General features: G+C 44.8%; 4 protein-coding genes and 1 long non-coding RNA gene across 6 annotated transcripts; all 5 read left to right on the top strand.

Annotated features, from left to right (window-relative positions):
* The first annotated feature begins 2,222 nt into the window (after positions 1-2,222).
* Positions 2,223-31,531, top strand: csf3r (colony stimulating factor 3 receptor (granulocyte)). The gene is made up of 17 exons (XM_056286309.1): positions 2,223-2,311; positions 12,879-12,989; positions 14,432-14,506; positions 15,524-15,820; positions 17,471-17,603; positions 17,722-17,888; positions 20,010-20,173; positions 21,854-22,004; positions 23,155-23,237; positions 23,369-23,576; positions 24,363-24,554; positions 25,489-25,590; positions 29,754-29,900; positions 29,990-30,130; positions 30,235-30,331; positions 30,426-30,504; positions 30,601-31,531. Exons 3-17 carry the CDS (start codon positions 14,443-14,445, stop codon positions 31,072-31,074), a joined length of 2,499 nt encoding a protein of 832 aa, XP_056142284.1. The 5' UTR covers positions 2,223-2,311; positions 12,879-12,989; positions 14,432-14,442; the 3' UTR covers positions 31,075-31,531.
* Positions 31,532-32,486: 955 nt separating this feature from the next.
* Positions 32,487-47,482, top strand: mrps15 (mitochondrial ribosomal protein S15). The gene is made up of 8 exons (XM_056286293.1): positions 32,487-32,782; positions 39,990-40,058; positions 40,157-40,232; positions 40,388-40,436; positions 40,978-41,062; positions 44,428-44,486; positions 46,633-46,824; positions 47,185-47,482. Exons 1-8 carry the CDS (start codon positions 32,617-32,619, stop codon positions 47,290-47,292), a joined length of 804 nt encoding a protein of 267 aa, XP_056142268.1. The 5' UTR covers positions 32,487-32,616; the 3' UTR covers positions 47,293-47,482.
* Positions 47,483-48,032: 550 nt separating this feature from the next.
* On the top strand, positions 48,033-49,257 carry LOC130118001 (uncharacterized). Its single transcript, XR_008810732.1, has 3 exons — positions 48,033-48,204; positions 48,816-48,910; positions 49,225-49,257. It is a non-coding gene; the product is annotated as an uncharacterized LOC130118001 (long non-coding RNA).
* A 4,610-nt stretch (positions 49,258-53,867) lies between these two features.
* On the top strand, positions 53,868-64,762 carry oscp1b (organic solute carrier partner 1b). 2 transcript variants are annotated; one of them, XM_056285742.1, is made up of 11 exons: positions 53,868-54,051; positions 55,754-55,795; positions 56,758-56,912; positions 57,398-57,565; positions 59,712-59,792; positions 59,984-60,087; positions 61,639-61,767; positions 62,016-62,085; positions 62,916-63,055; positions 63,251-63,314; positions 63,636-64,762. In XM_056285742.1, the coding sequence occupies exons 1-11, from the start codon at positions 53,940-53,942 to the stop codon at positions 63,753-63,755; spliced, it is 1,185 nt and encodes a 394-aa protein (XP_056141717.1). In that variant the 5' UTR covers positions 53,868-53,939; the 3' UTR covers positions 63,756-64,762. The 2 variants fall into 2 exon arrangements, with proteins under 2 accessions (XP_056141717.1, XP_056141718.1); XM_056285743.1 differs by lacking the exon at positions 55,754-55,795.
* Positions 64,763-67,011: 2,249 nt separating this feature from the next.
* Positions 67,012-96,133, top strand: stk40 (serine/threonine kinase 40). The gene is made up of 11 exons (XM_056285740.1): positions 67,012-67,296; positions 70,801-70,927; positions 71,440-71,525; positions 73,474-73,617; positions 75,801-76,025; positions 76,406-76,458; positions 83,813-83,928; positions 87,862-88,006; positions 88,805-88,924; positions 90,349-90,433; positions 92,266-96,133. Exons 2-11 carry the CDS (start codon positions 70,810-70,812, stop codon positions 92,482-92,484), a joined length of 1,311 nt encoding a protein of 436 aa, XP_056141715.1. The 5' UTR covers positions 67,012-67,296; positions 70,801-70,809; the 3' UTR covers positions 92,485-96,133.
* Positions 96,134-105,000: the final 8,867 nt, after the last annotated feature.

Here is a 105,000-nt window from a genome sequence, read left to right on the forward strand (position 1 = left end):
GATCCTAGTGGAAGTACAAACATCTGGAACATTCCAAGGGTCCCACGTCCCAAGGGTCAAGGGCCCCATGGCCTTCAGGTCATGTGTGTGTGCGTGTGTGTGTGCATTTGAATATATGTGTATGTACGTGTGCGCGTGGATGCGTGTGCATGCAAAACTGGTCCAACTTGTGCAAACTGTGTGATAAAAAGAAAAGTCTTGTTTCTCCGAGTGAGTTTAATTCATAGAAAATCGCACGTACGTGGTGTCAGTCTCGCCAAGGCAAGAAAGTGTTAGATACATGATTTTCTTATCGGGTCAGACCAACAGCTTGCACATCAGGGTGGAATGTGTTTTCTGCTGACACCAGACAAAGGGAGCAGCCCCATCTGCAGGTACCAGCTACTCCCCCCCTCTGCTACGGACACAGAGAAAGCAGCCATTGTCTCAGCGCCAAGGACGCACCGAGTACGTGACGTCTAACTAGAAAACAGGGTGGCTCTATTTGTCTCAGTGCAAAGGTTACAGCAGAATCTGTACAAACTTGCATTTTGTATTACATGTAGCTATGTGAATATGTCTGTACGTGTCTACGTATGTGTGTAGAAGAGGAAAAGAGAGGAGAGATTAGAGTTATTTGTATCATATGTGACCGGTTACTTTGTTGCCCGGTGCGGGATTCGATACGGGGTGTACTGCACCACAAGGCGACGTCACTAACCGCTCGGCTAAAGGGTCAGACCCGTTAGCTAGGGGCTAACGTGTGTTATTGGTAGTTTACACATACAATACATAAAATGAAACCTATAAATCCTCTTCGTTGGCTCCGTTTACATGATGTTAGTATTTATTGTGCTAGCCCGATTAAAGCTGGGCTTTTAAAATACATGTAAACGTGTTAGTCCGACTGAAATTGTACTAAATCGAATTTCTCGAAGTGGGACTAACACACCTAGATAACGCGGTCGGGGGTCGGCCCTCGGCGTTCTGCGCATGATCCCGCGGCGGCCTTTCACCCGGAAGTCGAACAAGCGTAGCGACAACAGCATCAACATGGCGGGCGCTGGAGCGAGAACCAGGCGTTTCTGGACAGACGAGGAGAGAAACGTTATGTTGTGTCAGCTGAAGGAGTTGGGTATCCTACAGTACACGGATGGAAGGAGACCGCGGAATGGCGGACTATTTAAGAAAGTGGCGGAAAAGTCGGACGCAGCGGGATTTAAAAGAACCCCCGAGCAAATCCGCTCGTTAACTTGCTTGTCGTGTGACGCAATAGGTAAACCGGAAGAAGGTCCGATCGCAACCAGCTGAAAGGTTGACGCTAGATCCGACGGGGCACGGAAGTAGACGTGATTGGTTGTTGCGTCGGCCAATAGACAGCGCGGAACCTCGAAGCGCGCTGACTGCCGGAGCGACAGACAGAGCAATAGTTGGGGCGAATTAAGTTAACGTTCGTTAGCTAGCGATAGCAATAGCGGCAGGGTTAGGGTTACAGTACGATCTGGCAATGTTAAGGTCTGCTGTAAGCTAGCTAGCTAGCCAGCTAAATGTTTCAGGTTTCAAGTCAGTGCGCTTCGAGTTTTCGCGCTGTCTATTGGCCGACGCAACAGCCAATCACGGCTGCAACAGCCAATCCCCCGGATCGGCAGAGGGGGCGCAGCAGCGACCGGGATGGCTCAAGAAGAGCGGGGTAATTGGCCCGATATAATTGGGAAGAAAAATTGAAAGAAAGAAAAAATAGCAACTAGCTGAAAGGGGGCATATCGCCACCTACTATACCGGGGTCGGACATACTTCAGTCAATAAATCGTTTGGGCTAATTGAGCTATAACTGTAGCTCGACTTAACTGTGCATGTAAACGCATTGGTGTGTGTGTGTGTGCGTGTGCGTGCGTGCGTGTGCATGTCTTCCCTTGCAAAAAAATCGTATACTTGAAGTTTATTTTATCAAGTAAACTTTAAACTTCAAGTAAAGTCAAGTTCAAGTAAAGTTCAATTATACATATCTACTAGTAGTATACTTGCAAGTATACTTAAGCATCATTTTGTTTAGTATATCGCTTAATCACTTAGAAAGTAAACTGAAAGCATACTCGCTGATTTTTAGTTTAAAATAAGTCATCAGTATACTAATAGCAGACTCGAATAAACTACTTTTTTTTCTGTAAGGGTTACTGGAAGCAGTGAGGTTTCAACGCACCCAAAACAAGGATGTTGCCGTTAACATGACACCGTCCTCCTCCACCCTCTCCCCTGTTCAGTCACTCCATCCTACATGACAGCGCTGGTCAGGGCGTCATCTCGTCTGGGGTCTTCACACGGTGGCTGTCTGGTGAGTCGGCCACGTCTCTCTCTATCTCTCTTGCCTCATCTGAGACCTGGGCCCTTTGTCCACTGCCTCTGTTGACTAAGAGACACCCCGGCCACTTTGAGGTAAGCTGAAAAAGAAATAAAGTATTGGTTGGACGGTAAAGGAGAAGTTACATCGTCCACATCAAAAAAGTATACTTGAAGTTAATTTTATTAAGTAAACTTAAGTAAAGGTCAAGTATATTCTAATATCAATACACTAGTGGTATATTTGTAAGTGTACTATTGCAATACTTCTCTGATAAGTGCTTAAAAAGTAAACTGAAAGCATACTGATTTTTAGTTTAAAATAAGTATACTGATAGCACAATTGAGTAAGCTACATTTTTGTAAGGGAATTGGCAATATATCGGAATGTTAGTTTTCCTCATTCGGAGTTTCTTTGTCGTAAGTCGAGTGAGGCTAATTTTCTTTAAAAGTCATCGCTGTTGTAAATGTTCACACACGTTCAGTTTCGACACCGACAGTTAAGTGGATTTCTGAAATCCACTGCCTTATAGCAATACCGTAAAGTGAGGTTTTTTAATCGTTAATTCTGCTTTACACGTCACAGCTATTTTAAAAGTATTTCTCCAACATTGCGAGTGTGCATTCCAACATTTACACGTAAGTGGATTTCTGAAATCCTCTCCCTGATAAGGTTATACCTGATATCATGTTCAAAAATACTATGCTCCTTTCCTTTTTAAATTATTCATGTCTAATTTATGCCGCCATAACAACTAACACAAACTATATAGGTACAGCTGAAAAAAAAAGGAAAAAAACAGCAGGCAAAATGGTGACTCTGGTTGTATAAATTGTTGAAATTGAAATAAAAACTAAGTTCAAGAGAAAAAAATACTACGCTGTACGCTGTACTTTCTATAACTGGGATTGTGAAGCCCTTTCAGGACCAATCGGTGATTTAGGCCTTCACAAATGAAACTGATTTGACTTGACGATCCAAAACCACCGGGCCTGTAAAACGCTGAACATGGGCGTTTTGCAAATACGAGATAGTAAAGTGGACAACTCATCTGATAATCTTCAAGCTTGCGGGTTTACTTCCATCGTTGTGTGGAGATGGGTGTAACGTGGGCTAAATGGTGCATGGTAAAGGCCTCATGCACGCACTGGAGCGACGAGAGAATGGAGGTATGGAGGAAAAAGTAAAACTAATGCTTACGCTCTTTTCACCGGTTCCAAAAAGAGGATATGAAAGAGATTGTTTTCCTTCTCTTGGAGGCTGGGATTTTTTTTTCTAAAGACTGCTGACACCAAGGTCACATTAGTATTTCTGACACTGAGGTCACAAATACTGTGTATTTCATCAACTGTTTTTCATATTACCAAAATTATAATTTTGGGTGTGAGAAATAAAGCAAACATGTAGAAATATGGGTCGGTTGGTCACGGCCCTCCTCCCTTGTAAGGATATTGCTAAATCCTGAAAGTGGGTTTTTTTTTTGTAACCCCTGACCACAATAGGACAGGAAACATATGGCGGGTATAACAAAACACCATTTCCCCTATCTACGGTATTATTCTATGGTTGTTCACTCTCGTGAATACTGACCACATGAAATTGCGGCACGTTGCTGTTTCGCAAGGAAAATTTTCTGAACTTTGATGTAAATACCGCTGTGCGTTTGCAGGATAACAGCACATATAGTGGACATATTAGAGGATTTGCACTGGTGTGCTTTTCAGTAGGTTCACAGAAAACGTCCAGTCAGTACACAGTCAATACAGAAGAACTCCAGCTCAAGTTATTAAAGCATGTCAACTAACATTTGTATGCAAAAACCATTACACATTTAATACCAGCCTTCTCTCTCTCTCTCTCTCTCTGTCTCTCCCTATGTCTGTATCGTTCTCCCTCTCTCTCTCTCTCTCTCTCTCTCTCTCTCTCTCTCTCTCTCTCTCTCTCTCTCTCTCTCTCTCTCTCTCTCTCTCTCTCTCTCTCTCTCTGTCTCTCTCTCTCTCTGTCTCTCTCTCCCTATGTCTGTATTGTTCTCTTTCTCCCTCTCTCTCTCTCTCTCTCTCTCTCTTCTCTCTCTCTCTCTCTCTCTCTCTCTCTCTCTCTCTCTCTCTGTCTCGCTCTCTGTCTTGCTCTCTCTCTCTGTCTCTCTCTCCCTATGTCTGTATCGTTCCCCCCCTCTCTCTCTGTCTCTCTCTCCCTATGCCTGTATTGTTCCCCCCCTCTCTCTCTGTCTCTCTCTCCCTATGTCTGTATCGTTCTCTTTCTCCCCCCCCCCTCTCTCTCTGTCTCTCTCTCCCTATGTCTGTATTGTTCTCTTTCTCCCTCTCTCTCTCTCTCTCTCTCTCTCTCTCTCTCTCTCTCTCTCTCTCTCTCTCTCTCTCTCTCTCTCTCTGTCTCTCTCTCTGTCTCACTCTCTGTCTCTCTCTCTGTCTCACTCTCTGTCTTGCTCTCTCTCTCTGTCTCTCTCTCCTATGTCTGTATCGTCCCCCCCCCCCTCTCTCTCTCTCCCTATGTCTGTATCGTTCTCTTTCTCCCTCCCTCTCTCTCTCTCTCTGTCTCGCTCTCTGTCTTGCTCTCTCTCTCTGTCTCTCTCTCCCTATGTCTGTATCGTTCTCTTTCTCCCTCTCTCTCTCTCTCTCTCTCTGTCTCGCTCTCTCTCTTGCTCTCTCTCTCTGTCTCTCTGTCCCTCTCTCTCTCGTTCTTTCTCTCCCCCCTTTATCTGTATCTTTCTCTCTCTCTCTCTGAGCGGAAGTGCGAGTGAGCATGCGGCGCAGACGCCCGAGAGCGGTTGTGAGCGTTTTTCTATCTTTTTTGCTATTTTCTCCTTGCCAATATTGAACATAGTGTGTTTTGGAGGGGTACTGGTTTGGTTTGTGTATATAAGGAGGTTTCAAGAGGTTTTGTGTGTGTGTGTGCGTGTTTTCGGTCGGCGTGCTACACGCCGGTATGGAGTTTACCAAACTCACCAGGGAACATGGTCTTAAAGTGTCGCCCAGTTTTCCATGTTGGGTGGAGGACTGTGCTTTGGCAGTCGGAGAGGTTATGGGTCACAGCAGCGTTAAATCTGCTGCTAGGGGGCGCTGTGGTGATTTTGTCGACGCTGTAGCCAAAGCAAACAAATTGGTTGAAGCAGCGTTGTTGTTAATGACAGCTTCATATCGGTGTCGCCGCTCACCACGCCGTCACAAGAGTCACCATTTCAAACATCCCGCCGTTCATCTCCGATGAGTTTTTGACAAGAGCGCTGTGGAGGTATGGGAAAGTAGTTTCATCCATCAGGAAACTGTCATCTGACTGCAAATCGCCGCTGGTGCGACATGTAGTTTCACACAGACGACAGGTTCAAATGATCCTGAACAAACAAGACCAAGACTTGGATGTAGCTTTTAGGGTGGAGGTGGATGATTTTGACTATGTCATCTTTGTAAACTCTGGGACCTTGAATTGTTTTGGCTGTGGAGGAGAGGGTCACCTGGTTCAGACAAGTCCTGAGAAACACTCCTCTGAGGACAAAGCACAGTGTGAAGGAGAGAGAAGAAATAAACAGGGTGAGACCAGGCAGAACAGTGAAGAGACAGCAGAGAAGGGACAGAGTCCAGACCACGTTGACAAAACGGAACCACCCAAACAGAGTGGAAAGTCTACAAAGGAAAACGTAAATGTTGAGAAGGAATCACGAAGTGAGCAGGCAGTGGCATCAAACACTACAGGTGGAGTAGCAGAAGGTGTAGTGTTGAGCAGTGATGAGGATTTGGTGGAGGACGACAAAGTCTGTAGCTCTCCTGTACTAAAGAGAAAGCAGTCGACTAAAACGAGTGGCTCTCAAGCCAAAAGAGGAGCATTGACAAGGGAGCGAAGCAGGCAGTATGAGGAACAACTGTCTGAGGTTGAGTTGGGTATGGAGGAAGAGGAGGGTGACGGGGACTGTGGTATAGACAGCCAGGTACCTGTATTAAAGGAAAAACAGCACGAGGTACAAATGTCGGGAGATGAGTCTAAGGAGGAAGGTGGTGGTGTAGACAGCCAGCCTCACACTTCCTCCCAGTTGTCAGGGGCAATGACTCAAGAGTACTATGATGCCCGCCGAATCAAGATTTTCTTGCAAAAAAACAACAAATTTGAGAAATGTCAAAATTGAGGACTTTTTTGCCGACAAAGAACTGTTTATGCACTCTGTTAAATCTCAGATGAGAAAAAAAAGAAGAATGGGGCTACACTGATCAGGAGATGTACAGGTTGAGGAAAATGGTTCCGAAGCTCAAACAGGAATCACAGCATGAAGAGTCAGAAGCCGTATAAGACAAGTCATTTCCTGTTCTGCTCAATGCTGTTTTTTATCATGTGTTTCTTCTCATCAGTCTCGATGGCCAACCTCAAAGTCTCAACACTTAACCTGAATGGAGCAAGAGACGTGAGAAAGAGAGCTTGTCTCTCTGAATTTGTAAAACTAAAGCTCGTTGACGTCATGTTTGTCCAGGAAACACAGTGATATAATGAATGCCACTGACTGGAAGAAGGATTGGGATGGTGATGTTGTCCTAAGCCACTTGAGTAAATGTAGTGGAGGAGTGGCTCTCCTCTTTTCGAAAAGTTTTTTACCACAATCTTATGTGGTAGAGGAAATAGTGGAGGGTAGATTGATGGTAGTTAGAGCCAAATATGAGTCCTTCGCTTTGGTGTTTGTAAATGTATATGCTCCGAATGCAGGGCCTGACAGAGTTCCGTTTTTAACTGACCTCAGTGCAGTTTTGAATCAGTGTGGACCTGAAGAGTTTCTGTTTCTGGGAGGGGATTTTAACTGCACAGAAAATGACAACATGGACAGGAATCATATTGAACCTCATGCTGCCTCCAGACGTGCAATCAAGCAGTTGATAGTAACTCATAGTTTGGTTGATGTGTGGAGAGAGATGCATGAGGATGTCAGGCAGTACACCAGGGTTCATAGTAGAGAAGCATCATTTACTATGGCACGGCTGGATTGTTTCTATTCTTTTAGGCATAATGTCAGTATTTTTATAGAATGCAGGATTATGCCTGTAGGTTTTTCAGATCACTCAACGGTGACATGCAATGTTTTCATTGCAAACGTAAAGCAAAAGTCTGCTTATTGGCATTTTAACACTGCTCTGCTACTAGATGCACACTTTAAAGAAACCTTTAAAATTTTTTGGGATGTTTTCAAAACTAGGAAAGGGGAGTTTACGTCTTTGAAACAGTGGTGGGATTATGGGAAAGTGCAGATCAAGCAGCTTTGTCAACAGTACACTCAATGTCTCTCGTGACATTACCAAATCTACGAGGGATCTAGAGACTGAAATAGTGGCACTGCAGACTTTTGCAGGGTCCAAAGGAAACCGAGGCTGTGTTGAAGACCTCAAGTCCAAAAAAGCCTTGCTGGCTAAATTGCTGGGTGTTAAGGCACAGGGGGCATTGGTCCATTCTCGTTTTCAGAGTGCCGCCCTGATGGACTCACCTTCAAAGTTTTTTCTTCAGCCTGGAAAAAAAGAATGGACAAAGCAGGTTCATTCAAGCCCTAAAGTCAACAACAGGACACCTGCTGACTATGGCCAATGAGATCCAGAAAAGAGCTGTGGATTTTTACTCTCTTCTGTAGAGCAGTGAGTACACCGAGAAAGAAGGGGCATTTGACAACTTCTGCAGTGGGCTGCCCAGAATCTCAGAGGAGAGTAACAAGGAGTTGGGGGGTCCTCTGACTGCAGAGGAGCTGTCCACGGCATTACAGAGCATGCAGGGGGGGGAAGGCCCCTGGGATTGATGGACTCCCGCTGGAATTCTACAAAGTTTTTTGGTCTGAGCTGTGTGACGACATCACTGAGGTCTTCACTGAATGTTTTAATGACTCCTTCTTGCCCCAGAGCTGCAGGAGAGCTGTTCTGACATGGTTGCCAGAAAAGGCGACCTGCAAGATATCAAGAACTGGCGTCCGGTCTCTCTTCTGTGTGCAGACTACAAACTGCTTTCCAGAGTCCTGTCCAACAGACTGAAGAAGGTGATAGACCAAGTCATCCATCAGACCCAAACCTACTTTGTGCCCGGCAGGTCCATTGTTTACAATGTGGCACTAATTCGGGATGTTTTGGAAGTCTCTGGTCCATTGGGCTTTGATGCTGGTCTGGTTTCATTGGATACGGAAAAGGCGTTTGACTGGGATGAGCACAAATACCTATGGAAAGTGTTAGAAAGGTCTGGCCTCAGCCCTGGACTTGTTGCCAAGATTAAGGTTTTGTACAAAGATTTTGAGAGTGTACTGAAAATTAATGGTGTTTTGTGTAAACCTTTCTAAGCATGTAGAGGTATAAGATAAGGCTGCTCACTGCCGGGCATGCTCTATACGCTTTCGATTGAACCCTTATTACACAATTTTCGCTCTTCTATTGGTGGTCTGTGTTTGCCTGATCTTGGCACAAGAATTGTCTTATCTGCGTATGCAGATGATATAGATATCGTCATAAAAAGTCAAGATGATGCTGATCTGATTGAGAAACTTTTGAAAAGGTTTGTGAATCTTTCAGCTGCCAAAGTAAACTGGGCAAAAATCGAAGCCTTAGTGGTTGGAAAGTGGTCTGCAGGTCTCCCTCAGCTGCCAGGGGGGCTAAATTGGAAGGGGGGGGGGGGGTTTCAAGTACCTAGGAGTGTTTCTGGGTGATGACCAGATGGTTTGGAGAAACTGGGAGGGGGTGGTGGAAAAGGTGGAGGGGAGATTACAGAAGTTGAGATGGCTGTTACCACAGATGTCTTATAGGGGAAGGGTTTTGGTCGTTAATAACTTGGCAGCCTCCACCCTCTGGCACAAGCTAACCATTCTGGAGCCCCCTGCCGGATTGCTAAAAAAAAGTACAGTCTATCTTTGTGAACTTTTTTTGGGATAACCTGCACTGGGTACCACAGAATGTGCTATACCTACCAAAAGAGGTGGGAGGGCAGAGTTTGGTGCATCTGGAGAGCAGAGTAGCAGCCTTTAGACTACAAATCATACAGCGCTACCTCGCAGGGACTGATGATGTGTTGTGGAGACCTCTCATGAGTGTTATTTTAAAGAAGGTACAGGGTTTGGGTCTAGGCGCTTCTTTGTAGCTAACAGACTGTGTTTTTAAGAACATGCATGACCTGCCACTTTTCTATCAAGGATTGTTTAAAGCTTGGACTCTATTCAAGTGGTGCAGACTGGAGCCTACAGCATCTCTGTTTTGGCTTCTGGAAGAACCCCTAATCCATGGGGCCAGACTGGACGTTCAGGATGACAGCAAACCAGGTCTCAACCGGAGGCTATGCTCAGCTGGTACTGTTAAATTGAAGCAGGTTGTGGATGCTGCAGGTCCAATGCTTCTCGACACAGAGGCAACGGCTTCACTGCTGGGCTTGAGGTCAAGCAGACATACCAGAGATGTTCTGAATGCATGGCTTAGAAGACTCACCAGGGAGGAACTGGACATGCTGCATGACTATGCCACTGGGACCGAGACTCCTGATAATGGAGATCCGTTCCCTGAGTTGGGCCTTCAAATGGACCAGACTGGTCTAACGAGACCTTTGCAGGTCCCAAATTTGGCTACTAAAATGGACCTTTATGTGTTAGATAGAAAGGTCTTGTACAAATGTTGTGTGTTGTTGCCATGAACAAGAAAATACTGATTGAGAGAAAGGACACTCTATGGAGAACAAGGCTATAAGTGGCAGATGATTGTAAGCCAGTGTGGAGGGTGCTGAACAAAAGGTCAGGTGACTTGCAGTGGAGGATCCTGCAGGGAGCACTGTTAATAGTTTCCTCTCTCAGATTAACCCAACTGTTTCTGTGAAGTGTCCTTTCTGTCAGTCGCCAGAGGCAATGTTTCATTGTTTGGTGGAATGTGAAAGACTTCAGGTGCTTTTTGAAGCTCCACGGATCATATTCTCACACTGTGATGAAAGATGGAATGAAACTGTTTTTATCTTTGGCGCTGGGTACAAGAGGAAGGGTGCGGAAAAGTGGCAACTGTTAAATTTTGTAGTGGGGCAAGCTAAGTTTGCGATTTATAGGAGCAGGAAAAGTCTGATTAATAATGGTTCGGAGGAAGATTTACTTCCGTTGTTCATTGCAAGGGTGAAGGCGAGAGTCCGAGTGGACTTCAGCTTCTTCACCTTAATGAACAACTTGGATGAATTTATTTCTAGGTGGTGTTTCAGTAAAGCCATTTGTTCAGTCAGTGAGAGGCAACTGGTATTTCATTCTGTCTTTGCGTAGTATTTCTTTTGACCCTTTGGGAGTATGTGACTTTGACCACTGTTCTAAAAAAAAAGACTTTTTTTAGACGGCTTAATGTGAAGGAGTTGCTCGTGTTGATGTTGTGAAGTGGATGTGTCTTTGTTGGTTTTTTGTTTTATGTAAATTAAAGAGTTTTTTAAAAATTCAAAAAATTCTCTCTCCTTCTCTCTCTCTCCCCCCCTCTGTTTGTATCTCTATCTCTTTCTCTCGCTCGCTCGCTCTCACTCTCTCACTCTCTGTCGCTCTCTCTCCCTCTGTATCTTTCTCCTTTTCTCTCTCTCTGTCTGTATCTTTCTCTCTCTCTCCCTGTTCCCTTTCTTTCTTGTGCTTTTTGTAGAAGCCACGGGCAGTTAGCTGTTTGCAGTGGAGGGACTTCTAGAAAGGACAGCAAAGTAGAAACGGGGCCTTTATGAACACAGCTGATAAGAAAACAAGAGAAGCTCCATCACTTTCAGATGGACTGTTAAAATTGTTGATTTCTGTGGGCCACGGTAACACAACGCTGCAGCTTTGATTGATAGTTGCCGTCTTTATACATGCAGTACATCCTCGAACCCGGTGGTTCCTCGTGTGCTCTGCATTTGAACACTTTGACAAGACATACAGGTGTTCGTAGGGCAGGCCTAGTCAACTGGTGGCCCGCGGGCCAAATCCGACCCGAGGATTATTTTTTTCCGGCCCTTTGATCAATTTTTATGCGAATTTTGCTGCGAGGTTTGATAATTTAAATATACCTGCAGACGTGATGCTGTTTACCAAGGACGTCTTTGCTATTGATGCTGGGGGAGAGTCTGCAGCCAAAGCCAAACAGCTGCTCACGTCACTGGATGAAGGCTCCCTGCAGTTAGAACTGATAGACATCCAAACATCATCTGATTTAAAGCGAAAACTCAAATCTGTGGGATGTGAGCAGTGTTGGGTGCAACTTAACCAGGTCCAGTTCCCAAACACCAGAAGGTTGGCTCTTCCTACTGGCTGTTTGGTACAACGTATACATGCGAGCCACGCTTCTCACATATGAATGCAATAAAAAAACAAACACACGCACCTCCCTTACCCACCTCCACAAGGGTCTGCGGATTGCTCTCACCTCCTGTGAGCCTAACTTTACAGCTCCTGCAAAGTCAAATAAGTGCAATTTTAGTCACTGGTTAGACAACAAATGGAGCCCTGGTTTCTAAACGTGTCTATGGCTGAGGCCATTTCTGGTGACTTGAGAGAGGAGAGGTGTTCTGTTGCAGCAGATGTGAAATGACACTGATTAGAAGACAAACAGAGCACTTGTAGATGTCCATCTGCCTGTCCATTAGCCCTGTCGTAAGGAAGACGTCTTGAAAAGCAAATTCAAACATGGCCTTGATTTCACATGAACATTTTTAGACCATCAGGAGCACTAGAATTATTGGTACCACTTTATGATAACTACACAAATGAAGCATTAGTTAAGTATTAGTAACTACTGAATTCATCATTTGTAAAGCGTTTGTAGAGCAAGACATGCACCAATGGTTAGTGTGTTAATAGATGTTTATAAATACTTATTAATACTGCAGTTCATGATTAATTCAGGTAGTTAGTAGTTGTTAGGTAAGTATTTTGTATGAGCTCATCTAAAGTGAGGACTAGCTATGTCTTACAAAGCATTTACACATGAGACTGAAGGACCAGCAGCACCTTGAGACTCACAAAAGTCAAAAGGATCATAAGATCCTTTGGAAAGTGTAAGTACACGATTAACACACTATTTACATGTACATTTGTGCATGAATTAATCATGAACTGCAGTATTAATAAATATTTATAAAACATCTATTAATACACTAACCATTGGTGCATGTCTTGCTTTACAAATACTTTACAAATACTTTACAAATGATGACTTCAGTAGTTACTAATACTTAACTAATGCTTCATTTGTGTAGTTATAAAGTGTTACCGGATTATTTATGTATCTTTTATGGAAATAATCTTGAATAATGCACGTGCCTTCCAACGGGCAAATCAAACCCCAGAACATCTGCTGACAAAAGAAATGAGGATGTAGTGTGAGTACTACTCTCCAGACTTTACCAGAGGCTGGTTCCCTGCCTGCACTCAGTTGTGTTACAAGAGCGCAGGAAGTTTCCCAATACTGAAGGCCCTGTTACTTGGCGGTGTGTGTGTGTGTGTGTGTGTGTGTGTGTGTATGTGTGTGTCAGTGTGGTGCACGTGTTTTAGGAAAATGAGAAGGATGACAATGTGTGCCATACACAAAGTAGTGATCAGCAGTCCTCATAACCACACTGTTGTATTTTCCAGACACGTCTATGCTTGAGGGTGGCCGTATTTGTCAGTGATGTTTGGTCGGCCCTGAAACGTCAGGACATCAGTCACAGTCCTAAGTGATTGATTCATGTCTGTGGAATGGTGGTAAGTTTTCTAATAGTATTTTCTTTTTTCTTTTTTTTTCTTTTTTTTTTTAAAGTGTTTATACAGTACATGCTTGAACACTTCTCTCTGCTTTGCAGTACATATGATAGCAATCTAATTGTGGCATCTGATTCTTGGTAACACTTTATAATAACCACACAAATGAAGCATTAGTTAAGTATTAGTAACTGCTGAATTCATCATTTGTAAAGCAAGACATGCACCAATGGATAGAGAGTGTGTTAATAGATGTTTATAAATACTTATTAATACTGCAGTTCAAGATTAATTCATGCACAAATGTACATGTAAATAGTGTGTTAATCATGTACTTACACTTTCCAAAGGATCTTATGATCCGTTAGACTTTTGTGAATCTCAAGGTGCTGCTGGTCTTTCAGTCTCATGTGTAAATGCTTTGTAAGACATAGATAGTCCTCACTTTAGATGAGCTCACACAAAATACTTACCTAACAACTACTAACTACCTGAATTAATCATGAACTGCAGTATTAATAAGTATTTATGAACATCTATTAACACACTAACCATTGGTGCATGTCTTGCTTTACAAATGCTTTACAAATGATGGATTCAGTAGTTACTAATACTTAACTAATGCTTCATTTGTGTAGCTATTATAAAGTGTTACCTAATTCTTAAATACGGGTTGTTTAGCATCACTTGACGCACACATATAGTGCTTGTTGCAGTCTGTTTAGTATATGACCTGCCATACCCCGCTCAACATACATGACAAATTTGCTATATATGCCCAGTAAGGGTAGTTAACTTAAAAAAAAAAATGGACAAACACAATGTTCTGATGGCTGCTAAGTATTTCAACTTTCTAACTGAATGACAACAGAACGAGATCTACAGGTACCGTTTGTCATCTCCGATTTGCCAGCTGAAACTCTCATTTTAACTTTGCATTAGCAAACAGAGCTTTATATTTCAGACTTACTGTGAAATCATGTTGTGACGTGTGATGCAGATGTTGTGCGTGCTAATTTCCTCATTTGTGGCTGCGTTATGACAGCTGTCATGCGCTTGGACTTGAGCAGTCTGTGAAAACAAAGATGCCACTGCAGAATTTCCAATCTTTTGGTTTGGACAGCAGCAAAAAAAAAAAAGTTTCATCAGGCATCTCTTTATATTATAATATTATGCATTTTGCAGATCACTGTCTCGCTCACGCTCGGCTGCCATGCCGGCCGTTTGAAACTCGGCGATGATGATACCTTTTGAAAAGACAGAAATTACCCGTTTCAATTGCCCTCAAACAACGCAGCCCATCCCTCAGGAGAAACGACAATTCAAAAAAAAAAAAGAAAGAAAAGAAAAGGGGGATGTTAGGCTAAGGGATATAAAGGGTTTGAATGTTTGTAATTTTACTTTTCTTACTGAATACAGCTCATTTTGTTTTGTCTGCCTCACAGGTTTTATCATTATGGCGTCCACATGGGTATCAGCCGTTGCCGTGCTGCTGGCATTTGGGAATGCCGTGAGAATTGGTGAGTGACAGAGCGCTTCTAAATGACAGTACCTTTACCACCATGAGCAAGTACAATTACTAAAACACACCGCCCTCCCCACTTCTTCAGATTGTTCTAATTAACAAGTCAGCATAGTTTATGGTATAAGAATAATAACTGACAGAGGACTGGGCCTCAATCAATCAATCAATCAGATAAAAATTAGTCAACTCTGGAACATTTATTCAGGTTCATTAATGTGTATTGTCAATTATAATTATATGTTTAATGATATTATTATATTAATATCTAGTGATATTATTATATTAATTATTATTATATTATTATTATATTTAGTAATATTATTATATTGTGGCGGACACTAGGGGCTATGCCTCTCACCCAGCAGGGCTGTGAGCTGGGGGCGTGGTTTACGTTCCCGGGCTCTCTGGTGCAAGGTTGTTCCTGTTTCAGTTTGGTTTTGGAGCTGAGGAATGAAGTTCAAACTCGCCTTCGTCTCCTGTGTTTTTCCTCATCCTGCCACAATATCAATATTTACTAATATTGTTATTATTATATAGCCCAACAACTGCTGGGATAGGCTCTAGCATCCCTGCAACCCTGACAGCAGGATAAGCAGTTTGGATAATGGATGGATGGATTATTATTATTAATGTTATTATTGTCATTTTATTATTGTTGTTGTTGTTGTTGTTGTATTGTTAATGTGTATTGTACTGTATGTGTACCAGACAAATAAATACAAATACAACGTTTATATAGTATATTTCATACATTAAAATGCAGTGCAATTGCATTAATTGGATTGTTTTTATTCTACATTAGATGAAAGTGCACAGATAAAAAAAAAGTAATGATAAAAGAAGAAAACAGCCAGAGTAAATAAGTAAAATGACAAAAATAAAACTATATCAATCAGTCAGTCATCATCTGGCAATAGGTATTTTCTCAGGCTGGTGTTTTTGGAAAGAATCCTCTTCATATTTTGTGACGATGCTCTGCTTTAAAACCTCCTTTCCTCTTTTGTTTTGTTAGACGATGACCCTTTGCCGTGTGGCGAGGTCCAGGCGTCCAGCTCGGTGGTGGTCCTGGGCTCCTGCGTGACCGCCACCTGCGTCATCAGAGAGGACTGTCCTCTGGCCAAGGGACGCAGCGTTGACATAGAATGGCACCTCGGCCGCCGCCTTCTCCCCAGCAGCCCTGTAGCCAACGTCAGCAGCAGGACCTCCACGGTGGTCATACCGAGCTTCAACGACACCCGGGCCCACCTCACATGCTGCATTCAGGCCTCCTCTTGTCAAGTAATTGGAGGAATTGAAATCAGAGCTGGATGTGAGAATGATTTTTACATGGGTTTTTTTCTGGGTTTTTTTGGGGGGGGTTATTAGTTGTTATTATTTTTTAGGTGTACGGTGTGCTAGCAGTTACAGCATGGGTTTAGTTTATCTTAGCATGACAAATTAGAGATTTGCACTGACTAATTTTCTCATCACTATTTTTCTCATCTCTGTGATAAATCTCAGCTACAAAACCAGAACAGGCAAAACTGAAAGGTTGGGTAGAATCAGGATGAGAGACCATTATTTGTCAAGTTCGTTCAGGAATTTGGTTTGGCACATTGCACACACACACACACACACACAAACACACACACCCTATTCACAGACTGTAAGACATTGGCCCTGTGTATCTGTTCTGGGAGGTTAAGACCATCCATTAGGAAACGAACGCCTCTGCTTTTCCCAGGATTCTCTTTGTTTTCCGTTCGGCTCTACTGAAACTAAGATATATATTACACATACAAGTACATCTGAGCCAACAAAGAGCAGAGAAATGAAATTTTCTCATGGAGTTTATGTTCCCCTGTGCACTTTGGACATTGCCTTTATTACCTTGGATTCTTTACCCTGTGATGGCCTGGCGGCCTATCCGGGGTGTCTCCCCGCCTGCCGCCCATTGACTGCTGGAATAGGCTCTAGCATCCCCGCGACCCTGACAGCAGGATAAGCGGTTTGGATGATGGATGGATAGACTGCTCACATCCACTGTGATAGACTGCTGTACGCACAGCGAGAAACACAAGATGAGAGGACAGTCCAAAAAATAAAGGAAACTACAAAAAAAAAATCACTGTCAAGGAGAACGAGCACCAGCCAGGATGACTGTCGGAACTCCCGGTCTGCACGGCACGGGCTAGCTGTTAGCTTAGCCTGCCCTGCTTCTGCATCCTGTCAGACCACCCTCGGTGTTCCCTCCTCGGGGGCAGCTCCGGGCAGGGCGGTGGTCCCTGGGCCCCACCGGACACTGCAGACCAGGCTACCCCAGCCAATCCAATGCCAGCTGTCCCAGCCGGACATCTTTGACACACCTCCCCGCACTCAACATGATGACACTAAAAACACAGTCAATAATAGGCGAGGCCGCCCGAGACCGCCCTCGGTGTCATTGGAACTGCCCGTCTATAAGGGCTAGCAGCTGGCTTAGCCTCTCCTGCTTCCGTGTCCTGTCGGACTGCCCTCGGTGTTTCCTCTTTGGGTGCAAGTCCAGGCAGGGTCGTGGGCCCCTGAGCCCACAGGACGCAGCAGACCAAGCTCTCCCATCTGATCCAACACCAGCTGTCCCAGCCATCAAACGAAGATGAAACAAACTTAGACACAGACGTGGACAAAGAGACTGCATGGACAGTACTGGGTGAGGCCGCCATAAACATAAGTTCGCGCCGCCATCTTCCCACTCCCGTACCCTACTGGGTGAGGCCGCTGCAAATGTGAATTCGCGCCACCATCTTCCCATCAAATGAAGAAACCAAAGGATGTCTTTCCATAGTACACTTGCAAAAACAATTAACTTTTTTCACATTTCTATAATTTTTCCGTCATTAATAAGAGTTTCATCCATTGAGCTCTAAGACTATTGTATCGACTGCTTGGTCATATCTGTGACTCTGTCTCTAAACCTTTTGCAACTTACTTCTATCTATAGATCCACCGACAGTCCCACAAAACCTCACCTGTCAGACAAACCTGACCAGCCCCAACATCATGATCTGTAGCTGGGACCCCGGACAAGAGAGCACCCACCTACCAACAAAGTATACCCTCCACACAGCGATACGGTAATATTTCTCTGTGGATGACATCCAATGAATACCCAGTCTATCCACGATGCATCAGATATTGGTTGAAGATCGAACATTATATATTCATTCTTTATGACCATTTCCTCATTTTCAGGGATTCAGAGGAAACTCATACATATGAGCTACCAGCAGGGATCCATCGCTACACCATCCCTCGCTCTGACTTTGTCTTTTTCTCAGACATGGAGATATTTGTCAAGGCAGTCAATACACTCGGTGAAGCCACCTCCACACCAATCGTTTTGGAGCCACTTAGGTCAGGTAGGTGCTTGGAGAAAAAAGATATCTAAATTTTTTTTCGTAAATTAAAGCTAATACAACAAGTTTCACATTGATTATCTACTACTACTTTCGGCTGCTCCCGTTAGGGGTCGCCAGAGCGGATCATCCGTCTCCATCTCTTCCTGTCCTCTGCATCTTCCTCTGTCACACCAGCCACCTGCATGTCCTCCCTCACCACATCCATAAACCTCTTTGGCCTTCCTCTTCTCCTCTTCCCTGGCAGCTCCATATTCAGCATCCTTCTCCCAATATACCCAGCATCTCTCCTCCACACATCCAAACCATCTCAATCGTGCCTCTCTTGCTTTGTCTCCAACCGTCCAACCTGAGCAGTCCCTCTAATATACTCGTTCCTAATCCTGTCCTTCTTCGTCACTCCCAATGAAAATATTAGCATCTTCACCTCTGCCACCTCCAGCTCCACCTCCTGTCTTTTCGTCAGCGCCACTGTCTCTAAACCATACAACATAGCTGGTCTCACAACCATCTTGTAAACCTTCCCTTTAACTCTTGCTGGTACCCTTCTCATGCAAATCACTGCTGATACTCTTCTCCACCCACTCCTCCCTGCCTGCACTTTCTTCTTCACCTCTCTTCTGCACTCCCCTTTACCTTGTACAGTTGACCCCAAGTATTTAAACTCATACGCCTTCATCACCCCTACTCCTTGCATCCTCACCATCCCACTGTCCTCCCTCTCATTCACGCATAGGTAGTCCGTCTTGCTCCTACTGACTTTCATTCCTTCTCTCCAGTGCATACCTCCACCTCTCCACGCTCTCCTCCACCTGCACCCTACTCTCGCTACAGATCACAGTCCATGTTTTACATGGATTATCAGTCTCAATTTAAATTTGATGCCTCTGTATGACCAACATGAGACCATCAGCAAGGAGATCCAGGAGATTTTGTTTTATGATGATTCCAAATGCTTGTCTCCGAGTCGGATTCCCCTTGAAATCTGAACAAACAATTTTCGGCACACAAACGGGATACATAGCCACAATTAGAGATACAGCACCTCATTGATGGATATCTTGCAAACAGCTGTTTCTCCAAAAACACCATGACTTCTCTCACTCTTCTCTTCAAAACAAATGCATCAGCTACCAGAGGGTGAATGTGGATCTTTGTGCAGCAAGAGCCAACGCTTGTGCGAAATCAAGTTGTCCTTTTGCAAAACACTACCGCTTTTGTCCACAAGTCAGGGGGGCGCAAAGTCAGCGAAAATCCAAAACTCTTCATTGCAGCTTGAGACTGTCCTCCACCAAAAAATGACCCCGTAGGTCGTTTGTACAAGCAGCTTATTACGACCTATAGTTACGTTTTAAGCTACTTCCTCGCGGTCCTCCGTAATTATAACACGTTACTTTCCCTGTAACAATAAGCATCTCCTTCCATAAGCTGTCATGAGAAGGAATATTAATAAAAGCAAAGTTTAATGTCAAATAGCGGTTATAACGTCCACACTAGCTGGCTTTCTAACTTGTGGCTAACGTTAAGTTAGCTCTTATAACGTTATTCATGTGTAAACACACTGCCAGTAGCAATCTTACTTACTATACTAGACGGAGAAACAACACAAAAACACACTGACTACATATTCTATTGTTCTCACATTGTTTTAAAAACCCACAATGCACAGAGGCGAAAAGTATCTGTGGCATATCTCCTGCCGCCGGTAGGGGACGCTAATTTAGGAAACGCTCCTGTGGGTCGTATTAGAGGACAAACGACCTATCTGGTCGTATGGGTTGGAGGACTCGTTGTGCAGCTTTAACTCAATGCAACGCCCCTTTACATTAAGTGAAAGTGTGCAGATAAAAACAAGTTTGTGCTGAAAGAAGACAAGATAGAATAGATGAATAAATAAATAATAAGATGAAAATTTGCCCATAGGGGTTGCACACCGATCATGTTACAAAACACTTCATGTTGCATTTGCATTTACCTAAGTTTGCATAATGTTGTCTCCGCGAAACAAAAGAAAGAAATATAAATTCTTGAACAGGCAGAAAAAACAGAAACAATTTAGAAATGAATGTATGTAAGCGTTGCATTGTTCAGCGCTATAAACGGTGGCATTTTCTTCTATTTCAGCCAAATTTGACCCTCCTGTTCTGAGGGTTCATGCTGAGCCACATCGGTACGGCTGCCTGGGACTGAGCTGGGCTTTGGCCCCTGACCAGGCCTGGTTGTCGGACGCATCGCTGAGCTTCGAGGTGCGGCTGAAACCTGAGGAGAGCAGTCGCTGGAGTGAACCGGTAAGTACAAAGCATCTTTTCAATGGACAGGCTTTGATTTACTGGTGAAAACTAATCATAGCAGACACATTTGCGCTCAATCTGGGGCACTTTTGTTACGTACAGCTCAGTTACGGCACTGGCAACTGTTGTGTGGGCCAGACATGGCCCATATGTCATAAGCTGGGCCTGACTTGGGTTACAGCACATACTATGTGGGCCAGATGTGGTCCAAATTCAATGAGTGAGACTTGACTTTAGTTAAGGCACATGCTGTGTGGACCAGAAGAGGCCCAAATGTCATGACCGGTGGCTGAGTTGAGGCAGCCACACTCACCCTGAGTCAACGCCGTCCTTCAAGGCCAAATGTGGGCTGTAAGATAACTGCAGATGGGGGCCATATTTGGGCCAAAAATTCTTTGCTATCTGGGACTACATATACTCAATGGTAATAGATATGCAACTAAAAATACTACTGCTACTATTACTAGGGGTCGCTAGATCATCCGTTTCCACCTCTTCCTGTCCTCTGCATCTTCCTCTGTCACACCAGCCACCTGCATGTCCTCCCTCACCACATCCATAAACCTCCTCTTTGGCCTTCCTCTTCTCCTCTTCCCTGGCAGCTCCATATTCAGCATCCTTCTCCCAGTATACCCAGCATCTCTCCTCCACACATGTCCAAACCATCTCAATCTTGTCTCTCTTGCTTTGTCTCCAAACCGTACAACATGAGCTGTCCCTCTAATATACTCCTTCCTAATCCTGTCCTTCTTCGTCACTCCCAAGGAAAAGCATAGCATCTTCACCTCTTCCATCTCTAACTCCGCCTCCTGTCTTTTTTCTTCTTTTTTTTAAACCACTTCCCATTTAAACCCTTGCCCACTTCTTCTTTTGCAGTCCATCGAAACGGTGATGACTGTGGTGCAGTTTAAGCTCGGCAAGCACGCCTGTCGGCCATCAGGCCCGCATTAGAGCGACAGTATCGTCCACATTTGTCACGGACGAATGCTGTTTGAGTTAGTGTGTTATGTCTTGCATGGTGAGCCTTATCATAGGCTTCTTGCCCACTTAAATGCCTGCACAACACTAAAACCTCTTATTTTCACTGGACACATCCGAGTCAGGAACATGGACCCTGGTGCTCAGCTTGACATTTGGGCGCAAGCCACATGCAAAGAGATGAATTTCAGCAGGGAGGTGCTGCTGCTGCGGTCGTAGGCTTGGCTGTGTGATGTGATATGAGTTACAACCCCCCAGCTACACCCTTCCACCTTCCACTATAAATAAAAGGAGTATTTGAGCAAGAGACATAATGAAAGGGAGGGGTGGGGGAGAGAGCTGATACAGTTATCAAGAGAGACAACCCAAAGTTACGTGGTTTTGTATTTCTCAGTAGTTCTAATTTGAAACTAATTTAATTGATTAATCTCATTTTCAAGCCTCCGATGGGGATATATGGCTATATGGATATATGTGTAGGTGTGGCTGCTGTTGTACATCGGTCAGTGAATGGGCGCCGTCATCAGAGGGTGTCTGTCACCAGAGGGTGTCTGGCATACCAAAGTGTTGTCGCCAACGACAGAAAAGCATACATACACATGAACACACCTGCAATGTTCTAGAGCCTCGTGTGTGTGTGTGTGTGTGTGTGTGTGTGTGTGTGTGTGTGTGTGTGCGTGCGGTATACCCATGTGTTAGATTCCTGTGAGCCGGGTCAGCTCACGCAGGCCTGTGGAAGTATGCCGGCTGCTCCATGGGACGGAGTATCACACCCAGATCCGAGTCAGATACCAGCAAAGCCCCTGGAGTGAATGGAGCGGCGAGTGCCGCGGAGCCACTTTAGAAAAGGGTAGGCTTTCCATCAATTCTGTGCCTCAGTGTGACAATTTGTCACTTCAACCTTTTCCAATCTATTTCTTATCCACCCGTTTCCTGGCCTTTTCAATATACGCTAATGTCATGTTCTACAAGCTCCCATTACTCCCCTCGAACGCGCCGGCTGGATTGATGTATTGACTTTTGTTTCGCTCTCCGGTACTGAATCCATACAACTGCCATGTGTGGAAAAGTTATATTCTCTGAGTGAACAGTGCAGACTTTTAGATGAGCCGTGAAGTTGAACAACCCAGTCTCACCAATCTGCGTACAAATAACACGATACTACACTTTGCATGCAGTGCATACGCCAAAATCCAATTTTACATGCAGATGATACGCCATCCTTCCCATTAACTTCTGTGGCGAGCTGATGCGTCCAAATACCACGCTTCACCTTGAATGGTCATGATGTCACCAGCGAGGCTCAGTTCACCCAGTTCACCAGAAGCGCAGGCATCCACAACCAGGGTTAGGGTTAGGGTCAGGGTCAGGGTTAGGGTTTCAGTCAGGGTTAGGATCAGGGTCAAGGTCAGGGTTAAGGTTTCAGTCAGGGTTAGGATCAGGGTTAGGGTCAGGGTCAGTACGGTCAGGGCCAGGGTTATGGTTTCAGTCAGGGTTAGGGTCAAGGTCAGGGTTAAGGTTAGGGTCAGTAGGGCCAGGGCCAGGGTTAAGGTTTCGGTCAGGGTTATGTTCAAGGTCAGGGTCAAGGTCAGGATCAGGGTTAAGGTCAGGGTTATGGTCAAGGTCAGGGTCAGGGTTAAGGTCAGGGTTTGGGTTAATAAAATAACTAAAATACTACTGTTAATACCATGATTTAATTACAAAAAGATGGTTTCCCCTGCTTACCTGTTTGTGGATGTCCACACATCAGGTGACCTGGACGAACTGATTCTTGTGGGCGAACTGAGCCTCGCTGGTGACGTCACGACCATTCAAGGTGAAGCGTGGTATTTGGACGCATCAGCTCTCCACAGAAGTTAATTGAAAGGGTCGGCGTATCATCTGCACGCAAAAATCGGATTTTGGCGCATGCATAACACGCAATGTGAATATGTAATATCATGTTATGCGTATGCAGATTGGTGAGACCGGGCTCAGTTGAAAGATCTCTTTCTTTTCAGCTCCCACTGGGCGACTGGAGGTCTGGATGAAGGCGACTGGGGAGCAGAGGGGAAGACATCTCGGCAAACAGTTGTTTTGGAAGGTACAAGCACCGCAACTACGACCAATGTCTCACATCCGTCACAAACGGGACACATTTACTCTTCTAGCGCTGCCCTGTTGGTTGTGCACGAGGCCCGTCCTGAAATGCTCTTCTCACTTTCCCTGTCGTAGCCATCGAAACAATTCCGCGCCAACGGTAAAAATGTGTCGTACATCGTCTCGCTCCAAAGACTGCCAGGTGAGAAGGGACAAGTGTGCTCTACGTCGGGACGCTGTTGCTCTTTCCAGCTTCTGAGAGGAGTAAGGAAAGTGTTCCTACGTGCTGCAAATGCAGCGGGAGAATCCAACGCCACCGAGGTCCCCGTGTTGCAGCGAAAAGGTAATGCTTTATGGCGCAAAAAAATAAAGACCTTTGAATATTGCCCCTTTTCCACTGCATAGTACCGGCTCAACTCGACTCTACTCTATCCGACTCTACTCGCTTTACCTTGGGGGATTTCATTTTCCACTGCACGGCGAAGCCCTGCTGGTCATTTTTGGGGGTGGTTTTTTTTTCCCCCTTTTTCTCTCCAGTTGTACTTTTTGGCAAATTACCCCACTGCTCCGAGCCATCCCGGCTGCTGCTCCACCCCCTCTGCTGGCCCACGGAGGGCTGCAGACTACCACATGCTTCCTCGATACATGTGGCGTCACCAGCTGCTTCTTTTCACCTGACAGTGAGGAGTTTCACCAGGGGGACATAGCGCGTGGGAGGATCATGGTATTCCGCCCAGTTCCCCCTCCGCCTGAAAAGATGCCCCGACATCCCGCAGACACAGCCAATCGTGTCTGTAGGGACGCCCGACCAAGCTGGAGGCAACATGGGGATTCGAACCGGCGATCCCTGTGTTGGTAGGCAACGGAATAGACCGCTACGCTACTCGGACGCCCCATTTGTGGGCGTGTTGACTAATTGTTTTTTTTTTAAAGATTTTATTTATATTTAAATAAATATACATATATTTTTTTATATATATATATATATATGAGTATATATATATGAGTCGGGCCGGTACCATGCAGTGGGAACGGGGCGTACGCCTGAACCGCTTTAGAAAGTGTGTCAGATACAGCGTGGTGTCGTGCAGTGTGCCCACAAAGGATGGCGTGTGTTTTGTGCTTTCAGCTCGTGGGGCAATATCCTACATTACAGTCCTTCCTCGTGACGATGACGGCTCCCTGCTGATCCAGTGGAAAAGCAGGGCCTATTCCGCCATCACTGGCTATGTTGTGGAATGGGCACCTTGGTTAAATAACGACCCCTCCCTCGTCCTTTTTGAGCTGGCCAACAGAACCCAGTCAAGCCTTTTGATAACAGGTACGCGCGCGTGTGTGTGTGTGCGTCTGTGCGTGTGTGTGTGTGTGTGTGTGTGTGTGTGTGTCACATGGTTTGCATCAGAGGTGTTCTCAATCTACGTTCCCCTTTTTCACACGCCACTTCGTTGGCCACAACTCTGTTCAGGGATTTCTGTTAAGCCAGTCAGCCTGCCGTTACACTGTTTTTCTATTGCCTAAATGTGTTTTACAGTCATTTATTTCATGTAATTAGTGAAGGTAACACTATAAGAACTACACAAATGAAGCATTAGTTAAGTATTAGTAACTACCGAATTCATCATTTCTAAAACAGGACATGCACCAATGGTTAGTGTGTTAATATATGTTTATAAATATTTATTAATACTGCAATTCATGATTAATGCACAAATGTACATATAAATAGTGTGTTAATCATGTACTTACACTTTCTCAAGGGTGTTATGATCCTTTAGACTTTTGTGAGTCTCAAGGTGCTGCTGGTCTTTCAGTCTACCTGAATTAATCATGAACTGCAGTATTAATAAGTATTCATAAACACTAACCATTGGTGCATGTCTTGCTTTACAAATACTTCACAAATGATGAAATCAGTAGTTACTAATACTTAACTAATGCTTCATTTGTGTAGTTATCATAAAGTGGTACCAATAATTCTAGTGCTCCTGATGGTCTAAAAATGTTCATGTGAAATCAAGGCCGTGTTTGAATTTGCTTTTCAAGGCGTCTTCCCTACGACAGGGCTAGTCAACTACTTTCTTATGAGGGCCAAATGATGATCTCAGTGGTTACTAATACTTAACTAATGCTTCATTTGTGTAGTTATTATAAAGTGTTACCTTAGTGAAATGCAGGATGTTCTTTGCTTCTTCGCTCCAGATTATTCCATCCCTGTTGCCACTGATATAATCTACCCTGTCTGATCTTGTCAACAGGCAGTTTCGAGCCATATAAACCCTACAGGATCTCAGTATATCCGAGGTTTAAGGATGGCGCAGGCCTTCCCAACGAGGTTCTTGCATATACTAGACAAAAGGGTAAGTCACTAACAACAGGAACATCCAAAGGTGGCGAGGTGTGGGAGGTGTAAGAGATAGCTGCCTTGCGTTTGTACAACTTCTCAGCTCCAGCTGAATTGTTTAATGATATTGCCCTCTTGTGAATATAAAAGGAAGAGCATTTCTTACTAGCAGCAAGTCTTTAAATTGTGAGATAAGATAAAATAAGACAAGATAAGACAAGATTATCTTTATTGTCCATTCACACAGAAATTTATCTTGCATCATATGCTCCAACAATCACCAGAGTAACAAATCACAACGTAAAATAACTTCTGCAGTATAAAAGAACATCTTTAAAAGAGGACATTTCAAAGTACGATTGGAACATGTCGTGTGAGAAGGCTCAGACACGAACAGCCAGGACTCATTCAAAGCTACTTCAGCGTAACTGGTTGATGCGGACTTATGTAACCCCTGTCAAATTAAATAAATATAACAGCAACATACCTGACACATGTTTTACATGCAGCGAGGCTCAAGGAACACTTATACCTTGTATTTGGGAGGGTGACCAAACTAAGAAATTCTGGAGGGAGGTGAGCAATACAATCATGATCATTTTGCCTGTAAATATCCCACTAGACGCCAAGAGGATATTGTTACACATGTATCCAACAGATCTCAACTTGAGGATTAAAGAATATAGATTTATTGACTTTGCTATACTGCAGGCAAAACGACTGATAGCTTTGAACTGGAAGAACGCTGTTGCACCTACAATTGGCACTTGGATTAAGAATATGGTGCACTGTATGTCAGTGGAGAGAATAACATACCTTGGAAAATAAAATGGGTGTTTACGAGGGAATGTGGAAACCATTCATTGATTTTATAAAAAAATGGAGATACAGGGGAGCTCTTACAGGAGGGAAAACTTAGGACAGGGTACTTAAAGAATGTAGGGTACAAAGGTAAAGGGTAGACTCCAGAAGGGGGTGGAGGCATGTTTTGAAATTTTGTTGCAATAATGTAAAAAATGTTTGTCTATGTATATCTTTATTTTGTTAGAGGTACCATTGAAATGTATGATTAATTTTGTCATATGTTTTATATTCATGTTAGATTAGATTAGATTAGATTAGATTGTTTTATTAGCCACATGACCAAGGCCGGTGGAATTGTTTTTGGTACACATTAAACTCTGCAGCACAACACATACATGGACGACAACAGACACTCCACATATTATCACGAACAATACAGTTACACAATAGCAGAAATAAACACATCACGCATAACAATTAGGTGAATGGTGGTGTTTATGCCAGTGGTGTGTGAGGAGGGGACTATAGAGAGGAATTCAGAGTCCTGATGGCTAGGGGAAAAAAACTGTTTGTGAAGCGTTTAGTCTTAGTGGACAGTGACCTGTAGCGCCTCCCTTTGGGATGGAGCTGGAAGAGGTGATGAGCAGGATGTGAGGGGTCGGCTCTAAATACAAGGGAGATGTTAAGAGAGAACAAGTGAGTGTTGGGGGAGTGGGGGGCATGTTTTGTTTGTTTGTGAAAGTTAAAAGTCAATAAAGACGTTGTTAAAAAAAAGAATGTCTTTAACATAAAAGAACATCTATAGCAGGGATAAACAACATGGTCCAGAAAGGGCCAGTGTGGGTGCAGGTCTTTGTTCCAACCAAGGAGTTACACACCTGATTCTATTAGTCAACCAGTAGTCTTTGCTAAGGACCTTGATTTGTAGACTCAAGTGTGCAACTCCTTGGTTGGAACAAAGACCTCCACCCACACTGGACCTTTCTGGACCATGTTGCCTATCCCTGATTTTTAACATAAAAGAACATCTATAGCATAAAAGAACATCTTTAACATAAAAGAACATCTTTAACATAAAGAACATCCATCCATTTTCTGAACCACTTATCCTGCATAATGGCGGCACTGTGGCGCAGTGGTTAGCGCGGTCACCTCACAGTAAGAAGGTCCTGGGTTCAAGCCCCAGGGTAGTCCAACCTTGGGGGTCGTCCTGGGTCGTCCTCTGTGTGGAGTTTGCACGTTCTCCCCGTGTCTATGTGGGTTTCCTCCGGGGGCTCCGGTTTCCTCCCACAGTCCAAAGACATGTAAGTCAGGGGAATCAGCTGTGCTAAATTGTCCCTAGGTATGAATGTGTGTGTGTGTGTGTGTGTGTATGCCGGCCCTGTGCGATAGTCTGGCAGCCTGTCCAGGGTGCCTCCCTGCCTGCCGCCCAGTGGCTGCTAGGATAGGCTCCAGCATCCCCGCGACCCCATAAAAGAACATCTATAGCATAAAAGAACATCTATAGCATAAAAGAACAACTATAACATAAAAGAACAACTATAACATAAAAGAACATCTATAGCATAAAAGAACATTTGCAAAAGCGCACAGCCAGGTGCGATGACCATGTACATAGTCACATGCACCATTCATGTATTTGTGGGGGCTGGGGGGTGTGATCATAGTCACATGCACCATTCATGTATTTGTGGGGGCTGGGGTGTGTGATCACACAGTCCCTGAGTTTGTGGGTGGTTGCATAGTTCATGTGTGAGTGTAGGTGTGTGTGTGTGTGTGTGGGGGGGTATGGTCAAAGACCGTGTGTTAGGGGAGGGTTACAGTCCAAGTGTGGGGGTGTATGTGCGGGGGTGGGGAGGTGATCACTTCCTTGTACTCCTCTGTTAGTTGAGCAGTTTTATAGAGTGCTCGTAGTTATTCTTTCTGCAGTATGACACTCTACAGCGCCTCCCAGAGGGCAGGAGTTGGTACTCCTCATATAGGACATGAGAAGGGTCCAGGGCAAGTTTATAAGTCAGTCTGAGGGTACGCTTAGTGCAGCTGTTTAGGGGTGACCCACCACCCTGCTGGAGCAGATCCCCAGGAGCTGTAGAATCCTGACTTTCAGATGGGCTGAGAGGCCACTGAACCAGACTAAGCCTCTGTGTTGCAGGCTGGTGGAATGCTCCATACCCCAAGAACTGAAGAATAGAATGAGGATTTCCTTATTGGCTCTAAATGACCTGAGTCTGTTTAAAAAGTAAATCCTCCATTGTACCTTATTGCAGATGAAGTCCGCATGGTAGGTCCAGGACAGTGCACTGTCCACATACACCCCCAGGTATTTGAATGATGATGTTTGTTTTATGGGTTGGTTGTGAATTGCTGCTGGAGCAATATGAGTGTCTTGTGTGGCTCAAGGGATGATCTCTGTTTTGAAGGAGTTGGATATGAGAGTGTTATGATCACACCACTGAACCGCTTTGTTGACACAGTCCAGGTATAGGTCTGGCTCCTTCCCCTTCTTCATCGGTGCAACCAGTGCAACATCACCAGAGAATTGGATTATCTAATGGTTATGCACACTGGCAACACAGCTGTTGGGCTAAAGGGTGAATAACAGTGGGGAGCTGACACACCCTTGTGGAGCATTGCAGGACCGGGGGAGGGGGGGTTACTGATCGTATCCAGAGGAAGGAACAGTACTATTTTATATGAAATATGGGTTAATCTCCAACTGATGCACTGAGCAAATGGCAATTGCAAAAGAAGTTACGCTGAAACCTTGTTTGAATTAAAAGAAAATGTCATTATGATGATTGCTTATGGCATGAAACAGGCTTGTATTATCTCATAAAAATTTACTTGACTCACTGAATCCATCCATCCATTATCCAAACCGCTTATCCTGCTCTCAGGGTCGCAGGGATGCTGGAGCCTATCCCAGCAGTCATTGGGCGGCAGGTGGGGAGACACCCTGGGCAGGCCGCCAGGCCATCACACAGGACCAACATACACTGGGATTATGTGTATTATGAAATAAGAATATAACTAACTATAACAGCTATAATATAACTAACTATAATTCAGAATATAGCTCAACAAATTGAGTCATTACACCACATACTAGTATAGGGTTATCTGACATGAAGCTGAAAGTAGATATTTAGGGTTTTAAACTGTCTCCGTGTGACTTGGCCAAGAATACAATATAAAATAATTGTCTCTGATGAAGAATTGAGTAATTTTGTAAGTCATGTTTCCATTAAAAATTTGCATAAGTTTTTAAATACAAACAAAGGATAATCCTGCATTATTTGGTGAGTTATTTAGTGAATTGTGGAGATATATATCTATATAAATATTGGGTGTTATTGTTTTTTTTGTTTTTTGCAGCACCATCCGTGGTACCAGAAATAAAGGTCAAAGACACCCGGCAATCCTACGTTGAGCTAACCTGGGATGAAATTCCAATAGGACAAAGGAATGGGATTATCCAAAACTACAAGGTGTTCTACTGGAATAAGGATGACCACATTAAAGGTGGCTATAAATTCATTTTTGCCCTTCTCAAATGTTTGGTTGTATGTTTCTGATGTTTGGTTAATGTATGCAACTGTTTTTTTTTTCAGTTGTTAATGCCGACACAGAAAAGCGGAGGGTAGTCCTGACAGAGCTCAATACTGTGTCTTTGTACAGCGCTTTGTTGATGGTTAGCACAGATGGCGGGAGCCTGAATGGATCCTTAATTACCTTCAAAGTTGAACCTTTGGGTTGGTATTGTCAGTTTGCTGTCACTTTCTGGAGAACCTAAGAGGAAAGTGTATTGCTATCGCAGATATTTCATAGTTAACCCTTTTGTCCCCCCTCCCCACAGATGCTGTTGCTGTTATGATGATTGTAATTGCATCTTGTGTTGGATTTTCTTTGCTAATTATTATCACGGTGTTAACTTGCTTCTCCAACCACAAATGGTAAGACTTCAACCATTCTGGCATAAGTTGTGATGCTGAAGCGCATACTTTGTGCTCAGGATAGACATGCTTTTTTTTCCTCTTCTTTCTGCAGGTTGAAGGGGCATTTTTGGCCTATAGTTCCTGACCCAGCAAATAGCAGCATCAAACGATGGACATCGGAAACTATTCAGGTGCAAAATTCCCATCCTGTTAATGTGCATGTAAAAACCCTCTAGAGTTATTGAGAGTATATCAGCAATAATGAGATATTAATCTTCCTCCAGCAGAATTTTAATCCCAATCAGGATATTCCAGAGCCCAGTCCTGTGTACCTCTCCCATCTCAGCCTTCTGGACTTGCCCAAGAAGATAGATCATGTTGATATTGGATCTTGGCTGCACAGTGAGGACACCAGTGACCTGGGAGAGTCCATTTGCGATTCACCGGTCAGCCCCGGGTACTCTGGAACAAACAGCGAGTCAGTTCCATATGCTACCGTGATCTTCTCTGGTCCGTACATGAGTCAGTCTTCCAACCAGCGCCATGTCTACTTACGCTCTGAGTCCACGCAGCCACTCCTGGAGGCAGAAGAAACTTTCATGCCGAAGAGCTACCAGAACATGCCCGTTGAAAGGAATGCTAAGGATCAGTATTTCTTTGGACAATGCCAAGGTGGAGAAAAGACAGATTTAGGCGATCTTTGGGATGACTTTCCTTTGCTCCAAGCATTGGCCATGAGTAATACTCAAAATGAAATATAAGGGTACTTAACTATCCATCAGGAGATTTTTTTTTTTTTTTTTGCTAGGTCTAGTAAAAATGCAATGGAAACCAATAGAGTTTGTATGATGAGACAGTTGAGTTGATTTGTGTTTTTTCTTTTGCTTTTTTTTTCTTTACCCTGAAGTTGTAAATGCGTGATGCACCAAGACCTTACCGAAGCTTGGGCCAGACATAAATAAAAGGTCCACAGGGCCACAAAAAATTTTTTTTCCAAACATATATATATATATATATATATAATTTGATTATCTTTTTTTTAGTGGGAAAAAAAGCAGTAGCCAGTCCTATTCCCTCTGCGCTCTGCTTTCACTCACAGCAGTTGGGGAAGGGACGGGCCTATCACCTTAAAGAATACCAAAACAATTATGTGTGTGTGTGTGTGTGTGTGTGTGTGTGTGTGTGTGTGTGTGTGGGACGGGGTTAATCATTGTTAATAAAAAAAATTTGATTGGTAAATATATGATGTCTGTGTACTTATTGTACAGTGTGTTTATGATTGTTTTTTTGGATCTCAAAAGCAGCCTTGATCAAGTTCTCCAGCATGCCTTTAAAAGACATTCCAAGGTAGGACAGCATGTGCTGTACACTAGCTAAAACATCCATCCATCCATTTTCTCCACCTGTTTAATTTAAGGTCGGGGGGGGGGGTCTGCATGCACTGGGAAGAAGCAGGGAGACATCCTAAACAGGCCGACAGTCCATCACAGGACCAGCACACACACACACCCACACACACACACATCAAATAATCCTTCCAGTTTTGCCTGTTGTGGTCTTACAGCTGAGATTATAACCGATGTGACATTCGCAGTGATGTGAACACGAGTCGGTGAAAATCAAACACACATTCATAATTTAGAGACTCAAATTTCACCAAGCATGAGTGTCTCCGGGCTGTGGCAGGAAACCCTGGTAGCAATGCTACCAGGCCCCTTCAATTTCATCATTTATTCATACATTATATTCTATTCTCTATTGTTATTCATTCATTATGTACAATCATGTTTTGTTACATCTCTATTTCATGTGGTAAATGTTACGTTCACAAATGCCGATGGTCAAGTAAAAGACCACACACATTGTTCAGTCTAAGGTGGAACTTAACTATTATTTTGAATCTCTGTGAAATGTTAAAAACAAAAAAAAGCCATTAAGACTTTGAAAATATACGATGCCTTGAACGTATGCATTTAATTTTTTTTGTTTTTTTTGTCATCGTCCCCTGCTGTATTGTTTATATTTTTCATGACCTCTTTGTAACGGTTTATATCGGATTCAAATAAAGTTTTGTTTAAAAAAAAAATTATGTTCATTGACGGAATCTACGATCGATTATTAAAACTCTTCCGATCGACGCTCTCTGCAAGCGTCGATACGTCACCGAAAGCCGGCTCGTCCGTCGTTTAGTTAGGTCTAGTCAAAATGGCGGCGCTCCTGTAGGCGGTACGGGCGGCTGTCCCGGCCACATCTTCGTGACTTTAGCGATTATTATTTAGTGTTTGCGGTTTCCCCGGTCGGCCATGTTCACCGGCGTGGCTTTACGGACGCTTGTGAAATGTTCAGCCGCGGCTCTGCGGGGGAGTGGCGGAGCGTTGTCCAAGCTAGCGGGGGGGGCGTGCTGCGGTCTGCCCTCCAGAAGCTGGACGTGCACCTCCGCTTTAAATGCAGCGCTTGGGAACAACTGCGGTACGTCGCTTTATTGTTGTTGTTGTTGTTGTTTACACAAGGTTAGAAAACAAGTAATATTTTAGCCCGAGGAATACGCCAAAATACGTATATACAAAACAATAAACAGTCAAATGTACTTCCAAGTAATTTACACGTTTTATTGCTTTTATAGACTTTAGGCTGTTCACAGATGGCTTAACAGTTTAGGTTACATTTGACACAATACCCTAAAGAGAATATGAGTTATTATGATACTATTTACAATATTATATGTATTATAATTGTTATTATTTTATTATTTTTATTACTATGTCCTATTTGAAATGGTGTTTATGAAGAATTTACCCAGTGTAATGTAGTGTGACTTTGCTGGGTTTAAGCAGACACGTGCTTGGAGCTGCCTCGGTAAGCGATGCGTTGCATTGAGTCGACCTGCCTCAAGTCGTGCTTTATCTTCTGCCGTCACCGGTTCTGCTGGGGCGTCGTGAGGCAGCGCCAACGGCAGAGGGCGCTGTGGTCACAGGTATCATTTCAGGTAGCGCGATGACCGGAAGAACAGATCAGTCAATCGCTCACTCACTCAACCATCATTTGCAAAGCGCATTCTGCACATTAAACTGCAACGCAGTGCGCTAAGTTTAAAAGAAGATGGTGACACAAGAAGAGACCAATTAATGATACTAGTATTAAATCTCAATCTCAGACCAATGACGTAAGGCCCATCAAAAAAGCAGAGCAGCTTTTTTACTTAATACTGAATACTGCTAGATGAAACCATAAACCCATGTGCACTTGATGGTCTTTTAATTAAAGACTGTTTGGCGTATCTATAAGTGCTTGAAAATGCCCACCGCCCTCATTGGCTATTCAACGGTATGGGTTTAAAAAAAGGAATATTTGGATGTGCATGATGAAATTCGCATGGTCATTATCACATTTAAACCGAGGTCCTCTTAGTAGGTACCAAATCTACTTTGGCTAAACCTGATAGTTTTTCACTAACTGTTGACAGTTCTATAGTTCCTCCATCGCCTCAGGTTAAGAGTCAGGGTGTCATCCTGGACAGCACATTATCTTTTGAAGCTCACATTAACAATGTTACTTGATCTGCATACTTCCACCTACGCCATATTAATTGTCTTCGCCTGTCACTTGCACCTAACAGCACCGCCATACTCACTCACACCCTGCTTCCATCCTGTACTGACTACTGCAGGTCTGTCCTCTTTGGTCTTCCCCTCAAGTGTCTTCATAAACTTCAGTTGGTCCAGAATCCAGCTGCCCGTATCAGTACCAGAACTCCCTCCATAGATCACATCACTCCTCTTCTTCAGAAACTCCACTGACTTCCTGTTAAATACCGTACTGACTCCAAGATCCTGCTCCTCACATTTAAGGCCTTAATTACCTAGCTCCTTCATATCTTTCTGAACTCCTTCATATCCTCACGCCCCCCCGCACTCTCACATCCTCCTCTGCTCTCCAACTCACTACACCTTCGGCCCGCTGGACTACCATGGGGTCTAGAGCCTTCAGTCATTCTGCCCCCGGTCTATGGACCTCTCTCCCACAAGACATTTACAACACTGACTCTCTTTCAACCTTCACATCCCATCTCCAAACACACCTGTTCAAACTGGCATATTCAGTCTGATCCACGATTCCCTGAGTTTTGTGCAGATGATAATTTTATACTTATCAGTTGTGTTAACTTCTTATTGTCTACCCTGCTGTGTTGAGCTTATGCTGTCTGATACAGTGCTGCTTGTTTTTGTTTTTTAACTGTGTTCTGTAAGGTGACCTTGAGTGCTCTGAAAGGCGCCCACAAATAAAATGTATTATTATTATTATTATTGTTTACATAATGCTATATATGTAGACAAATTTAGTTGCACTTCAGCCATGGCTGTATTCTGCTTTCAGTTTACTGATTAAGGCTGAGCACACCATTTTTTTTATGCCACAAACATTCAACCACACTCGTTCTCTCACAGACGTCATCAACTAGAAACATAAGCCGGTTGTTGCGAAACGCTTTTTTCACTGCCCCATTAATGAAAAGAAATTTAAGATTTAAAGGAATAAGACTAACACATTAACATCATCTTATTAACACAATGTCATTTTAAAAATGGGTTTGATACAGAGTTGTAGGACCAATTGGGTTTGAGGGGGAAAAAATACAGGCGATGAAAACTAAATCATTTCACAGACACGTTGGCCCAGATAAGATAAAAGGCAGCTTAACATTTATATGAGGAAGACTTCAAATATATACTCCTTTTTGAGAAGAAATCCTGACAAAAGCGTCTTAATTGGCGCGTGGTGTCAACTGAAGTGCTTTGTTGTGGCTTGCGAAGCTTCTTCTTGTGCTTAAACTGTTAGATTGGTGACGCCAAGCTTTCACAGGAAAATCCCTGTGTCCTGTTAGATTGGTGACGCCAAGCTTTCACAGGAAAATCCGTGTATCCTCAAAATTGCTCAACTAGGATGACATGTTGTGAGTCACAGTGAACATCTTACATGATTGTGACCAAATTGTTCACTGGCCATATTCATGACGTATTCTATCTTAGCACTAAGAGTACTCCTGACAAAAGTTCCTTGCTCAAAGTTGCCTCTCAAAACCCATTTTAAAAAGCTGTTAAGACCACCTTTTACTGAGGAATTTGGGTGACAGCTTAAGCTGAGAGGAAAGAGCGGGGTTGACCTGGTTTCCACAGATGATGTCCTGTTTCACGAGCACAATGACTTTCTGTGCCCACAGTGGTTGGTTGATAGGGTACAGATCAGTGTCAGTGAATTCTTCAGGACTCTTCAAAGTTTTGATCTGATGGGTTTCAGAAACACTTAAGAAGGAAATCCAACGGGGCCCATAAAGTAGACTGCTAAAGTACAAATCATGTTGGCAAAGTCAAATTGAGAATTAATTTTTAAAGAAAATGTAAGTGTTGCTGACTACATATATGAAATCAAAAATTAAAAAACATTTTTGTGCATTTAATGCAGCCTCTTGCATGTCTAGCACCTCCTATAATAATTATCAGATGGGCTATGTAGGCATTAAATTGCAGCCTTTTGATTCACAATAATAATAATAATAATAATGATAATCTTTACATTTACAATGTACAGTAACCTTTGCTGACGGGAACAAGTCCAATGTATAGCAGTGCAGACATAAGCAGAAACCACGGTTGAAGCGAGACTGAAATGAGTTTCCTCCGTAGGGTGTCTGGGCTCAGCCTTAGAGATGGGGCGAGGAACTCGGACATCCGGAGGGAGCTCGGAGTAGAGCCGCTGCTCCTTCACGTCAAAAGGAGCAGGAGGCACCCAGGAGGCCTCCTGGGTGCCTTCCTTTGAATCAGAATCAGAATACTTTATTCATCCCCGAGGGGAAATTGAGTTCTATTACAGACACTCACACTCTAATAACTCAAAACTAACAAGATAAGAAACTAGAAACAGAAACAAGCAGAAATGAAAGATAAATAAGAACAAAATATACCAACAAGCATGGTGCACATAACACCCTATCTATACTGCACTACCGCAGCACACAACAAGCAGCACAAACAAAACTCGACAGGGCCGGTCCAATGACCATTAACTGCGAGTGTCTGACAGTCTTGAGTCTGAGGGAGACGGTGTAAAGTCTGATGGCCACAGGCAGGAATGACCTCCTGTGGCGCTCTGTGGTGCTTTTCGGCAGAATGAGTCTATTACTAAAAGTACTCCTGTGCCCGACCAGCACGTCATGGAGTGGGTGGGAGACGTTGTCCGTGATGGCACGTAATTTCAACAGCGTCCTCCTCTCAGAAACCGCCACCAGATAATCCAGTTTCACCCCCACAACGTCACCGGCCTCGCGGATCAGTTTATTGAGCCTGTTTGCATCCGCTACCCTCCACCTGCTGCCCCAACACACAGCAGCAAACGGGAGAGCACTGGCCACCACAGACTCACACCACACCCTGAGCATTGTCTGGCAGATGTTGAAGGACCTCAGCCGCCTCAAAAAGTAGAGCCGGCTGTGTCCCTTCTTGTAGAGGGCGTCAGTGTTCTTAGCCCAGTCCAGTTTATTGTCTATATACACCCCCAGGTACTTATAGTATTCCACAGTGTCCACACTGACCCCCTGGATGGAGACGGGTCACTGGTGTCATGTCCCTCCTCGGGTCAACAACCAGCTCCTTTGTCTTAGTCACATTGAGCTGCAGATTGTTCTCACGTGATGCGAGCAGAACAATTTCCTTTGGAGGTTTACCAGGCACGGCCAATCGGGAGGACACCCCGGGGTCGACCCAGAACTCACTGGAGGGACTACATGTCCAATCTGGCCTGGGAACGCCTTGGGGTCCCTCAGGGGGAGCTGGAGGGCGTTGCTGGGGAGAGGGATGTCTGGAGTGCCCTACTTAGCTTGCTGCCGCCGCGACCCGACCCCGGAGAAGCGGCCGAAGACGAGATGAATGTTTGGGATATTGTATTTTACCTTGCCCTCTAAAAGGTTTGATATCTTTTAGAGGTATCAAAAATACCTTAAAAATGACCTTTTAAAGGTATCCCACATCATAATGGATTCACCACAGGTCGTTCAGGCCTTTAGACTTCTTTTGACATGTTCAACACGTGTACCCACCCGCCTCACTGACAGCAGAGTGAAGGATTACTCATCTCAGTAGATCTACATTTGAGTTAGCATGGGTAACACATTGGTATTTCAGAGCGTGATTGGGGGGTTTATGTGTGAAAATCAAACCGCAACGTTTGTCGCTGTGAAGTTCTCAACAGAACATTGGTGGGAGGTGCAAGTCATGTTGCCAAAGTCAAATAAAGAATTAATCTTTTTAAAAAGATGTAAGTGTTGCTGATTACATAAATGAAATCCAAAAAAACGTTTATGCATTTAATGCAGCTTCTTGCATGTCTGGCACCTCCTAAAATAATTATTAGATAGGCTGTGTAGGCTTTAGAATACAGCCTTTGATTCACAGTGTGGACTCGCCTCGGCTGACGGGAGCGAGTCCAACGTATAGCAGTGCAGACGTAAGCAGAAACCAAGCGTGACGCAAGACTGGCTTTTACGTCTTGCGCAACTTGTCCGTGAAAGAAAAGGAGTAATTAAAGGCAAATGTGGACTTTTAAGCAGCAATTTCTGCAACTGCTATGATTTGCTCTTAGCGACTCAGGGGTCCTCTGGACTACCCTTAACCTTTTGCAGATTTAGGGTCTGGATTTAGAGTAAAAATGTGTCATGAATTACTCTTACCCCCCAAACCTGGGACTGGCACAACCGTTGTTGCAGAATATCCTCCTAAATCGACCAGTCAGGAGACACTTTCAGCCTTCAGCCGGTTCATGAATATGGCTCCAGATGTGGCTTGTGTCGCATGGTTGAGCGCTGTGCCATCCTGGACAACTCCGCTCCAGTCAGGACAGCGATGCCTCGTTTAGGATAAGTGTGGTCACTAGGAATTACGTTAGAATTGTTGAGGATATTAGAACGTCCGGGTAGCTTGGCGGTCAATTCCGTTGCCTACCAACACGGGGATCGGCGGTTCGAATCCCCGTGTTACCTCCGGCTTGGTCGGGCGTCCCTACAGACACGGTTGGCCTTGTCTGCGGGTGGGAAGCCGGATGAGAGAATTATTGTGGGTATTGTGTTTTACCTTTGCCCTCCAAAAGGTTGGATACCTTTTAGAGGTATCAAACAAACCTTCAACATGCCTGTTGAAGGGTGTCCTGCATCATAGTGGGTTCGCCGCAGGTTGTTCAGGCCTTCAGACTTCTTTTCAAGATTCTGTATTTGTTGCATTGTGGCGGACACTAGGGGCTATGCCTCTCACCCTGCAGGGCCGTGAGCTGGGGGCGTGGTTTACGTTGGGGGGCGTGGTTTACGTTCCCAGGCTCTCTGGTGCAAGGTTGTTCCTGTTTCAGTTTGGTTTTTGGAGCTGAGGAATAAAGTTCGTACTCGCCCCCCCCCCCCCACTGTTTTTCCTCATCCTGCCACAACGTCTCATTATACAAATATAAGAGAGTAAAATTCTTGAGTTTCGGCTCCTCAGCACTGCAGCAACAACAGTAATAAAATGACAACAAAACACAACCAAAAAAGCAGTAATGATAGCACATAGTGTGTGGTGTATGTTAGTTGCTGTGTGTGTAAACCGATGATCCGCTGAAGACCATAGGTCAGTATCATCAGTGCCATCAAAAGCTGTTCCGGAGCCCGCTGGTCCGGGCTTGGAGGCTGCGGTACCGCTTGCCTGACGGTAGCAGCTGGAGCTTGACGTGCATAACGCACGTCCCCACCACCTCGCTGACCACAGAGTAAGAGCTTATTCATCTCACAAAGGCGTTTTTTTTCTCCACCGCTCAGCAGAGCTACGCTTGAGTTTGCATGATTCATACATTTCCATTTCGAGGTGTGATTAGATTATATGTGTGAAAATTAATTGGTGTTTGTGAAGTTCTCAGCAGACTTCTTCTTAAACCTGCTGCTCACTCCTTACATTGACAGTTGCAGTCATCCGATTCAGAGTTGCTTGTCTCTTTTTTTGGGGGGGGGGATTCCCCCCCCCTCATTTTTCTCCCCAATTGTACCCGGCCAATTACCCCACTCTTCCAAGCCGTCCCGGTCGCTGCTCCACCCCCTCTGCTGATCCGGGGAGGGCTGCAGACTACCACATGCCTCCTCTGATACATGTGGAGTCGCCAGCTGCTTCTTTTCACCTGACAGTGAGGAGTTTCGCCAGGGGGACGTAGCGCATGGGAGGATCATGCTGTTCCCCCCCCCCAGTTCCCCCTCCCCCCTTAACAGGCGCCCAACTGACCAGAGGAGGCGCTAGTCTATCACGCCGCCCAGACGCCCGCTTGTCTCTCTCTCCTTTCATTCCAAACTGGTGCATGGACTTCACGGTCAAGTAGTGTCCGTGTCTGTCCTGGCTACCTGCAGTTAATGGCCTCATTCGGACCTTAGCTGCTGTTGCAGCAAATGAAGCAGTTTTCGTCACTAAATCCTCTTCCGAACGTGCACAACCGATTTTGTCCCTTTGTCAAATTCAGAGTAATTGGAGAAATCTTTTCGGCCAACTGTCTGTGTGTGTGTTTGTGTGTGTGTGTGTGTGGGGGGGGGGGGTTTGATTATAAAAGAAGAAAATAAATTATTGATAACGACATCTAAACTGAATTTTGCCTCCCCCCTGCATCCATATTTTCTCCTCAGTTGCCGGAGGCGTTGCCTTTCAGCCGGCTGTGAGGCATTACGCTCGGGGCACAAGCAGGAAGAAGCCAGGTATGTCATTTGCAAACCCCGTCTTAGCAGTAGTCCGGTGTACATGTAAGGGCCTAACGGCGTCTTGTTTTTCATTTCCATACGTTTTGTTCATCCAGTAATCGAGAGCCAGCTGAGCGATCTTCCCCCAACAATGCTGAAGATGGATTACGCTGCTGTTCCCCTCGCTCAAACGTACGTACCTTTCACCTGACATGCTTACTGTAAATCTTGCTGCCATATGTCACTGTAACTCTGCTTTAATAAATTAATTTTTAGATGAATTACTTGGCCTGTATAACTAACCCATCTATTACCCATCTATTAACCCATCTATTTTGTGTTAACAGGACTGATGACATTGTCAGAAGACTTCTTTCCTTGGAATTTGCAAACCATGTGAGTACGCTTATATGTCACAACAGACTACTACTACTACTACTACTACTACTACTTTCAGCTGCTCCTGTTAGGGGTCGCCACAGCGGGTCATCCGTTTCCATCTCTTCCTGTCCTCTGCATCGTCCTCTGTCACACCAGCCACTTGCATGTTCTCCCTCACCACATCCATGCACCTCCTCTTTGGCCTTCCTCTTCTCCTCTTCCCTGGCAGCTCCATATTCAGCATCCTTCTCCCAATATACCCAGCATCTCTCCTCCACACATGTCCAAGCCATCTCAGTCTTGCCTCTCTTGCTTTGTGTCCAAACTGTCCAACCTGAGCTGTCCCTTTAATATACTCGTTCCTAATCCTGTCCTTCTTCATCACTCCCAATGAAAAATTCATAACAGACTGCCTTGCTTAGCTTTTTTTCTGCTCTCTCTCTCTGCCAGGTGTGGGCATACAATAATAATTATGCATACTTTAACATCCTGGTGTCAACCTTTTTCAAAAATGTGGAGTTGTTGCACACTTACTACTTTCTTTGTATGTTCTTAGCGGGACAGACTACAGCTAAAAAAGGAGCAGCTGATTGCCAAGGTCCAGAGAGATGAGACTGACCGCAGCTCAGTTGAGGTCAAGGGTGGGTTCAATTTTTCTAATGGCAGTATGATGGTATATACCACAGGATGATAGAAATTTGTCCACCAGTAGAGATTTGGCTCCATTATTTCCACCACAGTAGCTGTTCTCTTTAGTATGTGTGGCGCTATGCTGCAAATCAGTGCACAGCACTGCTTTACGGCAGTATTGGCTTTATGTGATTTGTGAAAAACTGCTTTATGGGATTTCCCCCTGTTGTAAATGCGGAACAGGAAACTTCCCAAACAACACAGGAGAACTCGATGCTAAATGGGGTGAGTTCTGTCGTGTGGAAATCCAACACCAAACGGAAATATACGCTGCAAACTGTCGTACCATGGTTGTTAGTGGTGGTGGAAATATAAGATACTTCTTTTACCACCTAAGGATGAAACAGTAAACCATTCCTGATTGAATTTCTGAAAAAAAGTACTATGTTGTGAGATATATACTATTACTGTGATGTAAAATTACATATACTATTAAAGCTGCGATGAGCAGGCCCTCGCACTTCCCGCACGGCAGGAGCGGCAGCTGTGAAAGTTATGCAATTTAATGAATATTAAACAGTGCATGTAGGAGACAGCTGGTACTTCCTGTATCCACTATATGGTGCCAGAAAACTTGCACTAAATGTACAGTATGTTGCATTTAGGACACACATTTTAAATTTCATGCAAGTCAAAGTATGTTTGTAACATAAGGCTTGACTTCCTGTTGCCAGTAGGTGGTGCTACATAAGTGTGGCATTAATGCAGCAATACGTTTAGTGGAGGTCGCCCGACATGCATATGCATTTTCATGAATATCAGACTTTGCACAAAGGAATTAGAGATCACTTCCGGTGGCCACTATGTGGCACTAGAGAACAGCCACTAATGATACATCATGTAGCTGAATATCATGTGTAGACCACACTGTGTAAATTTAAGGTAAATCAAAGGATGTTTGTCACATAAGGCTGACTTCATGTTGCCAGTAGGTGGTCCTATGACTATCATGCTTCACTTCCTATTGGCAGTTTGCAGTGCTACACAAGTGTGTCATTAACGCAGCAATACATTTAGTGGAAGTTGCCTGACATGCGTATGCCTTTTCATGAATATCGAACGTTCCACGAAGGAGTTAAATATCACTTCCTGTGTCCACTATGTGGCGCGGCAGAACGCCCACTAATTACACGTCATTTGCTGTATATCATGTGTAGACGACACCATGTAAATAGCATGGAAATCGGATGATGTTTGTCATGTAAGGCTGACTTCCTGTTGTCAGTAGGTGGCGCTATGACTGGGACTCAATAAGATCGTGTAGATGTCTTCAGGCCTGGAGTCTTCGGGTGTGGGTCCATATAGCATTTTATATCCAGCCAATTAGCCCACTCTTCCGAGCCGTCCTGGTCGCTGCTCCACCCCCTCTGCCGATCCGGGGAGGGCTGCAGACTACCACATGCCTCCTCCCATACATGTGGAGTCACCAGCCGCTTCTTTTCACCTGACAGTGAGGAGTTTCACCAGGGGGACGTAGCGCGTGGGAGGATCACGCTATTCCCCCCAGTTCCCCCTCGCCCCTGAACAGGTGCCCCAACCAACCAGAGGAGGCGCTAGTGCAGCGACCAGGACGCATACCCACATCCGACTTCCCACCCATAGACACGGCCCATTGTGTCTGTAGGGACGCCCGACCAAACCGGAGGCAGCATGGGGATTCGAACTGGTGATCCCCGTGTTGGTAGGCAGCGGAATAGACCGCCACGCCACCCGGGCGCCCTATATAGCATTTTTCTGTCGGAAAAACACTGGTAGGGCACTGGGATGAAGCACGGGTGTGTCCATATGGCACTTTTCTCCATAAGAAAAGCGCGGCGGTGAGAGAGAAAAAATACTGTGCGTGGGTTTTGTTTCTTTGACAACATATCACCCCACCATTGTGGGATAGACTAGCATCGCCGCTTTGCTTTGTATTATCTGGTTGTTTGACACTGTTTTTTCCCCATGAGCACCACCCGGGGGGATGCTTGCCCTCATAATTTGTATGGTTGAGCTTTGTACACTATCAAATAGTGCCACGGTGTCACCAAATGGCAGGCCAAGTAAACCTCTCAGTTTTACAACCGAAGTACCTGTAGCCCTCTGTCTAAAGCGGTCACGAAGTTGAGTGAAATATTCACTTCACTGTCGGTGTTGCATGTTGTCACCGCTCTATTTGACAGAGCGAGGAGGATGTGAGTGTTTGATATGATCCGTTGGGAGACAACAATGTGGTAAATATCATCGCCTCCGTTTTCTTAGCTGCCAGGGTGACGAGTCCCGCCCCATCTAATATACGATTGGTTGCCCGAAAAGGAGCGACAGTGATGACACCAGCGCCTTTTTGAGAAGTGGGAGATTTTCAGCTGGAAGTGCTCGGATACGGCCGCACGATAAAGTCGGAGCGCTCTGAAAAAGAGACGCCGAGTGCAGCATTTTTTCTGCCTGTTTTCAGCTGTTCCCGATGAGGAGAGCGTGTATGCGGCCTACACTCTCCCCTCATTGGGGACAACTGAAAACAGACACAGGCGCTCAGAAAAAACCGCTATACGGACACAAGCCCTTATCTAGCATGTGAAATTTGGGCCAGAATGGACAATGTGAAGTCAAGTTACAACAGCTTCTGTCATGGCGAAACGTGCAAATGTTCTACATCGCCATGGTAACGGTGTTCCACGAAAACTCGAGAAACTCAAAAGCTTCGCAATTTAGCATCATAAAGGTCTTTAGGTGTTATAGACCAAATTTGAAGCCACTCTGGTTAATTTTCTAGGAAGAGTTTGTTGCCTGGAAATGGCAAAAACTGCAAAAATTACGCAGTAAATTCAAATCGGCTGACTTCCTGATAGATTAGGGCGTGACCCCAAGAGGATTTTTTTTTTTTTTTTGTAAGTCCGGAGATGTTACATCTGCCTACCAAATTTCGTACAGCTACATAAATTTAAAGGTGGGGGCTTTGACTTTGAACATTGTTAGGGGGTGTTAACAAGCCAGTTTGCTACACCCGAGCTCAAAACCCATATCAGATATCAATGTTTGCCACTTCCGATGTGTGTGCAAACTTTCGTGACTCCTGGAGCACCCCTAGCCCCTCAAAAAATGCATTTGAATTAAGAATAATAATAATAATCCCTACAAATACAACAGGGCCTTCGCACCGCTTGGTGCTCGGGCCGTGATGATAACAGATTCTGGCCACATCGCCCACCCCTAGTTGCATTAAGTGTTTCCACTTGACAGAAATCCCATATGAAATCTTGTCCCTGTTCATTGCGTGCCAGTTCAATGAGCCCTTGGTTGTAACCCTGTCTGTTTTATCCTCTGTCCTTTCTTTCAGTGGCCATTTTAACGGCAAGAATCAGAAACTATCAGGAGCATCTGCAAAAACATCACAAGGTGTGTTAAGGAGTGACAAGAGACACGGTCAAGTACATCGTCCATATGACTGAACCATGTCCTCTTTTGACTGGGTATTCCCCCGTGTATTGCTAAACAAGGAGATTTTGTTAGGTGAAGACAAAAACGTTATAACGGCGTGTCGCGTTGTCATCTTACAGCTTAGTAGTACTACCACAACGTTTCGTGTGTCAACACGTCCCTCCACATTTCCGCCCCCCCCCCCCCATTCTGGTGTGATGGGCATACAGGAAATCCTGTTCTCACCCCCACAAGCATCGAGAACATATTGTGAAGCTGGAAGTTGCACACACACATCCCTTTCATATTTGGTTATGTGAAAAAGAAAAGTACATCCACTTTCAGGTATATTTCCACTGGCTTTGTGTGTATATTAGGATATAACTGTGTTACCCAGCCCTAAAATTAGAACGCTCTAATCTCATGTAACAAATAACACATCACACATTATTTACCTATTGTTGTTATTATTACTTTATTTATTAAACGAGATATCCATATCCATAAGGCCGTGATTAGAGCGAGGTTTTGCCAATCAAGTGCGTTAATTGGTTGATCATCAGGAAGTGCTATCACCTTTATATTAAATTTAAAGGTGATAGCACTTTATATGGACCCATAGTCGACTGGTTAACGTAGTCGCCTGTGGCACGGAAGACAGCTTCGCATCCCTGCTGTGGCGGTTCTGGGCTACCCCCCCCCCCCAATTCACTGCAATATTTATTGGGGTGGAAGGGTTAAGTTTAGGAGTAGTACCTTTCCTAGATGGCCTTTTGTGGCATCCTAGACTGGTCTCCATACACCCCAGCATCATGTGAGGCCCAAAATATAGCCTCTCCACGATGAATGGCCGTCCCGTGCGTGGTGAAGAGCCACGCCCTCCTCGCGGTAATCCTGTTAACATTGTCAGGGGACAGCAGAGCAGAACACGGCGGATCTAGAGGAGTAAACCTCGATAATAAATCCTGCTACTCCTATGGGTAGCAGTAGTCCTGGGTGCATCATCGATAGACTGATGTTATGGACCGGGGCACATCGCGGCTTTGCAGATGATTAACGCATCTTGACAATGGAGAGGCACAAAATCTCCAGTTAGCGGCGAACCATAGAACTGCATGTGGAGTAGCGCTCCGTGATTTAAACTAACATTGCAGAACCAAAACCCTATCAGGGCATCCTGATGGACGACCGAGCTGAGGCGAGGAGGTCATATTAAAAGCAGAACCTGTGGTGGTTTGGTTGGAAGCACTCGGATCTGTGATAACAAACCCAACTTTTTAAGGAGCTGGCCTTAATTCCTCCACTACAACGTGGAGACTGATAAGACACATACAGCAGAGCAGTACTTGTTGCCATGGTCACTGAAGTCACCGAATCATGGTTTGTCTTACGTTTTCACACACGGGTTATTAATTTTGTATTATATTTTTTTGTTGAATAAATAATGACAAAGTCAAAAATAAAGTATGTGTTATTAGTCAGATGAGATTAGGTTGATCTGATTTTAGGGCTTGGTGGGAACTAATATATACAATTATAGAATTGAAAGCGGGTGCACTTTCTTTTTCACATCACTTTATACTGCCATTGGAATTGATGTTTATGGAGTTATGGAATAATTTTGGAATTATATCAGTTAATCTGACCTCTTAGAAGAGTTAAATACATTTAAAGAACTGTTCCCTACCCTACCCTATGGAGGGAGGGTGTCCTCCGTAGGGTGTCTGGGCTCAGCCTTAGAGATAGGGTGAGGAGCTCAGACATCCGGGGGGAGCTCGGAGTAGAGCTGCTGCTCCTTCGCGTTGAAAGGAGCCAGTTGAGGTGGTTCGAGCATCTGATCAGGATGCCTCCTGGGCGCCTCCCTTTGGAGGTTTACCGGGCACGGCCAACTGGGAGGAGACCCCGGGGTCGACCCAGAACTCGCTTAGCTTGCTGCGACCGCGACCCGACCCCGGAGAAGCGGCTGATGATGATGATGAATGAATGAACTGCTCCACAGTTGGTTTTGTAATTATCAAATAACCCTGCCTGGTTTATTGATTATTGATCTTTGACACATTTACTGTTTTTAATCAGTATTTCACTCCGTTCTCGCTCCTTCCTTCCGTGTCTCGTTGTATTCCAGGACAAAGCTAATAAAAGACGGATGCTCATGGCCATTGACCGCAGGAAGAAGCTTTTGAAGAACCTGCGGTTGGTTAACTACGATACCTTTGAGCGGCTCTGCCAGCAGCTAGACATCACCTACACCTTCCCTCCAGAGTATTACAGACGTCTGACCCGCCGCTGGGTTGCCAAAAAGGCTCTGTGTATCAAGGTTAGAGAACAAAATACGTGCATTTGTTCAGACCATTTTATTTCATGCTTTGTGACAGTTATGCAGTGTTTTTCCACTGCCACTGCACCTCAGGGTGAGTCAGCCTGCAGGCAGAAAACAGAGGCTCTTAGTAATGGTTCCAGCGGAGGGTTTTGGTTTCCTCTGATCTAAGTGCAGTTGAAGTGACCTCCGCTCCACATGGGCAGATATTTCTGAGGGAAAGACACTGGCACGTACTTGTGTGTGACAGAGACACGCTCATCTGGTGTTGATGCGTGCAGTATTCATGTGCCAGAGTGGATATGCGGCTTTTTAAAAGGTCGTTTCTTTGCTAATCTCACCCACATCTTGTCTTCCTAGGTCTTCAAAGAGGTGCAGAAACAGAAAGCGGAGCTGAAGATGAAGATGAAGCAGGCCCAGGCTGGTACGACAGCGGGGACGGCCAAAACAGACACGAAAGCCCAGTAAAAGGCAGCACATTCAACCCTTATTGGAAGAAATCTTTCTCCCGAGCAAAACCTTCTGTTTGTCTGTGTTATCTGTGTCGTCTGGGGCGATCCGTGTTGAAAAAGTGATTTCTCGTTTTGACTTTCAAGGTGATGTAAAGCCTCTGAAATAAAGTGATCTGAGACCCCGGTATTGAAGTGAACTTGCATGTGGACATTATTTGCCGAGAAGAGAACGTGAGATTATCAACCAAAAGTATGATTGAAAGATTTTTTTTTCTTCTTCTTCGTGTTATTACAGCCTTATGTTTTATGGTGTGGTACTTCACTTTCAAGCTGTTGGTGGCGGCCGTATAACGATGTCCATTTGGTTGGAGTGAGAGGGAAAATGTTAACCTGAGGCTGATGGAGACGAGAAAAGGCGCAAGATGGTTTGTGGTGTCGTTTGAGATTCAAGGAACCTGCATGATGTCCTTGACACCGATGAGCCGGGCTAATCTGGGCGTAATTGGAGAGGTGTCGTAATAGATGCCCGTTCACTTGTTGATCTGTTTTTAAGATCCCTGCAAAGGAACTTCAGATTGTAGATTTCACAGCCACGCAGCAGCGTCATCGCCTCATTGGTCTGTCTTGTGGAGCCTCTGTGAGAAAAGATCTTGTCAAGCTCGGAAATGACAGTTACTAAGCAGCATTTGCACAGCCTCAGCTTCCTGTGTGTGGTCTGTATCAGTCTCATCTGCAACAGTGTCCTGGTGAGTAACATCCTCAAATTTTGCGTTCACGTTTACAGATAGCTCGGTGTACATTCTCTGACATGCTCTCTATCTGGCGGTTCTCGGTGCTCGCTTGATTTTTCCCCACTTTGGTCGTGTGAGAGGCCAAAATCGAAGTTTTGCAGCCGCAGAATCGCTGCTCTGTTTGACTTGTTCATTGTGTAAGTAGTAACGGCCTCTGCTGTGAAATGGCCACGTTCAGCAACTCGTTCTGGATGGTGACCTTCTTCGCTGTGTTTAGATCTGGTACTATGATTTATAGACTAGTTGGTGTTTTTGGTTGCTGTTTTCCCCCTGAAAGCTGAACTCTGATATTTGTGTGAGGATATGGTGATGATGATATAATGCAATTTTGACCATTGAGATTTGCAGATGTGCATAATCCAGTGCAACATATATTGCTTAACTTTTCTTAAATATAGCCCTCTTACAGAATAAGGCGGTCATAAGGAGATGCTTATGGGTGACTGATCCAAAAAAACAACCATATGTTGGTGGATTTTATTTTCGAATAGATTTGCAAATTCAAGTCGGGGGATGAACTTTCAAAAAAAAAAAAACAACTTTGATTGTCTGCCAAATCTGTACCACATTCAATCTTAAAGCACCGCTCCACAAACTGTCACTTGATGACATCGCAGCTTTGGAACGGAATTATTCAAAAATGTTTACCGAGCGCCATAGAAATAGCCGTGGTGTGGTTTTAAAAATGAATTTCCTGTTTTAAAAAAGAAAAACACGTTAGCTTCAGTTTTGTTGTTCTACTTTGTAGCCTTTGCGCTCGGTGAGAGTTGAAGAACGGCCACACACCAACGCCAGCAGCTCCAAGAGGCCGTCCAGAAGACACACCAGCAGCGTCGACTGAAGGTCTGAAGCTTGTTAGTATTCTAGAGCCGACACAAACCTTCACAACATAAATCCGCTGTATACGTCAACGTAAATAGCATGGAACTGGTTGTTATAGAGAGTAGTGTATTTCAATGGAAAAATACATCAATACTTTTCTGTAAATACTGCCTAATGACGAGGATCACACTTTACCCACAGTTCTGTTTACCACTATATTGTGCAAAAGCCACTTGCACTATATAATCATTTTACATCTCTTTGTAAGGCATAACATTTTCCACTGCTTGTTTCAAGTCGCAGTTGCTGAGTCTGTTCTTTTACTAACTAGCTAGGTGGCTGACACTGTCCATTGATCAAGAATGTCCAACCCAGTGATCACGCACCAACCAGGCGCCGGTTCTTACGGGACAAATGTCCAAACGGGGGACTGGAGCACAGGACTGTGCTCCTGCTGCAGTGACATCTTAGTCTGTGAGTACAGTACAACTCATTGCCATTTTTTTTTATGTAGTATTACACAGAATGGTGGGATATTCACCCAGCCATCACTGAACATACTTCCTCTATTATGACTTCTTACTCATACTTCTGTCTTGCAGGTGCGCTTGGTTGCCTCTGTCCAATTGCACTGACATGTTATACAGCGAATAAATACGGAGAGAATGGCTGCCTGGGTTGTGTGCCAGGGGGCATGGCAGCCATGAGGACTCACATGAGGCTGACGTATGGCATTGAGGTATGCTACTCATAAACAGAAGTGCAGCTGATGTACTGTAATTCCCAAAATCATCAGAAAGGTTGCTCTCACGCCCTCTGGAAGGAACCTGTCTGTTGCATCACATTTAAATCTCCTTAAAAGTTACAAGAATACATTTCAATAATCTCGTGAGAGACGAGAAGTGATTTCCTCCGTGGGATTTTTACGAAACGCTGGAAGTTCACACCCCAAAGGGGACCTTGAATTGTGACATGTTTTTTTCGTAAAGTGCTGAGGTTTGCTGTTTTTCTGATGTTATTGTAATCCTTTCCCACAGGGGACAGTGTGCAACGATGCCTTGATGACCTTTTGCTGTGGATATTTCGAAGTGTGCAGGATGGCAAGAGAAATACGCATTAGAAATGGGGAAGTTTCAGCTTGATAATAATTAAAGAAAAAGAAATCAAGGAACCCAACTCTGCTGTCCATTTTCCAGCTTTTGATTATGCCTGTCTTGAAATGATGGGAGTGATTTACTCGTTCTTTGAGTATTGCACCAATATAGACAGTATGACTTTCAGCTGTCATGATGGGGGGGGGGGGATCAATGCAGAGAACGAAAGCCTTTGCATTCATCATGTATAACAATATCTCAAGTATACAGTTGCAATCAAAATTATTCAACCCCCACTGCAAATTAGGCTTATTGGCAAAATTTACAAACGGTCAGCTGTTTGCAATAAACAAATCAAACAAGAACAATTTAAATAGCTCAACACAACTAATATCACAAGTGGTTTCTCCAAATTCAACACAAAATGCACATTTTTAATGACTACTGCAGTCTCAGAATTATTCAACCCCTTCATGACAAGCGTTTTTAGTACTTAGTAGAGCACTCTTCTGCTGTTATGACCTGCTGCAAATGTGATGCATAGCCAGATACCAGCTTCTGGCAGTGTTCCTGAGGAGTCTTAGCCCATTCCTCATGGCCAATGGCATCCAGTTCACTAATATTCTTGGGTTTGCGTGCTGAAACCGCCTTCTTCAAGTACCACCAGAGATTTTCGATGGGGTTCAAGTCAGGCGACTGTGACGGCCACTCTAGAATCTTCCAGGACTTCTTCTGAAACCAAGCCTTGGTGGACTTTGAGGTATGCTTGGGATCATTGTCCTGTTGGAAGGTCCAATGACACCCAAGCTTCAGCTTCCTCACAGACGACATGACGTTTTCTCCTAGGATTTCCTGATACTTGATTGAATCCATCTTGCCCTCCACATGTTGCAGGTTTCCAGTGCCAGAGGAACCAAAGCAGCCCCAGAGCATCACCGAGCCACCGCCATGCTTCACTGTAGGCAGGGTGTTCTTTTCAGCGTATGACTCATTCTTTCTCCTCCAGACATACCGCTGATCCATAGGCCCAAAAAGTTCTAGTTTTGTTTCATCGCTTCACAGAACAGAGTACCAAAACCTCTTTGGCTTATTTATATGGTTTTGAGCATATTGGAGCTGACTTTTCCTGTGCTTTTGGGTCAGTAGTGGTTTACATCTTGGAGTTCAGGCACGGAGCCCTTCAGCGTTTAGTATGCGCCTTACAGTGCAAACTGCAACCTCAGTGCCTGCTGTCACCAAGTCTTGCTGCAGGTCTTTTGCAGTCACTCGAGGGTTTTGACCACCTGCCTCCTCAGGAATCTGGTGGCAGCCGTTGATAGCTTCCTCTTTCTGCCACGTCCAGGTAGTGTAGCCACTGTTCCTTTAACTTGCGAACTATGCTTCCAACTGTATCTCTAGGAACAGTCAGTGCCTTTGCTATCTTTTTGTATACTTTTCCTTGTTTGTGCAAGGCAATGATCGCTTCTCTTAACTTTTTGGACAATTCTCTTGACTTAGTCATGTTTCTAACATGCAGTCAAACATCACCATCAACAAATCCCTAGCCAGTCCAGGTAGTTGATGTGTTCTATCTCAAGCACACCTGATGCAACTAATGAAGCCCTCGATTAGTTGGATCAGGTGTGCGTGAGACAACATCTGATTTACAAATGTGTGCTCTTATGAGGGATTCTATTCAGGGGGTTGAATAAATTTGAGACTGCGGTAGTCATTAAAAGTAACATTTTGGGTTGAATTTGGATAAAACCCTTGTTATATTAGTTTTATTGAGCTATTTAAACTGTTATTGTGTAATTTGCTTATTGCAGACAGCTGAAAATTTGTACATTTTGCCAATAAACCTAATATGGAGGTTGAATAATTTTGATTGCAACTGTATGCGATGAGTTGCATTAGTGTAAATAAATCACTCTACATTTATGTATTGAATTTACTAGATTGTATTAATGTGGACATTTTGGGGGGAAATCACCAAATAAATATTCATCTGATTATGTCACATGTTGCTTACATGCCTGGAACCCCAGTATTGTTTGCCATTGTGTTCATGCAGAGAAACCTGGTCGTATCACCAATGAACAAGAGTTTGACAACTACATTGATGAAAACATCAAACCTGATATCTACTCCTGTATTTTCACAATGTGTGTCTGGTGTGTGGTGTGTGTGTCTGTGTGAGAGTCTATAAACGGCCAAACTAAAGCACTTGGGCCCTTGATTCTTTTTGGAGGTTATTGGGGATTATCAGGGGCACCTATAAAAAATATCAGAAAATTAACATTATGCATAATTAATTATGCATAAATATGCAACATATGCGTTTTTCTAAAAATGGCTAAAAACCACGTTTCTCGGCATTTCAGATGATTCTGAGCATCTTTGATTTTTTTCACCTATATAAAAAAAATTTCTGGGACAGAATAAGTTTTGGCATTATGCAAAATAAATGCATTTTTGCAAAAATGCACTTATGATCCTTTTTTTTGGAGGTGGTAGGTATTGTTCCAGAGAGGACCAGAAAAATAGCAGAAAATCAAAATAATTATGCAAAATATGCATTTTCTAAAAATGGCTAAAACCACTTTTCTCGGCATTTCAGATGATTCTGAGCATTTGGGGGGAGGGAGTTGGAGTGGGGGGGGCAGGGGGGAGGCGGTTAGCTGGCAGGATGAAGAGGGGGGAGATTTAGACGGGTGGATAACCAAACCGCTACATTGTAGCGGGGTTCTTCTAGTAATGTATGTAAAAGAGACTTGGCTAAAGTCCAGTTTAGATTTGATTGTCAGGGGATGTGTCTTTATGCATCCAGGCAAGGAAACCGCAGACAGGTGAGTCAGTTCACCTGGACGCAACGTCTATTGTGTCCAGAGGAAACGTGTCATCACTCGTCTAAATCAGTGGTTCTCAACCTTTTTGGAGTCCTGGACCCCCTGCGTATTTTTGATCTATCCTGAGGACCCCTCCACCTGATCTTGGGGGAGGGGGGTTGCAATTTGATAGAAACAGTAGAAACTGCATTTTAAATTGCATTATAGCATTTATTCACTCTTTGGGGCAAAAATAAGAGCTTTCAGTTGTAACTTAGATATAGTTAACAAAACAGAATTCTTATGCAGTAACTTTCAGATGTATGTAACAACACAGAATATGTATTCAGTAACTTTCAGATATATGTAACAAAACAGAATATGTATTCAGTAACTTTCAGATATATGTAACAACACAGAATATGTATTCAGTAGCTTTTACCAATGCAAACGGGAGCGAGATCTCTTATTAAAATACAATAAATTACACTTGTGAAACAGATGTAATTAGAGAAAAAAGTCCTGTTACCCTTTATAGTTTAGGTAGATAAAGGTCTCAGTCACATTTGAGTAAAATAATCCTATTTCTATAAATGTCATAGGATCTTTTTTTTAAAGATATTTTATTTTCACGAGCCCCTTGCAATTACACCACGAACCACTAGGGGTCCGCGGACCCCCGGTTGAGAAACACTGGTCTAAATGACCCCTTCAGTCTCAACCGGCTGCAGGTATCCCCACCCTCAGACTGCAGATGTCACTTAGTTGACTGATGAAAAGTATCCAAAATGAACAGATTCAACCTCCGTTGGTCATACTAAGCAGTATTTTCACTTTCTGGAACATAACGGAATTTGTAAGACGAGTCTGGGTACGTTAACTATGTCCCCAACAGCTGGCAGCAGTATTGCTCCGGCAGAGCAAACTTACGCGAAGAAACGACGAGGAAGACGAAGAAGAAGAAGCGGAAACGGAAGAAGAAGAACAAAAAAATCTGATTGGTTGTTTCTCCCGTGGCATGGCAACCAGAAAACGCTTACCGACCACCTCCGTCAACAGTCAGACGAGATCGTTTGCCCGCTAGCCGAGTTCGCGAACTGTTGACGTTTTCTCCTCTACACATTTGATACTTGCTATTTCCTACACGCCATGTCGTCCAGAACTCTGCCCCTGCTTTTCATTAACCTCGGCGGAGAAATGCTCTACATCCTGGATCAGCGCCTTCGAGCCCAGAATATCCCCGCCGACAAAGCCAAGAAAGGTACCCGGCGTTAGCTTGGTGGCTAACCCAGCCTTGCTAACGGAGCTAAAGCCGCCACGTCGTGTGACATGTAAACGCGGCGTTATCCAAACACAGATGGGTAGGATGTTTTCAGGGGTAGTACGGTTGATCCTAGCACTACCATCATACAATGCTAGGTAACACTTTAGCATGGGGAACATATTCTAACTAAAAAACTTAATTACTAGTGAATTAGTAATGATCAAGATGTCACTTTAGTATGGGGAACATATTCTAACTAAAAAACTTAATTACTAGTGAATTAGTAATGATCAAGATGTCACTTTAGTATGGGGAACATATTCTAACTAAAAAACTGAATTACTAGTGAACTAGTAATGATCAAGATGTCACTTTAGTATGGGGAACATACTCTAACTAAAAAAACTTAATTACTAGTGAATTAGTAATGATCAAGATGTCACTTTAGTATGGGGAACATATGCTAAGTAACAAAAACTTAATTTACAGTAATTTAACACTATGAACACTTGTAGTTATGTGTGTTGTTATGTAAGAACAGAGCATATTCATTAAGTGTTAGTAAGGGAGAATAACTCTTCTTGTGGTACTACCACCTTATAAAGGCCATACTAAGCAAAGCATATTGAGATGGTACTACTAATAAGCAATAACTCTGAGGTTATAGAGGGAAAACTCATAGTTAATGGCTTACTGGTTGTATAATAAGGCCATGCAGAATACGGCATTAATAAGTGCTTAATAAAGACCAATGAAGCGCCAATATGTTGCTAATTTGCATGCTAATACGCACCTAATTAATGGTGTATATGTTCCCCATACTAAAGTGTTACCCAATTCTAACCGATAGACACATAACCTGTGAAGTCAGACATTACACTCTTACTCCAGTAATACATATGAACCAACGGAGGACGTGACAGTAAATCAGACACTGGAATGCACACCTGTGAATAAAACGTGCTGAATTTCCTTATTCCGCGTTTCAGATGATGATTAGGTTTGTTGCTCCTTAAGTCGTGTATGTGAAGAAAACTAAAAGGTTAAACTATCTCAGGTTAAACTAGAGGGCAACCCAGACCAGACTCTTTAATTTTTCATGCCGTGCCGATGAACCTCTGGCCCTGCTCTGGTGATCTTTAGCTGACGCCTCCTGTTTCAAACAAGTCAATTAACTGACTGGCACCCATCCTGCACAGCACGTTTTCCTGTTTAATTTCCACTGAACTTCCAAACCAATCTGATCTCATCAGAGAAAACGGGGCAAACCTTTTTCTTGCCCTCAGATATGGGAAACGTTAATATCACAGAAAGTTGGATCAATTCATCCAGACACAGCGTTTATTGAGAGAAACCATAACGTCAATAAACATTGTGTCAAGATGCAATTTGTGATATTTGGCTATACAAATAAAATTGACTTGATTCAACTTTCTGTGATTTCCTTACCTGGATTACCGCGCATGCATAACGACATTGAGACGTTAATATGTCTTACCGCGGAGTCAAACTGTTCCAGGACATACAAAACAAATATCTTAGGGCAGAAGTTCAGTGGTAATTATGTTTCCATGTTATGTTGGTTAATATGATCTTCTATCCAGGGACTTCTAAACCTTGACTTAAAGTGGTGTCTGTCAATAACATGGTTGTCAGAACATCCTGACTTAATTTATTCATCTCCTTTTGCTTCACAAAGTCTCTACTGTAGCCGACTGGATAGAGAAGGACAGAAGGAGAGGTATCTTTTATCATCCTGCAGGGTTGGCTCTAGATCTGCTTTCTGCTTTTGGCCACAAGGATATTAGCAACCCAGGCTAATAAAAACCTGTTTGATAGACAACAGAATCCAGGTGTAAGATGAAACTGACATGCTTCAGAGACGGTCACTCAACTATGCTATGGTTGTCCCTACAGCTGAGTACATCATTTGAGTGGTATGGCCTACATGAAAACTGAATGACCATAAAAAAGCAAAACACGTAAAGCTACAATCCTGTAGATTGTCATATTTTGCTTAATTTACTTCTACCTATGGTGATACTAGTAGTTGCACTGGTGTTGTTTCAGCAACATTCACACAGCCTAGTAAAAACATGGTTGACCCTGAATTTTAGCTAATGATGTTGTAGTATCTGTTGTCACAGATCTTCCATGAGCTTGATCTGCCATATCTGCTTGTTAGCCACAATGTCCCTGCTTCTTCCTCAGACCTGCTGCCCCCTGCCATATTCTTCTGCATTTAGGTGCACAGTGAAGACATAATGAGCAGCTACAGAAGTGTCTTATGATTTGGATACTAAGTGGTTTCGCTATTGTGAATGTGACAGGAATAGAAAGAATCAAAATTGTCTGCCAGGATTGTAGCTTTAACTTGTATAAATGCTCATTTGCACAGATTCATGAATGTCATTGCAAATTAGATGACCGCTAATTCCTTAGAACAATAACATTAACTTATTAAGGATCATCAAACAAGTCCATCTTATAGGACTATCAAACCAAAAGACCATTGTAAGCCATTAGGTAGGCTATATAGTCCATGCTTTTCCAGGCTGCTGCTTTGTTAGGGCCTTTAAGAGTGGGCATATGTTTAAATCGTTTTGCTCAGCATAGAATGCACATTATTGTGGTTATAAGAACTTATGTGTGACTATAGTTAAACTTTTATGTGTTTTTCTGTTATATTGCATGCTTGACTAGTTATGAATGACATTATCACAACCATGTTCAACAAGAAGTTTCTGGAAGAGCTGTTCAAGCCACAGGAGCTGTACTCCAAGAAGGCCCTACGAACTGTGTTTGATAGACTGGCCCATGCCTCCATAATGAGACTCAATCAAGCAAGCATGGACAAGGCATGTACAAAATGCTGTTATTCCTGTAACATCAACCCAATGAGTATGTGTAGCTGAGGAACAATGTGCAGTCTATTGGACTACATTTGTTGAGATGTTGCCATCAACTGAATCCTCAGCTCTCTTGTCAGATTGTCAATTTATTGAGAAACCTAAATCAAAATATTTGTACATTTGCTTTATCATTCAGCGAAGCCAATTCAAAATTCACCCATCCCAGGGTGTATGCTAGATGGATTTTTATTTATGTGGGTCGGACATTTCAAACTTAGTGGAACACATTATACTTTGGAACAAGTTCTATCAAGTCACTACAGTTTGCCAATCTACCATGGTAGTGTACAACAGAAATGGTCATAGCCATTTAAATCTAATTAGTGCTATGTGATTCCCTCTTCTGATTATTGCCTGTTGACAGCGTACATGTAATCCTGATTGATAAGCTGTTAGCACCATGCATTTGTGTTTTTTCCCCCTCCTTGCAGCTGTATGACTTAATGACCATGGCCTTCAAGTACCAAGTGCTACTCTGTCCCCGGCCCAAAGACCTCCTCCTAGTGTCCTTCAACCATATGGATGCCATCAAGGACTTTGTGAAGGACACTCCCAACATTCTCAGCCAGGTTGACGAGACGTATCGACAACTCATAGAGGTGTGACACCCTTTCATTTGTTTTCCTTGGCGTTTCCTCCCTTACATTCTTTATTGATGATGACTGCTGGGATAGGCTCCAGCATCCCACGACCCCAATTGGGATAATTGGCTTGGATAATGAGTGGATGGATGGAAAAAGGGTCCTTCGCAGTATTTATAGACTTGTATGAATCACAACTCCTTGCGTATTCTCACTCACATAGTGAGCTGCAGTGTCATTTGACATTTGGGTAAAATGTAAAGCATGTGATGGTCATGCTCCAGGTTATCCGCCAGGCAGATAACCTGGAAGGCATTTTACGTGTGTGTGTGTGTGTGTGTGTGTGTGTGTGTGTGTGTGTGTGTGTGTGCGTGCGTGCGTGTGTGTGTGTGTGTGTGTGCGTGTGCGTGTGTGTGTGTGTGTGTGCATGTGTGTGTGTGTGTGTGTGTTGCAAACTACTGGACCTATCAGCCTAAAAAAAATGTTGTGCGCAGTTATGACTGTATGATGAAGAACCTCTCATGATTGCGATGATTTAAAAACCTTCAAAACACGTTTGTTCTCGCTATCGCCGCTCCCTTTGTTTATTCACTCTCTAGCTTGCTCGACCAATGCTGCTCTCTGTTGCTGCCCGATCTGAGTCAACCATGCACATACGTGGCTCACATCTATGGTTGACTCAGATCAGACAGTGACATGATCAAAAGTAATTCAAAGAATTTCGATAATCAAAAAAATGCAGAAGTTATAAATGAACAACTTTCTTTAGGTTGCAGTCAAAACAGGAAGTGTTTCATATTCTTGTCGCTGCCTGATCTGAGTCAACCGTAGATGTGAGTCATGCATGCGTGAGCATAAACATTTTACCCAGCTTTATTATGAAAATAAAGACAAGGTAAGGATCAGACCAAAATGGTCGAATATCAAACCTTTCCTGTTTGGAAAGTGGAAGCTCATATTAGACTTGGTCACATTCATGCGAGGGTCCACCTAGGAGGCTGCACATCCACAGACTGACAGGCAAAAGGTTTGATTAGGCAGATTTTTTTTAGCTTGAGCGCTGCATTATTACATTTTTTTTCCATATTTCCCATTCATTCGACTTGGGTGCTGCGCAAAACTCTTATAATGGCAGGAAAAACAGTGTTTTTTCTGTCCGTGTGTGCGTCTGTCTTCCACACTACGGGGTCTGTCAGCCTAACAAATTTTTGTGCACAGTTATCTGACTGTATAATGAAAGGACCTGTCATGGTTGCGGTGATTCAAAATCTTTGAAATTGAATGCTAACTCCTCAGCTGGTTTTTCACCTAAATCTGAGCACCAGAGAAGGGGAGATATGCAGGCAGTGCGTCCGTATTTTCCCTTGTCCCGGTAGGCGAAAAAGGGGTGGTTTGTCGCTAAGTCTTAGCACCAGAGAAGGGGAGGAGAGGTACGCCCAGTGGGGATCTGCACTCAACTGAGTGCACTCTTCTAGTTCATCTTTTTTTTTTGTGGGGGGGGGGGGGTTTCACGCTTTTTCCTCCCCAATTGTACCCGGCCAATTACCCCACTCTTCCGAGCCGTCCCGGTCACTGCTCCACCACCTCTGCTGATCCAGGGAGGGCTGCAGACTACCACATGTCTCCTCTGATACATGTGGAATCGCCAGCCACTTCTTTTCACCTGACAGTGAGGAGTTTCACCGGGGGGGACGTAGCACGTGGAAGGATCATGTTGTCCCCCCCAATCCCCCCCCCCTGAACAGGCACCCCGACCGCCCAGAGGAGGCGCTAGTGCAGCGACCAGGACACATACCCGCATCCGGCTTCCCACCCACAGACACGAACAATTGTCTCTGTATGGATGCCTGACCAAGCCGGAGGTAACACGGGGATTCGAACCGGAGATCCCTGTGTCGGTAGGCAACGGAATAGACCGCTACGCTACCCGGGCGCTCTAGTTCATCTTTTAATGAGACTTCTGTACATCGGGATGAATTGAATCTATTATTGCATCGCTCTGAAGTGATAGACCAAGTTGTCTTGGTAGTGGTCCACTACAAAGGCAGTGGGCCACTGCTTAATAGAGCTTCATAGAGTTTAAAGTCCACTGCCAAAGCGATATTAACTCTCATGTTATTGCACCTTTCAACCTTTATATTTAACCTGTTTTTCATACTATTAGATATATACGCCATTATCTAGTGGGGAATTCCAGTTGATAAGGCAAACTCTTCTCATCTTCTTCCAAGACATGCATATAAGGGTAAGTGCATTGTTCTATATATGAATCAGCCTATGTATTTAACATTTTATATATAAGTGTAATGCTACCTAGGTAGCTTCAACTATGGAAAAGGATATCATGGTGTCTGGACTCATACAGGAGTTACCGGGATTTTTCAGCAACCTTTAGAACCTTGTCAATTGATTTTTCCATTCTTCTGTGCTGTGCAGGTATCTATCTTCCTCAAAGACAAAGTGCAAAACTCCAATGGCCGTTTTGTCCTTCCCACTAGCGGTCCTGTGCCCTACGGAACACAAATTCCTGGTTTGATAAGGTATGATGAAGTTGAATACATATGATACCTAAATCAACTAGTATCTACGATGCCCTCAGAAAGTATTCACCACCTTTGAACTTTTTCACAATTTGTTCCTGTTAAACCTCAAAATGTTAACACATTAAAACAAAAAATGTCCCTTCGCTAACACAATAAATTCAGTACATTTATAAAGGAAAATATCTAAATATCCGACCTTTAAACACTTTATTTCATGTTGATATTACAGAAAATGGGCGGCATGGTGGTGCAGTGGTTAGCGCGGTCGCCTCACAGCAAGAAGGTTCTGGGTTCGAGCCCCGGGGTAGTCCAACCTTGGGGGTCGTCCCGGGTTGTCCTCTGTGTGGAGTTTGCATGTTCTCCCCATGTCTGTGTGGGTTTCCTCCAGGGGCTCCAGTTTCCCCCCACAGTCCAAAGACATGTGGGTCAGGTGAATCGGCCATACTAAATTGTCCCTAGGTATGAATGTGTGTGTATCGGTCCTGTGTGATGGCCTGGCGGCCTGTCCAAGGTGTCACTCCGCCTGCCGCCCAATGACTGCAGGGATAGGCTCCAGCATCCCCGCAACCCTGAAAGCAGGATAAGCAGTTTGGTTAATGGATGGATGGATGATTTTGGTAGCGTATATTGAGCCCTTCATATCTACATAGGGAGTGGGTCCTCTCCCACGGAGCCCACCATGTTTCTACGGTAGCCCAGAATAGACAAACCAAACACTGGCTCTAGAGAGGGCCTTAAGTGTTTTTATGTTGAAGTTGCAGCTTGAATTTGGTGGTGCTAGCGCGAATGCACTGGTTGGAAGATGAAGAAGAAAGAAGACAAATAAGTAGTTGCGGTCGTAGACGATAACATCATCTTGGAAGTAGCAACTAGCAGCTGAAAGCCACCATAGGCTGCATGCTCGGAAAGGGAGGATTGAGTGTAGGGGTATTCAGTTTGTTGCAATTTCCAAACTCACCGCTAGATACCACTAAATCCTACACACTGGTGCGTTAAGTCAGATGGGCCTAGCTGCAGCTAATTGGATTTAAGGTTTTGTTGGAACAGGCCGTCATATTCTAATTTTAGGCAACTTCCACTTTTACATAGGCTCTAACTGACAAAGGATCGTGTGTGTAGCTACACTTACAAACAGGGAAACATTCCAAAACCAGAGCTTGCATCTACTACTACTACTACTACTACTACTACTTTCGGCTGCTCCCATTAAGGGTCACCACAGCGGATCATCCGTTTCCATCTCTTCCTGTCCTCTGCATCTTCCTCTGTCACACAAGCCACCGGCATGTCCTCCCTCACCACATCCATAAACCTGCTCTTTGGCCTTCCTCTTTTCCTCTTCCCTGGCAGCTCCATATTCAGCTTGCATAATGTATTGATTTAATCAAAGCTGTATGGTGTGAAAATGGGCAACAACACCCCCTTCTGCATGGAATTAGTTTGATTTACTATTGGCAGAAGTGATCTATTTCACCTGTCTCTGTAAACACGTTTTTTTAAACAATGTGAAATTAATATTTTGTACTTTTATTAATTTTCTAATTCTAGAATGTTCAGCTGCACTGGTGAGGAAGTGAGCCGGCTACAGTTCCATAATGGTGGGAATTACAGCAGTGCTCTCCGAGAGGGGTCCTTTGAGATGTTTGGAGACAGGGTCATCAAACTGGGCACAAACATGTAAGATACCAACAGTAGGAATCGTGTCACTTGATTTGCTAAATAAAAGGAATGTACAGAATTTTACCTGGGTGGTGCAGTTTGTACAACTTGTATAATAATACAAAATATTGAAATATGGAATGAAGATGGCAAAGATGTAACACAGTATGTTCAGTAATTTACATTAATGAATTATTTCTGTTGTCTTTTGGCAGTGTGTAGCATTTAACTCGGTGGAGTGTCTTCTTCATTGTGTTAACTTTCAGGTACAGTGTAAGTCGGCCCGTGGAGACCCACATGTCAGGGACGTCTAAAAATTCTGCACAACACACTAAGGTGAGTCAGCAAGTGGACTCTAACCATAAAAGACTAATTTCACGCTTAAATACATTTTTGTGAGCGAAGAACTCAAATATATGGCCTCATTTCAATGAAAGACGTTAGTCCCGGATGAAATCTAAACATGTAATAATATCTGCATTTCCTGAAATAATGCTGTGTTCAAGTATGGCCAGAAGTTGGGAACACGTCATTACAAACATATTTGCGTTCGAGCTGCAGGGAGGGAAAACTAGTGTGGGCAGCTGCGTTGATGTGACGTTGCTTCATGAACTGGGGTTCGAGAAAATTTGCCCGACCTCTCGACTAGGAACTCCAATTTAAAGAGCCAATTTATTTGATTTTCCCTAATGGGAAGTCTGGAATCCTGAATTCTGGTTTATATTTGAAAGCAGTATAAGTCTGTCAGCATTGCGCCCCCAGATGGTCTAACTTTGCCATAGGTGTGCAGTCCCAAATGCAAGAAAAAGAATGAATGTTATGATCCCCATTAATTAGAGAGCCAGTCTGATCCCAACCACCACCAACCAACCAGCCAAAATCAAAACATTAAATGAATGTGCTAGAATTTTATATCCACAAGTTCAGTTAGTAAATGGAAACCTCAAGCACAAGAAATCAAGGAAATGTAATTATAAAGGAAAATATCGAAGTGGCAGAGTGGCACGTTGACGACTGGTCAGTGCTTGTTAACACTATGTCAGTAGCAGCAGGGCCTCTCACACACTGCAAAGGGACAGTGCAACTCCAGCATAAACATGGTTAAAATCCCCTGAAAAAAAAAAAACAAACTCATCGTACTGGCCCTTGCCCTTGAGTGTCAACAGGTCAACACTACACCCAACCCCCTGGCCAAAGAGGAGCTGAACATGCTGGCTCGGTTGATGGGAAGGTTAGAGGTCCAGAAACCTGGAAACACTGACAGCGGCTTCCGGGTCAATCTCTTCTCCACAGACGAGGAGGAAGAGTAAGCCTCCATATTTGTGTGATCATGTTTGTTTTGTAAGTGATATCTTCCTCACCAGAGATAGACTGGAATAAGCAGCAACACACACGTCACACCGGTGTCCTCTTACTGCCTGTATGGAGAAACTAACAAACTGGCCTGTTTATGTAACATGTATTTATTCAAAACTGAGCCTGGGCTCTCTTTTTTTCACAGGGAGGCATTAATATCACGGCCTGATGAGCTTTCATATGGAGTCATAAACATCCAAGCCACAAAGGTACGGTCTTGTTATTTCACCACACACCCTCTTTTTTTCTCAGATCTCATTTTAATGTATGGGGAATATGTTTAGTGTATTATTACTTCTATTTAAATCTGCCTACTTTTGCTAGAATATTATTTTTGAGGTTATGTATTTTTATAATATTGTGCTCTAAAGAAGCCACCTTCCACTATTAATTAGGGTAACAGACACAGCTTAAGTTGGACATCATAGATGCAAAGCTTTGTCAGTCTAACAGGATGTACCGTAATTGGGCATAAGTCCTCCTGATGAATGAGTTTGGACCTTTGATTGGTGGATTACCTTGTCTTTTAGGATCAGCAGGTCAACGCTGAGTTGGCCAAGATCATGGGAGAGTTTACCGAGGCTGAGGAGCCATCTTCGTGTGCCAGCAGCAAAGGCGATGACCTCTTAGCCATGATGGATGGCCTGTGACTTAGTCTCCATGGTAATGATGGCCACGGAGAGGGGCAAAATTCATTAGCAACAGTACATTCTACTGTAGACCAGCCTTTGTCTGTACCTGCCAACACACAGCATCTGTCTCGTACACAGCCAGGAAAGCTTGTCTTTGGATTCTTACAGTGCTTTTAGAATGCGGATGTAAGCAGGCCCCTTCATTTGTTTGCAGAGGATCAAATGCAAACTACAGATGTGTGTAGTTTACAGTGGAGGAAGTATGGCGAATCAAGCATCAAGCTTTTAAATGCCGGCACATGTGTGCTGCACACTGGAAAATTTCAGTGAGTCAAATTGCATCAAATTTGCCCTACTAATACCCTGCTGCTGTTATATATAGTTCTTAATTTTGTCAAGATGGCATTTCTCTTGGATGATGACAATACCTCATGGATTTGGAACGATATCAGGCTTATCTAGTCCGAAAGGCCCCATTCACTACAGTGCAGAGTAGTCACCTTCTGCAAGATAATGAGTAAAGTACTTGTTACAACAAGAGACGAGGGAATAGCAAGAAACAGAAATGATCTTTCTGTTGTGATCCAAGCTCAAATCCCACAATACTCAAATATTTATTTTCTCATGTAATTAAGTAAATAGGTGCTGATGACATATTGTGCTGTCAAAATGTCACACAGTGTGATGTGTAAGGAGAAACTTGCAAAAAACTCCTTCTATGGAAAAAATGTTACAAGAATTTCCAGCCCTGTTACAGAAGTTAATATATTATGATTGTTAACATGTTTATAATAGATTTTATTTGTTTGAATATATTGTTTGTGTTTTCTGTCCTTTTGTCTGTAAGAGGCCACTGGGATTCAAGCAATTCCAAACCAATGTTGAACTTAGAATGACAATTTTGTAATACTATAATAATAATTGTGATTTAAATGGAATTTAAACATCACTTGAGTTTTTGTTTTATATTCATCCTTATTGCATAGATTTTTATCTCTGGTGGTGATGCAATAACATGTTTATGATGTCCTTTATTTAGCAACTACCCATTGTTGTTGCTGTAGTTTTTAATGTACAACTGTAGGGGGAGTCATTGGCTTTTTACTGTGCATGACCCCATACGGTCTCTATGTATGTGCATGACAAGTGTGGGGAGGGCTCGCGCTGCCTTTTACCATGAAGTGATGGTTTGTCACAATGGAGTTATTACAGATGTCTTGAAATGACTGCATGCTTTGCAGTTCTTGTTCAAACACATTTCTCATCTTAATGCAGTTTCAGGCATTCTTAATTTTTCTTTCTGTCCAGTGTTGTTTAGTGTAAGGCCATAGAAAGACTCATCACCCGCTAAATTGCCATTCTTAATCTGAGCCTTCATCAAACACATACAAGGTCTGCTGGGTCGTACTTGGCATCCATCTTATGCTTCTACCCAAACTAAAGTAGGTACAGAAATGTGCATGAATGCCATCAGAGAATGAGATTCTGGGTAACAGCATGGACCCATTAAGTGAATTGCTGTGGCAGTAGTTACCTGTACCCAAGTTATTTGTGTTCAGCCCGCTTGCAGATTAAGTCAAAGTGAAATTGTGGTAGTCTGCACATGTCTTCCAACTTGGCACACACTCACAAACACGATGCATACCACACAGGCAAAACATGCTGAGACACTGCTCTGAACAGAGCTGAGAGACTCTGGACAAAAAAATACTACTTGCCTTGAGGATACAGCCAATCCTCCAAACAAAGAGACAGAAATTATAGCAAAGGTTTTGCCAGTCATTCCAAAGGGCAGTATCATAGATTCAAGTCACAAACTTACCCTGTCAAACACCTCTAAAAAAGGCTATAAACGGCCAGACCTTAGATTCTCCCCAGATATCAATGGAAAGGTTGTTACAGTACAGTATACTATGTTCAATGCAACTAAATTACATTTCAGTGGCAAATATAAAAAAAATGTCATCCTTTCATCACATAAACACAAAACACAACCTCAAGGCACATTGGATATCTTGGGTAATAATTAACATTCACAATACAGCTCTTTTCCCAACAAAGTTCTGTCATTAGCATTATTGCATAAGGAAGACTTGTGATGCGTTCTCTGTTCAGGACAGATGATATGCTATCACGACATAAAGAAATATACCGTGTAGAATAATACTCTTGGTTTTAAAGTCCACTAAACCACAATTCAAATTTCCGTAGTAGGCACAGAGCTATCAGACAGGCCTTTCTCTCCACCCCTGCATTCAGAGGTATGATTCACAGTTTCCTCTTCAAAACTGTGGGCTGGGCACTGTAAACCCACAGGCTGTCAAGTGCTTCATGTGGCCAGGGGCATATGCTTTGCTGAGTCAAGGCAGGAACACCGTTGTGAGGCAAGTGAAGCAAACCACTGCCCTTTAGATTATCTTCTTTGTTTTATAAAGCTCCCTCTCACCTATACCCGCTGGCTGAAACTAGTAGGTGTGGATGGAATCAAAAGTCAAGTCAGAGAGTCTAAATTTGGAACATTACAGAGGGTCTGTTTCACTCACTGTATTAAAGGTCATTGGGATCTGAGATTTTAAGTGATGTAGAACCTGGTCACAGAGCAAATTCCAGCCACAGGTAACGTATTGATTGTTTACCCTATTCACTGAAGCGTTTGACCTAATCTCTGACAAAGCAGCAAAACAATAAAATAGCGTAACAATACTCATCGACACACTATCAAGAGATGTATTCAATTCAAAACTTTATTGCAGACTCGGGGGCCATAACAGGCAAAGACAAATGGGTAAAAGACAAACCCTAGACAATACACAGAGTAAACACAATAAAATAACATAAATGGAACAATATATATATGTGTGTGTGTGTGTGTGTGTGTGTGTGTGTATATATATATATAATGAAGCAACAGTGTCATTCTCAAAAGTTTTTACAATCCCGGTCACACGTTATTTTAACGGCTGATCGCCATTAGGGCTATACTGTTGCACTGAGTCATCCAGCTATTTAGACCGCGGTGCAATATGATATGTATGTAGAGGACAATATTCGCCACGCCAGTTGCTCCTTGCAGCACTAAATGAACTAAATGCATGCTTGGCAATGACGCTTTTTTTTCACCTATTTCGGTTTAGTCACGCTGCCGGCGAAACTCATGACGTAATTAAAAAAAAATTTTGCTTCACTCTGTTGACTTTTTGCTGCTGCAAAAAAAAATGTTTGATTTCATCATCAGCACCCAGTCATTTGTCATAGAACATAACCGGGGGGGGGAGGGGGCTCGCATTGGCCGAAAGCGGCTGTCAATCACGCGGCGTGCGTCACTTCCGTTGTCAGGTGGCGCTGTCGCTGTGGAAAGATGCGATCAGAGAGGAGCGGGGGCTTTTCCTCGACTGCTGCTCGCGTCGGTTAACGGAGGCTAAAACGACCCGAATGCGAAACCTCGGCGGCGTCTTACGGCCCGGAAACGAACTTCACATGCGCACCAACGCGTCGGTGGGAGAAATGTCCGTGCTGTAGCGGGACGACGGAGACTTTACCCGGCGTTTTTCGGCTTGAGGTAAGCGAGACGACGCGACGGAAAGCTGTACCTATGTCGTTTAAATGGCCTCCCCCGGCTGTCGCGCTGCCCCTCGCGCTGGCCGTGACTTCACCTGCTTTCTCTCCTTTCTGACTCCTTCTCCGGCTCACCGCCACCGGCGGCGGAGGGAGGGGGAGGGGGAAGGTTCGAGGCGGCGGTCGTAACGTTACGACGACGGTGCACTTCCCCCCCCCCCCCCCCCGACTTTACGTCGGGACTTGACGCTCCTCAACCGGGATACGGCTCCCCTTTGTGTGGCCGCGGAGCTCACCGCCGCTGCGGCCACGAAGCCGAAGGGGTAGTCCGGTGTTTGTGGTCCAGCCTGGCCCTGGCGCCCCCCCCTCCCGACCTTAACCCGGGTCGGCACGTTTCTGAAGGGCAGCGAAACGGGGTTTCGGACGTTGGTAAATAAACCCAGCTCTCGGCTGGGAGGTGGGTTCGCGAGATCTGCGTGGCTCCCCCTCGAAACAGACGACTCGAGGCGGGTAAACCGATTCGTTATTGACCCCCCCTCCCCTCTCTCTTGCCCCCCCCCCTCGTTATTATTTACCCCCTGGCTTTCTTGGTGAGGGGGTTTTGGTGCTTCTGTCTCCGTGGTAGTTGTGCACCGTTGCATTGTATTCGGCGACGCACGCGGTTCACTGCCCCTTTTTACGGCTGCTGGAAGTGGTTTGTGTGAGACGCCTTGGTCCAGTTGGTGGCACCGAATGTGTCTGATCTCCTCCATTGTGTCGTGTACCGAAATGTTGTAGTCTCGACCTTGTGGTCTTGGCTTTTGTCCTGCGGTCAAGGGCGTCCTGGTCATAGCTGTAGTAAACGACTGGAAGAGAAAGACAGGGGCTCTTATGGTCGGTTGATATATCAATCGGACCGCAGGGTTTTGGTGCCTATATGACCTTCGGGTTGCAAGAGTGGCTTTAGTGGACGGCTAGCCTCTTCTTTGTCCTGTGTGCCGTGTACTATCATTATGGTCGCTTCATGTGTCACGCTTTGTGACGACCTCAGCTTTGCAAAACCAATCATATTTCTTCTGCAAAACCTCTCTCCCTGGCTTTTGTTTCCTTTGTTAATTTTTTGGCATTATCTGGGCTTTAGGCAGAACCCAGGGTGGCTGCGACAATATATAGGCTTGTGGGTGGCTCTTAAGCCACCTATGGGGTTGTGATGTCCCAATGCTATTTAAGGAGCCCACATTCTCGTGGGCACTGACAGCGTGTCTTTGCTCCTTTGTGTGATATGATTCAGTATCTGTCTGTTTCTGTTCTCGTCTTCCCACTGGTACAGTCAGAGGCAGACTGGTCTCGTTTGCCAGATCATCGGCTGTGCAGAGAGGCACACTAGCGTCAGATAAGGATAGGCCTGGACTGTCATCACACTGATGTCATTTAGGTCAATGTGCATTGGTTGGTTGCTTTGACCTTTGCCTCTTTCCTTTTTTTTTGTTGATCTGTCGGAAGTTGGCTTCACAACATTACAGACACTGTTGAATGGGTAGACAGATAGCCTAGGGTTTATATGGCAATGTGCAGCAATTTCTACCCCTGAGTCAGTTTGAAGTCATGGGTTCAAGGTGCGTGGTTTAGTTTAGCAAGATTTGTCAACACTGACTAACTTCATGGTTTCAGAGTTAAGGGGAGGACATGCAATGTAAAATTGCAGATAACCTTGTCAGACATGGGCATACAAAAGTGGGAGCAAACCAGAAAACACTATCATGTGTATTTATTTTGTCTGAGCTGCCAGTCACTTTGATAGATACCTACCATTTTAAATCAAATTTCTGTATATATTGAAAGGAGCTTGTAAACGGTTAAATCCGCCATCAGCAGCCAATTTTGCTTTTGGACAAAAAAGTTAATATACAGCCCTGCAACCTATTTGAAGTTGTTGACTTGCCATCGTTCTACTTTTTATGCTATATAATGGGAGGCTCCTGTACTACTGACGGTGTGACAGTGGCTTGTGCCATTAATGCTGCCATATGAAAACCACAGCTCATCAGGCTCAGTGGGTGATGACAGATGTGATGATGACACTGTCTGCTGTCTGGTGTTGAAAAAAAAATCATGGAAGTGAGAATATTTGCCCATGCCAACTGCTTACTGTCCCAAGAGGTGCCAACCAGCAAGCAATGCATGAACACAGCTCACCTCCCTAACATTCACTCTCATCTAGGTTATCACTGTGGAGTTTGTAGTTCACCAGATGCTGGAATGCTCCCGGTCAGCCTGATCTGTTAGTATGTCTACTCAACTGCTGTCATTCACTTGTTTCCATGTAAGACGTATGCCTTTAAGTTGTCTTTCTCGTTGACTTCATGCTACATTATAGTTTGTTGTTATGATGCACATGATAAATGATTGGGGTGGGAGGAGCAGCTCCCTTCCTTATTATTGTCATCACTCTGACATAAAAGTATTTCTTAGAGGAAGGCATTCTGGCCTATGGGAGCCCCAGGGCAACAGAAAGGTGAATCACTCCTTTTCGGTTCTGGACGCTACTTCCTTGTTGCGGGAATCAGTCAGGGTTTCATCATGTGGGAACTCATTATCTGCAGACCAGTCATACCTCTCGCTCTCAGAACTGAGGAACACAAATCTACTGTCAGTTTATGGTAGCATTTGTCACGATGTGTCACAATTTGTCGGTGGCTGTGGCATGCAAGTCTAGTTCCTTTTATCATCTGTAAATCCTTGATATTTAGGCCTGCATTTCAGCCCTGTCAGAACATGCATGTCATCTCTTAAGACGAAGGCATGCCCCGTCACACAGGCACAGATTTTAAGATTAAATCGTGCAGATTAAGACCTGAAGGATTTTCAGAATGCATGAGCACTACAACAGGAAAAGCTCAAACTGGACGGGTTTTGCAGCGTGCTACAGAGCAAACAGCAGTCTACTTCCATTTTATAACCTACTCTTTTCCGTAAAGACATGCGTGTCTGAACAATACATTTACATGATTGCTTTCGCCATTTGAATTGCAGAACACCGCATGTTGTCATTGCCTGTTGAGGAGATCGAGTCGGAGGTGTCACCCTTTGCACCAGCTACCATCATTCTGAATGGAGCCGTAATGGCCTTAGATTCACACAGAGGTGTTAAGTAAATGTGTGGGAGGGGTGTCTAAAGCAACCTGGGAGGAGCTGCCCTAAAGTTTACCTCCATTTCGCCCCTATCCCCTCTGACACTAAACAACAGCTTTCAGTCAGCCAGGAAGAGCACTGATGTGGCCCATTAGGTTTTAGTTGTTCTTTTTAAAGCAAAACCATTTTATGACAATTGATTATGCTGTTGATGCTATTCTCATCTGATACTTAATAGGACAAGTTTAGATCCTTTGCAGGTCAGATGGTTTTGGTTGAGTTTTTATTTTCTTATTTTATGTAATTTTTATCTTGGCATCCCTACGATCACATGTCGGAGCCCACCACATTAACTTGCACATCTTTATTTGATGTAATCTGATTTGTTCGTCTGCAGAGCTCCAGCATGTCTAAGCGGCGCTCGTCGGAGAGGGGAGCAGGGGAAACCTCGGGCAGGGCCAGCAAGCTCCTGTGTCCGGGGATATCTGGCAGCAATGCCAAGAGAGCTGGTCCCTTCATCCTCGGTAAGGGAGCTGCAGGGGTTTGCTAAAGCAGGGAGCAAAGTTGGGGAAACGGAGGCCTCTCATAATTGCGTGTTTGTGACTTGAGAGTGTGTTGGTAGTATATAAATGTGCCCATGTGTACATGAAAGATGTGTGAGTGAGTGTGTACATACTGTGCAGGAAAGTGGGAGAGAGGTGGGAAAGGAAGTGGGGTGAGCCTGTTTGTGTGTGTGTGTGTGTGCGTGTGTGTGCGCTTGAGACAAGAATGTGAAGAATTTGTCTGATCCCTAGGACACTGGCTAATGAAAAAAGCTCAGCAAGGCATCTTTTAATCCCATATTTTCAAACTCCTCACTCCCTCGGCACACCACACTCCCACTGTTTGCAATGTGAAGTGGCAAAGACAACATTACACGGAGAGTGCTAATGGGTCTGTGCACATCCAACCCTATAATGACTTGCAGCGAGGGCACATGCTCCGGCCTGTGGCTTACCTTTTGGTCATGCAGCTGTTCCCTTTCTCTCACTCACAGGGCCACGCCTGGGCAACTCGCCTGTGCCCAGCATAGTGCAGTGTCTGGCCCGGAAGGATGGCACAGATGACTTCTATCAGCTCAAGGCAAGTGTCTATATTTTTGTGTGTGTGTTAAGTGAACACATGGTTAAAATAACAGTGAATCAAGTTCATGGTTCAATGGCATTCCCTTCCAAACAGCGGCTATGTTGTCCAAAAAAGACATTTGACCTTTTGACCTCCCTAAACACTCGGCTTTGGTGTGTTTCTTTACAGTCCCCAGATTCCGCCTTAAAAAAGGGGCTGTAACCAGCCAATTTGATTACTGGGGCTATCCAATACTGTCTCGTACACTGGGCAGGGGAGTTTTAGCAGCGGTTTCGGGGGAAAGAGAGAAAGGTAGCGCCCCACCTGGAATGTCAACTTTTAACCCTTGTGTGCATGTGGTGAGTCATTCCATGACCCCCCCCCCATGAATGCAGCGCCTCGCTGTCTGCTGCACTGCTTGTTTACTACGCGTTGAGACATGTGCCACCGTGTCATTGCTGCAGCCCCATTTTGTCACCCACCTGCACTCCAGATCTCAGTCTCTCAATTAAATGCAAAAAGTCGAGGTCACCGAGCTTAAGTAAGCATCAAAGATATTACTTTTAGATTTTAGTTCAACAGGTTGCGTTAATCTTAAATTGTTTAGAAAGTAACATGATCCCCTAAGTAATTCATATTTGAAAAATATTCAGGAATAGGGCTTTTGTTTGTGGCGGAGTTGTCTATGCTATACAACCCAGACACAAAGTGGGGAGTGGTTGGTCGGGGTCAGCCAACAGTTGTGTCCGATTACTCGTACTGTAGCCATAGTAGTATGTGGTACCCATTTTTAGAATATTAGATTGAAACGTCAATGGAATGGAAGAAATGCAGTGTACTAAAAATGCCAGGATGTATACTACTTTTACTAAAACGTAATATGAATCGACTAGACACTATTCCAGAAGAAAATGGCGACTTTGCATGGTTACCATGGAGATATACATAGGTTGTATACACCGTGTCCAGTTGATGTTGCTTCCCCTGGTGAACTGACGATAGTATGGTAGTTTTTTTCCTGCATACTAAACATGTCTTACTAAACTGTATGTACTGTTGGCATGGAGTATATTCTATTGGTATGTAGTAGAGTATTCAGACACAGTCTGCTTCTCTGATCAGTGGGGGTGGTGACATTCATACTCTATACATGTGTGGCCTGTCTTTGGACAGAAGTATGTGGACACAGAGGCATTCAGGTCTGCTGGCCTATGACAGATGTAAACCAGCAGGCGCAACATTTCAGATGTAGTTCAGGAAATTTAGATATTGATTATCCAGTGTCCCCTCAGGGATGAATAAAGTATTTCTGATTTTGATTCTGATGTATTTGCTCAGAGATGTTGATTTCATCCAGGACTTATGTCTTACAAAGCCACATATTTTGGTTTTTCACTAAAAAAAACTACATTTAAGGGCTTCCGGGTAGCGTAGCGGTCTATTCCGTTGCCTGCCAACACAGGGATCTTCGGTTTGAATCCCCGTGTTACCTCCGGCTTGGTCGGGCGTCCCTACAGACACAATTGGCCATGTCTTCGGGTGGGAAGCTGGATGTGGGTATGTGTCCTGGTCGCTGCACTAGCACCTCATCTGGTCAGTCAGGGCGCTTGTTCAGGGGGGAATAACGTGATCCTCCCAAGTGCTACGTCCCCCTGGTGAAACTCCTCACTGTCAGGTGAAAAGAAGCGGCTGGTGACTGCACATGTATCGGAGGAGGCATGTGGTAGTCTACAGCCCTCCCCGGATCGGCAGAGGCGGTGGAGCAGTGACCGGGACGGCTCAGAAGAGTGGGTGGGGTAATTGACCGGGTACAATTGAGAGACAAAGGGGAAAAAATCCAAAAGAAAATTAGAAAAAAAACCCAACTACATTTAAGATTGCATTTACTCTTTTGACACTTTCTCCAATGACCCCGTCTTGGCTTGTGACCTCTAACCTTTGCTCTATTCTTGTGCGGTCGTGGCAGATCCTAACGCTGGAGGAACGGATAGACTCTGTCGGAGAGACGCAAGAGGAGAGGCAGGGAAAGATGCTGCTGCACACAGAGTACTCCCTCCTTTCTCTGCTGCACAACCAGGATGGGGTGGTGCACCATCACGGCCTCTTCCAGGTAAATCCCCACCCACAGACAACTGGCAACCCAGTTTTTTTTCTTTCTGTGAAGTTGAGCACAGCTGGAAAAGGGGCGTCTTGTTAAATATTGTGTTTAACTGAGTTCGTATTGCTCGTGAGGAAAAAGACGAGCTAATGTGACAACAATGTGAAATTGTCACCTGTGTTATGCAAGGCAGCACCTTTGTGGACAAGCATCCTTTTATGACCGAGAATGCAAAACACCACCAACATCCACTTTTGATACATTTCTGTCACCTAATAGTTAAGGACACGCTAAGGAGGGAGTACTGGCAGGAACAGGCTCTTCTCATTTCTGCAGCTGGCAGCTTGTCATCGGAGCAATTAGCTACTTTCATGTCACTTATTATGTTTGTTTCGGGGGAAAGGTGGAAGTACCATTTAAAGCCATATCTATTTGCAGTTGTTCTTTATTCACAGCCCCGTCAATTCAGTGACTCACTCCCTCACCTCCTCCCCTGCCTTTCTTCCTATTTGCCTCCTTTGCTAACCTTGTTATTGTTCCATCTGCCTGCTCTTTCTCTCACTTTTCTTGCACAGCCCTTTTCCACGCTTGTGATAGTCTCAGAATTGCAGCATTGAGCTGTGCATTGTGATTCATTTAAGGGCTTCGATACTGATTGGGTTATTAATGTGCATCTCCACTGCAACACAACCCGTTAATAATGAAAGGTTGCTGAGGCTCCTGATGAATCTAAAAACTAACAAACGTGACATTCAGATACAGAAGTCCCTGTGTAATAGAGGTCCTAGATTAAAAACAGGAGTAATAAGGGTATAGAATAGTGACCCTTGTTATTTGTCATAGAGAGGGAGAGGCAGCATGCACCAACAGTAAATGAACAATTGTGCAATATCAATGGAATTCCAAAATAAGTAGGTTGTTACGATTCTTTGCATATTTTGTTTGTATGCCAATAATTGTATTGTACTGTGTTTTTACTTAGGCTTCATAAAACAATCTTCATCTCATTGTTCCACCGCCGGTCCCGACAATGACTGGATGACACTCGCTCTCTCTTTCCTTTTGATGGCTTCTGGCTTGCAATTCTGTAAAATGTGACAGTTGGCCTATTTTATTTCTAAGTCCAAGATCAGCAGAAATCCTTTCATGCACGAGCTGCACACAACCAGACCAGATTGACCTGGTTTTGCTGAGTTTCAACTGGCTAAAAGGTATTCACTCATGTCATCAAAGATGTGAGACCAGGGGGCATCCAGGTAGCGTAGCGGCCTATTCCATTGTCTACCAACATAGGGATCTCTGGTTCAAATCCCCATGTTATCTCCGGCTTGGTCTGGCGTCCCTACAGATACAATTGGCCGTGTCTGCGGGTGGGAAGCCAGGTGTGGGTATGTGTCCTGGTTGCTGCACTAGTGCCTCCTCTGGTCGATTGGGGGGCCTGTTCAGGGGGGGACTGGGGGGAATAGCGTGATCCTCCTACGCGCTACGTCCCTCTGGTGAAACTTGTCACTGTCAGGTGAAAAGAAGCAGCTGGCGACTCCACGTGTATCAAAGGAAGCATGTGTTAGTCTACGGCCCTCCCCGAATCGGCAGAGGTGGTGGAGCAGCGACCGGGACGGCTCAGAAGAGTGGGGTAATTGGACAGGTACAACTGGAAAGAAAGGGGGGGGGGTGGATCCAAAAACAAAAGATGTGAGACCAGAAGATATGGTTTATGTCTAATTTTAAAACCAGGGATTATAAAATTTAATATAAAAAGATGAACTGGTTCCTTGTGGGTCCGTACGGATTTCCAGATGTTCTTACCCGAAACCCATTGTAATTATAACAGATCTTACCTGTGCCCACGAGACAAGTCAAAATTTAGGACACAGACCCACTCGGGTCTTGAGTAGTGTTTCGGGTATTTGGGTTTGGCTTTACATCTATTGGATGTTTACCTGTTCACAATGGCTACTGTTGGCTGCATACCATATGAACTATTTATTGACGGCCTCTTTCTTTTAAAGCTCGTGTCCTCGTTGAGTGGATCACCTTGATTAAGCTGCTGTGCTACAGCAATCCATTTGGTGTTGATGAATTTATCCGTGCCTCCCTCATGATTTTGATTGGAAACTATTGGGCTAATTTTTCTATAATGCATAAAGAATTTTCAAACTCCCGTGTGTGTGTGTGTGTGTATGCACTCTTTCCAGGACCGAGCTTATGAGATAGTGGAGGACACGGAGGCCAACAAGGTGCGTAAAATGAAGAAGCGTATCTGCCTGGTGCTGGACTGCCTGTGCGCCCACGACTTCAGTGACAAGACTGCCGACCTCATTAACCTGCAGCACTATGTCATCAAGGAGAAGCGCTTGAGCGAGCGCGAGGCCATCGTCATTTTCTACGATGTAGTGCGTGTGGTGGAGGCCCTGCATAAGGTGAGGCCGGGTCGAGAGTTGAGCCTTGCTGCACTAAAGTGATCTGCAATGAAGAATTCTCCACCACATCTTGAAATTATGATTGAAAGATTTATTTATAAAAAGGGGCAAAGGGGGGCGGCGTGTGTTATCAATATAGAGAGCTTACGTGCCGTAACATATTTGTTTTTGTCTGCATTAGGGCTGAATTGCATTGTTGTGATTGTTTTCAGGTCACACATCCTTTCTGATGACTCATTTCCCATGTTCATGTGCCACTCCCAGAAACGAGATGAAAGATCGTTTTGATACCAGTGATTCACTCGACACAATCTGACCAATCCTTTGCCTCTCTCTTGCTCTCTCTCTCTTGCTCTCGCTCTCTCTGTTTCTGCCTGCAGAAAAACATAGTGCACAGAGACCTTAAGCTTGGGAACATGGTGCTGAACAAACGGTAAGCTGACCCTGCAGCCAGTGAGTCACATTCTGTCATTTGGGCCTTGACGGCCAGTTTGCTAGCCACTAACCTCACACTCATTAGCCAGTCACCCAAGTCTGCCTGCCCGCAAGTCATTCTCCTTAGACTCAGCCGTGCGTGAGAGGCTCCATCTTGGCTGTATCGTCTGTACAGTTAGGCCCAAAACCTGAGCCGAGGTCAAATTCACTGACCAAGAGTGAGACCGGGTATTCTGGCCCAAAGCCAGCCCTATTCTCTACTGTATTTTGCCTGTGTGTGTGTGTGTGTGTGTGTGTGTGTGTGTGTGTGTGTGTGTGTGTGTGTGGAGCAAGGCTTGATGATTCAGCTGATAGCACACAGAATGCTGGTGTGAGTACATCTTAAGTCAGAGTTCCACAAATCAGATAGGTCCTGTGGAATGCTGAGCACCTCCTGTAAAGCCACCTTCAAATACCATGTAGGTTTCTGTGTGTGTGTGTGTGTGTCTGTGTGTATGAAGTTGGGGGAGGGGTGTTAGTGCGTTTCATTTTTCTCTTTGCGTAATCTGCTGCATGGAATGGTAGCAGACTACTCCAGAGCTCATATTCACGTGTGTCTCCTATCAGAGTGCAAGCAGTAGCGGTTCCCCTTTCCTCCACGTTTGCAAAGCAGAAGTCTGCATGTGCTTACAGGGAAATTCTGGAAAAACACCCTGCAAAGGCTGTGTTTTCAGACAGGGCTGCATGACTAATACACACACACACACACACACACACGCTTACACGCTCGGCTCCCACACACCCTTCACATGAAAACATCTACGTTTGCATTATTGTGCAGGTGCATGCATAACCACAGATTTGTCCCTGGATATGGTTTAAACCCACTCGTTGAGCATCACGTGCGTGCGTGCGTGCATGTGTGTATGTCTGTGTGTGTGAGAGAGAGTGAGAGATTGTGTGTCAGAGAATGAGTGCACGTGTCAAAATGTCAAGTTCCCAGCTTGGCACCTCACCACTCAATCACATGTGTTCTGAAAGCTCAGAGCCCAGTGCCCCCAGCAGCAGTGGTAGTGATGATACAGGAGAGTGTTTTGGTCAAGGGAGGAGGGTGGCAGGGAGTGTAGCAGACGAGCAGAACACTCCGTCCCAGCTGGAGACAAAGGAGAGGCCTGCCAAAGGCCCCATAGCTCAGGGCTGACTCACTCTGCAATGCATGTCTCTCTCTCTCTCTCTCTCTCTCTCTCTCTCTCTCTCTCTCTCTCTCTCTCTCTCTCTCTCTCTCTCTCTCTCTCTCTCTCTCTCTCTCTCTCTCTCTCTCTCTCTCTCTCTCTCTCTCTCTCTCTCTCTCTCTCTCTCTCTCACACAGTCATCACTCTGTTTACCCTGTGCTCTGCTCTCTGTCCCTAATTCTTTTCATGATTTTCCTTCCTGTTCCCCTTTCCTTCTCTCATTTTCATTGTCATCCTGACTTTTCCCCCCTTTCTTTTTCACTCCTTTAGTCTGCTTTTTTCCCTTGTTCTTTGCTTGCCATTGCCTTTCTCTCTCTCTCTCTCTCTCTCTCTCTCTCTCTCTCTCTCTCTCTCTCTCTCTGTCTGTCTCTACCACCGATCAGCCAAAACATTAAAGCCACCTGCCTTATATTGTGTAGGTACCCCTCGTGCTGCCAAAACAGCTCTGACCCGTCAAGGCATGGACTTCACAAGACCTCTGAAGGTGTCCTCTGGTATCTGGCACCAACATGTTAGCAGCAGATCCTTCACGTCCTGTAAGTTGTGAGGTGGGGCTTCCATAGATCAGACTTGTTTTTCCAGCGCATCTCACAGATGCTCGAGCAGCTTGAGATCTGGGAAATTTGGAGGCCAGGGCAACACCTTAACTCTATCATGTTCCTCAGAACATTCCTGAACAATTTTTGCAGTGTGGCATTATCCTGCCGAAAGAAGCCACTGCCATCAGGGAATACCATTGTCATGAAGCAGTATAGCTCATCTGCAATGATGTTTAGGTGGGTGGTACGTCTCAAAGTAACATCCACATTAATGGCCGGACCCAAGGTTTCCCAGCAGACATTGCCCAGAGCAAAACTCTGCTTCCACTGGCTTGCCTTCTTCCCATAGTGCATCCTGGTGCCGTCTCTTCCCCAGGTAAATGACGCACATACACCCGGCCGTCCACATCATGATGTAAAGAAAGAAAATGTGATTTATCAGACCAGGCCACCTTCTTCCATTGCTCCAAGGTCCAGTTCTGACATTCACATGCCCATTTTAGGTGCTTTTGAGGGTAGACGGGTCATCATGGGCAGTCTGACTGGTCTGCTGCTACTCGGCCCCATATGCAGCAAGCTGCGATGCTCTGTGTGTTCTGACACCTGTCTATCATAGCCAGCATGAACTTTTTTACCAGTCTATGCTACAGTAGCTCTTCTGTGGGCTTGGGCCAGACGGGCTAGCCTTTGCTCCCCACGCTCATCAGTGAGCCTTGGGCGCCCATGACCCTGTCGCCAGTTCAGTTTCTTGGATCACTTTTGGTAGGTACTGACCACTGCATACCAGGAACACCCCACAAGACCTGCCATCTTGGAGATGCTCTGACCCAGTTGTCTAGCCATCACAATTTGGCCCTTTTCAAAGCCGCTCAGATCCTTACGCTTGCCCATTTTTCCTGCTTCCAACACACCGACTTCAAGAACTGACTGTTCACTCGCTATCTGATATATCCCACCCCTTGACAGGTACCACTGTAATGAGATAATCAATGTTTTTCACTTACCTTTCAGAGGTTTAAATGTTTTGGCTGATCGTTGTACAGTAAGGATAGAATGCAGTAGAATGAGAGCCCCCCTTCTCCCATGTCACCTCGTTTCATTGAGGAAAATGCACTGACAAGCTCAGCAGTTTTAGCCTGGATGATGCGGCTTCCTCCTCCGCATGAGGCTGGCTGCCTCAAAAGTAGGGTCTTTTAGGTCAATTTTGTAGGTTGTTGAGTCGGTCAGTTGTATTGATCTCAATTTGAGTATTGTGTTGCAGCTGGACAGATGTGTAGAGCTGAAGATTCCACACGTAGGCATTAAAAGAGATTGTCGCAACGCTGCTTTTCAGTTTAGATTCATTAGCAGGTTGTGATGAAGCAGTTTCTCACCGTGTTGAAAACATCCCAGACATCCATCTTCTCCCAAACAGTCCAGTCTATGCCATACCGTGTTGAAAGCAGATGAATCGACTCTCCCAGCCTTTCTAATTGTGTTTATACCACCACTTGACAAAACTAATTGGTCAAATGCTCTGATTGCTTTTTGCCTATTTCTAAGAGCCAACCAGTATTCCACTATTCACTAATGAGGACCAGTCATTTGTTTATAGTTGACAAATGATGACCCGGTCTTTTTAATGTTTTGAGGCCCAACACCATAACATTTCATGTTGATTTTGTTCATTAATGCAAATTGTGTTGGACAAGAGGTTCTCTTGGAGGTGCTGGTGACTCTTTTTTTAAGAATCTTTAACGTAAAATATGCTTACTCAGCAGTGTAATTTCTCTCTTCTATTGAATTAAACCTTTGCTTCAACTTCCAAAGAAACCTACCAATGACCCGTTTAGTTTTAAAATGGGTATTCTTCTGGGAAATTTGTCAGTTTCAGCGCAGAAGAGCCTCTATTTTCAACCTCCTTTCTCATCAGTGGGGTTATTTTCAGCAGGAGGGTGAGCGGAGGGATGGGGGAAGGTGTTTCGGTTTCTGGTTTCCTGTCTATCCGAGTCACATGACCAGGAAGCGGAGATGGTGCGGTTTCCTGAATCCTCAGGGACCCTCGCCTCACTAGGCAAACATGCAGTCTCATTCACCCAATCTCCGGTGCAAGAATAGTAGCCGCGGTCATGGATGCTCGCAGACAAAAGAGCAGGCTTCTCCACGAAGGAAGCTTTCATGGAAGGGGGCCCTCGAAAAGCTGTGCTTCATTTCTCTCACCCATCCTTGAGTAAATCACAAGGCCACAGTATGGTTGTTTACTTGGCTCACAAAACCGTTTGAATAATCGAAACACAATCAGATGTAAATTGAGTTGTAGAATAAAAACATTCGTAGGAAGGATGGTTGTCAAAGCATTCATTTGAGTCCGGCGGGCGTCTGGCATGAATTGGCTGCAGCCACTAGAAGGGTTTCAGTGAGTTGTGCATGGAGCGGGGTGTGAAAGTGAGAGAAAATAAGGGAAGCTGTTGACCTCAGGCTCTTTAGAAAGCGGATGTGGGTGAGGAGCGTGATCCTGAGTGGACTGGGATCGGGACTGCGGCTGTTGTTGTGTTCATGTGTTCACATGCATTTCTATTTGCATGTCTGCATGCATGCCTAGTCGCTCTTGCGTGTACACGTTTCACGTGGAAGTGTGTGGGTGAACTTGAAAGTTTTTCATTTGTGTGCATATTCTATCTTAATTATAATATATATATGTATGTTTTTTAATTTTTTTGTTTTTGTTTTTTTATATTTCTATAAACCCTTAAGCTAGCGTAGCCATCCGTCAGCCCATTGCCACGCAGGCTTAGTCATCGAGACAATTATCCAAAGCCACAGGTTGACTCACATGTTTGTCAAAGTGCGGCTTTTTTTTCCCCTCTCTTCTTCTTCCCTCTAAAGAAGAGGGAGTGATAGAGCGCTCTGTTGTCCTTTGGTTTACATCCTCCATGGTTTCGCTCTGCCACATAAGTTTACCTTGGATGAGTCAGACAAAAATCTGATAGGCCCACTGTGTTTCTACAGAAACTGAACTAATAGAGCTGCCCTGGCTAACACTGGCCGAGCTTGACAACCCGGGAAGCGCCTTTGTGTCTGGGTTGCTCACCTTCTGGAGGTATCATGAGCTGATGTCGACGGAGTGGGTTTTTGCATATACAGTGCATCCGGAAAGTATTCACACCCCTTCACCTTCCCCACATTTTGTTATGGATTAAATTCCTTTTTTTCTCTCATCAATTTACACACAATACCCCATAATAACAAAGTGAAAAGGGTTTTGTAGAAATTTTTGCAAGTTTATTAAAAATAAAAAACTGAAATATTGCATGTACATAAGTATTCACACCCTTTGCTATGACACTCAAAATTGAGCTCAGTTTCATCCTGTTTCCACTGCTCATCCTTGAGATGTTTCTACATCTTCATTGGAGTCCACCTGTAGTAAATTCAATGGATTGGACATGATTTGGAAAGGCACACACCTGTCTATATAAGGTCCCACTGTTGACAGTGCATGTCAGAGCAGAAACCAAGCCATGAAGTCAAAGGAATTGTCTGTGGACCTCCGAGACAGGATTGTATCGAGGTACAGATCTGGGGAAGGGTACAAAAAAATTTCTACAGCTTTGAAGGTCCCGAAGAGCACAGTGGTCTCCATCATTCGTAAATGGAAGAAGTTTGGATCCACCAGGACTCTTCGTAGAGCTGGCCGTCCAGCCAAACTGAGCAATCGGGGGAGAAGGGCCTTGGTCAGGGAGGTGACCAAGAACCCGATGGTCACTCTGACAGAGCTCCAGCGTTCCTCTGTGGAGATGGGAGAACCTTCCAGAAGGACAACCATCTCTGCAGCACTCCACCAATCAGGCCTTTATGGTAGAGTGGCCAGACGGAAGCCTCTGCTCGGTAAAAGGCACATGACAGCCCGCTTGGAGTTTGCCAGAAAGCACCTAAAGGACTCTCAGACCATGAGAAACAAGATTCTCTGGTCTGATGAAACCAAAATTGAACTCTTTGGCCTGAATGCCAAACGTCACGTCTGGAGGAAACCAGGCACCTCTCATCACCTTGCTAATACCATCCCTACAGTGAAGCACGGAGGTGGCAGCATCATGCTGTGGGGATGTTTTTCAGCGGCAGGAACTGGGAGACTAGTCAGGATCGAGGGAAAGATGAATGGAGCAAAGTACAGAGAGATCCTTGATGAAAACCTTCTCCAGAGCGCTCAGGACCTCAGACTGGGGCGAAGGTTTACCTTTCAACACGACAATGACCCTAAGCACACAGCCAAGACAACGAAGGAGTGGCTTCGGGACAAGTCTGTGAATGTCCTTGAGTGGCCCAGCCAGAGCCCAGACTTGAACCCCATTGAACATCTCTGGAAAGACCTCAAAATAGCTGTGCAGCGACACTCCCCATCTAACCTTACAGAGCTCGAGAGGATCTGCAGAGAAGAATGGGAGAAATACCCCAAATATAGGTGTGCCAAGCTTGTAGCTTCATACCCAAGAAGACTTGAGGCTGTAATCGCTGCCAAGGGTGCCTCAACCAAGTACTGAGTAAAGGGTGTGAATACTTATGTACATGCAATATTTCAGTTTTTTATTTTTAATAAATTTGCAAAAATGTCTACAAAACCTTTTTCGCTTTGTCATTATGGGGTATTGTGTGTAGATTGATGAGGGAAAAAAAGGAATTTAATCCATTTTGGAATAAGGCTGTAACATAACAAAATGTGGGGACAGTGAAGGGGTGTGAATACTTTGCGGATGCACTGTAGCTGTGACGAGGAGCGAGATAAGTCTGGGCGTGGATTGTTTTCTGCATCTGTTGACTCTGAAGAGATAGGCTTGGGCTTCAGTTTAAAGACCCAGTGAGTCACAAGGATGTCATAGCAACCAGGCCTGTCCTTGTGGTAGTTTTCACCAATGTATGTTGGTTTAATGTCTTTAAAGTACTTGTCATGTTTTTAACATGTTTTTGTTTTGATGAGTAAGTAATACATACATGTAAACAAGCATCCATGGTAAGAATTGTCTATAACTGACACATTTAAGGTAAACTCTAATCCACGGATGCCCAGATCAGCAACGCATTTATTGTTTCCCCCTTCTGTGGTTACTTTCTGGTAGGACTCTGCTGGGGAAAAGATTTGGTGCATTGAGTTTTGATGTCTTCACCATGCAGCAAAATGCAGAAGAATTAGGTCGATATTTGCGGTTTTGGAGAAGTTTCGTTATTGTTGGCAGTGGGGAAGGTGTTGAAACAACAGCACTGTAGACCTTTTCATTTGAAATGAATCTGTAGGCCTTAGAGGTGCCATGCACCACTGTAGTTACCATTGTCACTAATGGGCCTCATTGTACCTGTTTCTTTATGCAGCTTTTATGCATATTATATCTTGATATTATTTCATCCACATTGCATTTACACCTGTCATTAAAGTGCACCTGCGTTAGCCAGATAACAATCTAAAGTCAAAATGCATGAAATGAGGTGAGGTTATGAGGCGAGGCATCATAAATGAGGTTATTCATAGTGCTTTGATCTAAATGAACGTGCATGTTCTTCATTGTGTTCATGTGTGTGTGTGTGCGTGCGCGTGTGTGTTCTTCTTTGCGTGCATGCATGTGTTTCATAGAACTCACCGGATCACCATCACCAACTTCTGCTTGGGAAAACACCTGGTGAGCGAGGATGACCTGCTGAAGGACCAGAGAGGAAGCCCGGCATACATCAGCCCTGACGTGCTGAGCGGTAAGAGATTAGTGGATGTGTCACCTCCCCGCTCACTTTTCACCAACAATAGTCTTTGTCTGACATGTTTAAAACACAAACAGCAGAATTGTGAATACTATAAAAACAATGAGGGGAGGGGAAAAGTCTTTTTTTCCCCATGTGAGCCTTTCTTGAGATGGCCCCACTCAACTTCCCAGTCGGGTTTGGGAAGTTACTAAATGACAAAAAAACAACATCATGAAAGGATTTTGAGTACATTCCCAAGAAATGTTATATACAGTCCACATATACCAAAAATACTAACCGTGACTTAATATACAAGTCAAGTTTATTTGTATAGCCCAAAATCACAAGGTAGTCCTGAAAGGCTTTACAACAGCCCAGTATCACACTAAAGCGTGTAATACACCCGCCGGTCCAACTTGTCGGTGTCACGGTTTGCCTTGCTCAGGCTTGAAAAGTACACGCGTGTATGAAGGTGCAGTGCCAGCAGGGGGCGATGATTAACTAATTGCCAGCAACTCCCCACGGAGGAAAAGAAGCATACAGCATTTTCCAAAATTCCTCCCCTAACCCAACCCTAACTGTAACCCCAACCTGCCTTCACCTCTTAATCATCGCCCCCTGCTGGCATTGCACCTTCGTACACGTGTACTTTTCACGCCCAAGCGAGGCAAACCGTGACACTGGCACCTTGGACCGGCGGGTGTATTACACGCTTTGGCGTGATACCGGGTTAACAATCAGTACAATATATGACATTTAAAATCATTTCTAAAATTATATTTTCTTCAAAACCATATATTGCTTTTTGAAATCATTGCGAGGGAAACGTTTATTCTGTGTATTCACCTACATCCAGTCAATCAAACTTAATTTATATAGCACATTTAATACAGTAAAATGCAAAGCAGTGCACTTTTGCATAATGTCAAAGTGTACAGTGAAAACGTAGGTAATGATAAAAGAAGAAAACAGACCGATAAAGTGAATCATTCTTGGATGAAGACAAAATAAAAAGAAGAGTTATACTGACGTCATACTGTCATTATCAGTCTCCGAAAGCTTAGTTGGCAGCATAGAGCTCCCAGAATCTATGACCTTATTGTATTGCCCAATCCATTTTTTCCATATTAGGCAAATTGCATATTGATGGGAAACCCATGGGCTAATGTGTGTAGGTGATATGAATGTAAAATATGTGAAATGGGATTCCTAACTGAGTGTGAACTAAGAGCCCCGTCAAGCTCCTGTTTCCTATAAGGCCAGGCTGAAAGACAGACGGGCTCCCGTAAGAGGTGTGACCTTTGTTAATCTGGGTCCCGCTGGGAGTCATGCAAGAGCATTGCGTAATGTTTGGCAGCCGGTCTTGTGTTTGATTTTCCGGTTATTAGGCAACAAGGATTGGGCTGTGTCGCAACCATGGAAGATTGGCAAAAGCTAGAAATAGCCTTCTTTTCTCTCCTTTGTAGACTGAGCATCATGATGTGGCTGTTTTTCTTCCATGGTATGTGATAGGGAAGTTTCTGCACAGGTTTCTTTTTAAAAGGAAAAAAAAAACGAGGAAATTAGTTTTCATTGTTTGGCGTGTCAATTTTCATTTTGATAGAGTGGATGTGCAGAAAGAGTCACACACCACTCCAGTGCAGACTTGACAACAAACTTCCTGCGTGCCCCCCCCCCCCCCCCCGTTCCATCAATTTAAACTTTTAATCTCCTGAAACCCATCGGGGGACACAATGGATGCGCAAGGAGAAAAGCGATGAAAATAAATAGGGGCGAAAACCTGCTTTGCCTTCAACCACATCTCGTTTAGAATTGTAGATAGAGCCCAGGCATTTACATCAGCGTAACGTGACAGGCACACAATGAAATGGAGCTTTGGTGACTCACACACACATGACTCACTGGAGAGAAACTACTCCCATCTAACTCCCTCTTCCCCTGCCTGTGTGTCAGTCAGTCAGTCAGTCACAAGCCTTACCATAATTGCCTGCTGCTGTTGCTGCCGCCAGCCTGGCTCTAACAACATGGCCTATGGTCTTGTGCAGCCATCTTGCCCCACCCTCACCCCCTCCAGCCTACTCACCACCACCCTATGGGTGTTTATGATGGCTCAGCGCTACTGCTCAGTAATGATCATATCTTTAGATGTCAGTGAGACTCTTGACGCTCCTTGGGAAACATGATGGACGTCAAGGGTCGATGTGTGTTTCTGCATTTGTTTAACTGGTTGATTATTCATTCAAATGTTTGCAGGTTCTCCCCCGTGTCTGTGTGGGTTTCAGCTAGGTGCTCCAGTTTCCTCCTACCATCAAAAGACGTGCATGTTAGGGTTAATACTCCTGCCTGCGCTCCTGACCAAGGCAATGAAAAAAAAAAAGAACAGAACTGGAGTTTGTCACGGGGTGCTGTACCGCAGCTGCCCACTGCTCCTAGTATGTAGGATGGGTTAAATGCAGAGAAAGAATTTCATTGTATATGTGTACAATGACAGTGTCGTTGTCGTTGTCCTTCATCTTCGTCGTCCTTTGTCTTCTCCTCCTTGTTCTCGTTCTTGTTCTTCATCTTCTTCTCTTGTACAGAGTTTCGTTTTTAACAGAAGATGACATTAAAATGGGCCACTGTCCCCGAGACCCTCTGTGTTTGAATTGGAAACGGTCCCAATTTGCAACATCATTCCTCCATATGTTGTGGGGATAACACTCTTATTAGCAGCTGTAACTCTGAGCAGTCTTCTGTGTGTCTGAAATGTCCCCCTAATTCTTTGAAAAGTGACTACCATTGAAATCACTGGCCGACAATCTATGAATGTGAAACCTACAACTTTACCTCGTGGTCGGTGGCCACTTTCAGTAGGCTAGATCGAAATAGGGCACACTGTATAAGAAGATGACATGTAGAAAAAAGGCAAAGACGTGTAGGTCAGGTGAATCGGCCTTACTAAATTTTCCCTAGGTGTGAATGTGGCGACCCTGTGATGTCCTGGCGGTCTGTCCAGGGTGTCTCCCCACCTGCCGCCCAGGCTCCAGCATCCCACAACCCAAATTCAGATAAGCAGCTTGGATAATGCATGGATGGATGTATAAGAAAATGCCAATAACAGCGCCACATACAGCTGTTGTAGCAAAATGTCACCGGATGCAATCAATCAGAGTTGAGGTAGTTTGTTGTGCCGTATCTGTGCACATCAAACTTTGACAGAGGTATTTGAGAAACTTATTCTCTGCAATTCCTAACTGCTCTATAGCTAATGAATAACTGGAGGTAACATTTGTCTAGCAGTGAAAGTACTGCCTCAGAGCTGCAGTACTGAAGTTTGTTGTTTTTCTTCTGGACATGTATGTGCACCGTGTGCAGTGGTGTTTGATTCGTTCAGAATGAAAGTTGCTGGTGCTGTTATTACCAACTTTGCTACTGCCAAACAAAAAGTGATGGCTGATCCTGGGTTTTAGCAACTAATGTCGAAGCATCCGCAGGATAAGGTCTCTCCTAGTTGTGTTCCGCCTTTTGCTTGAAACCACAACAGCTTCGCTTCAAACTCTTTTCAAACACCGTCTCCTCAAACTTGCCGGTACCTGCCTTTTTCTTTCACATTTGGCTGTCGTATTGAAGACACGTAACACTATGTGCCGGAGCATGTTCCCCGCAGAAGCCCTTCAGAAACAGTTGTGATATTGATATTGGCGATCGGCTATTGTCCAAAAACGACGGTGATAGAAAGTGCCAAAGAAAGACATTAGTTTGCATGTAAATCCTTGGGATTGTAGTTTTGATTATGAATCTTCATTTCTAACTCCTGCAGTCTTTTCCTGTTGAGAAAGATCTGTATGTCTTTATGAAAAACTAGCCTTGTATTGGAAAAAAATCAGTATTTATTTTTTGTGCATCAAACTTAAAAATTTTAATGACGTAGAACACTGATCAGCCTGTTCTCCTCGTTGTCTGCAGGCCGGCCATACCGCGGTAAACCTAGTGACATGTGGGCTCTCGGCGTGGTGCTGTTCACCATGCTATATGGCCAGTTCCCATTCTACGACAGCATACCTCAAGAGCTCTTCCGCAAGATCAAGGCCGCCGAATACTCCATCCCAGAGTAAGTTCTTCTCACTCGCCTACAAAGCATACCATGGCATGGTTAGCACACTCAGGTGGACCAGGTGAGAAACAAAACTTGCTCGTACAACAAAGCACACCAACATTCATGTGTCTGCAGTGTTTCCTCTGTTCATTTAGTTGTGGTGCTCCATCTCTACATGTAATTTGCCATCACCAAACATTATGCAAACAGTATTGTTAATTGTGTGTGTATGTGTAGGTGTGGCCCTGTGATGGTCTGGCGACCTGTCCAGGGTGTTTCCCTGCCTGCCGCCCAATGACTGCTGGGATAGGCTCCAGCATCCCCGTGACCCTGATTGGGATAAGCAGTTTGGATAATGGATGGATAATATTGTTAATAGGATAACTATCTCGGACACTAAGAAATTTAGTCCAAATATGTGGAATTAATGTTTGTCCATGTTTGTATGGTTAAGTTTTGGCAGAAAAATTGCGTTTTGTACCCTGTGACCAAAACAGACACACAGGATGACCAAACCAAAGTTAGACCTTCAAGCATTGACACATCTCTCTTTTGCATCCATAAGTTTGCACAAGAGTGTTCTAAAAATGTACCGGAAAAGTTCATTTATTTTTCGGGAAATAACATGTAATACGCTGCAATACTTTCAACACCAGTTTTCACATGCAATGACACGATCCTTCAATATTAGATCAGAAAATGGCAAAATGCTCATTTCCGTTTTGCTGACTGATGACTTTTGTTGATGTGCTTCTGCTGAATGCCGGCAGCTGTAGATGCTTAATATCCCCATCCTGTCCCCTTCCCTCCCAGGGACGGTCGAGTGTCAGAGAGCACAGTGTGCCTGATCCGCAAGCTGCTGGTGCTGGACCCCCAGCGGAGGCTGACTGCAGGAGAGGTGCTGGAGTCCCTCAGTGCCATCATTGCCTCTTGGTAAGTCCGCCCCCTTCTGGATGTGAGAATAATCGCATCGAATTTGTTGGCCAGAACGTCTTGTTTCATAGTAGATTTACTGTTGATAATAAATTAGAAAAAGTATTGCTCTGTCTGTAGGACATTTAGATACCGCGATTAAATGACTGGGCAGCCAGATGCTGTTAAATTGTACCTTTATATTGAATTCTGTCAGAATTTATTCAGCAGTCAAATATGTGTCATTCTAAATGTTAAGTGCAAGATATGTACAGAGAAGATGAAGTACTTATGTCCTTTGTTGAAACATCAACCAGATATGACATCCCAAAGAATCATTTTTCAGATCTATTCAACGTAGGAACTTTATATCTGCGTCTCAGAACCATTCATTAGAGACACCCGCTGTTTCCTCAGTAGAGGCAGCAGTCATAGGACACTGTTATGATAAAGGTTTAATCTCATCTTCGTATGATGTGTTTGTGTCTGGGTCTGATGAAACCACAGACTCCAAACTGAGACTATGGAAGGAAGATGTAGATGAGGAAATATCCTTAGGAGACTGGAGTGAGGCATGTAAGAAGGCTCAGAGGTAGACAGTCAACAGCAGCTTGAAACTTACACATTATAAATATCTGATGCGTACACACATAACTACTGTTAAACTGCACAAGTTTAATGACAACATTCCTGATACTCGTATCACGTGTGATGAGGCAGGAGGGACATTGTACCACTGTACATGGGAATGTGTGAGAGTGAAATCCTTTAGGCGGGATATTATTAATATGATTAATCGCATTTTATCAAAGAAATGGCCACTGGATCACAAGCTTATTATTCTGGCTATATATCTGACCAACCAGCCCACACTTACAAAGCGAAGAGTTGAGTTTTGTAGACGTGTGTATATCACAAGCTAAACGTATAATTGCTCTTAACTGGAAAAATTTTAATGGGCCAAGAATTGGAATGTGGATTAAAGAAATGGCATCAAACATGTCAATGGAAAAGATACAACATATGTTGTTGGACGTAAGCAAAATGTTGTTGATGATATCTGGAGACCTTCTATATACTTCTGAAGACATGATGTTGTTGGTAACCTGCTCCATCAGCAACAAGCTGTGAGGGAATAGGCTGCTATTATGATGCTGCGCATTGATTTTAGAAACACCCTTTTTATTTTGTTTTATTTTATTATCATTTTTATATTTGTTTTTTTATGTCTGTAATCAGTTGACAGGGGTGGGGCGAGGGGAGGGAAAACAGGGTGGAAAATGTTTGCTGTGTTTTTATACAATTGTTATTCACTGAATAATGTTCTGATTTGCAAACTGAAAACCAATAGAAAAAATATTTTAAAAAAATGTTAAGGACTGTCACTGAATTGACAGTGGAGTAACAATTTGACCACATTGAGTTTTGTTTGGGGTATATCACAGGCAGTCTGTGTCGTCACTGAGCGGTCCTCTCCAGGTTGTGCCAGATATTGACGATCAGGTCAACCATCCTGAACATCTACAGGAGGTAAGAACCTACGAGAGCATGACACCTCCAGCTTCTTTAGGCAGTCTGCAAGTATACAAGATAAATCCAAAGAACTATTCCAGGGAGTGCCAGGGAGCACGACAGTATCTGACTTCTTAAAGGACATACACCGATCAACCAAAACATTAAAACCACTGACAAGTAAGTGAATCAAATTATCTTGTTACAGTGGCACCTGTCAAGGGGTGGGATATATCAGGCAGCAAGTGAACAGTCAGTTCTTGAAGTTGATGTGTTGGAAGCAGGGAAAATTGGCAAGCATAAGGATCTGAGTGACTGACAAGTGCCAAATTGTGATGGCTAGACGACTGGGTCAGAGCATGCAGTGGTCAGTACTTACCAAACATGGCCCAAGGAAGGACAACTGGTGAACCAGCGACAGCGTCATGGCTACCCAAAGCTCACTGATGCATGTGGAGGGGGAAGGCTAACCCATCTGGTCTGATCACACAGAAGAGCCACTGTAGCTTAAATTGCTGAAAAAGTTCATGCTGGCTATGATAGACGGGTGTCAGAACACGCAGTGCATCACAGTTTGCTGCATGTGGGGCTGTGTAGCTGCAGACCGGTCGGAGTGCCCATGATGACCCCTGTCCACCACTGAAAGCGCCTACAGTGGGCACATGAGCATCAGAACTGGACCGTGGAGCAATGGAAGAAGGTGGCCTGGTCTGATGAATCACGTTTTCTTTTACATCATGTGGACAGCCAGGTGCGTGTGCGTCGTTTACCTGGGTAAGAGATGGGTCCAGGATGCACTATGGGAAGAAGGCAAGCCGGCGAAGGCAGTGTGATGGTCTGGGCAATGTTCTGCTGAGAAACCTTGGGTCCCGGCATTCATGTGGATGTTACTTTGACACGAACCACCTACCTAGACATTGTTGCAGACCAGGTACACCCCTTCATGACAACAGTATTCCTTGATGGCAGTGGTCTCTTTCAGCAGGATAATGCCCTCTGCCACACTGCACATTGTTCAGGAATGGTTTGAGAAACATGACAAAGAGTGGCCTGGCGACCTGTCCAGGGTGTCTCCCCACCTGCCGCCCAATGACTGCTGGGATAGGCTCCAGCATCCCGCGACCCTGAGAGTAGGATAAGCGGTTTGGATAATGGATGGATGGATGGATGGACAAAGGGTTCAAGGTGTTGCCTTGGCCTCCAAATCCCCCAGATCTCAAGCCGATCGAGCATATGTGGGATGTGCTGGAGAAACAAGTCCGATCTATAGAGGCCCCACCTCGCAACTTACAGGACTTAATAAAGGATCTGCTGCCAACGTCTTGGTGCCAGATACCAGAGGACACCTTCAGAGGTCTTGTGCAGTCCATGCCTTGATGGGTCAGCTGTTTTGGCGGCATGAGGGGGACCTACACAATATTAGGCAGGTGATTTCAATGTTTTGGCTGATCGGTGTATATTTTGAAACTATTGTACTGCAATGGCACTTGGGGGTTTGTTTTCATTTACTGAAATACAGTGATATATAATTTTGTGTTTATAGCATCATTTGTGTATTTTTCAAATGCAAATAGATTAAAGGATGGGTTCACACTTTTTTACACCTAGACCTCATTAAAACATTGTTAGGCACCAGAATCATAAAATATAAAGAAATCTCACTTATTGCTTCAGTGTTGACATGCTTAACCCCTTTGCTGAATCTTCAGGCTGAGTTTCAACACAGTCCAATGGTGCACTTGTTTAAACCTTTCAAAAACCATAATATATCTCAAAAACAGGATGCTGTCTTTCAATTCTGATTAACCAGTCACCGTAGGTCCATTGAGCAGAATTTCTGTCCATCACAGGCCAAGGTGACAGAAGAGTCCTCGCAGTACGAGTTTGAGAACTACATGCGTCAGCAGCTGTTGCTGGCCGAGGAGAAGAACACTATCCACGAAGCCAAGAGCTTTCTTAGCAAGCGCCAGTTCGGCAGCATCCCCCCCGTAAGGCGCCTGGGCCATGACGCCCAGCCTGTCAGCCCCTTCGACGCTGCCATTCTTGCTCAGCGCTTCCTACGGAAGTAACTAAGTAGCCCCTAATCGCCCATGCCAGACTCTCTGGCCTCTGGCCCACCCCAGGGGGTGAGATACTCCCAGAGTCCAGAGAGGTCTGGGGGGGGAGGAGGATATGGCCCCAACATGAGCTCATCTACAAGGGGCCCAAGACAAGTCCAGACCTTGTTATAGGAGCTTCCATAGGTGGGCTTTGGTCAAGCTAGGCAGTGCGGGCATGGGGAGGTTACCAGAACCAACTGTTAACCTGGAACGTCACACTCCATGTCTTGGATTCTTCAGTGGAACATCATGGGGAAGGCTGAGCAGAAGGTTTTAACCAAACGTTACCCTCATCCCCCACCCCACCCCAAGATCCCTCACACAGCAAGATCATCGCCGTACGACCAACCTGACGGCACAATTCTACACAGGGCTACCACAATACCTGTAGCACTTCCCTGATCTACTCTGCCCCCCACCCCCCACCCCTCCCGAGCAATACAGGACCAGAGTCATGTAGCAACCCCCCTCTCTTTTACTGGTTATGGTATCGCTCAAGTCGGATCATTTGATCACAGCCATCAATCTTCCATCCATCCATCCCCCTCCTCCATTTCTCACTCTCCCACTCTCTCCTTCTCTCTCCACCATTTTCTTCTAACCAAAATGATCTGGACCGATCCTGTTTGGAACCATAACTTCAAATCAATCTACCTCTCTGTCTCTTCTGTTTTTGAGGGGAAAAAAAACAAGAGATTGTAAAGGGGGAGTCTTGATGCCGCCATTGATGTAAAGCATTACAGTTTTCTGTCAAAGTGATAAAGGTATAACCTTTTTCAGTGGGTTTTCCTTCACAATCTTATAAGCTTTTTCCCTATTAACCGTAATACGTAGCATTTAGCCCTTTTCTTTGACATTTAAGATAGTGAATATCAAAGTATGTGTAGAAGCATCCTTTGCTATTTGCAGAGTGCAAATTGCTCACACGTATCCCTGTGGAAATCTGTATTTCAACACCCAGGCAGCTAATGTCGGGTACCTGGAAGTCAAAATGCCAAGAACTGAATGAGGCAACGCTGTTGGGTCCTCCCTGCTAAGGCACATTGGCGGTAACTCATTCGCAGTGCCATTGTAGTGAAAACTGGGCACCATCTTTTTTTTTTTTTTTTCTATCGCCAAAAATAATGTACTAAAAATGATTGTCAGCCAAGGAACTAATACCTCCAGCTTTGTTCAGAATCAAATGGCTTCCAGGTATTTCAACTTCCCAGTTTCTCATTTATCAAGACAGATCATGGGAGACGTGTTCTTGGAATGAATGTGAGCTACCATGCAATGCTTTGATTTGTGTGTGTGTGTGCGTGCATGTGTGTGTGTGTGTGTGAGAGAGAGAGAGAAAGAGAGAGAGAGAGAGAGAGAACGGGGTGAGTGTATCGGGCAAAAATGGGGACTCATAGTGCTATGGAGTCATAACAAGCTCGACCCCTTAAGCTATCCTCCAGTCTTTTACCTGGCCTGTCCCAGTGGCAGACACTGTGAAAACCAGAGCAGGCGTGGCTAAGACAGGGGGGCTGACTGAATGGCCCAGCTATTGTCCTCTATCATTACTGCATCGTGGAGACCGGCAACAGGACGACAATCTGATCATTTCCCATTCTCAAGCCCCCTCATTAGCCCAGCTTGTGCATGCTTGTATTATCTTGCCATGTAGGCTGTGTATGAGACTAGGTGATGGGTGGTAATTGATACCATAATGTTTCAAAGATGAGTCAAAATGTACATCTGTAGGTTTTATCCTCAGCCAGTAGGTCCTCTTTTGGCTATTAGTGCATTCTTTACCAGTCTCTCAAGCATTGTGGAGCCACTAACCTGTGACCGTGTTGGGCATCTGTGCACAGCAGCTCGCCTGCGCATTTCTGCTTCATGCTATCTTATTTGTATTTATATCCGGACTGCGCTCATGAAAACAGGCTTCAGTCTGTTCCCTCATACTTCCTCTTTTTCCTTTCTTGTAATTTCACTTTAATTTACTTGTTATTTATTCACTTATGTAACCCCCCCCACCCCCCGCCCCCATTAGGGCCACCACAGACACAGATTAAGCCTGGTCTCAAGTGTTTTTTCTAATAGAGATATCATTCACGTAACAGGCAGGACTCTGCTGAACACAGCCAGCCCATAATCTGTGCTCTCATCTCATAGCTTTAAGCAAGAAGTGCTTTAATTTTAGTATTTTTTTTTAAACATTATGGCTAAAGTTGGAACGTTTTCATCCCTTTCAGCTACCTTCAAGAATGATAGCGTCTGTGTGTGTTTTTTTTCCCCTCCCTAAATAATTTTCTTGCCATTTTGCCACGTACCCCGTGGCCGATTTAAGCTACACTAATATTGAGACTGACTTTTGCATAGTTCTATTTTTTACAGAAAATATCATGATATCCTTTTTTTTTTTTTTTCTCTCACGGGAGTGATTTTTAGTGTTTTGTACTATCACCCCACCCACTCCCCTCCACCCGACCCACACAAGGCTGCACACTCTGGTCAGTATGTAAATATGTACCATCACGGATGCGCCAGTCACGCTGTATGAAGTGCCACCTGACGAAACACTGCCCAAGTCTCGTTTCAGCACGTGTTCGAGGCCGAGCTGCTCGCCAGCCGCCACATTTGGAGGTAACAGAAAACGTAGTGAGAACGGTTATCTTCCTCCCACCGCAATGTGAATTCCATGGGTCTAACGCAGTATTGTAGTAGTAGTAGAGCAGGTTGTTCATCGGGGGAGAAAAAGGGCGTTTTGTTTTTGCTTTTGTTTTTTTTGATGCACACAGTCGACGTTGAACACAACATGATCCTCCATGTCAAAGAAGGTTGAACCGGTTCATCTGGACTTGATCTGCTGATCCTCCACGGCGAACGCCTGATGCCACCTTCCGCGAGGCCCGGGATAATACTGTCTAATTATTAGAAATTAATTTATAGGTTTGATAGACCGTAGGTAGGTGTTGTATTATCTGTCCCCAGTATCTGAAAGTGTTTTCATGTTCTAGATTGTGGTCTCGCCACATCCATCTTTCTTTTTTTTTTGTTCATTTGTTTGGGTTTTTTTTTTTTGTTTTGTTTTGTTTTAATTATGGAGTGGTGTTGGTAGACTGCAAGATTACGTGGACTGAACAGCATGGAAAAGTGTGAGGTAGAACTGTTTGTGACTGTTGCATGATTTTCAACTCACAAGGTGTGCCACAATGACCAATAGGAATCCGAAGACGAGTTCGTTCTTTCGTTTTCTGCAGGAGAATGTGCAGCAAAAGCCGAGTCCCTCTCAATTAGACAGCTGGTGAAATGTAATGTTGACTTTTCAAAACACTGAATTTGTCATGATTTTTTTTTTCCCCGTTTCTAAAAAGCTTACTCTACAATATGTAATCAGTACTATTAGACTCACTGTCTACTTCAACTGGAAACTAGATAACGGTGTAGGATGATGTGGTGTGTGGTGGTAGACGGTTGAAACCCAACGGAATAATGTGTCGTAAGCTGCTTGGTTGGACATGGGCATCTAGATATAAAAAAACTGGGTTATTGTACAGATGAAAAACACGTTTGTATAAAAGACATATTTTTGTACTTCATCAGATCTCTACATGCATGTCAGCAATAAACTTTGATATGGAAACATTCACCCGCCTTGTGGGGATGGTTAAATCAACCTAGCGTCGAATCACTTCTCTTCATCGCCAGCAGGTGGAGCACTTCCTCAAAAAAAAAGGGCTGTGAAATGGATGGGAGCAGGATGTTGAATTACAACGACACCGTCTGACTTGCACAATTTCACAATATACACTTTCCACACAAAACGGCCAACGTATTTTAAAGCTGGAGTGCTGAAAAGCTGCATGACGGCAGATGTAAGTGAGTCTAAGGAGACAAACGGGGAAGGTCGGTTGAATACGGAGGTAGCATCTGGGTATAGTAGGTGCTGTGTCTTGCCTGTGTAGGCCCGGACTTGCGGTGAGAGGTGGTTTTTTTGGATGGGGCCCGAGTCAAACTTGGCCAAACAGGAAGCCTCCTGCTGACTCTGACAGCACCACGGGATCCTGCGGGTTCATCTCCCGATCCTCCCCAAATTCCTTTTGAACACATGCACTCTTGATCAGGGCATCGACTCCATTAGTGAGAGCAACACACCTGCCAATACACACACACACCCACACACCAAACACCGGGACGGCTCTTCACAAGACCGCCTGTCAGACAAGCCGGAAGTGGAGGGATTGGCTTGTTTCCATGATCACCACCTGGGGCATGGAAAAAGATCATAAACCCCCTTTTCTTTTTCTCTTTTTGTTCAAAGCCAGCAGGGATGTTTTCTATACACCGTAATAACACGTGTTAGTCTCATATGGGATATTTAGGTTCTTTTCCAGAAAATGATTGTTTATGTTAATGGTGGTTGATGCAATACCGGTTTAATGGCTCAGAGTGCAGTTTACACTCTGTTCACCTATTGGCCGCTATATTACTTCTTTTTCAAGCGCAGTCAGTGCTATTGGACGGAGCACACATGGTGCAGATTTTGAAGGGCAGTCCATAATTTCTCAGGTGGATCCCAGATGACAAAGAATCTTTGGCCCACGTCTGCAGTTATCTTATGGCCCACGTTTGGCCTTGATCATGACGGTGTTGCAAGCCCGGCTTATGACGTTCGGGCCACGTTTGGCCCACACAACACTTGCCGTAACCCGAGTCAGGCCCGGCTTATGACATGTGGGCCACGTCTGGCTCACACAACAGTTGCCAGTGCCGTAACTGAGCTGTAAGAACCAAAAGTGCCCCAGATTAGGCCCAAAATGTGTCTGCTGTCTGGGATGGGCCTTTATGCCTTTACATAATGATGACGAAGTCAAAGGGACTTCCACACCCGAGCACATTTCATCAGAGGGCTGAGAGCACAGCAGTGGCCGCTATTCAGGACCTTGGCATTGGACCAGAGTTCAGTACCTTTCTCAAGGACAGTCGATGCGTTTCGGGCACAGATAAGTGGACCTACGGTCACAGCTCGATTAGGCCATGTAACTGGACTACTGTCGTTGTCCCAGTCTACAAGAACCGGGGCAGAATCGATTAATTGACGGAAGTATGTCCCACCCCGGTACGGTAGGTGGCGATATGCCCCCTTTCAGCTGGTTGCTATCCCCCCCCCCCCCAAGTCTCTTTATTGAAGAAGGCGCAATAGCTGGTTGCTTTTTCTTTTCTTTTTTGTGGAGGGCTCTCCTTCTCTCTTTCCTCCTCTCTCGCTCTTTTTTTTTTTTACAACATCCGGCTTCCCACCCGCAGACACGGCCAACTGTGTCTGTAGGGATTCGAATCGGCGATCCCCGTGTTGGCAGGCAACGGAATAGACCGCCACGCGTTATTATGAACCCCACGGCGCTTCTGGGCAAGGCACGCCCCGCGTAGCGTCCAGGCGCTAGGATTCTAGGAAGACCCGCCCCTACTCTGCCTCTGATTCGCTAACCTTAACCCCGCCCTAACCCTAACCCCGCCCCAACCCAACCAACGGAGAGAAGGGGTACTGGCCAATCCTAGAAGTGCCGTGGGATTCATAATAACGCGACCGCTGCACCACCCGGACGCTCAACCGGTTGTGATTGGACCTTCTTCTAGGTAGAGGCTAGTTCCCGTCGATGCAGAGAACGGCCAACTGAGCATGCGCAAGCACTCGTCGCCTCCGTTGTTCGGGTAGGTTAGGGTTAGGGCGGGGTTAGGGTTAAAGTTGGCTAATCAGAGGCAGAGTAGGGGCGGGGCTTCCTAGAATCCCAGCGCCTGGATGCTACGCGGGGCGTGTGGAGGCGTGGCATGTCGCGCATGCTCAGTTGACCGTTCTCTACTCCATTTCCGTTCTCTGCGTCGATGGGGACTAGCCTCCACCCTTCTTCTAGTTGACCTCTTGCGCCACATACCAACTAAGCGACAAAGCGGCTAGCAAGCGGCTAGCGGCTTCCGTGTGGAGCGGTGAAAGCCGGGACAACCGTACGGCGCTGTACGGTCCATACGTACTCTGCTTTTTACTTCCGGTTCAAATGAGACGCGCGCTACCCCCTGGTGCTTAATGGCGACGGTCGTCTCGTTTGTGTCCTCGTCTGTCCAGAAACGCGTGGTTCAGCACTCGCCATGTTGATACGGTTGCTGCTACGCTGTTCGACTTCCGGGTTAAAGACCGCGGCGGGAACTATGGATCATGCGCAGAACGCCTAGGCCAGTTCGGGGGGCCGATTGAAGCGTGTACATGCCGGGGTGAATCCATCCCCAACCGCGTTGTCCAGGTGTGTCAGTCAGTGGCGCCCCCAGAAATGTTTCAAAGGGGGGGGGGCAAAAGGGGCCACTGAAAATCTTGGGGTGGCACACCAAAACCAAAAGCCATGACTGAATTTGGGGAATTCTATGATGCTGTTGCAGTATACTGTATAGCCTAGTTGAAACCTGTCAATATGGGAGTTAAGAAAAATATACATTATTGATTTAAATGAACAGCACCTAATGTAAGATATCAGATAGAAGCATATTATGCATAATCAGAAGGATATTCTGCATATGCGACTCGTGGATGGGGGGGGGGCAGCGGGGGGGGGGGCAGGGATAGTATCAGGGTGGCCGTGGCCACCCCTTGGGGGCGCCACTGGTGTCAGTCCGACTTCGAGAAATTCGATTTAGTAGGATTTCAGTGGGACTAACGCGTCTACATGTATTTTAAAAGTCCAGTTTTAGTCGGTCTAACACAGGGGTCCCCAATTACTTTTCATAGCGGGCCACTTTTAAAACCACGGGCCACTCAACCTCCAGCAGCATGTTGTTCGTTAGTCTGTTTTGGTGTCAATACGTTGCAGGTATTATAATTTAAACAGAGATTTTTCATCTATTTTTCGATATATTACTTGTCTTACTTTTACTAAGAAATTTAAAAAAAAATTTGGTAGGGAAATTAAAAAAAAAATCTTCCTTCTGGCATTTCTCCAAAAATCCTCGCGGACAATAAATCAACCCGTCACGGGCCGGACGTGGCCCGCGGGCCGCCTATTGGGGACCCCTGGTCTAACACAATAAATCCACTTTTTCTAGCATCGTGTAAACGTTCCTGACTGTGGCAGATATAAACACACAGCCAGGCATCGAACCTCGGACACTGTGTTTACACTGCAACCTTTCTGACCTTTCAGGCTGATCGCAGCCCCACTGAGACCCTGCTGAAACACCCGATAAAAAAAAAAAGGTTGTGAGGCTGACTCATTAAGTGCAGGGGGTCAGCATGCCACACCGGCCTGTCGAACCCTTAGGAGACCCCCATATGTGAGGATGGAACTGAGCCCTCCCAGCTGGAGTATCCCACCCCCAGATCCTAGCCCAGGGAAAGGTCTGGTGGTGATTTCTCAGTGGATGCAATGTCCTCATAAACCCCTACCAGCTGGTCTGAAGAGGGTCCATGTAGGATTTGTGTGTGTGTGTGTGTGTGTGTGTGTGTGTGTGTGTGTGTGTGTGTAGCAAAGAGGGAATAGTTGTTAAATGGCCATGTCATAGATCTTTGATATTGTTACTTAATTTCCTTGGAGTATTACGTATTTAGTCTCAGTTGAGAAAAACAGGCTGTCTTCTGTCCACTCGGACGTGGACGAAACATGATGAATTGGGACGTACTCTTCCAGATGTTTGCATGTGTGTTTCCGTAGCCTGTGTGTGTGCATGATTCTGTCTTTAGCTGTAAAAAAAAAAAAGAAGAAGAAGAAAAAAAAAAGCATGTGAAATAAATTGGCAATAAATTGGTTTGTCAAACGAGTGCCAGGTTGCATCTGCTTGGCGGTTATTACATGGTGTGTTTATGTCTGCTGGAACCGATGAATCCGTCTCCAGATGTGTCCAGCCTTAATGCACTTTACAGTCACGCCTGGCAGAAAGACAGACAAACCAACAAACGCACAAAACTTCAGCTCCGATGAGGCCGGCTGTTGTGTCAGTAGTTGAGAAGAGGTCCCCTGTTCAGTACGTACTGCTTTTTACATATTTTTTTTCTTTTAATTGCAAAAAATACACATACAGGAATCAACATAACAGCAATGTATGCACAACTTCAAACAGAAACTCACAATGAACAAAACAGACTCCCCGTTTAAGATATATCAATGTTTTATATAATGACAAAATACATAAACGGAATAACAAATAATAAAATTAAAAGAAAAAAGAAAGGAAAACAACTGCGTTAAAACTGAAAATAAATATGAGAATAAAGAAGCATTAAGTCACGCAGTTGTCAGGATTCTTTAAAGATATTGTCATAGTTAACAATGTTGTACTCTTGTTGTCTTTTAATAATCTAACAGAACTTAAGAGAGGTTCAAGTTCAAGCAGGAAATGTTGCAGATAAGGTCGGCCATTAGAAAATGTCTGATGTGTACACTGGCCAGATACAGTTGGGGAGAAAAGGGGGGGGGGATTGAAAAAAATCTGCTACAGTACGTACTGTCTCTTTAAGAGGCCTTGGTGCTGATGATGTCATCTCGCGATATCTCGTGGGAACAAGGTAATCTCGAGGTAGTTCGCGATAGGTATAGAGAATAAGCGAGAGCAAGGCAGATCATCTCCTCGTGGCTTCAGTAGTCACCGACATCCTGCTACATTTCAGCCTTTGAGAGTGTTGTTCTGCACCCTACCTCTACTACCACCACTACTACTATTTTCTGCTGCTCCCGCTAGGGGTCGTTCTACCCTACCTCTACTACCACCACTACTACTACTTTCTGCTGCTCCCGCTAGGGGTCGTTCTACCCTACCTCTACTACTACTACTTTCTGCTGCTCCCGCTAGGGGTCGTTCTGCCCTACCTCTACTACCACCACTACTACTACTTTCTGCTGCTCCCGCTAGGGGTCGTTCTGCCCTACCTCTACTACCACCACTACTACTACTTTCTGCTGCTCCCGCTAGGGGTCGTTCTACCCTACCTCTACTACCACCACTACTACTACTTTCTGCTGCTCCCGCTAGGGGTCGTTCTACCCTACCTCTACTACTACTACTTTCTGCTGCTCCCGCTAGGGGTCGTTCTGCCCTACCTCTACTACTACTACTTTTTGCTGCTCCCGCTAGGGGTCGTTCTGCCCTACCTCTACTACTACTACTTTCTGCTGCTCCCGCTAGGGGTCGTTCTGCCCTACCTCTACTACTACTACTTTCTGCTGCTCCCGCTAGGGGTCGTTCTGCCCTACCTCTACTGCCACCACTACTATTACTTTCTGCTGCTCCCACTAGGGGTCGTTCTACCCTACCTCTACTACTACTACTACTATTCTTTGCTGCTTCCGCTAGGGGTCGTTCTGCCCTACCTCTACTGCCACCACTACTACTACTTTCTGCTGCTCCCGCTAGGGGTCGTTCTACCCTACCTCTACTACTACTACTACTATTTTTTGCTGCTCCCGCTAGGGGTCGTTCTGCCCTACCTCTACTGCCACCACTACTACTACTTTCTGCTGCTCCCGCTAGGGGTCGTTCTACCCTACCTCTACTGCCACCACTACTACTAATTTCTGCTGCTCCCGCTAGGGGTCGTTCTGCCCTACCTCTACTGCCACCACTACTACTACTTTCTGCTGCTCCCGCTATGGGTCGTTCTGCCCTACCTCTACTGCCACCACTACCACTACTTTTTGCTGCTCCCGCTAGGGGTCGTTCTACCCTACCTCTATTGCCACCACTACTACTAATTTCTGCTGCTCCCGCTAAGGGTCGTTCTGCCCTACGTCTACTACTACTATTTTCTGCTGCTCCCACTAGGGGTCGTTCTGCCCTACCTCTACTGCCACCACTACTACTATTTTCTGCTGCTCCCGCTAGGGGTCGTTCTGCCCTACCTCTACTGCCACCACTACTATTATTTTCTGCTGCTCCCGCTAGGGGTCGTTCTGCCCTACCTCTACTACTACTACTATTACCTTTTGCTGCTCCCGCTAGGGGTCGTTCTGCCCTACCTCTACTACTATTACTTTCTGCTGCTCCCGCTAGGGGTCGTTCTGCCCTACCTCAACTACCACCACTACTAATACTTTCTGCTGCTCCCGCTAGGGGTCGTTCTACCCTACCTCTACTACTACTACTACTACTTTTTGCTGCTCCCGCTAGGGGTCGTTCTACCCTACCTCTACTACTACTACTATTACTTTTTGCTGCTCCCGCTAGGGGTCGTTCTGCCCTACCTCTACTACTATTAATTTCTGCTGCTCCCGCTAGGGGTCGTTCTACCCTACCTCTACTACTACTACTTTCTGCTGCTCCCGCTAGGGGTCGTTCTGCCCTACCTCTACTACCACCACTACTACTACTTTCTGCTGCTCCCGCTAGGGGTCGTTCTGCCCTACCTCTACTACCACCACTACTACTACTTTCTGCTGCTCCCGCTAGGGGTCGTTCTACCCTACCTCTACTACCACCACTACTACTACTTTCTGCTGCTCCCGCTAGGGGTCGTTCTACCCTACCTCTACTACTACTACTTTCTGCTGCTCCCGCTAGGGGTCGTTCTGCCCTACCTCTACTACTACTACTTTTTGCTGCTCCCGCTAGGGGTCGTTCTGCCCTACCTCTACTACTACTACTTTCTGCTGCTCCCGCTAGGGGTCGTTCTGCCCTACCTCTACTACTACTACTTTCTGCTGCTCCCGCTAGGGGTCGTTCTGCCCTACCTCTACTGCCACCACTACTATTACTTTCTGCTGCTCCCACTAGGGGTCGTTCTACCCTACCTCTACTACTACTACTACTATTCTTTGCTGCTTCCGCTAGGGGTCGTTCTGCCCTACCTCTACTGCCACCACTACTACTACTTTCTGCTGCTCCCGCTAGGGGTCGTTCTACCCTACCTCTACTACTACTACTACTATTTTTTGCTGCTCCCGCTAGGGGTCGTTCTGCCCTACCTCTACTGCCACCACTACTACTACTTTCTGCTGCTCCCGCTAGGGGTCGTTCTACCCTACCTCTACTGCCACCACTACTACTAATTTCTGCTGCTCCCGCTAGGGGTCGTTCTGCCCTACCTCTACTGCCACCACTACTACTACTTTCTGCTGCTCCCGCTATGGGTCGTTCTGCCCTACCTCTACTGCCACCACTACCACTACTTTTTGCTGCTCCCGCTAGGGGTCGTTCTACCCTACCTCTATTGCCACCACTACTACTAATTTCTGCTGCTCCCGCTAAGGGTCGTTCTGCCCTACGTCTACTACTACTATTTTCTGCTGCTCCCACTAGGGGTCGTTCTGCCCTACCTCTACTGCCACCACTACTACTATTTTCTGCTGCTCCCGCTAGGGGTCGTTCTGCCCTACCTCTACTGCCACCACTACTATTATTTTCTGCTGCTCCCGCTAGGGGTCGTTCTGCCCTACCTCTACTACTACTACTATTACCTTTTGCTGCTCCCGCTAGGGGTCGTTCTGCCCTACCTCTACTACTATTACTTTCTGCTGCTCCCGCTAGGGGTCGTTCTGCCCTACCTCAACTACCACCACTACTAATACTTTCTGCTGCTCCCGCTAGGGGTCGTTCTACCCTACCTCTACTACTACTACTACTACTTTTTGCTGCTCCCGCTAGGGGTCGTTCTACCCTACCTCTACTACTACTACTATTACTTTTTGCTGCTCCCGCTAGGGGTCGTTCTGCCCTACCTCTACTACTATTAATTTCTGCTGCTCCCGCTAGGGGTCGTTCTACCCTACCTCTACTACTACTACTTTCTGCTGCTCCCGCTAGGGGTCGTTCTACCCTACCTCTACTACTACTACTATTACTTTTTGCTGCTCCCGCTAGGGGTCGTTCTGCCCTACCTCTACTACTATTATTTTCTGCTGCTCCCGCTAGGGGTCGTTCTACCCTACCTCTACTACTACTACTACTACTTTCTGCTGCTCCCGCTAGGGGTCGTTCTACCCTACCTCTACTACTACTACTATTACTTTTTGCTGCTCCCGCTAGGGGTCGTTCTGCCCTACCTCTACTACTATTACTTACTGCTGCTCCCGCTAGGGGTCGTTCTACCCTACCTCTACTACTACTACTACTACTTTCTGCTGCTCCCGCTAGGGGTCGTTCTACCCTACCTCTACTACTACTACTACTACTTTTTGCTGCTCCCGCTAGGGGTCGTTCTGCCCTACCTCTACTACTACTACTACTATTCACTGCTGCTCCCGCTAGGGGTCGTTTTGCCCTACCTCTACTACTACTACTACTACGAGTACTTTCTGCTACTCCCGCTAGGGGTCGTTCTGCCCTACCTCTACTACTACTACTACTACTAGTACTTTCTGCTGCTCCCGTTAGGGGTCGTTCTGCCCTACTACTACTACTACTAGTACTTTCTGCTGCTCCCGCTAGGGGTCGTTCTGCCCTACCTCTACTACTAGTAGAGGCCTAGTATGGCCTATTCACCTGACCTACATGTATTGCGAGTGTGGGAGGAAACCGGGGCGCTCGGGAGAAACCCGAGCAGACACA

This window comes from Lampris incognitus, chromosome 9 (assembly GCF_029633865.1).
Source record: "Lampris incognitus isolate fLamInc1 chromosome 9, fLamInc1.hap2, whole genome shotgun sequence".
Taxonomy (NCBI): Eukaryota; Metazoa; Chordata; class Actinopteri; order Lampriformes; family Lampridae; genus Lampris; species Lampris incognitus.

Excerpts from the sequence above, each read along its gene's own strand:
- csf3r (XM_056286309.1), top strand. The coding sequence starts at position 14,443 with ATGGCGTCCACATGGGTATCAGCCGTTGCCGTGCTGCTGGCATTTGGG. Across the intron at positions 25,591-29,753 it reads TGCATATACTAGACAAAAGG|CACCATCCGTGGTACCAGAA; the intron begins GTAAGTCACTAA and ends TGTTTTTTGCAG. Across the intron at positions 30,131-30,234 it reads CTTCAAAGTTGAACCTTTGG|ATGCTGTTGCTGTTATGATG; the intron begins GTTGGTATTGTC and ends CCCTCCCCACAG.
- mrps15 (XM_056286293.1), top strand. The coding sequence starts at position 32,617 with ATGTTCACCGGCGTGGCTTTACGGACGCTTGTGAAATGTTCAGCCGCG. Across the intron at positions 44,487-46,632 it reads ATCTGCAAAAACATCACAAG|GACAAAGCTAATAAAAGACG; the intron begins GTGTGTTAAGGA and ends GTTGTATTCCAG. Across the intron at positions 46,825-47,184 it reads AAAAGGCTCTGTGTATCAAG|GTCTTCAAAGAGGTGCAGAA; the intron begins GTTAGAGAACAA and ends TTGTCTTCCTAG.
- oscp1b (XM_056285742.1), top strand. The coding sequence starts at position 53,940 with ATGTCGTCCAGAACTCTGCCCCTGCTTTTCATTAACCTCGGCGGAGAA. Across the intron at positions 55,796-56,757 it reads AGAGAAGGACAGAAGGAGAG|TTATGAATGACATTATCACA; the intron begins GTATCTTTTATC and ends ATGCTTGACTAG. Across the intron at positions 60,088-61,638 it reads CAAATTCCTGGTTTGATAAG|AATGTTCAGCTGCACTGGTG; the intron begins GTATGATGAAGT and ends TTCTAATTCTAG.
- stk40 (XM_056285740.1), top strand. The coding sequence starts at position 70,810 with ATGTCTAAGCGGCGCTCGTCGGAGAGGGGAGCAGGGGAAACCTCGGGC. Across the intron at positions 73,618-75,800 it reads ACCATCACGGCCTCTTCCAG|GACCGAGCTTATGAGATAGT; the intron begins GTAAATCCCCAC and ends CACTCTTTCCAG. Across the intron at positions 83,929-87,861 it reads CAGCCCTGACGTGCTGAGCG|GCCGGCCATACCGCGGTAAA; the intron begins GTAAGAGATTAG and ends CGTTGTCTGCAG.